The 121896-nt window shown below is 38.1% G+C and overlaps 2 protein-coding genes, 8 long non-coding RNA genes and 1 pseudogene across 22 annotated transcripts; 5 read left to right on the top strand and 6 right to left on the bottom strand.

Annotated features, from left to right (window-relative positions):
* The first annotated feature begins 8709 nt into the window (after positions 1-8709).
* On the top strand, positions 8710-9748 carry LOC136247019 (uncharacterized). The gene is made up of 3 exons (XR_010697026.1): positions 8710-8724; positions 9127-9270; positions 9458-9748. It is a non-coding gene; the product is annotated as an uncharacterized lncRNA (long non-coding RNA).
* A 3545-nt stretch (positions 9749-13293) lies between these two features.
* LOC136247018 (uncharacterized) lies at positions 13294-25850 on the top strand. Its single transcript, XR_010697025.1, has 8 exons — positions 13294-13860; positions 24523-24748; positions 24800-25098; positions 25147-25257; positions 25307-25354; positions 25404-25467; positions 25517-25601; positions 25678-25850. It is a non-coding gene; the product is annotated as an uncharacterized lncRNA (long non-coding RNA).
* On the bottom strand, positions 18255-23935 carry LOC136247017 (uncharacterized). Of its 4 annotated transcripts, XR_010697022.1 has the most exons (10): positions 23727-23935; positions 19567-19610; positions 19342-19516; positions 19252-19287; positions 19014-19198; positions 18823-18963; positions 18692-18772; positions 18553-18640; positions 18431-18499; positions 18255-18379 (listed from the first exon to the last, which is right to left on the bottom strand). It is a non-coding gene; the product is annotated as an uncharacterized lncRNA (long non-coding RNA). The 4 variants fall into 4 exon arrangements; XR_010697023.1 differs by lacking the exon at positions 23727-23935 and having other exon boundaries at positions 19248-19287; positions 19567-19743; XR_010697021.1 differs by lacking the exon at positions 23727-23935 and having other exon boundaries at positions 19567-19743.
* A 5216-nt stretch (positions 25851-31066) lies between the features above and the next one.
* On the top strand, positions 31067-33825 carry LOC136247016 (uncharacterized). Of its 2 annotated transcripts, none has more exons than XR_010697020.1 (3): positions 31067-33122; positions 33251-33335; positions 33535-33825. It is a non-coding gene; the product is annotated as an uncharacterized lncRNA (long non-coding RNA). The 2 variants fall into 2 exon arrangements; XR_010697019.1 differs by having other exon boundaries at positions 31072-33094.
* A 15229-nt stretch (positions 33826-49054) lies between these two features.
* LOC136247014 (uncharacterized) lies at positions 49055-57020 on the bottom strand. 4 transcript variants are annotated; one of them, XM_066038609.1, is made up of 2 exons: positions 56979-57020; positions 49055-49634 (listed from the first exon to the last, which is right to left on the bottom strand). In XM_066038609.1, exon 2 carries the CDS (start codon positions 49627-49629, stop codon positions 49183-49185), a length of 447 nt encoding a protein of 148 aa, XP_065894681.1. In that variant the 5' UTR covers positions 49630-49634; positions 56979-57020; the 3' UTR covers positions 49055-49182. The 4 variants fall into 4 exon arrangements, with proteins under 4 accessions (XP_065894681.1, XP_065894680.1, XP_065894678.1 ...); XM_066038608.1 differs by lacking the exon at positions 56979-57020 and adding an exon at positions 50907-51324; XM_066038606.1 differs by lacking the exon at positions 56979-57020 and adding an exon at positions 50341-50553.
* A 10694-nt stretch (positions 57021-67714) lies between these two features.
* On the bottom strand, positions 67715-68606 carry LOC136247010 (uncharacterized). The gene is made up of 2 exons (XR_010697013.1): positions 68518-68606; positions 67715-67948 (listed from the first exon to the last, which is right to left on the bottom strand). It is a non-coding gene; the product is annotated as an uncharacterized lncRNA (long non-coding RNA).
* Positions 68607-71870: 3264 nt separating this feature from the next.
* On the top strand, positions 71871-77361 carry LOC136247008 (uncharacterized). 6 transcript variants are annotated; one of them, XR_010697012.1, is made up of 11 exons: positions 71878-71952; positions 72013-72097; positions 72143-72249; positions 72299-72388; positions 72431-72567; positions 72622-72886; positions 72950-73086; positions 73134-73196; positions 73248-73314; positions 73369-73437; positions 77249-77361. It is a non-coding gene; the product is annotated as an uncharacterized lncRNA (long non-coding RNA). The 6 variants fall into 6 exon arrangements; XR_010697009.1 differs by having other exon boundaries at positions 71871-71952; positions 72013-72249; XR_010697010.1 differs by having other exon boundaries at positions 71872-72097.
* Positions 73807-76050, bottom strand: LOC136246318 (zinc finger MYM-type protein 1-like; annotated as a pseudogene).
* Positions 77362-80572: 3211 nt separating the features above from the next.
* LOC136244089 (uncharacterized) lies at positions 80573-80994 on the top strand. Its single transcript, XR_010695051.1, has 4 exons — positions 80573-80679; positions 80729-80774; positions 80828-80877; positions 80929-80994. It is a non-coding gene; the product is annotated as an uncharacterized lncRNA (long non-coding RNA).
* Positions 80995-97231: 16237 nt separating this feature from the next.
* On the bottom strand, positions 97232-100522 carry LOC136247975 (uncharacterized). The gene is made up of 7 exons (XM_066039793.1): positions 100505-100522; positions 100399-100455; positions 100250-100351; positions 98261-98377; positions 98113-98193; positions 97433-97507; positions 97232-97306 (listed from the first exon to the last, which is right to left on the bottom strand). Exons 1-7 carry the CDS (start codon positions 100520-100522, stop codon positions 97304-97306), a joined length of 453 nt encoding a protein of 150 aa, XP_065895865.1. The 3' UTR covers positions 97232-97303.
* A 6475-nt stretch (positions 100523-106997) lies between these two features.
* On the bottom strand, positions 106998-107340 carry LOC136247284 (uncharacterized). The gene is made up of 3 exons (XR_010697316.1): positions 107272-107340; positions 107107-107176; positions 106998-107054 (listed from the first exon to the last, which is right to left on the bottom strand). It is a non-coding gene; the product is annotated as an uncharacterized lncRNA (long non-coding RNA).
* Between the last annotated feature and the right edge of the window lie 14556 nt (positions 107341-121896).

Genomic DNA, 121896 nt, shown 5'->3' with positions numbered 1-121896 from the left:
TTCCTCTAGCTGATTTCTCTACAAGGTGACTTGTATCTAGCTGAACTATCTACAGGATGATCTGTTTGTAACTGAAATCTCTACAGGGTGACTTGTTTCTAGCTGATCTCTCTATAGGGTAACTTATTTCTAGCTGAACTCTCTACAGAGTGGGTTCTTTGTATATAGCTGAACTCTCTACAAGATCACTTCTTCTAGCTGATCTCTCTATAAGGTGACCTGATCTCTCTGTAGGGTGACTTTTATCTAGCTGAACACTCTACAGGGTGATTTGTTTGTAGCTGAACTCTCTACAGGGTAATTTATTTGCAGCTGAACTCTATGCAGGATGATTTGTTTGTAGCTGAACTCACTACAGGATGGTTTCTTTGTAACTGAACTCTCTACAAGGTGACTTGCTTCTAGCTGATCTCTCTACAGGGTGACTTGTATAACTGAAATCTTTACAGGGTGATCTGTTCATAGCTGGACTCTCTGGGTGATTTGTTTGTAGCTGAACTCTCTACAGGATGGTTTCTTTGTAGCTGGTCTCTACAAGGTGACTTGTTTCTAGCTGATCTCTCTACAAGGTGACTTCTCCTACTACAGGGTGACTTGTATCTATAGCTGAACTATCTACAGGATGATGATCTGTTTGTAGCTGAAATCTCTACAGGGTGATTTGTTTGTAGCTGAATTCTTTACAGGATGACTTGTTTCTACATATAGCTGATCTCTGTATAGGGTAAGTAGTTTCTAGTTGAACTCTCTACAGAGTGGGTTCTTTGTTGCTGAACTCTCTACAAGGTGACTTCTTCTAGCTGACCTCTCTATAGGGTAACCTGATGTCTCTGCAGGGTGACTGTTATCTTGCTGAACACTCTACAGGGTGATTTGCTTGTATCAAAACTATCTATAGGGTGATTTTTTTTATACCTGAGCTTTCTACAGGGTGATTGGTTTGTAGCTGAACTCTCTACAGGGGGATCTGATCTCTCTACAGGGGGTGATTTGTTTGTAACTGATATCTCTATGGGTAGATTTGTTTGTAAGTGAAAGCTCTACAAGGTGATTTGTTTAATTTGTAGCTGATTTCTCTACAGGGTGATTTGTTTGTAGCTGAACTCTCTACAGGGTGATTTGTTTGTAGCTGATCTCTCTACAGGGTGATTTAGGTTGTAGCTGCTCTCTCTACAGTGGGTGATTTGCTTGTAACTGATATCTCTATGGGTAGATTTGTTTGTAAGTGAACTCTCTACAAGGTGATTTGTTTAACTTGTAACTGATTTCTCTACAGGGTAATTTGTTTGTAGCTGAACTCTCTACAGGGTGATTTGTTTGTAGCTGATCTCTCTACAGGGTGATTTAGGTTGTAGCTGCTCTATCTACAGTGGGTGATTTGTTTGTAACTGAACTCTCTACAGGGTGATTTAGGTTGTAGCTGCTCTCTCTACAGTGGGTGATTTGTTTGTAACTGAAATCTCTAAAGGTTGATTTGTTTGTAGCTGAAGTCTCTACAAGGTGTTTTGTTTGTAGCCGATCTCTCTACAAGGTAATTTGTTTGTAGCTGAACTCACTGCAAGGTGATTTGTTTGTAGCTGAACTCTCTACAGGGTGATGTGTTTGTAGCTGAACTCTCTACAGAGTGATTTGCTTGTAACCGAATTCCCTATATTGTGTCTAGTGTCTATATAGCTGATCTCTCTACAGGTTGATTTTTTTGTAGCTGAACTCTCTAAAGGGTGATTTGTTTGCAGCTGAACTCTCTACAGGGTGATTTGTTTGTAGCTGAACTCTCTACAGGGTGATTTGTTTGTAGCTGATCTCTCTACAGGGTGATTGTTTGTAGCTGATCTCTCTACAGGGTGATTTGGTTGTAGCTGATCTCTCCACAGTGGGTGATTTGTTTATAACTGAAATCTCTACAGGTTGATTTGTGTGTAGCTGAAGTCTCTACATGGTGTTTTGTTTGTAGCTGATCTCTCTACAGGGTAATTTATTTGTAGCTGAACTCACTGCAAGGTGATTTGTTTGTAGCTGATCTCTCTACAGGGTGATGTGTTTGTAACTGAAGTCTCTACAGGGTGATTTGCTTGTAACCGAATTCCCTATATTGTGTCTAGTGTCTATATAGCTGATCTCTCTACAGGTTGATTTTTTTGTAGCTGAACTCTCTACAGGGTGATTTGTTTGCAGCTGAACTCACTACAGGGTGATTTGTTTGTAGCTGAACTCTCTACAGGGTGATTTGTTTGTAGCTGATCTCTCTACAGGGTGATTGTTTGTAGCTGATCTCTCTACAGGGTGATTTGGTTGTAGCTGATCTCTCCACAGTGGGTGATTTGTTTATAACTGAAATCTCTACAGGTTGATTTGTGTGTAGCTGAAGTCTCTACATGGTGTTTTGTTTGTAGCTGATCTCTCTACAGGGTAATTTATTTGTAGCTGAACTCACTGCAAGGTGATTTGTTTGTAGCTGATCTCTCTACAGGGTGATGTGTTTGTAACTGAAGTCTCTACAGGGTGATTTGCTTGTAACCGAATTCCCTATATTGTGTCTAGTGTCTATATAGCTGATCTCTCTACAGGTTGATTTTTTTGTAGCTGAACTCTCTACAGGGTGATTTGTTTGCAGCTGAACTCTCTACAGGGTGATTTGTTTGTAGCTGAACTCTCTACAGGGTGATTTGTTTGTAGCTGATCTCTCTACAGGGTGATTGTTTGTAGCTGATCTCTCTACAGGGTGATTTGGTTGTAGCTGATCTCTCCACAGTGGGTGATTTGTTTATAACTGAAATCTCTACAGGTTGATTTGTGTGTAGCTGAAGTCTCTACATGGTGTTTTGTTTGTAGCTGATCTCTCTACAGGGTAAATTGTTTGTAGCTGAACTCACTGCAAGGTGATTTGTTTGTAGCTGATCTCTCTACAGGGTGATATGTTTGTAACTGAACTCTCTACAGGGTGATTTGTTTGTAGCTGAATTCTCTACAGGATGACTTGTTTCTACATATAGCTGATCTCTGTATAGGGTAAGTAGTGTCTAGTTGAACTCTCTACAGAGTGGGTTCTTTGTTGCTGAACTCTCTACAAGGTGACTTCTTCTAGCTGACCTCTCTATAGGGTAACCTGATGTCTCTGCAGGGTGACTGTTATCTTGCTGAACACTCTACAGGGTGATTTGTTTGTATCAAAACTATCTATAGGGTGATTTTTTTTATACTTGAGCTTTCTACAGGGTGATTGGTTTGTAGCTGAACTCTCTACAGGGGGATCTGATCTCTCTACAGGGGGTGATTTGTTTGTAACTGATATCTCTATGGGTAGATTTGTTTGTAAGTGAACTCTCTACAAGGTGATTTGTTTAATTTGTAGCTGATTTCTCTACAGGGTAATTTGTTTATAGCTTAACTCTCTACAAAGTGATTTGTTTGTAGCTGAACTCTCTACAGGGTGATTTGTTTGTAGCTGATCTCTATACAGGGTGATTTAGGTTGTAGCTGCTCTATCTATAGTGGGTGATTTGTTTGTAACTGATATCTCTATGGGTAGATTTGTTTGTAAGTGAACTCTACAAGGTGATTTGTTTAATTTGTAGCTGATCTCTCTACAGGGTGATTTAGGTTGTAGCTGCTCTCTCTACAGTGGGTGATTTGTTTGTAACTGAAATTTCTAAAGGTTGATTTGTTTGTAGCTGAAGTCTCTACAAGGTGTTTTGTTTGTAGCCGATCTCTCTACAGGGTAATTTGTTTGTAGCTGAACTCACTGCAAGGTGATTTGTTTGTAGCTGAACTCTCTACAGGGTGATGTGTTTGTAGCTGAACTCTCTACAGAGTGATTTGCTTGTAACCGAATTCCCTATATTGTGTCTAGTGACTATATAGCTGATATCTCTACAGGTTGATTTTTTTGTAGCTGAACTCTCTACAGGGTGATTTGTTTGTAGCTGATCTCTCTACAGGGTAATTGTTTGTAGCTGATCTCTCTACAGTGGGTGATTTGTTTGTAACTGAAATCTCTACAGGTTGATTTGTTTGTAGCTGAACTCACTGCAAGGTATTTTGTTTGTAGCTGATCTCTCTACAGGGTAATTTATTTGTAGCTGAACTCACTGCAAGGTGATTTGTTTGTAGCTGATCTCTCTACAGGGTGATGTGTTTGTAACTGAAGTCTCTACAGGGTGATTTGCTTGTAACCGAATTCCCTATATTGTGTCTAGTGTCTATATAGCTGATCTCTCTACAGGTTGATTTTTTTGCAGCTGAACTCTCTACAGGGTGATTTGTTCGCAGCTGAACTCTCTACAGGGTGATTTGTTTGTAGCTGAACTCTCTACAGGGTGATTTGTTTGTAGCTGATCTCTCTACAGGGTAATTGTTTGTAGTTGAACTCACTGCAAGGTGATTTGTTTGTAGCTGATCTCTCTACAGGGTGATTGTTTGTAGCTGATCTCTCTACAGTGTGATTGTTTGTAGCTGATCTCTCTACAGGGTGATTTGGTTGTAGCTGATCTCTCTACAGTGGGTGATTTGTTTGTAACTGAAATCTCTACAGGTTGATTTGTGTGTAGCTGAAGTCTCTACATGGTGTTTTGTTTGTGGCTGATCTCTCTACAGGGTAAATTGTTTGTAGCTGAACTCACTGCAAGGTGATTTGTTTGTAGCTGATCTCTCTACAGGGTGATATGTTTGTAACTGAACTCTCTACAGGGTGATTTGTTTGTAGCTGATCTCTCTACAGGGTGATTGTTTGTAGCTGATCTCTCTACAGGGTGATTTGGTTGTAGCTGATCTCTCTACAGTGGGTGATTTGTTTGTAACTGAAATCTCTACAGGTTGATTTGTGTGTAGCTGAAGTCTCTACATGGTGTTTTGTTTGTGGCTGATCTCTCTACAGGGTAAATTGTTTGTAGCTGAACTCACTGCAAGGTGATTTGTTTGTAGCTGATCTCTCTACAGGGTGATATGTTTGTAACTGAACTCTCTACAGGGTGATTTGTTTGTAGCTGATCTCTCTACAGGGTGATTGTTTGTAGCTGATCTCTCTACAGTGTGATTGTTTGTAGCTGATCTCTCTACAGGGTGATTTGGTTGTAGCTGATCTCTCTACAGGATAATTTGTTTGTAGCTGATCTCTCTACAGGGTAAATTGTTTGTAGCTGAACTCACTGCAAGGTGATTTGTTTGTAGCTGATCTCTCTACAGGGTGATATGTTTGTAACTGAACTCTCTACAGGGTGATTTGTTTGTAGCTGATCTCTCTACAGGGTGATTGTTTGTAGCTGATCTCTCTACAGTGTGATTGTTTGTAGCTGATCTCTCTACAGTGTGATTGTTTGTAGCTGATCTCTCTACAGGGTGATTTGGTTGTAGTTGATCTCTGTACAGTGGGTGATTTGTTTGTAACTGAAATCTCTGCAGGTTGATTTGTGTGTAGCTGAAGTCTCTACATGGTGTTTTGTTTGTGGCTGATCTCTCTACAGGGTAAATTGTTTGTAGCTGAACTCACTGCAAGGTGATTTGTTTGTAGCTGATCTCTCTGCAGGGTGATGTGTTTGTAACTGAACTCTCTACAGGATGATTTGTTTGTAGCTGATCTCTCTACAGGGTGATTTGGTTGTACTGATCTCTCTACAGTGGGTGATTTGTTTGTAACTGAAGTCTCTACACAGTGTTTTGTTTGTAGCTGATCTCTCTACAGGGTAATTTGTTTGTAACTGAACTCACTGCAAGGTGATTTGTTTGTAGCTGATCTCTCTACAAGGTGATGTGTTTGTAGCTTAACTCTCTACAAGGTGGTTTGTTTGTAGCTGAACTCTCTATAGGGTGATTTGGTTGTAGCTGAACTCTCCAGAGGGTGAATTGTTTGCAGCTGAACTCACTGCAAGGTGATTTGTTTGTAGCTGATCTCTCTACAGGGTGATGTGTTTGTAGCTTAACTCTCTACATGGTGATTTGGTTGTAGCTGAACTCTCCAGAGGGTGAATTGTTTATAGTTGAACTCTCTACAGGGTAATTAATTTGTAGCTGAACTCACTGCAAGGTGATTTGTTTGTAGCTGATCTCTCTACAGGGTGATGAGTTTGTAACTGAAGTCTCTACAGGGTGATTTGCTTGTAAACGAATTCCCTATATTTTGTCTAGTGTCTATATAGCTGATCTCTCTACAGGTTGATTTTTTTGTAGCCGAACTCTCTACAGGGTGATTTGTTTGCAGCTGAATTCTCTACTGGGTGATTTGTTTGTAGCTGAACTCTCTACAGGGTGATTTGTTTGTAGCTGATCTCTCTACAGGGTGATTGTTTGTAGCTGATCTCTCTACTGGATGATTTGGTTGTAGCTGATCTCTCTACAGTGGGTGATTTGTTTGTAACTGAAATCTCTACAGGTTTATTTGTGTGTAGCTGAAGTCTCTACATGGTGTTTTGTTTGTAGCTGATCTCTCTACAGGGTATATTGTTTGTAGCTGAACTCACTGCAAGGTGATTTGTTTTTAGCTGATCTCTCTACAGGGTAAATTGTTTGTAGCTGAACTCACTGCAAGGTGATTTGTTTGTAGCTGATCTCTCTACAGGGTGATGTGTTTGTAACTGAACTCTCTACAGGGTGATTTGTTTGTAGCTGATCTCTCTACAGGGTGATTGTTTGTAGCTGATCTCTCTACAGGGTGATTTGGTTGTAGCTAATCTCTCTACAGTGGGTGATTTGTTTGTAACTGAAATCTCTACAGGTTGATTTGTTTGTAACTGAAGTCTCTACACGGTGTTTTGTTTGTAGCTGATCTCTCTACAGGGTAATTTTTTTGTAGCTGAACTCACTGCAAGGTGATTTGTTTGTAGCTGATCTCTCTACAGGGTGATGTGTTTGTAGCTTAACTCTCTAAAAGGTGATTTGTTTGTAGCTGAACTCTCTACAGGGTGATTTGGTTGCAGCTGAACTCTCCAGAGGGTGAATTGTTTGTAGCTGAACTCTCTACAGGTTGATTTGTTTGTAGCTGAAGTCTCTACACAGTGTTTTGTTTGTAGCCGATCTCTCTACAGGGTAATTTGTTTGTAGCTGAACTCACTGCAAGGTGATTTGTTTGTAGCTGGTCTCTTTACAGGGTGATTTGCTTGCAATTGTAACCGAATTCCCTATAATAATTATTGTGTCTAGTTTCTAGCTGATCTCTCTACAGGTTGATTTATTTGTAGCTGAACTCTCTACAGGGTGATTGGTTTGTAGCTGAACTCTCTACAGGATTGTTTCTTTGTCACTGAACTCTCTACAAGGTGACTTGCTTCTAGCTGATCTCTCACCAGGGTGACTTGTATAGCTGAACTCTCTACAGGTTGATTTGTTTGTAGCTGAAATCTCTTGTTTCAAACTGATTTCACTGTAGGGTAACTTGTTTTAGCTGAACTCTCTACAGGATGGTTTCTTTGTAGCTGAACTCTCTACATAGTAATTTTTTTTTGCAGCTGAACTCTATATAGGGTGATTTGTATGTACCTGAACTTTCTACAGGGTGATTTGTTTATAGCTGAACACTCTGCAGGGTGATTTGTTTGTAGTTGATCTCTCTACAGGGTTTCTTTGCAGCTGAGATCTCTACAGGGCAACTTCTTCTATAACTGAGCTCTCTCTTGTTTCTAGCTGTTCTCTCTACAGAGTAACTTGTTTGTATAACTGAACTCTTTACAGGTGGTTTTTTTGGTTGCTGAACTCTCTACACTGTGACTTGTTTGTAGCAAAATTCTCTACAGAGTGACTTGTATGTAGCTGAATTCTCTACAGAGTGACTTACTTGTAGCTGAACATTGTATAAACTATAAAGTGACTTGTCTGTAGCTGAAATCTCTACAGGGTTACTTGTTCGCAGCTGGTCTCTATAGGTTAACTTGTTTGTATAGATGAACTCTCTACAGGGTAGTTTCTTTGTAGCTGAACTCTCTCCATAGTGACTTGTTTGTAGCTGATCATGAACTCTCTAGAGAGTGTAACCAAACTCTCCACAGGGTGCATGACTTGTTTATAGCTGAATTCTCATCAGTGTGACTTGTAATTTTCTGATTCTTCTGAATCACTACAGCGATATATCTGTAGCTGAACTCTCTATAGGGTGACTTGCTTCTTGCTGAACTGTCTATAAGATTAACTGTTTGCAGCTGAACTCCCTACAGAATAACTTGCAGTGTAATAGAATTCTATAATAGAGTAAATAAAATAGCTGAATGCTCTATTAGGGTGACTGTTCTATTAGAGTATCTCGATCTCGCATATGTTACACGTAGTTGGCTTTGGAATCATAACTCAGTGGTTTGTAATCCGACTCTTCTGTACTACTGCAAGGACTTTCTATTATGATTTTTCCAGCTACACGCCGATTTTCAGCTCACTGCTCTAAGCGGTTTGCCTAGTAGGCGTGAAAACTAATAGTTTTTTTATTCATAAAAATCTATCGCGTAATTGTGACACAGGTTGGGTTTTGTGTCATATCTCGATGGCCTTTAAGTGAATTCCTTTCAAACCACAAAAAGGCACTCCTACGATAGTTACTCCATCTACATAGCAATTTTCAGCTCATTCCTTGAAGCGGTTTAACCTGTGGGCGTGACAGACCTTCGACCTTATTTTATGTAAATAATCGGTCGTAACTCGGTGAATGTTCATCGGATTCCTACCAAACTTGGTACTGAGATTCGCCGTAATGAGCCCTTTAAGTGTGCCAAATTTCAGCCCGATTGGAGCACGAAAGATACACATGCAGTAAGTATGTTGTTGTATTCCATGGAAATGGACTAGTGCCTTCAGTATGATTAAAGTATACAAAGTGTGAGCAGACAGGAGGATTTTTCTATGGGAAGAGGGAATTTTATCCCGCCCTGGAAATAATTTTGCCTCCCTGAACTATGCTCAACTGGCTCAATGATGAAAATTAGTAAACTTTAATAATGATAATTCTGTTAACTAAATTTTGGATGACTGAAGTTCTGCCTCTACCCCCCCCATATACTTCAAAAACTAGGAATAGCCCTTCCTAAATTTATTGTCTAGGAAAATCCCTGGTAGATTTAAACAGGAGCCCATAAGCAGGTGTAACGGTGCTTATGGGTTCCTGATTTAGCCACATTAAACAACATTTCGATGTAGTTGTATTGTTTCACTTAGAGTGATATCACCTGTTTACTATCTGATGTTGGGAGTACTGAAACATCATCTCTCTTGAATCCAGGAATGCGGCCTGGTAAAAGGATGGCATGCTTTTCAGCATAGTTTTCAATGAACTTCAAGATGTTTGTGATCCTGGCGAAAGTAAGTGCATTGTGAGGATGATTTTTGGTATTGCCATGTTCCCGTTCCACCAAGCCATTTTCTAAAAAATGTTCTTTGATATTGTGTACCTTTCTTTTGCCAACACTATGTAAGAAATTGTAAGTATTTTGGCACACCTGGTATCCTTTGTGCATGTATTGAATAGTTGTTCTTTGCCTTTTGGCAGGCCTATGCCCACTACGCACCCCAACGTCATCATCTTCGCATACAGTAGCTGCAATTGATCCAATTAATGGCATGTCCAGTAACTCCTTGGAGAGGAAAAGGGCCTGGGCCCTATACTGCTGATAGTATTCTGATGAGAACATACTGCTACAAGGTCCTCCACCAGCAAGTTGACATCCACAAGTTGTAAGAACAAATTCTTCACATGTGACCGGCTCAGCTTCCCTTTCCACTTCACCATGTTTGATTCTAGCAAGGGTGGCAGCTGACAAACGTTTATCAGATGGTTTCTTCCTAGATGGAGTAGCAGCACCTGACTAGCTGTGAAGTGGTAGCCCTTGACTGCAAACTTGTAACCCGTGGCTGTGAACTGGTTACCCGAGATGTTGGAGTGGAAGCCCGTGATGTAGGAGTGGAAGTCCGAGACGTTGGAGTCGTAGCCGGTGATATTGCATTAGTAGCCAGTGATGTTGCACTGGTACCCCGTGAGTTGGGAGTACAAACACTTAACTGTGGAGAACTCGCTAGAAGTGGACTCAGAATTCCAGGCGTTATTGTGGATTCTTCTACAAGAGTTAAAACTAAGTTTATATCCACAAGTCTACATTTACCTTATCCCGAATACTGTCATCAATACCAACAGATGGCTGTGATTCATAGTCTATAAAAAGTCCACCATTTATATGTTTTAATTGTTATTGAATGCATAATTAGTAACCTTCATAACTGTCTCCATAGTTTGTAAGCTGTTGTTCTGCATAAGAAAAAAAGATAGTAGTATGTGTGATGTGTATTTTTATTTAACCATTCATTTATTAGTGTTATTAAATTATTACCTTCATTTCTGTGGTCGCATTCCTCTTCGCTTTCGTCATCACTTCTGTGGTCTTCGTCATCAGTTGGGGCATCGAAGTAGTCGCTAATAAGTGCCTCTACTTGGTTGCTCTCAACTCCATCCCAGTAATAACTGACTCCTTCTCCGGTGAGAAAGTTAAGAGCAGAGAGAACTCTATCTTTACTGGACATTTCGCGCAGATACAGCCCGCTAAAATTTGCAGCTGTGTTGACAAAATGGTGATTTGTAAAGGTCCGTTTGTGCAACGCGAAGAGGAGATACAGGGTCGGAGAAAATGAGTAATAAGTCATCTTCAAGATACGTTGTGAAGCTGAAACTTTGTGGGAGAGTGCAGAAAGGGTATGTCTATGCATACATGCAATAATCTCGTTTTGCCCTAAGTACTTCTTCATGCCTCCTGAAAAATATTTGATTCGGCGATAAGAGCCCTTTTCGTAGACCGGGTCACATTTAGAGAAAGTGATGGGGCAATTTCACTTGACATTAGCTTTAAGAGTCTACCAGGGATTTGGTCTGGTCCACTAGATTTGTGCGGTTCTATGTTAGAAAGAAGTTGCTCAACTCCTTCGACAGAAATGTTCAGGCTTCTTAATTCAGATGAAAATTGGCATCAGCAATAGGTGGGCAATTGTTGTCTTCTCTGGTAAAGACAGAACTAAAATACTTGTTTAACTCTTCAGCCTTTGCCAAATTATTAGTAACAACTTCACCATTTACCACTGTGAAAAAAGGTGGGATATAAGATGGTATTTCCAGTGGCTTATTGAATACAAATAAGCTTTAATATAAACCCTGTATTATACTCATGTTATACTTTAGTATAATGCATACTATACTATTACATATATGGTTTCAGTTTATTTACCACATTACTTAGAATAGTTTATATCAAATATAATGCCCACACTATACCATCACATATATGGTTTCAGTATGTTTAACACATTAACTAAAGCCTTACATGTGATTGTTAGTATACTACAGGTTATATCAAGCTTTTTTGTATTCAATAAGCCACTGGAAATACCATCTTATATCCCTCTTTTTTCACAGTGTACCTCCAAGGTAGGAATTCCATTACAGTCTTTTCGCTGACTTTTGATGTATGAAAATAGTTATTTATTTGGACGATTTGATTGTGGATTTATCAAGTTTGTTAAATAATTATTATGTGCTTTTCGACATTCATGTTGGGCTGCCCTTTTAGCTGTACGGTAAGCATTCCAGTCTTCGGTAGAGCCAGATGTGCGAGCACAGTTATACAATCACTTCTTCTTTCTAATATATTGTTTGGTGTTTGCTGTTATCCAGGGTTTGTTATATCTATTAGTAATTAACCTGGATGGTATCAAGTTAACACATTCCAAACAAATAGCTTTAAACTCTTCCCACATCTGTTCTATTGATGAATCTGGTGAATACTTGCTTAGAAATGTCCTAGTAAAGTTATTAATCAAATCTTTCAAATCATTCATGTGGACTTTTGACCACAGCAATTGTTTCCTTTCAGCTGGAGGCGTATAGACAGCCTTCACAGATGATTCAATATAAACTATGTCATGGTCACTTATTCCTGGCAGAGGTATTCATTTGTTAACTAAATTTGGTCAGTTAGTGGCAAAAATGTCAAGGGTGTTCTTATTCTTGTAGGGAACTAAGTCAAACCAGCATCACAAAACGTGTCAAGGATGATATTACAGTAAGAAGAAGGATAGTTGTTCCCCGAGATTGAACAATTTGACCAGTTAATGTTTGGAAGATTCACATCTCCAGCAAACCATATAATAGCATTGGGATTTTTATCAGCTAAGTCATTTAAGCAGTGACACATTAATTCTAGGTATCTTAAATTTGTGTCAGGTGCTCTACACACTGATACTACTAACTATTAAAGACTCCCTTCGAGATAATTTCAGTTCAGAAGCTATGAGTTCACAAAGGTAGATACTAGTATCAATTTCTTTCCATGAATAAATTTTATTGCAGGCTAGAAAGACACCTCCAAAACCATCACCTCTATCACGTCAAAATGCTTGGTAATTATCACAAAATATTTCACTGTTCTGTATGTCCAACCTTAACCAAGATTCTGTTCCTGCAGGAACAGAATGCAATAATATCAGGTTTGTAGACAGAAACAAAGTTATCAAAGAGTGGTTTTTTTGCATGAATACTTTGGCAGTTTACAACAACAAGTGTCAATGCAATGTTATCATTAACATTTCTTGTATTAAGAGTGGATGAGACATTTCTGAAGTTACATACAATTGGTGTAGTGAGATCACGATTACTGTCAGTTGTTAGATTAGAATCAATGGTAGACAAGGGTAAATCTAACTGAACTTTTACACTTTCTATATTAGGTACAGTGATCAGCAAGATTAATCAGGCTAGGCTGTTTTATTGGTGGGATTGGTTCAGATAAAATTTCTGGCTGTCGTCTAGGCTGTGTTTTCATAATTGTGCCATTTTTGATAATTAGGTTCATTCCACCTTGTTGTTTTCTTTTCTTAAGTCCCTCTACCAACTTCTTGTGTTTCAATCTCTGGAGTTTTGTCATGTCTTGTGCAATAAATATGTTTTATACTCTTCATGAAATCTTAGTTTGGGGCTCTAGACAAAAGTTCTAACTTTTCGACTTCAGACTCTAATGCAACAAGAAGGGGTCTAGCTTTATTATCAGTTTTACGGCAAAGACGGAATAACTTATGGATTTTAATATCTAAATTTATTTATTTATTGTTACTGGGCAGACGGCAATTACCGATGCGCCCAGGGGGCGATCAACACCCCAAAGAAATCACACATACACATAAGATATACAGCAAACAATTAGATAGACAATAAGTAATTAGTAAATGTATCTATGTTTTAAATCAGTAGAATCTTTGCACATTTTTAAGAGCTTATCTCTTTCTGCTGTGTCTTCTGGAAAGTTGCAAATGATTATGTTGTTTTTCTTTCTTTCTCGTTCAGCTAATTCTTCTGCAGTAGTTGTTGCTGTGGATAGTTCTTGTTAGCTGGAATCGTTTCCTGTTGCCTAAGGTTGCTTTTGGCTAGAGAGCAAATCGTTAAATTTCTTTTTGAGAGACAGGTTATTCTGGCTTAGTTCTTCGATTTGGGACCTAAGTTATGACACTGTAGTCTTTAAAACTCCATACTGCTCACCAATCACGTTCAGGTCCTGAGAGATATTAACAGGAGAGTCACGGATGGCAGCAGAGGTGAATTGATTTAGACTCGAGTAGCACTGATTGTACTTACAACATACTAAATTAGGGATTTCTCCTACTACCTAGTTAAATAGCTTGTATTTTTCTTTAGTTATTCCCTCACAACTAGCGTGTACCCATCTAGAACAAATTTCACATTGAATATTATTATTATTATTATTATTATTATTATTTAATGGGCTTGTAGATACCAAGGCAAGCTAACTTGCCAGGCTAGGCCGCAGGCCTTTGAAGGTGCCCATATCTAGATTGCTTCCAAAAATTATCCAAGCGCAGCTTGAAGGTTGCAACTGTTGGTGCAGAAATGATAGTCAGGTAAGGAGTTCCATAAATTGACTATTCTATTTGTAAAAAAGTTCTGCCTAACAAGTAATCTTGATCTTTCTTTAAAAAGCTTAAGAGAGTGGCCCCTGGTGGTAGCAGTATTTAAAGTAAAAAATGTAGATGGGTCCAAGTCAAATGTCGTTTAAGTATCTCATATGTTTCAATCATATCACACCTTTGACGTCTGAATAGCATCACTTGATTCACCTTTCGACGTGCAGCGTTTCATACAGTGACTACAAGTATCACCTGGCAACTTAACTAGCTTTCTCTGGATTTCTGTCGGCGAAGTGTCCTGTGAGGCTGCAGTAACTTAATCCAATAACCGTTTCATAGCCATGTCGTTCTAATTGAGTCGTACTGTAATGAAAAACTGCCACAAATAACCGTTTACACGATAACTTTACGCTTGCCTTTAGCGGTACCGTTAAAGGATGCCACGGTACAACAGCTTCTCGGTGTGTTAGTAACGGAAAAGTTCTTGAAGAGGAGGAGCGCGAAGAAGGACATCTGACTCCCACAATTCATTTTTTTGACATTATCTCTAACAGGCGGAGAAGCGACTCAGGAAAGTGTAGTAGATACCAATGTTTGTTTCATGGTACCGCTAACCTAGCTTTGTAAACAAATCGAAAACAAATTGAACTAATCTTACTTCAGTGAAGCATAATGAAGCGTGAGCTTCAATAGTGTGAAGCACACAGGCCGACATACTACAGGCAATTACAGAACAACTCCGCTATTGTTTTCCAGCAGAACGTCCAAGTAATGTTGGAACACTATGAAGTTGAAAAAGAGAGCTTGGGCATTACCATCTGCACGTTAGATTTCCACCGTTTATCTACCTTTCCCATTGGAAAGTGTATAATAACAGTACTTCCTATTCTTTGTCTTGCGTCAAAGCGTGACGTAATTAGACTTTGTGGCTTAATATCTTTCTACAACAACATAATTGAATAACTAAAAAGGTGATTTTGTGCATTGCATGATACACACGACCTATTTATTCAATAAAATGGTAAGTAAAATTTCCATTTCAGTGGACCTTTAATGTCGTTTGTAACTCGCGCGCCCTCTTTAAAAGTTTCCGGTGTGTGAAAGATTAAATTGCCAACTTATTGCCTCAGTTATTAAATTATAGATCATATTGTCAGTGATACTGTTGTTGTTTTTAGCTGAGAATTGCATACATACTATTGTATTTACAACTCTATTACAATGGCTACTGAATTTGTTGGTGGGGTGGCAGGTTCTTTTGTGTTTCAAATTGGATCAATGAATGCTGGCTATGATTTCATTGCTAGCGAACAAAATGTAGCGTGCAGTTTAAATATCATTGTAAACAACAAAACTAAATTGCAATGGATAGATGGATGTCACAAGTTAATGCGTGGAACGTCTGATTATATTATTCCGCATCGTGTTAGCAGTGGAAATGCTATCTTTTACTCTTTAAGAAAGAAATACTTTGTACCCAAGGGCATTAAAGGATATATTTTGTATGAAATTAAGAAAGATACTATATTGATTATTTATTTTAGTGTTCCGTTTAAGGGAAGAAACAAATGGACAGCTTTTTTCTGGGATAACGAGTGTGAAGAAAATACAAGCAGGATTACATTGAGCGATATTAACAAACTGCGAAAAAAACTAGAAGATGATAGAAAAAAACTTGCAAAAGACAGTACAAAATCTGCAGACGGCAGTAAAAAGTTTAAACACGATGGAGACGCATGTTGGAAAGATTTCGAGATAACAAAAGATGGATTTAAATGTTTAGTTTCAGGATCAATGATCACCCAAGGAAATTGTACAATGGAGATAGAAGTTGCAGAAATTGATCCGAAAGCGGATCAATCAACTTGCGATGTTTGATCTAACATGGCCTGTAGATATTTGCACTGTTATCGTTGGTTAATTAATTTTGCTAAATCATTCCGTATATTTTGTAAGTAAGGTACTAGTAAAACGTAATGGAAATTCTTCCATTTTGGATACTAACTTCATCAGTCTATTCATCTGATACTCACCGTTGATAGTTCTATCGTCAAAACGCACGATTTGTAGAATCATAAAGTACGATAGTACCTGTATAGTAGGGACCAAAAAGAAGTAGGCGTGTCCCACGAAATAATATGTGACTGAATTTGACAAAACAAGGCTTCGACGCACAAAGCTTTGTTAGGAGATATGGCGATTTTAAGGAATCGTTGTGTAATAACTTCCAAGTGCCTACAGCTGTGCAAACAAAATTTGCACCAATTGTTCATCTGTTCACTAGCTAACACTGAGTGGGTGTATACATTTCTGATACCCAAAATTTGCCCTGTTTTGATCAGCTTTTTTCAAGCGGGTAATAATATCACACGTGGTAGTAATAGGGTGGGAGGGTGGGGGTGGACGGTGGTAGTAATAGGGTGGGAGGGTGGGGGTGGACGGTGGTCTTAATATACGAGTATAAAATGAAGTAAGAAGACTATTGGAATCCAGAGGCCAAGTTTGGGCTCTCCATGGCCCTCAAATTACTCCAAATACACTGTGAACACTATTGGCGAGCTCTCTGTGAAGTCCCTGCTCACTACACACCATTATCACAAAGCCATGGCCTTTTAATGGTGCCAATCTCACATTCGTGACGTTGACAGGGTCGGAAGAAAGCTGCTACAGAAACCAGACTTGTCAGTGCTGAAGGAAGTACAGCGTGAAATATGATAGTGTATTAGACCAGCAATCCATTTCTGGTAAAATCGTAAGTTTGATTTTGTGTGTGTGGAAGCCTTGTTATGTGAAATCCGGTCACATATAACCCAAAAATCAGGCTCAATTTTCACTTAAGACGATGAGGCAGTATAGGTAAGATTAAGACTAAGCGAAGACTTTGCACCTAAACAAAGTTTACTTCGAGGAGGATACTATATCCATCTCTCTACAAATATTGATTCTTATAAATTTTCATTTTTTCCTTCTTTAATTAAATTATGGAATAGTTTACCTCCACCTGTAGTTGATTCTCCCACACTTAATGATTTTTGTATTAACTTAGATACTCACATGCAGAACACCTATGCGTTATAATCTGTCATTGATTCCTGCACAGTAATAATAATAATAATAAGACAGGCTTTTAGATTAACTCGAAACGCTTTCAACAAGTTGCTATGGAATTTTAAAATTATTTTATTCTGCAGAATTTTCTACTGCTGATGCACAGTAAAAACAAACTAGTGAAGATCACTATTAATTTCTGCCACAATACTCACTTGTGTAGTGACGTTCACTACTTTTGTAGTGACCTTCACTACTCTTTTGTAGTGACCCTTACCACATAGTAGTGAACGTTACTAAACAAAAATAGTGAGTATTGTGGCAGACATTAGTAGTGACGTTCACTATATTTAGTAGTGACATCCACTACTTTATTTTTACTGTGTTCCTTCAAACAAGCGCAACTCTATGCGCAACTCTTTTACCGTGTCCGTGTGGTGGAGTTTGCATCCTTTACTCCATTGGTGTTTGCCACAACTGGGGGCATGGGGAGGGAAGCCATCACATTTTATCGCCGGCTTGCTGAGCTCCTTTCCAAACGTGGTGCTTTATAGTTCAGTAGTACTTTGGCGTGGATTCGCTGTACCCTGTATTTCTCCCTGTTGAGGTCAGCGACGATGTGCATCCGTGGAAGCCTCTCCTTCTCGTTTAGATCACCAGATGTTTCCCCAGAAATGGGCCTAACAAAGGACCCTAGGGACCTTTAGATGTCCCGCTTTTCAGTTCTTGTCCAGCACGTTTGCCTCTTGTGCTTGGGGTGGTAGGAAAGGGCATTACATCTAGCCCGTGAAAAAATAAAATAAAATAAAAAATAATAATAATAATAATAAACTATATAACGGCTTAGGCTATGGGCTTGATTTTTTCACCGTTCGACGTCACTTCGGTCCGACAGGTGCCTTTTGGCATACCACAGTACGTACAATGCATTCTTCATGGATTTACCAGTGTCCTCATTTGTTTCCCATTCATCTTTGCTGACAGGGAAAGTTGTCGATTTGGCGATAGAACGTGATGGCTTCCTTCGAAACGGAAATCGTTCGTATTTTTCATCGTAGCTACACTGAAAAAAGCTCAGAATAATAAGGTATATAACAGTCTTATTATGTTAGTATTGGAATTAAATAGTACAGCATATATTAGATTAGATTAGGACTTTACTATAACAAGCTTATTGAATACATTTAAGACAGTCATATATTAGAGATTAAATCACTAGTATACTGCGGTGTATTATCAGACTATACTAAGCCTATTTCAACCATATATTGGCTACTATACTACTGTACCTTTTTACTTTCCTATAATCTGTGGCTACCTTAATTAAATAATTTCTATAATTATATTTGTAATGAATTTAATTCTGTAAATATGTTAAAACCACAATAGGTACAGCTAGTAAATCAATGTCTCCTTGGCCATGGCAGTATCAAATCAATTTCGTCATTTATCAGTCTTTATCCAACTGCAGCAGGTAAGACAGTAAATACAATTCACAAGTTCCATTACAAATTACCTGTATTATCATCACTATGTAGAACTCTGTGACAATCTGTTAGTCGTCTGGTAGAACTGTCCCACAGCTCTAATACAAAGATGGTAAATATAATGTGTATTCTGGATAATCGTTGGACTTACAGTTTGTAACAATAAGAATCTCATAAAACCACGACCTTGTCTGGAAACCTAGTATTACCATGTAGAATGGTGGCTAGGTCCCACAACTCTATTAAAGATGGTAAATATAATGTGTATACTGAACAACCATTATACTTACAGTTTGTAACAATCTTTTAAAACTGAGACCGACAATCCATGTACATCTAAGACAAGTCTGATAAGACCAAGTCTCACAACCCTAAATGGAGGCAAACATAATTCATATTCTGGATTATTTTGTGTACTTACCGGTGTTATCAGTGAGTCTAACAAGACATAAAACAGCCACTTAGTATGTGACTTTGTTGGGCTAACGTGTTACGTAAGCTCACAAGAAGCATCTGATACACTCATAACCAAGTCCAAGAATCTTGTAATCACTAAGTACAACTGAAACAAGACTAAATATAATATAATTTGCATACTCTCAGTGAACTTACTTTTGTTAGCAATACGAGCATGGTCAGTGAAATAAGGACAAACAAGACGGAACAGGTTCTTGAAAGCACTCAACTCATTTACAGTGCCAGACAAGGTAGCAGCTGTCAGCTGTTGATAAAAAGTAGTGAAAAACATGAAGAAATGAGACCAGTTCCCAGAAGAAATTAGACCAGTTTCCACAAACCTAAACGAAGGTAAATATAAATTGTATACTGGACACTCAGTGTACTTACTTACAGATGTTAGCAATAAGAATCACCAAGTCTGTAATTCCTACCCCATTGAAAAGAAAATGAATAAAAACACAATCAGGCTTAATGCACTTACAGCTGTAAGTAATTAGATGACGTTGAACAACTCCGTGAAAAAAGAACAAAACTGTCCACATATGGTCACTACCAGATTCTTTAAAGGAAGCAGCTGCCATTGAAGGAAACTAACACTGCAGATATTGTACACTGACAGCCTGTAGAACTAAGAGGTTCGAAAAGAAACTGTACCTCTGAAGAGATAATATACAAAATCGTAAGAGCAGACCATGCATACTCTTACAGTTGATGGCTGATGAACTGTGTCCACTCGTCATCCGCCATAAGCTGAGATATAACAGGATATAAAACATGTAATACGTACACAGCAACACCAAAGTTGAATCATTTGCAGGCCATTGTCATACAATACACAATAAACAATTTAATACGGCTAAACCTATCGTACAAGCTATCATTTTAGTCTATTTATTTATTTATTGATTAGCAAACACCCAACAGGGTTTTTACGCTAATGTACAAGGTACGTACACATAAGTGCCTAGTTTAAGTTACAATAACATAAGTGCCTATAATTTAGGTTACAGTAATGATTAGTACTAAGTTACAATAAGTGCTAAGTTACAATAGGTGCTAGGTTACAACTAGTGCTAAATTACAGTAAGTGGTAAGTTACAATAAGTGCTAGAATTACAATGAATACTAAATTACAGTGAGGGCTAAGTTACAATAAATACAATAAGTGCTAAGTTACAGTTACAAAGTAGGAGTAGTTGATTGTTTAAATGTTTCAAGATCAATGGTAGATAGATTAGGGATACATAGATCGTTCCAATGGGGAATAGTTCTGGGTAGGAATGAATAGAGATACGTGTTTACTGAAGACTGTATATGATTAAATTTCTGATCATGATGGGCTCTGGTAGCAGTTTGATTTAATGATGGCAGACAGCGATTTGGGACCAATAATAAATGATTAACTATCTTGTACAATAGGATGAGGCGTGCTTGCTTTCTGCGTTCTTGTAAAGATGGCCAATTTAGTTCATTTAACATGTCTGTGATACTGTCACGGTGGTGTCTGTTCCAAGGCTTATTTAAGATGAAACGAGCAGCTCGATGTTGAATCATTTCAAGTTTAGAAATGTCATTTTGGTGGTGTGGGTCCCAGATGGCACAACAATATTTGATAGATGGTAGCAGAAATTGTTTGTAGGCATATTCTTTGAAGTGTTTATGACAGGAATGTAAATTTCGCTTTAGGAAACCAAGTAATCGATTTGCTTTGTTGCATATGTAGTCAATGTGATCGTGCCATGAAAGTTTATTGTTCAAGTAAACTCCAAGATATTTAATCTTTTCTACTGATTTCAAGGGCACTCCATTCATTTGATATGTAAATGTTTTGGTGGTATGGTGTGTGGTAACTTGTAAGATGTTGCATTTAGATACATTAAAGTCCATCTGCCATTCATTTGCCCATTTTATAAGAGTAGTTAAGTCATCCTGCAGAATCTTCTGATCACTTGGTGAGTGTATAGGCCTATAAATTAAAATGTCATCTGCAAACAGTCGCAACTCACTATGTATGTTTGTAGTTATGTCGTTGATATATATTAGGAAAAGGGCAGGTCCAAGAACTGAGCCTTGGGGGACACCAGATGTTATGTCACAAGATATGGAATAACGGCCTTCTATTACTACTTGCTGTGTTCTGTTGTGTAGAAATGATTCAAACCATTCCAGCAAACTTCCTCTCACTCCATAATACTCCAGTTTGTTTAGAAGTCGAGCATGTGCAACCTTGTCAAAGGCCTTGGAGAAGTCTAGTACTGCCAAATCTACCTGTAGTTTATTGTTTATTGCTTTGGCTATATCATTGACAGTCACAAGCAGTTGTGATTCACAGGAGTGATGTTCTCTGAAGCCGAATTGATTTTCTGTTAAGATGTTGGTTGACTCTAGATGTTTCATTAATTGGCTGACAATGATGTGCTCCATGGTTTTGCAGATTACTGAAGTTAGTGATATTGGACGGTAGTTTTTGGGATCTGATTTGTCTCCTTTTTTATAAACTGGTGTGACATATGCATGCTTCCATTGAGTTGGTAATCTACTGTAGCTGAGAGACTGTTGGAAGATGTGGGTAAGCATAGGTGATATCTCTGCTGCTGTGGCTCTTAGGGCATAAGGGTGTAACTTGTCAGGACCTGGAGATTTGTTTGAATTACCTTCATTTAGTATATTGTAAACTCCTTGTGTGGTAATCTCAAAATGTGGCATAGATGGATACGGAGAATTGGACTTAGAAGGAAAGTTATCAAATTGTTCTGTGGTAAATGTAGATTTAAAATGTTCATTTAAGATATTTGCTTTATCTATTGACTCTGTTATAGCTTCACCATCAGGACCTTTTAAGGTAGTAATTCCTGTAATATCTTGTTGTTTAGCTTTAATATATCTCCAGAACAATTTGTTATCGTTTGAGGATGAAATAATGTTAGTAATATAAGCCCTGTGCTTATGTCTTAACATTTGACGTACTTTACGTTGTAAATCTTTGTATTCTGACCAATCTGAGTCTCGCTTGTGACGTTTAGCCCTCTTATATACTCGTTTCTTTTTTCTTATTAGGCGTGTGAGTTCGGCTGTCATCCAGGGCAGACGAGTATTTTTACGTAGTGTTTTAAAAGGGACATGATCATCTATAATGCTTTGGAAGTTTTCTTGAAAAAAGGACCAGTTTTCATCAACAGTTCTGACTGAGGTGCTGTTTAAATTAAAATATTCAAGTGACAGATCAGATAGTCTACTTCGTATTATGTCCCAGTTTGCTTTTTTGTAAAGAGGTACTCTGTGTGGCTCTTGCTTTTGTTGATAAAATGAGACAGATAGACTGACCAATATGGCATCGTGGTCGCTAAAGCCAGGTATGGAGTTACAAGTGGAGATGATATTAGGGTGAGATGTAAAACACAGGTCTAGGATGTTTATGCCACGGGTTGGAAAGTTGACAATCTGGTTGAGATGAAAGTCTTGTAAAAATGTTAGAAGTTTTTCTCGGAGTAATCTAGATGTGTATGACTCTGCTGATAAGAAACCATGTTCCCAGTCTATTCCAGGACAATTGAAATCACCTCCAATAATAATCTTGGTGTGAGGATGTTTCTCCTTGATTTCACTAAAATTTTGCACTAAATCATCAAATACTGTTGGTGGAGAGTTTGGTGGACAGTAAAACGATCCAATTATAAGGTCATCGTAGTTTTTAATATGCACTTTGATCCAAACAATTTCCAAAGGCGACTCTAAAGTTATTTCTGAAGTTGAAAAAGTGTCTCTGATCAAGATAAATACACCACCACCATGCCTATTTCTATCCTTTCTGTATATATTGTAAGAATTTGGAAATATTTCACTATTTAATATGGTGTTTTCAAGATGAGATTCTGATCCAAGCAGTATGTCAATATTATGTGTTGATAGGAAGGCTTCCAGTTCTGCCTGCTTATTGTAAACACTACAAAAGTTTGCAATCACTAGAGATATTTCATTACGATTTGAATGTTCTTGATTTGTTGCATTACAGTTGTGGTTAAGGTTAGTAGGTGCAGGATAATGATTTGGATTTGCTAGTCATGAGGTTGTTCCATTTTGATCCATTTCAGTTTCAACAGAAATGGATGATGCTGAGCTATTTTCAGTAGTGTTGACCTGTGGTCCATATCTTACAAAGTTTTGGTCGATGACTTTTCCATGAAGTAGTTTTCCCACAAAGATTTCATTTTTTCGGATAGTAATATATTTGCGATTTGTGCCTTGTTGTATAAGTCTCCAGCGTTCCTGTAAAAGCATGGATTCGATCTTTCTCTCATCCTTAGACATATCAGCTTTGATGATGACAGGTTTTTTAACTAGGTTTCTGTTTGATAAAATAGTACTGACATCAATCCTGCGAAGAAACTTAACTAAAATGGGTCTTGGTCGAGTTTGGCTTGGGTCAAATTTCCCCAGTCGAAATAGATCTTTAATTGATGCATTCTGGATAGAAGAATCCACAGCATTTAGTACAGGAAGTAAGTTGAGTAGGTCATTTTTGGTTCTATCAGGCTTAGCGGTTTTAGGGGGAGATTCATTGATACCATACACAACAATATTCATGCTTCTGTCATCTACAGTTCTCTTTACTGGTATGTTAGTAGTGGCATCTGCTTCCTGAACAGATGTAGGAGTATATTTTGTGACAGAAGACTTTAATGATGTTATGGTTTCTGTCAGTGAGATGATGGCAGAGTTGAGATCCTTTATTATATTTGCGAGTTTGGATATTTCATTGTTCTGACTTACCATCATACAGTACGAACATAAGTATTGTGTGTTTGGCTCACCCAATTTCTCGAAGGCGGGACGAGTCAATCCAGCACATTTCAGTCTAATACTTACTCATCTAGAGCTGTTTTTGATTGCTGCCATCGAAGGAATTGTCCACTTGGCCGCGCCACTTCACCACTACAGCCAGCAGGGATGTACAGTTGTGGTCCATAACTATCATCGTGGCTCATTGGACGATGGTGCCGATCGCGTACACTCTCTCCGCGAGATACACCGTCGTATCACTCACATTTACAACCTCTGATACAACAATAGCGACAAAGATGGCGACTTAATTGCATTAGTAATACGCATGCGCTCCCCTTCAATTTTAAAACAAGCATTACTACGAACTTTTGCAGCTGTGCTAACTGTGCAAGAAACTCTAGATTTGTATGGCTCTTAGATTGAATAATTAATTTTACTGGTATTATACACTTTGCCGTATGAAAATGTGTGCGTATGAAATTATCACAACAAACTGAAGTTATAGCTAGTTAGCTAGCTATACACTGTTAAACAGGGGAGTAACAGTAACTAGGGGAGTGAAATATTTTACTCTGAAAGGGGAGTTTGAATTACTAGGAGAGTAATAGTAACCCGCTAAGGGTAAAGAGAAGTCCAAGTAAGTGAAGGCACCAAACTGAAGAGTTCCCATTACCAGCTAACTAGTAACTAAGGTGAACTCAGTGAGCCAGTATGGCTGAGGCCACATATGAATGAGCCACATGCAGGTTATAGCTGTCTCACTATGTTATTTTCTCCATTAACTAAACAGTTCAATTCTAGCCACTCAATGTAAAAAAGGAAAGTAATTATTTAGGCTTCCTTTTCAATGGCAGCCATTTACTCATGTTTTATTTTACAGGCTAACCAAGACATAGTGAAGGAAACAGAGAGTACGAAAACAGGAGGACGAATTGTTACTCAAGAATATTTTGAAATACGTATGTACAATTATTAAATACCATTTCTATTACAAGCGCATTATTTAGAGTGAAGAGTATTACCATAGAAACGGCTTCTTTAACAACAGAGCCGTGTTGAGTAGTAGAAAGCGGTTTGCTTCTCTGAGGAATTGTAGTGCTTAAAAGGTGATACTAAATTGTTAGATTGTTCGTGAATAATTACTGGACGTTCACTAGAGTCTATCTCGTTCATTGTTTCCATACTGATCTGAGTCGTCTCGTGTGACACACCGGTTTATTAAACTGGCTCCAACAGAAGTCACCACTGCTCGTGAGGGTTTAGGCGCCTTATTGTGATACGGCAGAAATAGTTCAAGACTCAGGGAAAGAGTACTTAAAATTCGGCGGACTCAGTCGTATCCGCACTGACTGATACGTACAGTATTCACTATTCAGCCCATCCAAGCTCACCGCTAGCTACTAGTAGTCAGTGTGTAAGAAGTTGAAGAAGCAGCCGGACACAATGATATTGCCTGGTAAGGTCAGTAGCCTGTATCATTGTCTTTTTACATAATTACATGCAGATTCACTGGAATTAACTAGTAAGATGTATCGTCTGCGGTTAACAAGAATCTTTCATGCAATGTACATTGTGTGTCTTCAACTTCATCAACTTTCCAAGTTATTCTTGACCTGTAAGGAGATAATGTTCATAGTTACGTAAGCACATATTTACTTTTTTAGCATGGATGTCTCAATGTCACTGAGAACATAGAATTTTTACAACATCCAGTAAGTGTGTTAACATACAGTGACTGTGCATCAATTTGTAAACATATAGTTATTACAGGTGCCACAAGAAATCAGTGAACAAATAGACGAACAAAATGATGAACTGGCTCCAGGTAGCAAAAAAGTGCTGTTTTGCATGATAACAACTGTTTGCCTGTTTAGTTTACACTACCAATGCTGCTGGTCTGGAAGAATTGTTTTTACAACTTTGTTGGCAACTGTGTGTGACGTACCTTCAGCCATAAAGGTAACAAGTATATGATTGCTGAATATTTCTTTACTATACTGCTATTTACTATGGCTGATAACATGTCATGTGGCAGGAAGTAACTCCAGTGAAGTGGTAGTGAAGCATCGTTTGCTGATGATGAAGCCTTGCTACTGGTCTCTTTTTTTCAGAGACTTTCCAATATTATAAAGCTGGATATTGTAAATATTTTGTTACAGTTTTGCTGTATGTCTTTAACATCATTTGAAATTTTATACGGAGTTATTTGCAGAATTTCATGTAGTAAAGGAAACGCCTTGCATGCTTATGTGAACTCTCCTAGAGTAACTAGAACTCCCTACAATAGATTTTTCAAACGGTTCCTGTTACTCCTTTGTGGGGTGTTAGTTACTCTCCACAAAAATATAGGGGTATTAAATCCTCCCTACACTGGGAACTCCCCTAGGGGAGTAACAGTTACTCCTTATTTTTAACAGTGTAGTGATTAACAGAAGTGTAGCTACTTATTGTAAAATGTAAAATCATCATGACTTTGTTTGGTACAGTAAAAAAAACCTTAAGTCACATGAGATGGTGATAATGAGATGGTGAAGCTAAAAATGAGACAATAATGAGATCTGATGGTGAAGCTAAAAAGTTATCACATTTAGTGAAGTAAACAAAGCCATACAAAGAATGTGTATTAAACTAAAGTATAATCGGTTTCCTATAATATAAGATGGGGTTTATACTAAAGTATAAGATAGTTAGTATAATGTAAGGCTATACTGAGATTATTTTTATAGTTTAAGCCATTAGATATACCATATTATATTCCTCTTTTTTCACAGTGTATTTTGATTGCAGAGGTGCTTTTCAAACAGTTTTTGATTCGTACTGCTGTGTAACGGGTTGAACATAACCTACAGCGAAGTGTAATGGATACTTCACTTTTCAGACGATAGTTAATATGATTTGGGGCGCGAAACGATTTCTTTCTTTTGGTGGAGGTGAACTATTTCCCAATTTCTTTCTTTTGGCATGTACATTCTCTTCGTACCATCCTTGCTACTGTGGGCTCTAATTGTGAACTATGTTGCTTAAAGGTGGATATGACCAATGCATTTAATGAGTGTAGTCGGGATTCCTTTCTATCACGCTGTCGATCTGATCTCCCGGAATTGTTTAGCTGGGTGCAGTGGTCTTACTGCTGCATTAGGGAACTACGTTTTGGCCCCCACCGGATTGCATCCTCAACTGGCGTACAGCAGGGTGATCCCCTTGGACCATTACTGTTTTCCCTTGTCCTTATTAATTTCTTATCCAGTGTTATTTTCCCAGCTGGACTGGCTTTTCAGTTATGGTACTTATATGACGGAACCCTGGTGGGTACGCGCTCCAGCCTTGCCTCCCTTTTTGCAAATGCTTGTACAGCGGGGTCCGAGTTTTGGTCTCTACCCTAATTTATCTAAATGTGAGGTCTTTTGGCCTTCTGGTAATCAGTTGTTTCCGGAGTTTCCATCATCTGTCACCCGTATTTCGTTGTTGCAAGAGGAAGGAGCTGCCTTTCTTGGTTCCCCTGTGTGGGGATCCTCTGATTATTTCTTGTCATTTGTTGGCAAGGCTGTTGATAAGGTGGCTTCTCTTCAGGACCATCTTGGGGATTTGGGGAACCCTCAAGTTGAACCCCATCTTCTCCGAAGTTGTCTGGGTGTTTGTAAACTTAATCATCTCTTGCGTACTATTTCCCCAAATTGTGTTATTTCTCAACTTGAACGTTTTGATTATAATCTTCGATCTGCTTTAGGTCGTATTTGCAAATCTTCTATATCTGACTTATCTTGGCTGCAGGCCACTTTACCATGTTCTATGGGAGGATTGGGTTTGCTTGAAGCTACCAGTACCTCTTCAGCAGCCTTTTTAGGCTCTTGTTTCAGCTCCCAGAATTGTGTTATCGTCTGCTCCAGTCTTTTAGTGGGGGTCCTGACGTGTTTCCTTCCATCCCGGATCAGGATGTTGCTACCTCAATTCTGCTGCCCTTGATTAACAGTGATTCCCTTCCTGATCTTATCCATCCAGCTTGTGGGCAGCGTGTTTTCCAGCATGAACTTGATATTGCTCGTCAGACCCTTTTGCTTAATTCACTTACCATTCGGGACCAAGCCAGAATTCGTTCAATTTCTGCTGACCCCTGTACCAATTCATGGCTTTCGGGCCATTCCTTGTGATTCTTTAGGCCTATCCATGTCCTCACAGGAGTTTGTATGTTCTCTTCGATACTGGCTTGGTGTCCCTCTCTTTCTGCCACTTCTCCAGTTCGCTGCCCATGTGGTAGTGTTGTTGATCAATTTGGTGATCATCTGCTGGGCTGTGGACATGGACCCATGCGTATACGTAGGCACAATGCTTTATGTGATGTGATATATCATGCTTTACTTCTGGACAACACTGGTTGCCGTAAAGAGCAACGGTGTGCTGGTTCCCGATTGGATCGCCCTGGTGATGTTTTTCACCCTGACTTTGTGCATGGGAAGCCTGCGTACTTCGATGTTACTGTGCGTTGTCCATTACAAGAATCTCCGTTGGGTCGGTCTGCAGTTTCAGCAGGTGTGGCTGCTGCTAAGGGAGAAGAAGATAAGGATGCTCACCATCATGAGCTTGTACAGTCAGCTGGAGGTGTTTTTGTCCCCCTGGTGGTTGAGTCCTTGGGTTTGTGGTCTGCTGCTAGTCGTCCTCTCTTCCAGGATATTGCTTTGAGGACAACCACCAGGAGTGGCATTTCTCGTGGCCTAGCATGCCGCCATCTGCTAAAGCAACTCTCTGTTTGTCTGTGGCGCCACAATGCCCGGAAATTTTTACATCTATTTAGCCTGTTGCCTGGCAGTCTTTTGTGGGAGTTGAACTCTGTTTCATGCTCCCACTCCCTGCAGTTTGGTCACTAGTCTGCAGTGCTTTCTTGTTAAGGCCCCTGTCCGGGGGTTTTGGTGTGTGTATGCTGGCGGTCCATGCGATGTTTTTGTATGCCTGTGTAGGCTCTGTAAGTTCAGCTGCTTTTTCTTTCTGCTTTTTGTCATTTATAAATTAAATTAGGTTTAACTTCTAGCTAGAGATCGGGGAGGATTGGAGTGCCATTAGGGCCGGAATAAAAATTAATTTTAAAAAATTGGTATGCGAGGTGCTTTTATGATTATGATTATGATTATGATTACTGAAAACACAATTACAAACTGATATGTTCAGGTAAGGAAAAACATTACAAATCACATAGATAAGAGTCAGTTACAATTTATCTAAAAATACTTGTAGAGATTGGGATTCTATTGTGTCAGTTGGTAAATTGTTCCAATCGCGGATAGATTTGGGGTAATAGCTAAATTTAAAATGATCTGTTCTAACAAATGGAATCTCAAAATGGAAGGGGTGGTGGTGGCGGGTGGGATATGTGGTGTTAGTTAAGTAATTTGGGACTGTTAAGACTGATGAGGAGTAAACAATGTTGTAGAAAACTATTAATCTAGTCACATATCGTCGGTATTGAAGTGATGGCTATTGTAGATCTGCTAACATAGATGTAACACTACTGTTATATCGGTAGTCTGACTTGACCCAACGAGCAGCACATCGTTGTACCATTTCTATACTTTGTATTTCCTTCTGCAAGTAGGGGTCCCATACTGCCGATCCATACTCCAACAGTGGTCTTGTTCTGTACCATATGCGTATTTTGTACCATACGCGTATGGTACATACCATATGCGTATACGCGTACGGTACAACCATACGCGTATGGTACGGAAAATCGTACCATCTGAGTATAGCTAACCTGGTATGCGTATAATATTAAGCAGAAGGTTTTTACACTGCCGTACCTATTGACTACGCCTGATGGCACTCTGCTTTCATTTCTGTTCGGGGAAGAGTGAGGGGGGAGGAGCTAGTCTTTCTGTTCAGTGAAGATCGAGATACTCAATAGAGCAATCATATATTTTATTACTATTATATAATTGCAAGACCTCGCATAGCGAGTATAAATGCAATATACAAATCAAATATATAGCTACAGCTAACTAAGGCCACTCCAAGTCATACCTTAGTTTCTGGTCACTCCCAAGCCTACAAATGGATGCGGGCGGGCGGATGATCAGGACTTCAGGACTATAGACTCTACTGTGACAATATACTGTGTGGTATTATTATTTGCACAATTTAGCAAATTCATGTTGATTTTGTTTTTAGTCAAACTTAACCAACAACATAAGTAGTTGTGCTTCGGCAAAAATGCACTAGGAAAGTTGTTGATGGATCATGGCTAGCTATACACTGATGTATAGCATTTAAGTATATTTATTTATTTATTTAATTATTTATTTAGAATATACTATAGGAAATGTTTTGCTCATGTAGCTACTTATGCTTTCCAAGTGAAATAAATGTCTCATTAGCTATGTCAGGAAAGTATTACTATGACTTATAGCTAAGTTGTTCAAATGATCATGATCCAAAATGAAATTTAACTTCTATTTTCACATCATAAATTCTTCATTCAACTGTAAAGTCTTAGCCCACTAGCTATGTGTTTCCAGCCTTCTATTCAGTAACTTTGAGAAAAGTAACTGTCAAAGTTTTGAGTCATTGAGTGCTCCAGACTAGTGTTTTTTAGTGATCATCTGGGAATGTTTAAACTATAAGAGTTTCTACTTGCCAATCTAATTTTAGTTATGGAAAAGTTTAAGCTCACCGAATGTTGCTGTCTTTCCATACCCCTGCAGTGTTCAGTGATAAGGAATTTGAAGTTACTAGACTAATCATTAGAGGACTACATTTGAATTATAAAGTTAAAGCTATGGCCCATCTGCATGGGCTAGTAGTTAATGCTACTGAAATTACTTTGGTTACAGAAGCATTAGTAACAGTTATAATCTGAACAGCTATATAATCAAGGACAAAACTAGCTATAGTTAGAAACATTTTATTAGTGTGGCATATATACCTAATATTAGAGTTAAGAGTAGTGTGACTGCTCTATTGGAATCCCTGACTGCTCTATTAGAGTATCTCGATCTTTTACAGTAAAAAATAAGTGTCTTGCTGGGTCACATGCACTTAAGCACCTGTAATATTAATAATAGTCCTCATAAACTAGGGTTCCAGGTTTACCATGCGGGCGGGTGACCAGAAACTAAGGTTTGACTTGGTGTGGCCTAATTACGATTTTATAGTTAATTTATAAGAAGGTTGTTAAACACGGTGATAGATGAAGCTTCAAAAGTCTCTGGTTGCAAGTTGTTCCATATAGCAGTGGAAGGAAAGGAGCTGAATTTATATGTGTCAATTCTAGTGAATGGCAGGGTAAGTTGATCTGATTATAGCTATTCTATTCTCTAGAGCTAAGATCAATTTAGCTTTACTGCATGTGATTAAGATATAATTAACTTTACTGCATGATGCAAACCTATTTAAAATAAAGCACTCCTTAAAATAAAAGAATAACATGATATCTCGCATGACTATATATATATATAAGTGATGAAACTGACATCTTGATTTAGGACAATATATGATAAAAACAATCATGAATTCATCACACTGTTGGCAGATCCAGTCTTGAATTGTGTTAAGTCCTGCTGATCTGGTAGGATCTGATGGAATTCTACATTGTCAAAACTAATAAAGGTCAATCAGCTGGGTTGGAAGCTTTACGAAAAACATGATAACACCTAGCTGCATACAGTATAAGTCTGAAAAGTATAAATCAAAGGAAGGGGATTAAATATAATATGTCTTGATTTATACATAGTCATTGGTGTATGATCTATAACAATGTATCTCGTTGTCTGTTTAACATTTCATTTCATCAAAGTATCTGACAGTTCCACAAAATACATGCAATAGAGCCATCACCCATATAATTATGATGGTTTATGTAAGCACCTGTGGATTATTTTCTTGATGTCTTCTGACTTTTGCACATACTGATTTATTGCCTCGTCCGCCTTATTTGTCATGGATTTCCATCTTGCATTTTTATAATAAATGACTTCATTTATCCACAGTGTAATTGATTTGAAAGTACACAAGCTGGTATACTGTATGCATTCTTTAGAATAGTTGAGTTAAAATGACCAGATTTGTGAAAAGGTACCTTTTCCACACATTTTACATACCAGCAAACAAAATGATGTAACACTTGACTCCTTACACTGATAAACTTGCTCTTAGTATCAAAATGCAGATAGATACTAGTAGCTACTGTACATGCACTCATGGATAGTTGCATGCAGGCAATTATAAGGTATATGTTCAAAAACTTATGAAACCCCGAATTTCAAAATATGCATGGGTCAAATTTTGTCTGTGAAAAAGGTACCTTTTTGCAAATCCAGTCACAAATTATCTAGCTGTTGCATAGCAACTGCACACACTGACAACATATGGTAAATTTTAATTTTTGTTTCTTCTTCCACGCAGTACATTGTAGCTGCAATTGCTATACATATATTGCTTCTTATTGGATTCATGATCCATTGTTGATACAATGAAAATTCAAAAACTAGGCCATTATTACAAATGCTACTCCTCCTTCATATCTATAATAGAGTTAATGATGTAATGTAATGATGTGACATGATGTAATACAATGTAATTTATGCATACCTGTAACATTAATATTGTTGTATACTGTAGTTGTAAGAGTTGTTATTGTGTACTTTCAGTTATTGATTAATAATATTATATACAATAGTCTGTTTTGCCTATAAATGGTCTGCCTACACTTCCCTACAATTAGAACAATACCCACACATAATATTTATGCGTTTACAAATACTCCTGAAGATAGTCAAAGATTAGTACAATAATTAAAAGCTATATAGAGCGATATTACCCAAAACTCTACTAGGGGTTTTTCTATACTTGTATATATGAACTTTGTAAAAATGTGTTTGGGTTTAAAGGTGCCCAATTATCCCTTCAACATAAAACAAGAGCAGTATGCTCCTTGTCTTACTCAGAAACTGAAATTTGAAGTTTGATCTTCTAAAGCATTATTTTGGACAAAAGACATCGATTTCTTTTAGACTGTAGAATTGTGCCAGCATATTGATATTCACGATTTTTCAATGAATATAACTGGAATGCATAGTGATATAAACGCTAAGCCAGTAGAGGTAGCATTGTAGCTAAATATAAACATAAGATTTTGATATAATTATCCATATACTACATTCTGATTGGTTACAACATAGCAACCATATTAAATAATTTGCATCCATTGGCAAATGGAGCCAATTTTTTCAGGCATATATATATTATTTCATTAAATATTTTATTCTATTGTTGCTACATATAATCTATTGTTTACCTTAATTTGTTAGTACACTAGCTTCCACTTAAAAATGGATATTTATGCCTGGTGGCACTAAAGGTGTGTTGAACAGACAATTTTAATCAGATGAGCTTGAGAAGTACAATGTATAATGATTGCTCAAACAGAGGAAGACCTGGAGAATGCTGATACAATAACATTGAGGGAGGTAGCAAAGAGATATAACTGTAGAGAAAGTAATGTTTTTAGTTTGCAAATTAATGTAAATCTGCATGGCTGTAGCTTATAGCAATATTAGACATGCTATACTCTAAGACTGATGTGCATAGTAATTAATTGTGCAATAATTTTTTTTAAACTGTAGTTCGCTGAATCTTTGCTATTGAATGAGGCATGTGCATTGCCTGCTGAGATGAAGTAGGAAAATATAACATGGCAGAGATTTTATGGTGAGTTTATATATGAGTTCTAATGTATAGTTCAGTACTGAATGTATATTAAGTAGCATTGTTTTATTATTGTTAAGTGCGTTGTATAGCTACTCGCTACTTACTGTCATGCTTGTGGATGGGAAGACAATGTGTTTAGCTACTCTTATCTGAATGTACTTTTTAAAGTTAACAACATCCACATTAATTTGTGCTGTAGGTCCAGTGTGATGAATATACTATTTACACAGTATATATGTATAAACAAGAAAAGTACGTAAACAAGAAATTGGATCTTCAAAAGAAGAGTGTACATAGTATATAAAAATGCAAATACAGTGAGGAGCCATGTTGCACAACTGATGACACTTACGAAGTTCATTTTTCCAGTTATTAGCTTTGCACAAGCAGTATATGCATATATGTATAATTTAGTTAGAACTTACTAGCTACCATGCATGTTGTAATTGCTCTCCTTGCTTATTTACCCAATTCTGTTGTAAATTATCAATTATCCACACTTATAATTGAGTATAAATATACCATCTGCATGCTTCTGATAGCTACTGTATAAAGTAGCATACATGCACAGTGCCATTTATGTAAAGTTCTGCAGACAAAGTGAGATCATGTACATAAGATTTAGGTACATTAGTATAGGACTATAGTGGGAAATGCATGTGTGCATGTGTGCTGATGAATAAATTTATAGTTACAGCTCAGTAGTAAGCAGATTATTGTGTTGTGTTCTAAGTTTGCTCAGCTAGAAATGCTTGTAAAGACAGCCCATCGTAGCTAGGTGATGGCAAGGCTGAGAAAAGGCATAATACGCATATGGTACGTACCATACGCGTATGTCTATACCATACGCGTATGGTACGGAAAATCGTACCGTACGCGTATGGTATGTACCATACGCGTATGGTACATACCATACGCGTACGGTACAAAATACGCATATGGTATAGAACAGTCTCACTATACTGGTGTAGGCTAAACATTTAGTTTCTGCAGAACATCTATAAAGGTTACGTTTAACAAAGTTTAGCATCCTTGCTGCTTTAGAGATAACTTGATTGATATGAGGTGAAAATGACATTTTTGAGTCTAAGAGAATTCCTAAATAAGGGTGTTGGGTAACTCGCTGCAAAAAGTAATTTCTGATAGTATAGTTGAAAGTAGAGGAGGATGTTAGTCTACTACAGGTAAGTACCACACACTTGGAAGTGTTTAATTCCATTAACCAAGTTTCAGTCCACTTTAATATAATGTTGAGGTCATGTTGTAATAATAATTGATCTTGCTGACTATTGATATTATAATATGCAATCATCTGCAAAAAGTTTCAAATGGGATGAGATGCAACACTTGATGTCATTAATGTAGAGCAAAAGCATCAATGGACCAAGAACAGTTCCTTGGGGAACACCTGACTGACCTTGCACAAAATTTGAATCATGTCCATTCATAACAACACGCTGTGTTCGTTTTGAACAGTTCTTGATTCGAAATGCTGTGTAACGGTTTGAACATAGCTGACAACGAAGCGTAATGGATACTTCACTTTTCAGACTATAGTTCATACAGCTTGAGCGCGCGGTGCCTTATCAGATGCAGTACGCGTGGGTTCACCAGTCATAATAAAATTATTTACAAAAAAGTTAACAAACAAGAACACCAAAAAATTTGGATTTTCCAACTAGAGTAGGGACCTTAGCACATTGATAAAAAGTACTGAAACAAGTTGGAGTAATCTATGACATTAAATCACAGTTAAACAATAAGAAGTGTTATATCCCTACTCTGCTCAAGATACCATAACGAAAATGTACAGTATGGATATAACACTTCTTATTGTTTTACAGTGATTTAATCCAAATTGTTCGTGTACTTGTATTAATGTGCGGGGCGAGGAAAATTACTAAATCAACACAGGGATGGCTAATACTTTCAATGACTGTTGCGGTAGCAATACAACTTTTTGTACTTGTACGCTCTTTCTGTAGCTGTTATTGGGCATGTAGTCTACGACGAAGCGCTATTTCACAAAACTAGCTGCCAAAATAATTATTGACTAACAAATCACTGAATTCCTAAACTTTGAGTACAAGAACAACCATACCATTTAAATATCTTGAGTAAACTATCAATTATCGGACACTATGGTTTTCGAACAGCTGCCACTCACTTCATGGAAATCCAACAGCTTAGGCTATTATACCACAAAGTAGCCTACATTAAGCAGCAATTATCACCCAATAATCAAGTATGTAGGATTAATCCCTTCCAAAAACAGCTTATAGCTGTAAAAAAACTGCGCATCCAAGTAAAGCAGAGTTGGTGGGGACTATTCTACGGAACGGAACGGAACGGAACGGAATGATGGACTAAACCACGGAACGGAAAGCTTTCTCAAATTGAAGCTTGCAACTTACCATTGCTGAAACTTCCCTTATAAGTTAGCAGTGGCATCTCCAGTGGGTGATTAAACATAAGATAAAAAGAATTAACGGATCGATTGTGGGTTTTTGTTGGTTGTCATTAGTAATGAAGTATTATTGTGGGATGAGCTGTATCAGTGATGTTCATCCATACGGAAGGGAACTTTATGTGAGCTGTTTTTCTTATTTAGACTTTAGAAAACAGTCTGGGCCAGTCTTTCAAGTCATAAGTCAATGTATAAATAAAGCAAGCAGGAAGATACTGGTAACAGGAAAGAGCCAGCTGAATTAAAACTTGAAGAACTTTGTGCAGTGTGTGAGGAGCAAATATTTTGGCAGACCGCAAGGAGGGTATATTCTGCAAACATCACTGAAGTGTATGCATGGAGTTATTTATATATTAACACCTGGTGCAGTGGACTAATGCCGTATTCAATAGTGAGCTGATTTTATCTGTTGCACAATTCAAGGATGTGTCTGACTGCTAGCCTTGAATCAGGCTAAATGCCAAAACTCCAAGATCAGCCAAATCTGTATTATAAGCCGCATGTGAAATCATGCCCGTAGCCACCAGGCAAACGTGATTTGGACCAGGATGTGTGTGTAATTTCAATGTATCTAGTCAGACCTGAAATGGAACACTCACATTAATTACATACCACCTAAGAATCCTAGGATTTCTTAAGTGTAACATTTCACATGCTTCACTTCAAACAAAACAGGTTAAATTTGTTCGTCTATTTTCAAGTGATTCCCAGTCCAGCTGGTCCATGAAATTACAATGGGATCACATGTATTTGTTACAGTGCGGGCTGTCCTGTGTTGGATCTACTCTAGAGTTGAAATTTCAAGGTAGACTCACTGCCAATGTACTGACACTAGTACTGTTGTAGCATGTTTAAGTGGAGGACAAATGAATAGTAATGCTAGATTATTTATGTACACAAATTTTTCATAATGAAATTGATATCCCATTTTGATTTGTACTTCCATTTTGCAACATATTCAAGAACAAGAAACTACCACACTTAATTTCCAACCACTGTCATTAATTAACCAAGATCTCACTAGTCTGTAATTCACCTTACTGTAGTGATTTTATTGATTCATCTGTATGTTTTCTTCATTTTCCTTTGAAGTTGTACCAAGAGTTCATAATAAGGTGGAGTGTCTAACTTGAATGCATTCACCAAACACCCTGCTTAAAGTAACACCTCGGCCTTATTTCAGAACAAAGGCTTTACCTTCTTCAGCAACACTAATCAACAGTTTTCTATCCCCCAGTAAAGGTGTTGATTTGATGAAAGGTGAACTTTACGCAGGGTGTTTGTACAGGCCATACTGAGAGTTAGACACTCTCCCCCATACAAATCAGTATTACAAACTCTTGGTTGTACAGTATAGGTAAACAAAGATAAGTTTCTCTCCCATCTTATTCTAGGATTTCTATTGACAAGGAAAATTCAATTATTTGTATAAAGGCTCAAAATTGAGAAAATATAAAGAAAGTGAATTAATATTATACAGTCAGTTTGCTTTTGGATATTTAATGTCTCCAACCACAACAAAAGTTCGATGAATCCATGCATCTCATCACTGGTCGTCTGAACATTCTGAAAGTGATACCTCACTCAATCAACCATATATTCTGTTTATTAGACTGAATAAAGTCATGATTACCTAAACAATCACTTAATTAATGTTTTATAATTATCCTATTCCATTTTCCTGGAGGTTCCACTGATAAAATGCAATTTCAGCAATGATAGCAGTTAGCCAAGCTGCAAGTTGATTCAGAAAGCATTCCATTCTGTAAAATAGACCCCATCCAGAATTCAACTCAGTACTCAGGCTGAGATATCTGACAATAGTACACTACTCTGTTAATGAATCATTGATGTTCACACAATATAGCCTCCTTGAGGTATCTGAATGTTTGCTCCTCACACACTGCACAAAATTCCTTTAGATTCTGCTTAGACTGAGTTGATTCAGCTTGTCACCATACTTGTTTCCTTTGTAGTGTAGCTATACACATACTGATTTATGCCGATTAGAAAGGCTGGGCCTCAGACTGTACATTCTAAAGTCAAGTAAGTAAAAATAACTCACATACTAGTAAAAACATATCATGCATTAAGTTCCCTACTTGATATATCCGAAGATGAACACACTGAGTCCGCTATTCCCACAATTAGTACTTCGTTACTAATGACAACCAACAAGAACCCACAATCGATCCTTATATTAGCGATTCTGGAAGAATTTTAAAATTAATGGAAATAGTTTTTATTTAGCATAGCCTTGTGCAGTACTCCCTAAGGATCTCATAAACACTTAGTTTTTAAAAAACCATCATAGGATGGTGGAGTTATAAGCAGTTTTATCCTGGAAAATAGGCAAAATTTTCTCTGTATCTTTCCATTGAAAATAGTCCCAAAAATGGCACAATTGAATAAATGCTTATAACTGAGCTTTGCAATAACATTTTGAACTTCTGTTTTCTGTTATCAATACCTTAATACATGGACCACAGTGTAACCTTACTTGTAAGACCCTCTGAATAAAGGTCACCTCCATAGAAAGCCACTAAATAGTTGTATGCATTTAGGATCTTGCGGAAGGCAAAGCAGCATACACATGGTGAAGTGCAACCACTCTGTAGCAGTCACCTCCACTCAAAAATACAATGTGCATGCAAAGCAAAGAGTTGTACTGTTGATTTATAGTTGCTTATATGATTATTTTTTCTCTTGATGTACAGCTCCTTGACAGCTACCAAAATGGTGCATCAAAGAGATGAGCTATTTGTAGTGCAAATTTGCTAACTTTTAGCATAGTAATATTGAAAACTACATGTACAAAAATGCTCACCTTGGTGTAACTAACATGTGCTAGGTCGTTTCTTGCGAAGAGAACATTACATTGTGGTGGCTATATTGCAAAATAATCTTATAATTGGTATAAAACTACACACAGACATATTTGTAGCAGAAAACTAACTGCACCATCGTATTCCTTGCCCCCAGAAACCCTAAAAATGATCCAATTGTTTGATCAATCACTCGTACGGCAGCGAATTGATTGTGCCAACTCTCCAATGGAAGATTCACGGAGAAAATTTTATGCAAAATTTACGGAATTCCGGAATCGCTACTTATATTCGTTTTATCTTTCTTGGGGTGCGTTTGATTACCTGCTGGAAGTGCCACTGATAACTTGTACAGTAATGGTAAGCTGCAATCTGAGAAAGCAATCCGTTCCGCAGTTTAGTCCATCATTCCGTTCCGTTCCGTTCCGTTCCGTAGAATAGTCCCCACCAGCAGAGTTAACTGCAACAAAAAGTAATGATATCATAATGCGCCATGTGCGAGGTGTGCAATTTGTAAAATTAATATTAGCTAATCAGATAATACAATGTTATTGTTAAAGTGTTAATGAGAACTATGTGATGCTGCTAGTTTTTAAGTGTGTGAGCATCTTCATAAATGCCACATAAATTTAATTCTCAATAAAGCAATGTGTATAGATTCTCTGATAGTAATAAATAGTTTGAGTTTGGCCAACTTTCCTTTGTTCGTAGTATTGCTGTATACAGGAAAGGCGGCCAAACTAAAACTATTTATTACTATCAGAGAATAGGGACCCGCCGATTATGCTCATAATTTTACCTATTATGCTATGCTGCACTGCTCAAAAAATTTACCTATTATGCTTAAATTTATGCTCAATACTTACCCATTATGCTCAAATTATGCCCAATTATTTATGCCTCAGTTCTCATGCTCTGCTAATAATTTCTAATTTATGGATAAATAATAAGTGGCTGCAGCACAAACTTAGTTGTCAAAGTGCATATCACAGAAAAGATCGATATACTCTAATAGAACAGTCAGTTATATAATTTTACTGACTGTTCTATTAGAGTATATCGATCTTTCTGTGATAGCTATTTTAATTTGATAAGCAAGAATTCATACTATTACACAAATATTCTACCTATTATGCTAGCATTATGTTCAATGCTTTCAGACACCTATTATGCTCATAATTATGCCAGCATAATCGGCGGGTCCCTATCAGAGAATCTATACACATTGCTTTATTGAGAATTAAATTTATGTGGCATTTATGAAGATGCTCACACACTTAGAAACTAGCAGCATCACATAGTTCTCATTAATACTTTAACAATAACATTGTATTATCTGATTAGCTAATATTAATTTTACAACTTGCACACCTCGCACATGGCCGCATTATGATATCATTACTTTTTGTCGCAGTTAACTCTGCTTTACTTGGACGCGCACTTTTTTTACAGCTATACGCTGTTTTTGGATGGGATTTCAATACTTTTTGTTAGAATAAGCAATGCACTGTTGATAACAGTAGGTGAGTTTTCCATGGTTTTGACAGAAACCCCAGATTACAGTGACACAATATTAAAATATAACTGTAATTTTAGTGGCCAGGGCAACCCACATTGGGGGTAACTGGGGTATTTTGCTCCCTACCACAGCCCTAAAGGGGCCACTTGAATACCTGTTTAAAGAAAGATCGATATACTGTAATAGAGCAGTCAGGATCTAGACCCTTCCTTGCCCCTGGGCCCCTCTTTAACTCTTTTCCCTGGGCCCTCTGATTTCTCTGGACGGCCCTGTTAGTGGTATGCAACTGCAGTCAACTAACACCCATTTTAACTAGTAAACCCTTAACAACACTTTGCCTTTCATCTTGTACTGCATTGAAACGATCAAGATACTCTATTTGAGCAGTCACAAAACAGCTGTAACACAACAATCAATATTTAGCATAGTTACAACTTCTGCTTAGCATCGGATTGTATAGTTTAAATTACTAGCTACTTACAGACTTTACAATATAAAAATATGGCACTTGTAGAAATGTGACTGTTCTATTAAAGTATCTCGATCTACTTCAAGCATTGACTAATTCAAGTGAAGAAGCTGCGCCCCTGCCAAGAGATTTTGTGAAATGAAATGAGAATAGTAAAGAAAAGGCAAGTATGCACAGAGACAATAGAGGGGTGTGTAATTATGTCCTGTTGTAAATAAACGCCTTTAAAATTTATATTACTACTAAATAAACGCACCAGAATAGGCTTGTGTGGCTGTTGTCTTCAAGGTTGTCTCATTACTTGTCTTTTCGTGTTGAAGGGATTTAGTCGCAATTGGTGAGTTTAACTATACATGTATTTGTGTTGTAAAACTTAATTGTAAAAAGGCAATTAGCACATATCATGATAACATGTATTTGTCACAGTAGAGTCTCTCACTAAGTCACGATTATTACGAGACATTGCACCAGGGTAAAAATTTACTGCTATATTTAGAGGTTGTAGCGTTTGTATATCTTAGTGTCTTAATAAATAATCCCCCATGATGACTAATCACTAATAGTACAGTGAAAACTGGTCATTATTCAGGCCGTAGGGACAAAATTTTCTGACCTTGCCTTTTAAAGAGGTGGCTGCATTATGCGGCCTTAAAAAAGGTAAGAAGCATGCTGTTCTAACTGGCTATAGAGATGGATTTAGTGTATGACAGCATTTTGAGACAGTGAGTGCTGGCAGCAAGGGGGCAGCCAATCTGTTAGAGCACCAAAAGCACTGCTTCAGACATAGGCAGTTGACTGTCAACCCCAAATGTAAAAAGTTTCATTATTGGTCCTTATAAGCTCCTGACGAAGAAAGTGATGAAGTCATTATCCATAGGATATATTTTTCAGAGTATCCATTTCAGTTCTACAATATAGTAGCCAAGCATAAGGTGAACATAACACAACATTCCAGTAGTTTAGTGGTGACCACAACATTGCCTGAGTTAAACTGTGGTGAGATTTGAGACTATCAGAAGCCCTGGAATGTCTTCAACACATGAAATACCAAATATCTAATGCCTGGCTTTCATCCACAGTGGACCTGTCTTGTTGGCCACTTGTACAGAAGGAAAACAATTGCCACACAGTCTTGCGAGCAAAACAGCTAGTTGCCACACCCCTTAATTATCAATTTGTAAAATCTTTAGCAAAATTGTGTGTGCGAGCAAGTGCAATGTGGCAGTGCCGTGTATATGGTTGCTGCCTAGCAGTGACACATCACGAGTATTGAAGTTACAATGCGTTACTGTATCATCCATCTAAATACAATCTCTGAATGTGTCATTTTGTGTAGAGAGCAATCTTCCACAAGAAGTGACCTGCAGGTTTCAGTGTATATTGTTAACCATTAATATTGTTCACAATATTGTGAACTATATGTACAGTGAAACCTCACTTAGTGGCCACCTCTTTAATAAGACCACCTCATTATATTGGCCACCTCTAGTAGGTCCCAAATATAGCTAAGCATTACTTATGACCTCATTAATAAGGCCACATTGTTATTCAGGCCAAATTTTTTAGTCCCACAGCTTGCCATATTAATGAGGTTCCATTGTACTTTTGTGAATTTTTATTTTTCGTAACTTTTCTTCAGGTTTACTGATGGGCACTATAAAGCATTGTTGACTTGTACGTGTATAATGTGGTGACTTAAAATGCTAGAACAGTCCATAGCATGTCTTGTATGTACATGTAATGTGTTGTAATGTGTCCACACATCCACACATCTTAGAAATAAATATAATTGTATTCTCTATAAATAGTCAGTTCCATTGTGCCACTGGGTCATAAGTTGGTTGAGTATGGATCATCCAGGGAACTTGAGTCACATTTTGTCCTGGCCAAGTGGATCTCATCCACTGACAGAATATACAGGATCAGATCACGTGTATTAATTACGGTGGAACTTGTTTATTGCCACCTTCACTCATTCAGCAGGTAACAGTGTATAAATTCTCAATTGGAATTGGCTTTTCAAGAGTGGTTGTCTTTGTATACTAGTAGCCATTAAGAAAGGTTGTACTGATAGAGTGTACATACTAGAGATGCAACAATATCCTCCACTTAGTGTCGTTTGATAGTGATGCAATGGAAACTATGTATTATTGCATTTAAATACTATACTATTATATTGCAACTGTAGCATGTATTTATAACAGGAATGTTTGTTAACTGTTTAGACATACTGGAGCCACACCCACTCATCTGGATTCTACAAATGGAGTCATACCAACTTTTTGCCATCATACTTACTCGTTAGTCCCATTGTGTTTGGATGAATATACATGCCGTCATGTGAGACTTGCTACCATGGCGGGCCACTGGAAAACATTTGCATAGCAGTTATATTACAGTCATTATTGTACAATTCTTACATTATTGTTGTGGAAAGTGTTTGGTATTCATGTGTCTCCTCTGTATGTTGTAATTACAAGTGTAATTTTGTGTGGGGGTGCTATAAAATGCAATAAGGCCACTCCAAGTCATACCTTAGTTTCTGGTCACTCCCAAGCCTACAAATGGATGCGGGCGGGCGGATGATCAGGACTTCAGGACTATAGACTCTACTGTGACAATATACTGTATGGTATTATTATTTGCTCAATTTAGCAAATTCATGTTGATTTTATACTTAACCAACAACATAAGTAGTTGTGCTTCGGCAAAAAATGCACTAGGAAAGTTGTTGATGGATCATGGCTAGCTAGCTAGCTATACACTGATGTATAGCATTTAAGTATATATTTATTTATTTATTTAGAATATAGCTACTATAGGAAGTGTTTTGCTCATGTAGCTACTTATGCTTTCCAAGTGAAATAAATGTCTCATTAGCTATGTCAGGAAAGTATTACTATGACTTATAGCTAAGTTGTTCAAATGATCATGATACACAATGAAATTTAACTTCTATTTTCACATCAGAAATTCTTCATTCAAATGTAAAGTCTTAGCCCACTAGCTATGTGTTTCCAGCCTTCTATTCAGTAACCTTGAGAAAAGTAACTGTCAAAGTTTTGAGTCATTGAGTGCTCCAGACTACTGTTTTTTAGTGATCATCTGGGAATGTTTAAACTATAAGGGTTTCTACTTGCCAATCTAATTTTAGTTATGGAAAAGTTTAAGTTTAAGCTCACCGAATGTTGCCGGCTTTCCATACCCCTGTAGTGTTCAGTGATAAGGAATTTGAAGTTACTAGACTAGTCATTAGAGGACTACATTTGAATTATAAAGTTAAAGCTATGGCCCATCTGCATGGACTAGTAGTTAATGCTACTGAAATTACTTTGGTTACAGAAGCATTAGTAACAGTTATAATCTGAACAGCTATATAATCAAGGACAAAACTAGCTATAGTTAGAAACATTTCATTAGTGTGGCATATATACCTAATATATACCTAATATTAGAGTTAAGAGTAGTGTGACTGCTCTATTGGAATCCCTGAATGCTCTATTAGAGTATATCGATCTTTTGCAGTAAAAAATAAGTGTCTTGCTGGGTCACGTGCACTTAAGCACCTGTAATATTAATAATAGTCCTCATAAACTAGGGTTTCAGGTTTACCATGCGGGCGGGTGACCAGAAACTAAGGTTTGACTTGGTGTGGCCTAATGCATGGTAACAATTGTATTAGGCGATTTTGCACACTTCCTTTTAAGCTAGCTACATGTGCTAATTACTCACAGCTTGTGTCAACAACTGGTAACCGCAGTTGTACTCTTGTGTCATTCTTTAAGCCGCGTCCTTAGAAGACAAATTATGTGGGGGCGACTAATTTCAAAACGAAGGATGGTATGCAGCACCATAGATTATATCTATGGACTATAATCTATGGCAGCACACTTCTTGGTGGCTATATGTACTGATTAACTACATAGAGCACCAGTTCATCAATACCCAGTGACTGCAGTTGTGCTCTGCGTCATTCTTTAAATTCCGAGTAAAATTCTTAGAGAGCAAATGACGTGGGGGCCACTAAATTCAAATTTCAAACTAGCCATTCTCGAAAACAAATGTTTCAATCTGAACGAAACTTTCAGAACAGTTTAAAGACACATTTCCCTACATGCCAAGCGAGTATTGCGGAAAACAACAATCTGGGGTTTGTATTTGGCCTCTAGGTGGACTGAGGACAACTGATACTTCGTTTGGTGCTGAAATCACGACTGTAGGGTAATCATGTATGGTGAAATCGATGATGTGAATCTTGAGGTGATTGAGTGAATACTGAAGTGATAACAGGACGATCAATGTTCGGAATGCACAAAGGAACGCAAGGCATACACCTGCGGTTGAGTCTAACCGCATGCGATAAAAATATTTTTTTTAAAATGAAACTTCCCCTTTGATGTCGGCAACGTCGATCACAAAACAGTCGGCATGGATTTGCTACACTGCTTGTGTGGTAGTTACTAGTGACACGATGAGTTCAACTCCAGAGTTTCAGAGGGATAGCGTAAGTGACGGGTGGATTACAGGTAGGCCGAATTTGACAACGTTCGTTCTTGTAAAATCCTTACTGACCGCGACTCACTAACGTGAGTCTTGATAGCCTGAGTGCTGCAGCTAATAGTATGCAATGTCCGATAAAATCCAGGTTCGAACAGAGCTATCTATTTACGAACATTGCCTTTTACTACCAGATAACAATGCCCAATTTTTACCTGTGTTCATTAGCTACCAAGAACCAGATAATATTTTCGATATCTTTCGCATAGAGGGAGTACGAGCCTTACGATATTTGTCGCTATTTCCAACACCTTTTATTTTTAGTTAGCCATGCTCACCAGTAAATTTATGCTTCTGCAAGAAATTCACCAGTGCTTAAGTACATAAACCAATAAATAAATACCTCGCATGTATAAAACTGTACTTTAAAGCCGACATCAAGGATGTTTTCGTTGCTGCACTGCATTTTTAGCTCATAGACCTACTTGAAGGAGATACAAATAAGTGAAAAATGAAGTAAGAAGAAACAACATCCTCACCATCCCTATAATGTTAGCCTAGGTGGCCCACAATAAATACAGCATTACAATTTAATGGGTGTTGCTTTACCTACCTTATATGGGTGCATAAATAGCAAAATTTCGACCATAACATACATCTTTTTGCACCCATATAAGGCATAAAAGGAAAGCCCCTCATTTTTATGATTGTATTTGTGGTGGGCCACCTAGGCTAACATAACTGTGACTGGATTTGCGAAAAGGTACCTTTTCCACACATTTTACATGTCAGCAAATGAAACAGTATAACTTTTGACTCCTTGCACCAATTAAGCTGATTTTTATATCAAACTATAATCCGATGCTGTGGCTTTTCTTACGGAAAAGTTCTGACAGCTATATACCAAGATAAAGAAGTTATGAAGTTTCAAATTTCAAAAAATGGATATAAATTGTGGTACCATTTTGCAAATCCGGTCACATATAGGGATGGTCAGGAGGTTGCTTCTTCTTACTTCATTTTTCACTTTTTTTGCATCTCCTTTATGTAGGAGCATAGATAGTATATTCTTCGTACCCGGGATTGGAATCTCTCACATTTGACACCTAATCTTAGTCCCGACCACTAAAGCCATACAAAAACTGAAACCCATAATCGCTTTGTATACTATACTTTAGAGATGGCAGAATCCTCTAGGGAAACAGGCAGCCTTCAAAACTCCGACGATTTACTCAGTTATGAAAAGTAATTATTTGGCTGTTGATATTTAGCCGGTCATTTCAATTTAAAAACAATCTTAGAAAAATCGTGACACAAAAAGGTTTGAAAACGAACAAAAAAGTTTGACGTCACCTAGACTCGAACCCACACATCCAGCCTTAAAGTACCAACACTCAACCACTGTACCACCGGTGCTTGCTGGCTACTCCTCTTGTTTTTGCACTATTTAATGTTACAAATATGAAATATTATATAGTCTAATCATACCAGTAAAGAAGAAACCAAACCTGAACCCGACCCTAACCCTAAAGCTAACCTGACGTTTTCCTGTTAAACGTAATGATGACTTTCACTGCCTTTTCACTCGGGCCAACCCTAGCTCACCTTGAACTCACTAAAAAACTTACCTTCATACAACTAGTGTGTTTGATACTAGAGTTATAGGTGACACTTCCAAACAAACGACCGGCTAAATAAATATTTGCTCCGTGACCTGTGCTGGTTAAATATCCACTTCGTAATTATTTTGTTTATGTGTGTGCCCGCTTTGAAATTGTTATGGTACCGGTATCTTTTTTCCAGTAATTCACACTTTGAAAAACTTCGTGAAGCTATCGCTGGAGTACTTTCTGATCCTTTTTTTCTCTACATACTGAAGAAGCAGAACTGTGCCTGAAATGTGCCAGGGACATGATGCAGGCCCTAAAGCAGCCTAATGAAACATATATACAGTTTTCAAGATGGGTGGTGACGAGCTTATCTGCAGTTGTACAGTCTGTTAAGCGCCACAGCCAACTAGACAAAGAGAATTTGTGGATAAAATTTCATGAATTGACTGTCTCAACAGCATTTGCTAAGAAATGGGAAGATTTTGGTGTCACTTTAGGTGTTAGAGTGATGCCACCCTTATTGTACCAGCACATAACAGATGTTTTGTTTGAAACTATAATCAAGGAGTGTGTCAACTCTGCAACCTGTCAGTCAGGCAGTCGAGCCATTGATGCAATAGCACTTACATATGAAGAGGATAATGCAATTTATTACATTGGAGGATATGTTATGCAATAAGCAAATGATCTCTTTATTACAAATACTGACAGAAACTGAAAAGAGAACAGACAATGATGAATGCAGACATTGGATAGCATCAGTTGCCAGGGGAGGGCTGACCAAGATCACAGATGAAGCATTTTGTTGTTTTTGTGACATTGAGCTCCATATCCGTAAGTATTTAAGGGTGGAGAACACAAGGGATATGAATGAAGATTTTGCAAAGAAAGTCCAAGATCCTGTACTTGGCGATGATGATTTACTCTTTGATTGGTGCATGGCTATAGGATATACAGTAGTAGTGTTGTTTTAGTACAGCAAATTCATTTTAGTTTAGTTCTAGTTCTTGTACCCTTAGTCCACTACAGTTTTAGTTAGTTTTAGTTCTAGTACCCAAATTCCACCATAGTTTTAGTTAGTTTTAGTTCTAGTACCCCAATTCCACCACAGTTTTAGTTAGTATTAGTTCTGGTACCCCATATTTCTGTAATTTTAGTTAGTATTTAGTTTCATTTTAGTTAGTGTTAGTTTTAGTGTTAGATATCTTCACCTATACTAACCTTGGTAGCACCCCCTAGACTTCCAGAAACTTTAGATTTGGTGTTTTGATAGATTTTTCAATTTTATTTCCCATTTTATATCAATGAGGAAAACTGTACCGAGAATCCAATTCTTCAATTAATACACGGAATTTGCTGTCATCTACTAAATTCAGTGGTACATTGTTAGCACCTATAAAGATTGCAAGATGAAATATATAATAGCCTTATGTTTACAATTTAGATCCTAAACTACGTATTGGCAAGGAGGACTGTTTCAAATTACTAGAAGAACCTCTCCCTTTGTCTTTTCAATTTCAGCTGCTTCAAAATGTTTATAAGCATCAGTATGGCATGTCTTCAAATGCTTCTTCAAGTTTATAGAATATTGTCCTTTAAATTCTTAATATACCGCGAATCAAACCATCAGTACTTTTCACAGTACACACACTTTTGTCCTTGATCTTATCATGCCTGAAGTGGTTCCACACTCCACTTGACTTAGGTCTTCCACCTGGTTCAGCACAACTTCCACTTGCCATTGTGCACAAATGAACAAAAGCTCTATATAGAATGCTTAAATAACCTAAATCAGTTGAATTAATGCTGAATAACAATGTTTTATGGTAGCATTTGCAGGTATCACCATCTTCAAAGAAAAGTGTTAAGTGGTTTATATAGTGCACAATACCTTTTTATGTAGGATTGCTTGAGAAACCTTTCAGTTAGTTCTAGTTCTTGAGCTAAAAGTTTTAATGGTTTTGATTTAGTTCTAGTTTTTGAATCAAAAATTGAAAGAATTTTAGTTTAGTTTTAGTTTTAGTACTAAAATAGACCACAATTTTAGTTTAGTTCTAGTGTACTAGAACTAGAATTAAATTGCTGTACTAAAACTAGATTTAGTTCTAGTTCCTTAGAACTAAAACAACACTATACAGTAGATCAAGAAGTAACGGATAAATGTCTGGAAAAGATTGTTAAAAAGTGGCTTTCCATCAGAGGAAACTCATTCGCTGCTAACATGATGGAAAGGTACAAGCAAACATCAAAAAAGGGCACAGAAAAGTCCAAGCCTTTACGTAGCAAGTTGTTTACTGATGAATTACAGTAATTTTAGTATTTGTTAACTTGTAAATTGGAATGATTTATAACTACAATATTATAATAACAAATCATTAACAGCATTACTTTGAAACATGGCGCTGTCTCTTCTTAAGTGGTCTATTCAAGTCCACAGATTCCAAATCATAGCATTTTCTTTTAGTTCCTCTGCAGTTTCCTGTTATTTCTGCATAAGTTGTTTCTATTCCCATCTGCTGCCATCGTCTGTCTACCACTAGCTTCTGTCATCATCTGTCCACCACTATGTCCACTAGCTTCTGTCATCATCTGCAGCTGTCCACCACTAGCTTTTGTCATCATCTGTCCACCACTAGCTTCTGTCATCATCTGCCCACCACTAGCGTCTGTCATCATCTGTCCACCACTATGTCCACTAGCTTCTGTCATCATCTGCTGCTGTCCACCACTAGCTTTTGTCATCCTCTGTCCACCACTAGATTCTGTCATCATCTGTCCATCACCAACTTCTATCCCAAGTTGGACTACATTACCATTGTCTGCATTTTCCTTAGAAATAGACGGAGCTTTACCAGCTTTGCTTTTTGAGTACCCTTTCCTCAGTACTCTATGAAATTTTCGTCCCATAAGTTCTGCAGAATTAAAAACCAAAATTTGCACCTTGAAGTACATACAAACATAACAAATGTTTCACTAGATGTCTGTTAATAATTTTAAATACGTCATAATTTGGGTCCATGCAGGGGTACTGGTACAATACAGCTAAGATCACAATTCCTGTATATATTACAGCATGGAATAGAAATTTATTGATAGAAGTATGTACAATTCGCTCAACTTAATTAGAACGAGCAATATGAAGTTAATTCAGTTATCCATGTACGAGTTATGGGTACCGAATTATTCGGCAGTCACCATCACCCCAGATAGCGCCCCGAGAAAAACCAGTTTACAGCCAAATTCGCACCATAATTATTGAAGCACAAACTCCAAGTGTTAACTTACAAAACATCACTCCTCTCGTACTTCTAGATTTTCATAACGAAGAAACGTGGCAGCACCCGCAACTCGTATTTACCGTCAATCGTAATTCGACGGATACAAGACGTATTCTTTGTTTTCAAATACCAAAAGGCGTTAGCCGAAGGCGGCACGCTGATGGTTACACTAAAGTATTGAGAGCTTCCAATCACGGGTACGGAGAATATACTATCTATGGTAGGAGCTAAAAATTCAGTACAACAACGAAAATATCCTTGATGTCGACTTCACAGTACAGATATACACAAGCTAAAATCAAAACTAAAAACTTTTCTCTGAGATCATTTTATAACTAACTTGAAGATAACAACAATTGCTCATTGCACTATCTCTGTCCTAGCTCAAGATGCCACCAGTCACGTCCACCCACCTCAAACCTGAACTACTTGTAGAATCTGTATGTATGTGTGTATATAAGTAAGTAAGTAAGTAGGTAAATAAGTAATGTAATGTAATGTACTTTCGCGGCTGTTGGTACATGTTACCAACAGACCTTTGGTGTGTTTACACCATAAAGCAATAAATAATGAATAATAATAATAATAAGCAAGGTATTTATTTACTGGTTACTGTGCTTCAGCACTGGTGCATTTCTTGCAGAAGCATAAAATTTACTGGTGGGCATGGGTAAATAAAAATAAAAGGCTTTCGAAAATACCAACAAATATCGTAATGCTCGTACTCTCTCTACGCTAAAGATATTGAAACCATTTTCTGGTCATTGATAGCTAATGAACACAGGTAAATTATACAAAAAATTCCAAAAAAGTTGGGCATTGTTTTCTGGTGGTAAAACGAAACCTGGAATTTATCGGACCTTGCATACTTTTAGCTGCTGCTCTCATGCTATTAATCCTACATACCTGAATATTGAAGGATAATTGCAGTTTAATGTAGGCTACTTTGTGGTAAGCTGTTGGATTTACATGAAGTGAGTGTCAGCTGTTCGAAAACCATAGTGTCCGATAATTGATAGTTGACTCTAGGTCCTATGAAAGCGATTTGCAAGTTATTATTTGTGACCATATCAGCGAAAATCCGTCTCATTTGTAAACTTCCGAATTTCTGTTAGCATTATCTGCATTATTTAAGGAATGGTGCACCAAAGTTTCAGTCGATTATGGTGAGTAGTTTTGGAATTACAACGTTAGACAGTAGGAGGAGCAAACAAATTGATTTGTATAGTGGCAATAGAATAATAAGGTATCGGTAAAACCGGGAGGAGAGCGAGAGATTGCTTGGTAAAACTGGAAACTGGGAACTAGAGATCACGTGCAAGAGACCACCCGCAACTTTTAATGTTTCACTTTATTGATGTAGAAGTGGACTCATGCAAGTAGTCTCCCACATGAAATGGCGTAAGTCGCAGATCATCGGCATCATTTTGTCACGCAATTGTAATTTCTTAATTTAATGGCGTATGAACTTCTGGATAAAACTATTTAACAGAGTATTCCTTCGTCGACTCAGCGCTCCAAATTTTTCGCTTGACTATGTTTGCAAAAGCTGCTCTACGCATTCCAGCTAGTAATAGTCAACGTCGCCGCTTTGTCATGTCTTCTGTTTTACTCCACCGTTTACATATTTGGAATCAGTCTGGGGGCATTCATAGCCTTTGGAATTCTTTGCTAGATGATCTCAAAGTTTCTAAGCCTCGTGGAGGGGTTTCTCATGGTTTGTATTGTAAGGCTCGTGCTTTGTTTTGGGCTAGGGAGTGAAGATATAGTAATGCTCTTCAGGCCCTTTCATCTCAGGGTGTTGCTGGTCATGATGATGATTCTGCATATGAAGATTTGCTCCATCGTCACTCTTCTTCGCCATGTACAGATGTAAGTGTGTTGCCTTCTAAGCCTGCATTGACAGTTGATGGCTCAATGGTTTGTCTTGCTTGCGAGCATTTCCAAAGGGCACAAGCCCTAGAGCTTCCAAACTCCGTGCTCAACATTTGTTGGATGTGATTGCTGGGTCCACTGCTCCTGCCGCTCGTGATTGTCTTCTTTCTCTAACCTGTCTGATTAACCAATTGCTTTCTGGAAAAGCTCCTTCTTGTCTTTCTCCTTGGTTGTGTGGAGCTCCTTTGACTGCTTTGCTAAAGAATGGTGGAGGGGTCCGCCCAGTTGCTGTGGGTGAAGTAATTAGGCGTCTAGCAAGTCGATTATGTTGTCTTGCTGTTCGTCCTTCTCTCCCTAGTGTTTTTATCCCCTACGGTCAAGTGGGGGTTGGAATTCCTGGGGATTGGAGACTGCTACCCACGTTACTCGTCATTACATTTACCAACATGGTTCTAACTCTTCCTTAGCTCTGCTAAAAATAGACATGAAGAATCCTTTCAATGAATGTAGTCTTACTACTTTTTTCGAACGAGTTGCTGAAGATTTCCCAGAGATTTCTGCTTGGTTTAAGTGGTACTACTCAGAACCTGCTGAGCTTCGTTTTGGTTCTAGACGTATCATGGCCTCATCTGGTGTACAACAAGGTGATCCTTTGGGCCCTTTGCTTTTTTATTTAGTTCTGTTGCAGTTTATTGATTTTTTTAAGCTTCATGATTTAGTCAAATTACATCTGTGGTATTTAGATGATGGGACGTTTATTGGTTCGAAATCTTCCTTACTGAAGCTTTTAGATCCTTTCTCAATTCATGGTCCCCGATTTCGTCTCCATTTAAATCTGTCCAAGTGCGAACTATTCTGGCCTTCTGGAGACTCTTTCCCTGAATTTCCCACCAGTATCAACCGAGCTAGTGAAGGTTTGGAGCTTTTGGGATCTCCTATTTGGGGAACTGACAACTTTTTCGATTAGTTCTTGTTCTCTCGTTTAGCCAAGGTTACAGCTGCTCAAGACAGCATTGCATTTTAGAAGACCCTCAAGTCGAGCTTCATTTACTACGCAGCTGCCTTGGAAGCTGCAAGATAATTCATCTTTTGCGCACAGTGCTATTCTGTATTATTTTATTTTTATTTATTTAGCTTTACAGCATGCGTGCGAGTAAAATCAAAATTGCATGCTGAAGGTATGCCAGCAACAGGTGCTGACATCCAAGGTGAAAAAAAATTATAAGTAAACAATTTTAGTTACCATTAATTACAGAATTATAGTTACAGTTCATTGAAGTTTACAGATATAGGTACACTGGAGCAACGATGACATGGACAAAGAAGGTGAAAAGTGCAGGCTCGATCAGAATTGAAATTATTGTAAAAATGAGTCCATAAGTGTTGGATTAATTGGCATTTGATAATGTTAGTTGGTAATGAAATGTTAATAACTGGGAGGTAGTTGTAAAGTCGTGAGATTCTATTGAAGTAAAAGTGACGCTGTACCGCTGATGATGTTCTAGGATGGGTTAGCTTGTGATGTGTCCCTGATCTAGTAGAGTTACTGGTAAAGGTAATATGATCTCTAATTTCAAAGTTGTCTGATGGCGATTTCAATGATTTTATTAAGAACATAAGGTCATTTACTTCATAGATGTACATTAGTGGTAGGAGGTTTAGTTGTTCCAGTCTGGATTTATAGGTAGAGGTGTAGTCATTTAAAATATACTTAGTTGCTCTTCGTTGTATGCGTTCTAGTGATGTTATGTCTTTTATTAATTGCGGTCTCCACATTTGTGAGCAGTAGATTAGTTGGGGTCTTACTAATGAGATGTACAAGTTTTTCTTGGCTTCCATACAATTGGTTTTAAAAGTTCTCCTGATAAGACCTAAAATTTTATAAGCTTTTGCAGAAATAGATGAATAGTGGGCTGTCCAGTTGAAGTCACATGTGAATATTACCCCAAGATCTTTGTGGTGTGATAAACGAGGGATTGGCTGTCTATTAATACTATAAATTGAATGGTCTAATGAGTCTTTGGCCCAGAAGCGAAGATGAACAAATTTGGAATAATTAAAAAATTGTTCTGATGTAATACTCCAGATAAAGGCATTGTTGATATCTGTTTGTAATTTCTCAGTGTCATCAGAAGATCTAATCTTACACAGACACTTGGTGTCATCGGCAAAGATAAAGGGAATTGCGAATTGAATATGTTCGGGTAAATCATTGATGAAAATGACAAACAGTAAGGGTCCAAGGACACTTCCCTGAGGAACTCCTGATAAAACATTACATAGATCTGAAAATGAGTCCCCAACCTTGACGCATTGGTATCGTTGCTTCAGATACGCTTGGAACCACTTCCAAACTGTTCCAGTTATTCCAACAGCCCATAGTTTTTGTAAAAGACGATCGTGAGAAACAGTATCGAATGCTTTTCGAAAATCCATATACACGACATCAACTTCACATTTAGGCTCTAAAACGTTTTTGGCAAATACCAACAATTGTTGTAATGTAGATCTTTTGGGAAGAAAACCAAATTGACATTTAGTGGAGAGTTTCTGTACATGATCAATAATATTGTTGTACACTAATCTTTCCATTACCTTGGAGAGAATACATAACAGTGAAATGGGTCTGTAGTTGGAAACAGAAGTCTTATCTCCAGATTTATATATGGGGATCACACAGTAGGTGCGCCAGTCCTGGGGTATGGTGCTGCATGATAAACTTGTACGAAAAAGATGGCAAATCACTTGAAGTAATGGTAGGGCATAATATTTAAAAATTTTTGGACTGAAGCTGTCAATACCACATGCTTTACTGACATCCAGGGTTGTGAGCAGTTCAAGAACATCAGAATTAGAGAAATTAATGTCCTGTACAATGGGAGATCTGGGCTGATAATCTGTTTCATTTGTTGGTATGTCATCAGATGTGGAGAATATAGAATAAAAGTAGTTGTTGAACAATTGAGCTTTATCTGAGTCTGAGGATACACAGTCATCATTGTAAGTCATGTTGGCTGGAAAGTTTTCTCGACCCTTGATGCTAGAAATATACTGAAAGATTTTGTTACTGTTTGTGTGAGCATAACTAAGTGCAAGATTGGTCTCATAATTGGCCTTGGCTTCTATTATCATCTGTTGTAGCTCGTTTTGTAAATTAGTTACTTTGAGTCTTTTCCTGGTAGTAGGGTGTCTTGTAAGTTGTCTTTTGGAGGTACGGAGACACTTAATTTTATGACGAATAGCTGAGTTAAACCATCTGGGTTGATTAGATTCTTTAACAGGTAATTTTGGTACAAAGAGATTTAACGCACTGTTAATTGCTGTCTTAAGGAATAGCCAAATAAATTCGGTGTTGCTGGAGTTTAGTGCTAAGACAAAGTCGTATTGGGTGAAGAACTCATTCATGTCATCCCAGGAAGCATTGTTATAATCAAATTTTTGTTTGTAAACCCTTGTAGGCCTGTTGGAGGAATGATCAATAAGGAAAGTTATTATGTAGTGATCTGATGAAAGACCGGATGGTAAAACTGAGTATGTATAAGCATGATAGAGACTGTTAATATTGGATAAGACTATGTCTAAAGTATTCCCAGCAGAATGTGTGGAGCCATTGATGTGTTGTACTAAATTATGATTGAATGCAAATTCTGCTAGTATATTGCACTCCTTTTTAGAACAGTTTGATTCTAATCTTAAATCTTGCCTAAGTCCCATAATACAATGTAGTCTTCCTAATGATTCTTCGTGCCAAGCCACTTTACCATTTCGCTTGGGGGTCTGGGCTTGTGTTCATCCTTTTCTTCTGCTGCTGCGGCCTTTTTGGGTTTATGTAATAGTGTTCGTCTCCTGGCTTCTCATCTTCTATCCCAGGACTTTCATGATCTAGTGTTTCCAAATGAAGAACATGCTGTTGCTACCTTTGAAAGGTTTACATCTGATATCTTTATTCCCTCTGCTACTCAGCAGGACTTACAGGCTCTGTTAGATCAAAATCAGTATGACCAACTATTTGCTTCTTTCAACATCCGAAACCGTACTCTACTTACTGCTCTCTCTCACTCATCTGGTACTAGCAGTGGATGGCTCAAAGCCATTCTTCAAGTCTCCCTTGCTCTGGCTATTCCTGGTCCTGAGTTTGTTGTTGGCCTTCGTTTGTGGCTCGGAATCCCTCTATTTCCACTTTCCCCATTATGTGTGTGTCTTACTTCCATTGACCAATTTGGTGACCATCTTCTAGAATGTTCTCATGGTCCTATGAGAATTCGTCGCCATGATGCTCTAGTTGACATTGTTGTCCCAGAGTCACTCAGGAGTTTTGAAGAAACAACGTGTTTCTTATGAAGAAAATTCTCGCCCAGGTGATGTGTACCACCCTGATTTTCAGCATGGTCGTCCAGCTTATTTTGATGTGTCTGTTCGTAGCACTACCCAGCCTTCTCACATTTCTATTTCTTCTTCTTGTGCTGGGGTAGCTGCTGCAGCTGGTGAGTTAGTCGAGGACCAGAGACATCAAGATGCTGTAGAGGAGTCGGGGTGTGACTTTGTCTTACTTGTTGTAGAAACTTTTGGATTTTGGTCACCATTTGTGCTTCAAACCCTTCGTACCATCGCTGAACGCACCACAGCCAGAAGTGGTGCATCAACCAAACAGGCTCGTAAACATTTGTTACAACAACTTTCAGTTTCTTTATGGACGAACAATTCCTGTATGATTTTACGGTACTGGCGTTTGCAATGTGAGGACTCTGATTTTCCTTTCCCCAAACTCCTGTTGTAATTAATTGTGTTTGTAGTTTAGGTGTAGAGTAATTTGTATTGTAACTGTATTATTTTAAAAAAAGGTTGGTTGATAACTGAAAAAAATTAAATATCTTACGTGAGTTAACGGCTTGTTATGAGGAAAATCGCAATTGCTAATTATTATTATTATTATTATATTATATGAGTCTTATCCGAAATTACGTCACAACACAAAAATGGCGAAAAGTGTAGGGGCCTTTTGTACAGAGAGCCATTGGGAAGAAACCAAAAGCAGACCATAGGACTACTCGAGAAGTACGAAAATGCGTGCCCCTACATAGTAAGATAGTTAATAAACCTCACCAGAGTTTTCTTATGCTTTCTTCACGTGGAACATCTCGAAACGTTATCCCTTCCATACAAAGAATCCCACTTGGCCCCCACACTTTTCGCCATTTTTGCGTTATTTTCGCGTTGTGACGTAATTGCGGATACGGCTCATTCGTTACTGTGTAGAAATCAAAAAGGTTGTTGTGCACAGGTGTAATCATAATGAATGTTCAGGTTAGTACAAAACTTATCTAAGGTAGGGGAGTGAATTACAAAGGGGGGAGTGTGTTCCAGGGTCTGATAGTAGAAGGGAAAAAGGAAAATTTATAAGAATCAATCATAGTGTCAAGCTGTTTATAATATCCTTCTCTTGATGGATGATGATTAGGTATAAAATCATTTGTGGGTATACTTAGATAGCCATTAATTATCTTATACATTGTAGTTATCTTAGACTTGTCTCTTCTTTCTTCGAGGGCAGGTAAATTTGTGACCGGATCTTGGAAAACCTACCTTTTTGGCACAAGCAAACTTTTTGGGAAAACTCAAATGAAAATTTCAGCAATTTTTAAATTAATTTTTTCAACATTTGGGTAAAACAACTATTAAATTTTCTTACTGTCAAGTTTCACACCCATAGCTTCTTTTTCCTAGGAGATATGGATGATTATATCAGACCATGTAGTAATTTCACATACAAATTGGGTGATTTGTTCAGCTGCTGGAATGGCTAAAACTTACTTTTAGACAATGATAAATGGCATTAAATTGCAGAAAAGTACCAAGAATGCTTCATTAATATATCAGAAATGTCTTTTAAAGTATTTTAGATGGTAAGAATGGAATTATTGGTAAACAAAGTGATTTGTCACCATTTCTCATCCTTAATCACTCACAGAGCTCAATACATTACCATAAAAGTTAGTTTGTAATGTACAGAACAGAAAATTGGCCATATCTCAGGAATGCTTAAAGATATTAAGCTGAAATTTTAAAACAAGATAGATGAGCAGTGATTGAGCACCCAGTACCTCATTAAAGCTATAAAACAGAAAATTGACCAGTGTGCCCAAAAGGTAAGTTTTCCAAGATCAGGTCACATTTAATGATGACATCATTTTTGTTACACTATATACTAAATCTAGAAAAATTATTGTAGCAAAATCTGGCTGCTCTCCTTTGGATGGACTCAAGTTGGTTTATGTCGGTGTGGGTGTGAGGGGCCCAGACAGAGGATGCATATTCAACAATGGGGCGAACCATCATCTTAAAACAATTGTTCTTAACAGAAACAGGGAATTTGTGAAGGTTAGTAGGTTACGACACAAGAATCCATTAACCTGGTTTGCTTTGCTAATGACTCTTTGAATGTGTTCATTCCATGATAGTTTCTGGTCAATGGTGACCCCAAGATATTTTGTGTGAGGAACCTCGGAGATGATAGAATTCTCCAGTTGATAGCTATGAATGATGGGATTTCTTATATTGGTAATTCTCAAGTATTCACATTTCTTACTGTTAAATTCCATCAGCCAAGTAAGAGCCCATTCAAAAAGTCTGTCAAGATCCTGTTGAACGGGTTATACAATCGGATTCGGAATGTATGTAGGAGTACAGTAGGACATCATCTGCATACAGTTGAACCTTACTATTGACACAAGGAAGGAGATCATTTGTGACTGAATTTGACAAAACCACACTGTTAAAACTGATGTGCTATGGTAGCACTCCAGGTGCTACCATAGCATCTAGAAAATTTGCCATGATAGCATTTTACAGGTGCTGTTTTCAGTGTTGCGAGTGCTACCATAGCACAACACTTAGCTGCAATGAACCTAGACAATAAACAATCTTTTTTACGTCTGCTTCAGTCATCTTCGCCATCCCATTATGAGCGGCGCTTGAATATTAAAACATTGATGCGCTTATTGTGGGTGGGCAGACGATGTGGTGGAAAGTCTCCCGTACGTGCATGGCATGGCGAAATGAGGTACACAAAACTTATCTCATTTGTATACTTACTTGTTAACGTATTGTAAAAACGTGTGTTGCATTGCTAATGGCTGCCTATACTGGCAGCTGCCCCTCTGGCAGGGGTTGTACCATATTCGGTGGGGACGGGGGACCACGGCCCCCTCACACTTTTATGGGACACTGTTTGCAAGAAAAGATCGAGATACTCTAATAGAACAGTCAGGATCTGGATACTCTAATAGAGCAGTCACAGTATTCAGAGAAGCAGTGTAGCAAGCTACTTAGCTACGTATGTGTTGTTATAAATAAGGGAGATATAATTGGTGGAGAGTAGCTGAACTCTCTACATGATGGTTTCTTTGTAGCTGAACTCTCTACAAGGTGACTTCTTCTAGCTGATACAGGGTGACTTATTTCTAAATGAACTCTCTACAGAGTGACTTACATGTAGCTGAATTGTCTATCACATTAACTGTTTGTAGCTGAATTCCGTACAGAATATCTTGTAATGTAATATAATTCTATAATAGAGTAAGTTATAAATGTAGCTGAATGCTCTATTAGGGTGACTGTTCTATTAGAATATCTAGATCTCGCATTTACTACACGTAGTTGACTTTCGAATCACAACTCAGTGGTTTGTAATCCGATTCTTCTGTACTACTGCAAGGACTTTCTATGATGATTATTCCAGCTACATACTGATTTTCAGCTCATTGCACCAAGCGGTTTGCCTGGTAGATGTGAAAACTAATAGTTTTTTTATTCATAATAATCGATCGCCTAATTTTGACACAGGTTGGGTTTTGTGTCATATCTCCATGGTCTTTATCTCAATTACTTTCAAACCACAAAAAGGCACTCCTACGATGGTTACTTCATGTACATATCAATTTTTAACTCATTCCTCCAAGGTATTTACCATGTAGGCGTGACAGACCTTCGACCTTATTATACGCACATAATCGGTAATAAGGCCCCTATTTGGTGATTATTAGTTTCTCATCCACCGCCCGCATCCTTCTTAAGCTACCGCATGGTAAGCCATTATTTACTCTGCGCATGCTCAGAAGAACACGTGATACCAAACTGTTATAATTTTTGTTGATGAACGCTACAATGCACTATATTTCAGGAGAACTGCTGTTTTCCTTAGCAAATTGCTGCAGTGCCAGTTTCAATCGTGCTCTATCGACGTCATCAAAGTAGGCTTTCAGTTGACTGTCGAAAAACAGTTGGCGATCACGAAAAGTAGAATCAGCTGGTAAAGGAAATGTTTGTAGTAAGAAAGAAAGACAAGTTGGACAAGGTCTGTACATCAGTGCATGTGTTAATGTTATAATATAATGGCATAATGGCATAATGGTAATACTCTCCCGCCCGCATCATAATAATTAGAAAGGCTGGATGAGAAACTAATAATCACCGAATAGGGGCTAACTCCGTGAATGTTCATCGGATTCCTAACAAAGTTGGTACTGAGATCCGCCTTACTGAGTCCTTCAAGTATTCCAAATTTCAGCCCTATCCGAGTACGCATTCGTGTTTTATGGCAGACTTTGCGAAGTGTGCGAAATGAAGAAGATGAAGAAGAAAAAACGAAGACATTAAAACGAAATTTTGTTCTCTCGTATCTCAGAAATTGTTGGACCAATTGTATTCAAATTTGGTATGTAGACTCCCATAACTAGCCGGCACGTCTGCAGCAAATTTGGTTCCAATCGCATAAAGAATCACAGAGCTACATAGGTGTGAAAATTGCGTTTTCTTTCTTCCTGTTAATATACTCACAATATGGCGCGCCGGCTTCTTGGGCCGCACGACACACTATCGTGTGTCTTGATTCTCAACTTTTCTTCAAAATTATACACTTTCGTAACCTGTAAAGCCTGTAACAAGCTGTAAGCTCCATTCTTATTTTTGTGTATACAGTAAGTGTGCGGCTTCTTGTAAATTTCTAGAGCAACTACTTCTATAGGTTCAGTAAAGGATGACATGTCATATGTAAGCCCTATTGTTGGCTTGCAAGCCAATGTTTAGAAATATTCTGGCCCTTCTAAGGCTTCACCTCATGCCAAATTAAAGACTAGATGTAGGGTGTATTACTGGTTTCTGAAATCGGTTTATAAACAATTGTGCATGTGGTGTGGGGTGCATATATGTTTACAATGTGTGGCTATGGTAATTAATTTAAATGTAATACATGACCTGGGTAATATCTAGGTAAAGTAGAGGAGTGCCATAAAGCCTATGTGTTAAACACATGCAAGCTTTATTCATAAGTACTTCCATATGCAAAACTGGCTGGGTATGTCTCTAACTGGGCTAGTAACATTTCTCATGTCAAAATTTCCCACATTGAGAAAAGTAGTAAGAATTTTTATCATACAGTACAATAGTAACTGTATAGTAGGGACCACAAAGGAGTAGGCGTGGCCTACAAAATGATGTCACCAAAAACAGCCTCAATTTCCCCTGACGACGATGAGGAGGCAGTATTGGTTAAGTAAAACTAAACCCAAACAAGAATTCAGATTGACCAGAAACGCTTTCAACAAGTTAATTTTAAAGATAAGTTACGTATTTAATGGAATTTTCTAGTGACTGACTGATGCCTTCAGACAAGTGTAACTCGTTAACGGCTAAGGCTACAGGCTTGATTTTTTCACTGTTTGACGTCGCTTCGGTCCAACAGGTGCCTTTTGGCATACCGTAGTACGTACAATGCATTCTTCATGGACTTACCAGTGTCCTCCTTTGTGTCCCATTCATCTTTTCTGAAAGCGAAAAGTGTCGATTTGGCGATAGCATGTGATGGCTTCCCTTTGTAACGGAAATCGTTTGTATTTTTCATAGTGATTTGAACAAGGTTAAGGTCAAATACAACGTCACAGAAATTTGATGAAAAGGGGGATTGACCACATAGGGAATCCCAGTTGATATCTCCTAGATTGAAATCTCCCAGTAGAAGTAAATGGCCAGTAAGATCCCTGAGGGTGTTAATGTAGCTCAGAAATTCTTGGCAATAATTGATTCATCGGTCGATTATTGCCAAGAATTTCTGAGCTACATTAACACCCTCAGGGATCTTACTGGCCATTTAATTCTACTGAGAGACTTCAATCTAGGAGATATCAACTGGGATTCCCTATGTGGTCAATCCCCCTTTTCATCAAATTTCTGTGACGTTGTATTTGACCTTAACCTTGTGCAAATGATAGATGAACCTACTCATATAGCTGGTATCATACTTGACCTAGTCCTAACCAATGCTCCTGAAAATTGTTTGAACCTAAGAATACACTGTGATCCTCCTTTACCTATCCCATCAGACCATTTTGTCATAACGTTTGACTCTCATTCATCATTGAACAATGACAGTGATCAAAGGGCTACACCATTTCTAAATTACTCTAAAGGTAACTACAATGACCTGTGTTACTTTTTATATAACTCTGATTTCACATTTTGTCTCATGTCTGAAGATATTGAATTTGTGTGGTTATGCCTTAGCAATACCATTAAAGATGCTATACCGCATTTTATTCCCATAACTACAATTAAACCTAATAGTCAGCCCGTGTGGTTCAATTCCGACATTAGACACCACATCAACTGTCTACGCTCACTTAGACGTAAATTTAACAACAACTCTACTGAACACAATAAAAATAAGCTGGAAACCTCCCAAAACCTGCTTCAAGCAAAGATCAGCAATGCTAAAATGACATATGAATCCAATTTAGTCACTACATCTGACAATTCCAAAATTTACAAATATAGCAGAGGGTTTACAAAATCCAAATCTATCCCCTCCACTATGTATCACAATTCTACGACATTCTACTGTGATAATGATAAAGCCAATGCTTTCAACAATTACTTTTACTCAATTTTTAATAACACTTCCACTGATTTACCACCTTCTTTTATTTATTTATTTATTTATTTATTTCATTGCTTTACAGATACACAGCAAAATTACAAGGATGGTAGGTACAATAATAAGACAGTATGATTGGAAAGGTGATCTGAAGGACAAATGACAATCAATGCCAGATGCCTATAAAACTAACTACTTATACTTAACTTAATTACCAAAAGCCTATAAAACTAGTTATTACAATAAATGATAGTTACAAGGGTTGGGGAGCTTAGCACAATTACAACAAGGACATGCGAAATGGAAAGTACATTTATTATTTGAATTAAAATTGCTTTAAAAATGTTCCCATAAATAGCTCTTTAACTGTTGCTTAATTGTGTTGAAGGAGAGGGTAAGGTCAATTACTGGCAGAGAATTCCATAATCTGGGAAGTCTATAAAAATGAGAATTGGCACATATTGAATTACTTAAAATCTTGTGATGTAGTTTGATATTTGATGATCTGGTATTAGAATTATTGAAGGTTACATAATTGGAGATGTTAAAACTAGGAGTAGGATACTTTAATGATCTGATGAAAAATAGAATGTCTAGTAATTCAAATGTGTACATTAAGGGTAATAGTTGGAGATCCATAAGTCTTTCCTTGTAATCCAAAGTAAAATCGTTTAAAATAAATTTGGTGGCACGTCGCTGAATTCTTTCCAATGTCGAAATATCCTTAATGAGATTGGGCCGCCACAAAGGAGAGCAATACAATAAGGTTGATCTAACTAAGGTTAAATAAAGAGTTCTTTTGGGTTGGATTAATATAGTGTTTTTGAATGTTCGCCGTATCAGACCAATTGATTTATAAGCCTTTTAACTCCCATTGTCCTGTATCACTCTGTCATATTACAATCACTGAAGCTGATGTCTATGAAGCATTGGTAAGTTTAAACACATCCAAGGCCATGGGCCCAGATGGCATCCCACCCATTCTACTTTCTAAATGTGCTTCGGTCCTCTATATACCTCTTCACTATCTTTTCAATCTGACATTAAAATTTGGTTATCTTCCTTGTGAATGGAAAGTTCACAAAATAATTCCTGTGTTTAAATCTGGTGACCCTAACCATATCAACAACTACCGACTGATATCCTTACTCAGTAACACTTCTAAAGTATTGGAACGAATACTGCACGATAAAATTATTGGACATGTTACTAGCAGAATAAATCCTGCCCAGTTTGTATTTATTCAGAATCATTCATCAGTACAACAACTCCTTTTAGTTTTATCTGACACATTTTTACCTCTCGTCATCAGCTGGATATCATTTACCTGGATATCACCAAGGCTTTTGATACTATTTCTCATTCACATCTACTTCACAAACTTCGTATGTTCGATATTGGCAGTGAACTCTGGTCATGGTTTCTGGCATATGTTGCTAATAGGTCTCAATTTGTATCAATTAATGCCTGTAATTCCAATCTTCTCCCTGTTAAATCAGGAGTACCTCAAGGTAGTATACTTGGTCCTTTATTATTCATTATTTACATGAATGATATCTCCTGTGCCATCACTTACAGTAAAATCTTTCTTTTTGCAGATGATACAAAATGCTTTAAACATATCAAAGTACCAAGCGACATGCAGCTCTTACAACATGATTTAAACTGCTTATCAAATTGGAGCACAACATCTCTTTTGTCATTTCATTCCTCTAAAAGTACCCATCTGTCGTTTAAATGTAAATTTACATCCACTTATAACATCAATGGCAATCCTATAAACACTTCCCATTTGCATAAAGACCTAGGTGTCCTGATTAGTGATAATCTTAATTGGAACGAGCATCATGACTACATTCTAAAAAAAGCCTATAAGACTCTGGGACTTGTACGTAGAACCTTTTGTAAAACCATTGTGCCTTCGGTTACGCTCAAACTATATATCCTTAGTAAGATCGCAGCTCCTATACTGTGCACCAGTGTGGCGACCTCATCTCTTAAAACACATCTCCAAAATTGAACTACTTCAACGTAGGGCAACTAAATATATTTTTACAAGACTTCTCCTCAGACTACAAAACATGGCTGACAAAACTCAATTTGCTTCCATTAATGTACATCTTTGAAATATCAGACATAATTTTTTTGTCAACTCTCTGAAACATCCCACTCCAAGCTTCAATATCAACCTCTACATTTCATTCTCCCGTAGTACTACAAGATCCAATTCAATCAAGCTACACCACAACATATCCTTTACTAATAAAGAGCGTCATTTTTATTTCAACTGAATCTGTCGCCTTTGGAATTCCCTACCAATCATTGATATAAGTTTGCCTATAGAAACCATCAAAAGACGCATCAAATCTCTTCTCTGGAATCATTTTATCACAAACTTCAATTCTACTGACCCACACAAATATCACTATCTCTGTCCGTGTGGTAACTCTGTCAGCAATCATCTTGTCATGAACTTTGATCTCTTGTAGTTACATACTAATTGATGTATAATTAAATAAATAAGTAACTTACTGTAGTTAAGTAATTAATTTTTGTAACATACTCAGGCCACTAGCACAGGTTGCTAGTGGACCCTCAGCATGGACTAATATTGTTTTCATGAATGTATAACCACTGTATCTGTATGTAGTTGTACCCATGCTGAAAAGCCTTATAAATAAATAACAATAAATAAATAGTGGCTATTTTGATAGCAGAGGTGCTTTTCAAATAGTTCTTGATTTGTACTGCTGTGTAACAGGTTGAACATAGCTAATGATGAAGCGTAATGGATACTTCACTTTTCAGATGATAATTGATATAACTGGGGTGCACGGCACCATTTTGTTTGGTATGCGTGGATTGCAGAGGTGCTTTTCGAAGAGCTCTTGACTCGAAATGCTGTGTAACGGGTTGAACAAAGCTGATAACGAAGCATAATAGATACTTCACTTGCCAGACAATAATTGGGGCGTGTGCTACCATTTCAGATGCATATGCGTGGATTCACCAGTTATAATAATTATTTACAAAAAGTTAACAAACAAGTACACAGAAAAATTGGAATTTTCAACTAGAGTAGGGACCATAGCACATCGATAAAAAGGACTGAAACAAGTTGGAGTGGTGCATGATATTAAATCACAGTAAAACAATAAGAAGTGTTATATCCCCACTTGGCATTTCCATTATGGTATCATGAGCACAGTAGGGATATAACACTTCTTATTGTTTTACTGTGATTTAATATTGTGCACTACTCCAACTTGTTTCAGTACTTTTTATCAATGTGCTATGGTCCCTACTCTAGTTGAAAATTCCAAATTTTTCTGTGTACTTGTATGCATTATAGATGGTACAGAAATGGATAATTATCTGCTCTTTAGTGTTCTCCAGAGTTCAAAATAATGTTTGGCGATTGGCCATTTTCCGTAAAAAAATGTGATTGACCAATCAAAAATAAAAATTGACGGATCCACAGACAAGGGAAACATTGATAACTAGCACAGCTTAAATCACGATAATTACGGGTAAAATGGTAGCCCGTCTTTATGCATGGAAATGGGATAGTTACGAACAGTTGTGAACTCATACCTATATATGGACAATTACGGAGTTCGTTAAAGTGCTACTATTAACCCAACCTCGTATATGGACAATTACGAGCTTCGTTAAAGTGTCATCATTCTACTAGTAATGTATTAAAGAATGTCCATGGAGCAGAGTGACAGAAAATGGCAAAGGAGAGCTTGGGTATATTGCGAACATTGCAATAGAACAGTTTCAGTACCTCGACTTGGCACTGCCACAAGAGATTCCGCTTATGCCAGACCATAGGGTGTAAAGGATCTATGGCCAGATGAAGAGACATCATTAATCAGTAGCAGCAGTAGCTCGATCGATGAAGAAGTTTGTTGTTGAAGCTCACCATATAGACTTGGAGGAATGTGATCGTAAAGAGGAAGACACATATTGTATGATACAGCAATTTAAGAGGGACTTATAAATGTCTACTAGCACCTGCCCAATTAAAGGGATGGGTAAAAGGACTGGATAAAGGGACTGAGGACACGAGTTAATGGCAGAGTAACTCCAAGTGACGTTGGTACATTTTAGAAGTGCAATTTAAAGCTAGATTGGGAAAATCTATTAGAGAGTCTAAATTAATTAGCCCGGGTTTTCTTAAGCACCTATCAACATTAAGCCCTACTACCCTCTTGGATTACTAGGGGATTAGTGGAGGATTTAGGCCCAATTTGATCAGAAACTTTGCTCCGCTAGTATTTGATAGCTATTTGACCATTGGTTGTTCCCCAGTTGGTGAAGAATTAAATTTTTCGAAAAGTCAAATCCCCACCATTTATACTACTACGTCTGGTGGTGGATAACATTGATAATATAATATTATAATATAATAGCATAATATATAGTGGCATGTAGTTTTACCACTGTATGTACTTTTCAGACAGAAGTAACCCATCTGACAGAGGCAGAGTATGACAGTACAACACACTAAAATCATGATAAATACAGGGATTTCGGTAGCCCATCTTTGTAACTGAAATTGGGTAAGGACGTACTGATCATGATACAGGCTTAAGTCCGTTCATGGATATTGATGGAGAACATACTGTTCTTGGAAATGATCATGATAATAACATTGACAGAACCTAGGGCCATGGACTAAACCACGAGGAAAAACTAGCATGCATGATGGTGAACACTAAATAACTAGTTCAACACTGACAGCACAAGTACTATAGCCAAAGAGTGTAGAAGTCCCGTGATTTTCACTACAATGGCAGATTCGTGGTTGCATAGAAACCAGAAATCATTAAATGTTACGTAGTCCCTAATAGAGTAATCACCCTTGCTAATAAAGCAGTCACTCTAATAGAGCAGTCACCCACCAACTAACATTATAATCGGGTGCAAATAAAACACTACATAGATTGTCAATAAACTACAGTTGCATTATATTGCACAATATATCACAACATCTGGAAATTCAGCAAGTCTTCAAAGGCCTCATCCTCATAATGTCCAATCTTTAAATTCAGCATGAGGTTTGAGGTTGCCTAAGTTCTGATCTCCAATATTTGGGTCGTATTTTCTTCTACTGTCTTTCTTACTAGCAAATGAAGGTCTATGAAATACAGGTATTTGCACTATTTGATAGTCAGTGTGAAAATACAAAACAACCAACATACCTAGACTATGACACAGGTATCCCTTAGAAATAAAATACTCATAGCAGCAGGTTGCCAGTGCATGGATACACAGCAGAAAATTTTTCACAAACCTGCAACACTCAGATACAGGTCGCCAGTGCTTGGATATACAACACACCTACAATACCCGGATACAGGTCCCCAGTACATAACACGATAGACACATCTACAACACCCGGATACAGGTCCCCACTCCACAGTACATTGATACACAACACAATTGACACACCTACAAGACCTGAATACAGGTCGCCAGTGCGTGGATACACAACACAATTGACACACACCAGCCAATAAATAACAACAAAACACCAAGAAAGAGGTTAACACTATGTGGAATTACAACAAGGGTGACTCACATACAAGGTCCTGGAACAGCTCACCAGTTTGTGCAACTACAACATGGATAACACCAATACTTTGGAGCTCGTCTAGTTCGCCATTAACAAAATCGACACACTAAAATGTATATTAGAACACGAACCTGACTACAGAGTGTAATCTTCACGAAATTGTAGAACACGGGTCAGCATTGTACTACATCACACTGTAACGCTCGCACTGGATTGCTTACCGTATTTTTCAGGTTGCTTACGAAAATCAAACACAGACACGTGATCATGGGCCAATATACACACGTGATTCACCAGTTACCACGCGGTGAAAATGGACCCCAGCTTTGAGAATGTGTTAAAGGCTATACCCGGCGGGGAAAAAGTAATTGAAAAGTTTTGTGCTGTGTTTCCTTCACTAACATCTGGGGCTAACTCTGTCACTCAGATTTATAATGTTACCCAGGCTGACAGTCACAATGGCGGGAATTTAAGCGGGAATATCGAAGCAGCGCGCTCAACTGATGTCACCGCGGCAATTTGTGGTAAAGAAGCTCGAAGTACTGCCAACATTAGTAGTGGGGTATCAAGTATCGGTACCGCTACCATTTGTAACAATCATCCTGTGAAGAGATTGGATTCAATTCCAATAAAAGTCCTGAATGCTGCTCGAAAAAGAGATTCAAAGAATTACATGCTAAACCTAGACCTTACCTCGTTGAGCAAACTGAAGTATCTTCGAGAGGAAATACTTGAACAGTTGGGAAAGGATGTAGTTTCATATAACATGAAATTTTCAGTTGGTTATTATGTCTCCTCTCGGAAGATCTGTTGTTCAGAAACAGATAACATCAAGGAAGAGTTAGTGAGGATACGGAATCATGGTAGACAGTTATGGTGTGATGGAAGGGAAGTAGAAGAGTCTGTAATTTGCCTTGATAGTTTGCCACCGCCAAAGAAGATAAAAGCAGATAAACCACCAAATGCTGCAGAACAGAAGGCTGCAAGAGTTGACGCTTTGGCTGTTGAGTTGCAAGAAAGGCATGTTGATAGATTTAATAAAATACAGTACAAGCTTTGGGCTGAAATCATTGATTGTGGCAAACATAAAAACAAAGATGTACCACCAGCTGGCTCTATATGGAATCAACGAAAGGCAAAACCTTGAGTGAGTAGTGAAGGTATGGATGCAATGGCATCAGTGGTTGCCGATAAAGTTGTCTCAGTTCTGAAAGTGGATCATAGTCCCACCAGAAAGGATAAGGAAGCTACAGATGAAAGCGGTATGTCTCCTGGTAAGAAGATAGCATATCAAAAGAAATTATTGAATCAAATTGACCAATTACACAAAATGTATGAACGTGGGGCCATTACTGAGCAGCAGTTTGAAAAACGAATAGATTCACTTTTTAATCAGCTAGATATGTTATCTACCTGATCACTATAGTACATGAGGTTTAAAACAGTTTGCTTATACATGATTGTTATTCATGATGTGTGATTATCTGTGTATTGTGTGCATATACAGAAGTGTTGTGTTTAATTATATGTGACCGGGCCTGCGAAAACAGGGCATGTGGGCACAAACTACACCCCATCACTCTACAGGTCATATCTCAGTACTGGAATAGTATTTTTGCATTCTGTAACTTGCATCATGATGCCAATTAAATGCTTACTAAGAGCTGAAAATTGCAATACTATAGTATAACGGTACAAAAAGTTATGAGTGATGCAAATGTGAAAAAGTAGGCAAAAATCATGTGCCCACATGCCCTATTATCGCAGGCCCAGTCACATATACAGTTAAATTATGTATGAAAACTATAGCCTGCATGTCTGATGTATCCTTTACAATCTTCTGTAGTGACGGTGTTGAAAGCAGTCATCAACAATAGATGCTCTGAGCCCATGTTGTCAAATACTACTTCATTTGACTTAAGAAATGCCTTAACTTTGGCAAATGATTCTTCTAAGGGATTGTAGTCTGGACTGTAAGGTGGAAGATAACGGAGGATTGCACCAGTTTGTTGAATAGATTGTGCAACTCTTTCCACGTGATGTATGGAGGCATTGTCCATCACCACAACTGATCTTGAGTTGGTACCATCAAAGGGTTGCAAAATGGGGACCAGACTTTGGTCAACAAAACTGACAAAAGTATCACCATTTATGTTGCCATCATAGATATCTACATCTTCAATACCACGTTCTGACATGATAGCAATTGCTGACATGCGTTTTCCTTTTACAATCAATCTGAAATTGCATGGTGTCATTCCACGCAAGTGGTATCCAAATTTTCTGCGGTCACTGCGTCTATCACTCCCAGTCTCATCCAACCATACAATCATGGGCAGGCAAGTAACTGAACTCTTCCATGAATTTTGTCCTCAATTCATCATTTCTTTGTAGAGCTACATGTTGAAGTTTCTTCCTAATTGACAACAAGTAAAGATGAGGCTATTTCTACTATAGATCAGTCCATCCAATGCTTCTGAAATGGGCCAGTACTTGATTCTTGAGCTTATTACATTTGCATGCTAAAAAAATTCCATCATCACAAATTAAGCCAGCAATAAATTTACTTATTAGCAATCGCTGTTGAAAATGGTCGGTGAGAATCATGATAATTATACAACTGATTTGTGCACTAAAGTATTTTATAATTCTGCATGGCATGTTATTTATTTATTATTGTGTGTTTGAGTTGTCCTTGTTGCAGAGCTAAAAAGCATAATAGCTACATTAACTAGGTATAGCTAAAGTTAATATTAAGTTTACAGACTTTAACCTGTGGCCTGGAATCAGTTATAGTCATCACAATTATTTTTACATAAAAGCTATTACTACTAGAACAAATCTGGTGTAGCCCAACCTTCGAATTGCTCGATACATGGTGCTCACACTCACCCAGGTTCCAGTGCTGCGATACAATTCGCTCTGTAACTCTTCTAAGTAAAGTTCTGGCTTCTCCATTAACGATTCAATAATTGAATACTCTTCTAAACTATTTACCTATACTGTACAACTTCAGAAATGAAGAAAAATGTACAGACAAATCACAAAAAAAATAAAAATAAAAAAATTCAATACAATAAGTAAATTATAATTTAATTATAGATTTAAATACTTCAAGTGAATTAGAGTCTTTAGCTAGGTTAGGTAAATCATTCCAAAGTGAAATTCTAAACTACCTAAAACTGGCATGGGGCCTGTCCTGTGTGGTATTGGCGAAACACTTCCAGACGTACTGTAGCGATCGATAACTCGGTAAACTGTTGACACATGAATACATAGTAAGTCAGCTATTTCCCTACCTCCGAATTGTCTGCAGTAGTATAACCATATGATTCTTAATCTTAAGTCATCAGACAATGCAAGCGGCATAGCTTAGCCAAGGCAGAAATAGCTAATTCAAATAATCGCGCGCACGTGAAAATCCGCACGTGGACCATGTTTAAATTCTGATTTTCGCAAGGAACCTGAAAAAAACCGTATCCTACGGCACTAATTAGAGTTGTCTGACAGTGTGCTTCTCACGTGATGATGTAACTGTTGAACATGGCAATGGAACTCAGCATGAAGTAACTACTCTTGTTGTTGTTGTTGTTGTGAAGTTCGCGTCGTATGCAAGCGCTTTGTAGATGGTAAAGTGCTCGTACCAAAGGATGAGTGACGGATCGACTAGTAGTCCACCATTATTTGAAGACTTCACGTGTTCAGAATACGGTACGTGTAAAAGAAGTAATTTTACTTGAATGATGCCTCTGAAAGACGTAGTAACAGTGGATGGAATGTGCTAGTCGCGTAAAAAGTTTCTTCCTATTGGCGCTCATTAATAAGAAATTTGGACAGGGAAGCCGTTTCTAAGAGACTACCAAGTATGTTTAGTATTTACACTGTTCAATTACAACATTATTTTATATCTAGAGCAAGCAGATCGTAGATGAATTGACATTTCAGGTGATCAACTACAACAGTTCTTAAGATCCTCCCAGTGGATACATCAGCAATGAGATGGTGAGTACAGAATTCTTGAATGTTCAATAATGCTTTGCTTAGATCAACAAAAGAATTGTTGGAAGCAGAAGAGCTGATTAGAGAACAAATGGAAAAGAAGAACTGGCAAAGCAAAAGGGCACTTTTGATTCAGAGGGATACGGCTATAAATACTGATGATAGTGCAAGACCTGAAAACAGTGAGATGGTGCATACAGCATTTGATTTACTAGTAGGGTGATTGTTTTGGTTAGGGTGAAACAATTCTTGGAAAGGCTGACGACAGTAATAGAAAGACTGGGACTGTATCTATATTATAACATCTTTGGGATTGGTTGTTTGAAGAAATGTTGACTGTAGTGGCAGAGTAACAGAACGAACAGTAGCACTATATGGATAAGAAAAGACTTTGAATGATTAAATGATATGTACAACATTCTTATTGGAATAGTTTAAAATACAAGGCTTTGTGTGTGTAGTTGTGGAAGTTGACGTATTAAAGAGACAGACCTCAAAACAGTGAGATGATGTGTACAACATTTGTGAATGATTTCTTCATAGCACCATAAACATTGTGTTTAGAGCAAATTCTGCTAGAAAGAAAGCCAGGGAAGATGAAAAGCACTAGTAGAAGATATAGATTCACCACTGGTGTTTACAGTGAAATGGCTCCTCGACGTGTTGGAAGTGGCAGGAAAGGAAATGCCAGTATCCAAATGGTAATTATAATATTGTTGAGGAATTGTGAGTGAAGTTGTATCTTTAGAGTGAAGCGTGTACCCAACATCGTGACAGAAGTGACAGGAAAGGAAGTGCTAGTAGCAAAATGGTAAGTATAACTCTCTTGAGGAATTGGTCAATCAATGAACTTATGTGCTAGGAGTGAAACAGCTAGCCAACATAGTGGTAGAAAAAATGCCAGGACCATAAGTGCCAACAGCAAAATGGTAAGGCTAATATTATTAAGGGATAAGTTGGTAAATGAAATTAATTGTGTTTAGACTGAAACAGCTGAGCTACATAGCACCAACTAAACAATAGTCAAGAACCCTTTGAATGCAAAGACAGTGGTACGTACATAATTGCTGTATATACAACAGTTTATCAATATCTGTACACGTTATCAGGGCCGTAGCAAGGTATGTTGAAGTGGTCCGGCCAATTTTCTGTGAGATAGCTAGCAGCTGATCACATGCAGTTGTGTGCAAAGCACACAACCGACATGTGAAGCATGGAGCTGCTAGGGGGGTCTGGGGGCATGCCTCCCAGGAAAAATTTTAAAATTAGCACTTTAAGATGGAATCTGGTGCATTTTCTGACTAGTGTTTGACACTTAGACTATACTGTACCATGATATTTTTATTATTTCATATTTTATGTATGCCACATTATTTGGCATATAATTGTAGCACATGCACATTGAAAATGATTTGGTGAAGGTCATGATCATGATGTACTTATAATGTAATAATAGTGTTACAACTGAAATGATGAGAAATGCTAGTTATATAATAATGCAGGGTGAAAATCAATTACAAAACTGATCCATATAATTATACACACTACATGTCACAACAAAATAAGCATGAAAGTCACAACTGCAGCTATATAGCTATTACGCATCATATAAGTCTATTTACAACAGGCACTGCAACTCAAGACTTTTCCACAATTAGGGCAAACACTTACACCTACAGTATCTCTCTCAGTAAATTTCCCGAAGATACTTAATCTGTGTTCAGTAGATTTGTTGCTAACAAACTCGTTAGCTACTTCAATGAGATGCAACTGGTCAGTTAGTTCTTTGTGTACATGTAGTACCATTAGGAAATTGAGTCTTACTTGAGACATTGTTGACCTAAGGTAACTCTTAATTCTGCGCAATGCAGAAAAAGAATGCTCACTTCCAGCATTGGTAGCTGGCATCACAAGTATTAAGGTTACTAACACCAACACTTGCGAAAAAAACTACGCTGACAGTTTGACAATGATTTCAAATACTCACAGACATCCTTAAATGTGACTGGATCTACGAAAACCGTTCTTATCGCCCAAGACAGGAAGTTTGATTTTTTCACACAAACACAAAGTTTAATGAATGCACTATCAAGTTTCACTGCCACAGTCCACCAGAGTAAAGTGGTCTGCTTTTGCTGGCTGCTTTTCTAGAGCACAGTGGCGAGCCGTACGAGTGGTCTGGGGTCTTGATGGAGCCCTGGCCGACCAGGAGATGGCTGTGTGTGGCTGTACAGCTCTGTGGTGTTGGACAATGACCTGTGCTGTAAATTTCCTTTCATTTTAGCCAGTTCTGAGCCCTGAATGGCCTATAACTTGGCCTAATTCATCCTAGCACGTCTCTTTTCAATTTTTGAACACCATCTTGCCGCCTTCCAGGGCCCCCGCCTCCCACCCCTTCTGGAGCTCGCCTGATACAGACAACCTCGGTTTAAAAGCTATCTAAAATGGCGGGAAACTTAGCTGTTGACTACTTCTTCAGTGGATGATTAGGAAGGTAAGAAATTGTTGTGAAACGTGTGAAAATTTGGTATGCGTAGCTACCACCATTGGCCAGCTACAACACACAGAATATTTAAAACCGACGTTTCTCGATACTTTTAAATGGGCGATAAGACCGGTTTTCCCAGAGACAGTCACAAATGACACACTTTTTTGGCTATCACCCAGATCCTTAAAATGTGTGGTCAAATGCTGCAGTTGGGTTCCTAGTTGTGATTGGTCAAAATCATCACCATAAAAATCTTATACAGCTTTCAATTCTGGATCATACGGTAAGTCACGTGCTGCCTTTAATAACACGTCTTGGAGATTTTTATAGGTTTTATAACCAACCTGATCAAACCTATCCCTAATAGCTTCCAATGCTAAATCTAAAGCCTCAAAGTAATGCCTACGATACAAATCCTTAGGGCTTTGAGAAAATGAAGGCTCACCACAACCGACCTCTAACCTTCTTGGTGCTTTCCGTTTTCGTGGTAGCTTTGGAGAACTGACATTAATTCCTCCACTTGACATATATTGGATCACTTTATCCCAGAATTGATCAAACATTTCACTTGTTCGAATGGACTGCAGTGTTAAAGCTGTTAATTTAACAACATCTTGAGCCTCAGCAGCTGACATTTCTGGGTTTTGGAGTGTTTTGCTCAAATTATCAATGCTCCTAAGAATGCACTCACCAAGCAATGTGCCAAACAAGTATTCAAATGATGTCATCTGAGCACTGACACCTATAATGTGGCTTTTTATTTCTGTGTCAGTAACTTCATCCTTGCTCTGTTCATATGTATCCTGCAGAATGGCATAGTTGCTTACAACACTACCAAGGCTGTCACCACGAACTGTCCAACGTGTTGGACATAATAGTCGAATACCAGGTGTATCTGGAGCCACTTCCTGCTTTTTTCTTTGAATAAAACTTCTCGTTTTGGAGAAAACTTAACAAGTTTGGTTATCTCTTGAGTTGTTTCTAGAGCAGATTTAAGAACCTTGCATCCCTTTATAGCATCACCACATGCCAAATTCAGAGCATGGCCATAGCAATGTATGAATATTGCCCGTTTTTCAACATCCTGAATTTGTTTAGCAACCCCCTTCTTTGCACCAGTCATACTTGATGCACCATCATAACACTGGCTACGCATCTTTGAAATAGGAAGATTGAGGCATTGTAGTCAATCCTTGATGACAATTGTGAGAGTATCTGCGCTAATGGAAGATACACTGTAAAGACCAATAAAATCCTCATGTGTTTCTAAAGCATCGTCCACCCAGCGAAGTACTAGCACTACCTGCTCCTGGTTTGAACAGTCAGTTGTTTCATCTACCATAATTGTATAAAATAATGCATTTTGAATATTAGTGATGATCTTCCGTAAAACCATCTTACTCATGATCTCCAACATCTCATTCTGGACATCAGGAGAGGTATATTTATCACTTTTTCTTTTTACCCAGTCCAACACACGAATGTCATCTAACCCTCTAAGTCTAAGTAGCTGGGTGTAGTTGGAGTCATCTTCTTCGCCATCACCTCGCAGTGGTATACCTTGACGTGCCATGAAACGAATATTTGAAAGCAACTTAAGCATCATTTGCCTATTATTAGCTTTCTCTTTTGCATGCTGCGAGGAAAGCAACTCAGCACAATCTTCATAATCTCTGGGCAGGGCTACTACAGTGTGTACAGCTTCTTTATGGCATTTAGTTTGTTCGTGATTTCTAAAGACTACTTTGGCATCTTTCCAATTAGAAAATCCTGTAGATATAAAGGCCTTGTCTGCACACCTACTAAGATTTAACGTGTTCTTCCTTACTGCCTTCATGCAAAGGTAACAAAACGCTAAATCCTTACTTTCATCATAGTGCAGCCACGTATGGCTGTCGAACCAACTTGCATTAAATCCCCGCTTAACCACTTTTTTACTTCCAAATGAACGACGTGGAAAATGGAATGAACGAGGCTGGTGAGGAGCATCAAGTATTTGTGGATAGTTGAGACTGTCAGTGTGACGCTGTGATACAAGGGACGTGGCGAGCTGTGACGGGGAAGAATCGTCTTGTGATGCGAGGTGGGAACCGGATGTGGCAAGCTGTGATGGGGAAGAATTGTCTTGCTTGGATGATGGCACCAATGATGACAATGGTGAAGATACTGTAGATGATGATGAAGAGGATGAGGTAGACGCAGAACTTGACTTTGAAAACCAGGAGAATAACGTTGCCATTTTCAGCTGTCGTATTCATCGAAATGCATCAAAATAATTGAAATTACGAATTCAAACAATACAATTATTGTAGGGTTGCAAAGTGGTCCGGCCATGGCCGGACAAACCTGACCGATTCCTACTGCCCTGGTTATAGTATCAAGAGGAAGGAGGACTAGAAGTTTTTGACACACTAAGCGGAGATAATGGGAGTGACAGTGATTATGGGGGAATTGTGTTGTAAATATTATATTGCAAGTATTAAAATTTACGCGAATTTTATAAACCAAACCAGGAGTCGCAAATATAGATTAGCGATCACGTGCATGGCACAATTACGCCCATCGTGACGACGCGTCTCGAGATTGAGACGAGTATAAAGACGGATCCACGTCTTGAAAGGTGGTTCCACCACGGGTAAGCTCGAACCTCGTCTTGGGGTTTTGTACGAACCCCGTAGTTGTCGCGTATTTGCTCAGCTACGGGTATCTTTACGGTATAATTTCGTCCCGTAACAGTCTCTTATTTAGCTGTGGATGCTGTATTAGCAGTATGGTGTGATCCCAATTGCTACCTTCACTGACGATGGTATAAAACCTGTCAGAGCCAGCGGTACATGGTGGATAGGGACCCGCCGATTATGCTGGCATAATTATGAGTATAATAGGTGTCTGAAAGCATTGAGCATAATGCTAGCATAATAGGTAGAATATTTGTGTAATAGTATGAATTCTTACTTATCAAAATAGCTATCACAAAAAGATCGATATACTCTAATAGAACAGTCAGTAACTCTAATAGAACAATCATATAACTGACTGTTCTATTAGAGTATATCGATCTTTTCTGTGATATACATTTTGATAAGTAAGTTTGTGCTTCAGCCACTATAATTTATCCATAAATTGGAAATTATTACTAGAGCATGGGAACTGAAGCATAAATAATTGGGCATAATTTGAGCATAATGGGTAAGTATTGAGCATATATTTAAGCATGATAAGTAAATTTTTAGCAGTGCAGCATAGCATAATAGGTAAAATTATGAGCATAATCGGCGGGTCCCTAATGGTGGATAACTCATAAGCTCAGTGCTATGAAAAGAATTCTCTCTAAATTTGGGGCCTACACACAACATCTGTCAACCTTATCAGAAAACTCGTCAGTGAAAAGTACTGACCGTTTCAAAACTAAGAGGATACTACCTTCAATGGACACATGCAAAATATATCTTGGGGTGTGCTTTGTTTATTGATTTGTAGTATCTTTTCTAAAGTCATGCATAGTGACGAGATTGACATTGTCGCAGCACTTACAAGTCTTCTGGAGACATTGCGTGAAATGGAAAAGTTGGCATCTAAGCCTTTAAGTCAATGGGCAACCTACTCTACTACTTGTGTTAAGTTTGTCAAAGAGGGTTCGGGTTCAACGACTGAATATTATTACCAAGCTCAGAAAGTGAAGTGTTATGTCACTGCAGATGAATACTTTGTAGCACGCTACAAGGACTGTTGTAAAGGTGTAAGTCAGTGCATAAAGTCTCGTCTAGAGTGGTCTGACCTTGAGTTAATGAGAGATATCATTGTTGTTTTGAACACTCAAGGTTGGGAGAAACTTCTGGAGGAAAGTAATCTCTTAAATGAAGTTTTGAGGTTGGTAACTAGATTCAAAGTGCCACTGCAGGGAGCAGAAGCAGAAGCAGAAACTAGTGAGATTCATCGAGAGTTTACCAAAATGATGGATTATGCTGCAAGTTTTATTTCTCTGTCAACTCTTGAGTACAGAAGTGTTTGGTGGAGGTTATTCAATGTTCCAACTAAATGTGATTGGCGAAGTGCATTACTTCTTGTTCAACTATTGTTTTCCTTACCTGCATTGAATGGGACAGTTGAGAGGGTCTTTTCATTGAGCAATATAATCAAAACAGACAGACGGTCACTACTGTTTGCTGAGTCTTTTGATGATCTCCTGTTATTGAATAGTAACAAAATTCCATTGACTAGTTTTGTGGCAGATCAAGCTATTGATCTGTGGTGGACTGACAAAACAAGGAGGCCAAATCAAAAACCTAGAAAAAAGTACAAAAAGCATAGTAAAGATGACAAGAGTAGTAAAGTTATTATTTTGGATGATTCAGAGGACAGTACTTCTGTACCTTCTAGTGAAAGTGAAGATGACAATGACCTTGACTGGCTTAATGAATAGGATACTTTGATTGGTTGATTTGTTTGTTTTTACTTTGTATTATCTATGTATTGTTTCTACCTGCATTATATTATATGACTACAGTATGCTGTTTAAGTGTTACTAAGAAATTGTTCAAGGGTGCAGTACATTTGATCAAATAGCCATACAAAATAGATTTTGTGTGGCACCTGTGGCCACACAAGTAAAACATGTTATTTTGAACTCTGGATCTCTAACTCTATATTCCATTATGGGTTGGAAAATGTTAAAATATGTTGATTACTGCTCGGCGGTATTGAAATTCGGTAGTTGTAACAGGAAAATATTGTGGTATATCGGTATATAGTTAGCTTGTTATTGTAACTATTGCATCATTTGTTGAGCCTAGTATGGAGCGATATGCATCCTAAAAACCCAAAAAATAAGTACAAGAAGGCATGTGTTGTAATTTGACAAGATCAAGTTTTTTAGGGCATGTCTGCTAAACCATCAACAGCAAAGGCTGGATTAAAATCAATCCTATACTGGTATTCATTAATATACTGGTATTTTGATATATTGGTTATCAAAGGCTGCCACGGTATACAATCGGTTATGATAATTTATCACGATAAACAGTATTACTGGTATATCGCAGAGCACTAATGCTGATGCTTTGACATTAGATGTTTGAGAAAGTTCATGCTTTGTTGGCGGTGTTGGCAATGTGGTCTGACCATGACAGAGAATTATTGAGCTCTATACTTATGCTGGCTAGTTGTCCCCAAAATCAATCTATAGAGGCAGCAAAAATTCTGCAGCTCCTGCAAAAATTGCAAAAATTCTGCAGCTCCTGGGGGTTGCACCCCCAGGCCCCCCTTGAACTTCTAATTGCTAGCTATAACTAAATGAACCATACAGTAAGTTTCATGCTGTGTTCCCTCACCCCTTTATGTCAGGTCTACATATAGTATAGAAAGTCTGAAGAACAACAGATAGGCTTGGGAATATTTATATAGCTAGCTAGCAGTGAAATGTCACTAAAATTGCATATATGAGTGTCTAATTTTAAAAAATTTCCTGTGGGGGTATGCCCCCAGACCCCCTAGAATGCTCATGCTTTGCACTTCGCAGAGCTGAGTGTGCTTCGCACACTGTGCAACAGCTCCTCTCTCATTGGCATGTATATAGTAGCAATTTCAACATTATAGTTAATGGCCTGACCAACTCAATTTTCCCTCCTCCGGCCCTGTATAATGTTTGTTTTCCATTAAAATATAAATTGTTTGTAGCTACTCATGTGTTTTTTAGGAGGTGGAAATGTTCCATGCATTCCTGAAGACTAGTTTACCACCATACGCCCCATCACTGATATTGAACTGATGTAACCAAATTACATTGATGATGGGTTTGTCTCCATTGGTGAGTCACCAACCTACTGCTTTTGTAATCATGTAGTTCATTGATGCAGGAAGAAAAGAATGACCAAATTCAACTGTACAGTTACACAGAAACAGGTATGCCAGTGCTATTTCCTATACAAAGTATTACCACATTGATATTAATGCAGGTTTGAATAATTTGAGATGGACCACTATAGACTGGGAGTCCTTGACTGAGGTGGCAAGATTCTTATTTTTTTGTCCATTGTGACTTTATTACATTTAACAGAGCAAGACCTTGTGTGTGTGTGTGTGATGTCATGCCCAAAGATGAACTGATATTTGCGTGTTTGAGGTATGAACATTGTGTACACAAGATATGTTCATTATTGCTACATTTTTTATACAGTGTAAAATAAAGTTAAGGTTGGTGTTGACAGAAGGAGCTTCTCTAGATGGCGGTTGGGACCACATACTTCCTCACTCAAGATGGTAGAGGGTGTCTGTAACTAGCTGCCCGTGTTACTCCTTCCCACCTGATTCTGGTGCCTACAAAACAGATCAAATACATACATCACAAGTTGTACCTTTTATTGTATGTTTTTTTATTGCTTTAAGGTATTATATTATGGTAAATAACATGAAGCTAGTGTGGGGGAAACACCTAAATCATGTATGCATCACATGGCTGTCATGTGCTAGACACACAAAAGTCATGTATGAGGTACACAAAAATCTGTGGTCACACCACACAAAATTTTGTGTGGTAAGCACACAAGGAAATGTGTGAAATAAGTTGCAAGTGTTTCACACAAGATTTTGTGTGGTGGGCACAGGTTCTTTTTAATAGTGTAGCAGAGTCCATAAGGACGTCCTCAGATTTCTTACAAAGAGAAGACTCTAATTTAAAATTGTTCTTCAGTTTATTAAAAGATTTTATGAATTGATGTTTAAAGAAGCTAAGCTACTGTATACCAGACTTAACTAACAATTGCACCTTAATCATGTTTGCTGCCCTGTTCCTTATTCCCATTGTTTGAACTAGTCTTTCCACATATTCTGAGGCAGTACCATGATGATTGCCTTTACGCTTGAAAATACAGTTATACTTTTTGTACACACCCAACGCACTTAAAGAGGCACATCGTTTCTCAGCTGCCTTGTGCAATAGTTCACTGCGTAGCCTTTCATATCGTTGTGCTGCTCTTTTCTTAGCTGGAAGTGGATTTTCAGCATACTTCTCATGCCTGATGCATCAACTACGATCGATATTTTCATAATATGATGATAAAGCACAATGTTTAACAGTCAATGGATTTAGATGGTATTTGGCCAAAATCCTTTTGATCCATGGCTTTGGATAGCATTTATATGCACTGAGCACTTGATGTCATTTAGGAGAGGGATTATGTCTATAGACATTACACATCCTTTGCCTCACTGGTGAGGGATCTACGGCATAATTTGTATGCATTCTTTGTCTCACTGGTGAAGTATCTAAAGCGTAGCATTTGCACATTCTTTGCTTTACTGGTGAAGGATCTGCAGTGTAGCTTTCACGCATCCTTTGCTTTACTGGTGAAGGATTAAAGGAATAGCTTTTATGGATCCTTTGCCTCACTGGTGAAGGATTAGAGGAATAGCTGATACGAATTCTTTGCCTCACTGGTGAAGGATTAGAGCAATAGCTTTTACGGATTCTTTGCCTCGCTGGTGAAGGATTAGAGGAATAGCTTTTACAAATTCTTTGCCTCACGGGTGAAGGATTAGAGGAATAGCTTTTACGGATTCTTTACCTCACTGGTGAAGGATTAGAGGAGTAACTGCTGTGCATTTTTTTGCCTTTTTGGTGAAGGGTCAGAATGATAACTTTCATGCATCCTTTTCCGTTTAGGAGAAGGGTTTTGAGAATATTCTTCTCTGCGTTGTTTATTGATTGTTGACTTATTGGTATGATATGCTAGCCGTTTATGCTCCTTTATAGGAGACTTTTTACTACAATAGTAGCTAGATTTAGCACTTCTCTGACTGGGAGAACTCCAATACTTGAATCGTCTCTGCTTATTCACTTCATGTTTTCGTTGGTCCCAAGTTGTGGTGCTCTCCACAGTATCATCTTCTTGTTTCTCAAATTGATCTACCTTGTTACATGTTTCCTTCTGTTTCTCTACATACTTTCATTGTCTCTGCTGATGACGTTTCCTGCTCTTGCTTACCATCTCAACTATAATTATATTAAAAGCACAGAATAGCCATATAGCATGCAATTTTATAGGGGTTTTTATATATACACACACAGAAGTGCAGGCCTTTATCTTATTGAATTTCACTTCTATTCCACATAGTATATTACTCTTTCTACCCATTATATACTCTGGATATATACTACAACTATAATTAGAAAAATATATTATAAATGAGTATAAGTATGAAGAAGTTGCACAAGCTATAGTAGTGATGAGAATATCAGAAATACCCACTGGAGAGTTTATGATTACAATGTTCCTCTTTGCTGTTATATGCTTAATCTGTCAATGCAGCATGGAGTGGTGGTGGTCAAGTTGTTAAATATTCTAGCTAAAAATTGCATTGTAGAGTAAAGAACTAGATGGAAAACAATAGCAATTCAACCTCATACAACCAACCAACCAACCAATCTCATATTCCATTATACAACCTCATAATTATAGCTAGATGGATTTCAAATTTTCAGCTACTGTAAAAACAGTGGATGGCCATTGTTACATTTTAACAGTGATCTTCACTACTTAGAAATTCTTGGAAATGGCATCAACTGGAGGATTTTATTAATTACAATAAAAGTTCTCAGGTATCAATACCACTGCCACCTGACTTGAAAGTAAATGTCGAACTTGTTGGAAAACCTATTGAATAATCCGCCATGAAACTCATAGAGTTAACTATGAAGAAACATTTTAATGACAGACAACAAACTCCTTTAGTAATCAACTTAACTGAAGGAAAGAACACTAGTCGATATTAGCATATACAGTTGCTACTATAACTTTAAAAATACTATGTATATATATATTCACAACAGATAAATGAAATAATTAAAACCCTTTGTTCTGCTGAACTAACCCACAATTATTTTAATACAGCATATCAAAACATTCATCAAACTTATCGCAAAATTTAAGTTACACATATTTCATTTTGTTCAGTGCCTTTTGTCAAGCACAACTTTTCCAAACACTTTACACATTGAAGTTTTCTGCTTAAAATCGGCAGAATCAGCAATACCTTTCTTTTCCTTAATACTCTCCTATCACAATTCAACTGGGAAATGACTGCTCTTGTAGTAAAGCCAATGATTTAAATAATTCATATACATTTCATATTGATGATTGCATACAACTAGAGTGTCATGATAATTCCTAGTCACACATGGGGAAATTCCCAGTTAAACAGGTAGAGCATTATAGCGGCTGCAAGTTGGTGTAAAATTTAAGTGAATTGTGTCAAATTTGCCACTGCTTTGGTTGATCAAGCATTTTATATAAACTCCATACATTTGAAAGAATACATGGAATACCTTCTTTCTGGAGAGATAATTTTTCAGTGCTACTTGATGCCACAGGGGTTCTAATGAGCTGAGGTGTAAAAATGCATTTTATATCACATACAAATGCTTGATACAGATGCAGGTTGGCTACACCAGACTACCGGAGGATATCATTAACCCTTAAATGTACACAAAACTTTTGGGGAATGCATGTTTACACATTTCACGCCTTCATGGTGACATTAGGTGGGGCAGGTCAAATCCTTTAACCTAAAAGTACACTTTGATCGAAATATTATTTACTGGGCTACTTGGGGAAAGTTAAATAAGCACTGTAATAGTGGAGACTTACTTATTATGAAGCAAAGAATAACAGCAATCAGTGTTATCCATCAACCAAGTTTCTCGTCATTTCGATTGTCGTTTTAATCACATCTGCTTTGTATGGCCTAATGCAAAATTTAATACTGAAGCAAATAAACTTTATTGGAAGTTGATTGTAACAACTGGTAGAGAGTTATGGATCATTTTATAAAGGTATGTAAAGGTTTTGCGTGTTCAAGTAATGAAAAGTTGATTACATGGCGAGTTCTGGCATCATGCTTTAGCACAAAGAGGAAAACCCTAGGTATCATTGTAACGCTTATTACATTACGAATAGAATAAAGTAAATTGCATAGCCATAAGAGGTATCAGGGTTCTGCCCACACTGATTGGCAGTGGTTCAAAGTGACTAGTACCTCTAAAATCCAACCAGTACCCTCTTAAATCCGACCAGTACAATTCTTACATATATCACTGATGCATGTGCAATATACCATAATATAACATACAAACATTCTAATACAACACACAATATATCGGTTCATGTTAACTGTAGGCCATCACTCAGGAATTCCTGAGCAGAACCCTGAGGTATGTTTCAAAAGTTATAGCACTTTAATAGCAGTCATGTGTATTTGCCTATATTATAGGCATATGCATGTTTAAGGGTTAAAACAGAAAAACCAAGTAGAACACTGCTGCATACAGCTAAGTGAAGGAATCATAACACTACACATATCACAAGTAACCACTTCTGTGCTGACTAAGCACTGCACATCCATAATCTATTAAATTTGTTTATCTTTTTAGTAGATGGTGATAACAAAACTGATTGTGGGTTTGAATTTTGTGTGAGACAAATGATGATATCATCCTTAAAGTATTAAGCATTGTTCATATATGACAGTGTCTATAAAAACCTGAGTAATTAATAGTTCACACAAGGATGTAAACCAAATTATTCATGCTCTATATTACGGTACAGATTTAATGCAACGTCGCGAGCGCTCACGAGGGTGATTGATCCTGCTCGAAGACTCGAGGAGTTCCACTCGAAGTTTTTCTCGAGGACTCGAGCTACGGTAAATCGAGCACTCGATCAAATTTGTTCGAATGCTCGATAAAGTCCTTATCAACAAAATTTGGTCTGTGTTCGATGGGCTCCTTAAATTAATTGCGGCGCGCTGAAACTGAATGCTCGAGAAATTACCTGGCACACAATATACGTAGGTACGTACGTAGATATCGCTACATTACATACTAGTTTAAAATATTCATTTAATTTTTTTCAAGGTTTCTGGCTAGCTATCAGTTTAACCGATGCATGCGTTTTTTTTTACAGATAGCTACATGATCACCTAGAAAGCCGTTACTTTCGAAATCAAGAAAAAGACCTTAGTAGCAGCTGCTACGTATACATAGACCTGATACATGCCGTGGAATATTAATACAATGCACATTTCAATAATTTTGCTGCTGTATTGAAACATGTAGCTAGAGCTGTAGGTTGTCCTTTAATTAAACGTATACGTTAATATAATATGCTGTAAAGCTGTTGTGATGTTATAAATCGTGCGCGTAGCTACTCACCATTGTATATAACTCCGTAAGAATACTTACAAATAATAACAATACCAATTAACAACAATACGAGCGAACAAAATTTCGTTTTAATTTCTTGAAAACTACAGCATACTACTACTTATTACCTAACTATATACTTATTACTACCTATACGTACTTAATTTAACCAATGTCAAAGTCAGGAAATTCGTCCTCAGCAGTAAGCGAATGCTGGCGGAGTATCATTTTTGCATTGTACCTCCATAAAGTCAGACAGTTGCTGGAGAAGTTGGCGCCTAGCAAACTATTATTATTGCTGTACGTCAACATCCGTAAAATTTCATGTATGGGGTATCTAAATCACGTGCATATTAAACTATCATGCACCGGATGTCGATCTCGTATTATTCCCTAACAGTTAGGCACTGAAGGGTGACACAGAAGTGCTAGTGAATCACGGAAATCCTCGAAGACTGCATGAACTATAGCTACCTGGTACCCAAGCAGCGTCACCGGCAAAGGAACTTGATTCGCCTGTGCCGGGCCGTGCTAGTAGGCTACCGTACCACTTTATCCCGGCAGAGCAGTAGACTCGGAGCGACTACTACATACAACAGTTACCAGCCTTTAATGGTACGTACGTAGAAATGTACGTCAGTGCTGAGAGTAGTCACGTAGTGGTACAAAGCGTCGCTAGTACCCTGACTGCAATATTTGATAATATAATTTTGCCACATGTATACGTATAATGTGCGAAAACAGGGCCTGTGGGCCCAAACTATAGCCCGTCATGTTACAATCCAATGGAACAGATTCTGTAACGTTTCTTGAGCTCTGTTTTGGGCACGTGAAGGACGATATAGTAATGTTGTTCAGTCACTCACTTCTTTATTTATTTATCCTTTATTATTAATTACTAGGCAGGCAGCACAGCTGGTTTGCCTAGGATGTAAATCACAGAACACGTTACAATCAATAAGTTAAAGTATGTATGCTACAATGTGTATGTTACAATTACTAATAATAAACAGTGCATGTGTTGATTACAATTACTATTCATAAATAATAAGTTACAGCATACAGTACATACATATAATTGCTAGTTATAATCAATCAGTGAGTTATAGTGCATATATTACAATAAAAAGAAGAAAAAAGAAAAGTTACGATAATATAGTTATACAATTAATAACTTACGTAGTTGATTAGTAAAATTATCTAGAGTAGCAGCTTCGATAGCAGAAATGGGTAGTAAGTTCCAATCACGAAAGGATTTTAGAAAGTAATTATTATGATAATGATTAGTTCTAGCAGTAGGTATATTGAAGTGAATAATGTTGAAATCTTCTACTGGTGTAGCTGATAAGAATGATGATTGCGCTTTTCAAGAGCTGCTCGAACGCCACCCAACTTCTGATCCTCCTTCCTGTTCTGCTCCTGAGTCAGCTTCTTTGGTTGTTGATGAATCAGCTGTGCTCATGTGCTTGAAAGGGTTCCCTAGGGGTACCAGTCCTGGTGCTTCTGGTTTGCGCGCTCAGCATATTCTTGACGCAGTCAGTGGACATACTACTTCATCTGCTGAGGACTGTCTTCATGCTCTCACTAGGTTTATGAACTTCTTGTTATCTGGTAAAGCATCTCCTCTGCTAGCTCCCTGGCTGTGTGGTGCCCCTTTATCAACTCTTCTGAAAAAGACAAGGGGTGTTGCTGTTGGTGAAGTCCTTCGTCGCCTTGCCAGTCGGTTGTGCTGCCACTTTGTTCGTCCGTCTCTTCCAGATGTCTTCCTTCCTCATGGCCAAGTTGGAGTTGGCATTCCAGGTGGCTTGGAAGGGGCTATTCATGCTGTCCGTCATGCTCTATCTCAGTTGGGTGGTGATGAATCACTAGCTCTTCTGAAGATAGATATGAAAAATACTTTTAATGAATGCAGCCACACTGCTTTTCTCAGCCGTGTTTATAAGAATTTTCCTGAAATATCTCATTGGGTGTACTGGTGTTATAACCAGCCTGCAGAATTACGTTTTGGCCACCGTCGTATTCTTGCTTCCACTGGTGTACAGCAGGGTGATCCACTTGGTCCTCTGTTATTCTCATCAGTTTTGCTTCAGTTTCTTGGTTCCAATCCTCTTAGTGAAAATTGTCTCCTAAGTTTGTGGTATTTAGATGATGGCACTTTTATTGGGTCTAGGTCTTCTCTCCTTGCTTTACTATCATGCTTTACTCAGTCTAGGCCAAGTTTTGGCTTGCATATCAATATATCCAAATGTGAATTGTATTGGCCATTGGCCTTCTGGAGATAGCTCTTTCCCTAAATTTCCTCATGCAATAAAACGAATTAATCCTGAAAGCAGCGGTTTGGAGCTTTTAGGGTCTCCTGTGTGGGGACCACCTACTTTTTTTTGATTCTTTTTTGTCTAGTAAATTTGAAAAAACTGCATTTATTCAGGATAAGCTTGCAGAACTTGGGATCCTCAAATTGAATTAAATTTGCTTAGGAGCTGTCTCAGTGTTTGTAAGATCACTCACATATTGTGCTATGTCCCTTCTTCATCATTAGGCTGCTTTCTATCTGTGTTTGACTCTAACCTACGCAACTGTCTTAGTAGAATTTTGTGCTGTAGCATCTCTGATAATGCTTGGTCTCAAGCTACTTTGCCATTCCGTTTAGGAAGCTTGGGTTTGCGTGAGTCCCAATGCTCTTCACATCCAGCCTTTTTCGGTTCCTTTAACTCAGCCCGGTTTTTGGTGTCCCGTTTAGCACCAAATTTTGATGTGACTTCCTTTTTAGCAGGTGAAAATTGTGCTATCTCCTATTTCCAAAGTCTATCCATCTTGCCTTCTAACTTATCTTCCCAAAATGACTTACAGGCTTCCCTTGATGATCAATTATTTGCAAGTATTTTCAACACCTCCACAATCCGTGAACAGGCTCGTTTACGTGCTGTTGCTCACTCCTCTGGTGTCAGCAATGGCTGGCTGAAGGCCATCCCTCAACCAACATTGGGTTTGGCCTTTTCTCCACATGAGTTTGTTATCGCTGTCCGTTTATGGTTGGGTGTTCCTCTTTTCCCATTGTTACTACTTTGTACATGTTTGTCTGTCATAGATCAGTTTGGTGACCATCTTCTTGGTTGCTCTCATGGCCCACTAAGTATCCAACGCCATGATGCTCTTGTTTCTATAGTACATCATGCTGTACTGCAAGATCACCCTGGTGTTCTCCGTGAGCAAAGCATTGCCTCTGATCAATCTCGTCCTGGGGACATTTACCATCCTGATTTTACTCAGGCGTCCTGCTTACTTTGACCTCTCTGTCAGGTGCACAACTCAGCCTTCCTTTATTTCCGCTGCTGCATCTAAGGCTGGTGTAGCCGCTGCTGCCGGTGAGGAGGCTAAGGATGACCGTTATTTAGAAACTGTTAATAACCATGGTGGTGAATTTTTTCCCCTGGTTTGCGAGTCGTTTGGTGTTTGGACACCCTTTGTTTTATCAACCTTATCCACGATTGCTGACCGTACCACTGTAAAAAGTGGTATTCCCAGACAGTTTGCAAGGAAACAATTGCTTCAGCGCTTGTCAGTTACTCTCTGGCGATATAATGCCAAAATGATCCTGAGGCATTATGGCTTATGCCCAGAAGATGGCATAGACTTGGTTGAACTAGGTTATTAATTAAGGTTGTTTTGTAGTTAAGGTAGCTAGTTTTGTAGTTAAAGTACTTAGTTTGGTAGTTAAGCTAGTTAGAATTTTGTATTTAATATATCTAACAATATCATTTAAATGCAAAAAAAAAGCTTCTGTAACTTGCATATTAAATAGGTATAAAGGTATTGCCGTAGCATAACGCTACAAAAAGTTATGAGTGCACTTTGACAAGGTAGGCAAAAATCGTGTGCCCACATTCCCTGTTTTTGCAGACCTGGTCACATATTATAGCTGCTTTGTCCGCGCAGACATGCACTAGCTAATCATACATGATAATATTTTACCGGTAAAATGTTTTTTTTGTGCTGATAATATTCCCTGCATGTATATAGCAGGGGCGTAGGAAGCACGGGTGCTGGAGCACCCCCACAAATTTGTTTGCGAGCGCCACAAAGTAATTAATTGATCACGTGATCAGACAAAAAGGATTCTAACGGTCACGATTACGATTATCTCAACGATTCCGGTGTTGCAGCTCGCCACAGCTCGCCATATCGCTAGCTGTTTAACACTAGTCAGTGCGATTATTTGTGATTCAGAAGAAGCATAGAAAACAATGGATTCACAATCCAATACGATGTCACGTGTTTCCCACGTGCAGTGATCAATAGGGTTCCAGTTATAAAAATTATGGAAGTGACGAAGGCGAAGGTGATGACACAGCAAACACCGCTAGTATCAGTAATAATGTGGATAATATTGATAAGAAGGTGAGTACTTGTGTGTCAGCACTCAAGTACGTGTGTTGGGTGCACCCCATCCTACCCATAGGCGGCGGAAAGGGGGGGGGGCTTAGCCCCCCTCAGAATGATATCACACCGAAATTATCTTTCTTGGAGTGGGGTTGAAAACCGTGATAAAGATCGAGATACTCTAATAGAGCAGTCACTCTAATAAAGTAGTCAGTGTGTAGCGAGCTATGAAAGGATTTTTATGTAGTTTATCAGCTAGGAATGGTAGCTGGTGAGGTGGAAAGCTCTTGTCAGTTGGTTGCGACCTTTTTTTTTTTTTTTTTTTTTTTTGGTCTCACCTTACCAAACTATAGAAATAAGTCTGGGTCAGCCCAGCCCCCCCTCATACCAACTACTTCCGCCGCCGCTGATCCTACCTATTTATTGATGTAACTGTTACAGTTAGTCAGTTACTACAACAGAGAGATCGATCCTTCTCTAGTCTACAAAGTATTAATTAAGTAGTCTGGGAGTGCATACTAACTGAACAACTTGTTGCTTCAGAACAGAATTGATGATTTAATTGTTAAAGCATTTACATATCAATAAATACTGATATGTTACTATAATAAATGACGATTTTTATGTATTTCAGCCAAGGCCGTTCTTCCATTCTAGAGTATACACACAATGTATTACATACTGAGACATTTATATCAGTACAATTGCATGCAAATTGTAATACAATGTTATAGGGTTTTAATCCATATTTGTAATTTAGGTAGCTACTGTACTATGTACAGGTATGTGATCATTGTTTTGTCCATAAATATGCAATTTCCAATGATTTGAGCCATACAATTCTGAATATGTCGTCAGCGTCCAGCCCCCCAGACCCCCTGCGGGTGAGTCCGCCTTCCACCTCAGCACCCCTGCCTGAAATACCTTCCTACGCCTCTGTATAGTACATTTGTGCATTCGGTATGCTACAATTCCTCTTTGGCATTTTACTCATAGCTAATACCCTGATTGCCCCTCCATGTTCCTTTTCTAATATGAAATAACAATCAAAGCAAGGTTAGATGAATCTTTCTTAATGGGTGGTGGCTGAATCAGTTGTTTATTGCTTGTTTTTCTATGTCTCCATTAGACAAATATTACCAGTGGTTATGTTTGGGCATGTCCAAGTGCATGGCTCCATGGCAACAGGTAGGCCATGAGACCAGTTCAAACATACACCACCCATAGGTGTACCATGTCAAGCTGTTTCTGAAGCATTAATTGGTATATTAGTTGCCTTTCCTGCACAAAATTGTAAAGGGACAACAGTATTCTGCATTTGAATGTTTGACTCACTTTGTATCCCTGAGATTGCCAGTTTGAGATGGCTATAATTGTAATTTCACTGCGGTTCTCGCTCACAAATTCTGTTACTGATCTCATACATGCTACTTCTACTCTATGTTTATCACCATGGAGGTCTGTGTATAGCTAGGTTTGGCACGCTGTTTCTTATTACAAACTATTAATAACAGAGTGGGTGAGTATAGTTAGCAAGTTGAAGCCTGACCAATGAAATAGTGCAAACTATGTGGACGAAAATGATTTTATCAGGAGAGATCCAGCTCACTAAACCCTTTTATCATCACATACATCAAACCAACCTTGGAAGTTCATTGAGTGATAATTTCATAAATAATGGTGATTCTTTCCCTACCCAAGCTCTGTCCTCAATATAGATGACAGTGTATGCAAACTTTTCTCCCAATGAGGATTGTTAATAGAAATCTGCTAAGGATTAGCTATAGGCTGCCATGTATGTGTGGAGCAGACGGACATGTCAACGTGATTGTTTCTTCTCCCCTACCAAATAGTGCTCTACTTGTAATCTCTGTCAGTCTCTTTGTTTTGGTTTGTGTTTTACACAGTAGCAGACCATGCAAGGGTATATAGATCCGCCGACAGACAATGAAGGTAAGGTCATAGAAACCACTCCAGCCTAGTGTAGAACTTGGGTCTCTTCACTGCCTTCAAGGTGTCAGTAGCCATGGTGTATAAACTATAGCTTTATGTTAAACGGCTTCTGACCATTTCAACTTCACTCTTGTTTTGAACTCTCGGGCTCTCCAGTGGAATTAATGCTCTCCCAGCAGAGTGTTGATGGTACGTATCCGTTATAATGAAATGTCATTCATTTAGTGTAGTCTTCACAAGCTTTTAACACTTTCATCATGCTTAATAGTCATAGAGCATAATATGTATTATTACGTAACGTGGTAACATTAATAAGTATAATATATAGCAGTCTCCTTGAAACGTATTATGATTTGGTGCATGTTGTTTTCTTTATCAATAATATTATAGTATTGTATTCTATAATTTTAATTTTTCCCTGCGTTGTCAGTATGAAGTTTTCCTGAGGACAGCATTGTATTCCGTTTAATGTTTCCGCAGCAGTTTTGATGATATTGGAGACAAGCCCTCTTGCAAGTCCTAACCAGGCAAAATGTTTGTCTTTCCACTCTTTACAACTGTAACTCTCATTTTGAACACTCAGGTGACTATAGTGACTATATTCACATAATGTGTCTGTGCAAACTCGCTCTATGTAATATGTCTTTGGCTTGTTGCATCATGTATTTGCATTGTATAAACAAGTAATCTAGTTCAATTTTCACCTTCTTTAGAACTCTCACTCTCATTTTGAACCCTATATATTCACATAATGTGCCTATGCAAACTTGCTCCATGGTGTAGGTGTTTCACTTGCTGCATCATGTATTTGAATTCTATAAGTTATTGTTCTCAACTTCTTTGCACCACTTTACAACTCTCCATTTTAACTTCACTCTTGTTATGAACTCTCAGGTTCTCCAGTGAAATTAATGCTCTCCCAACAAGGTGTTGACGGTACGTATCCATTATCATGAAATGTCATTCGTTTAGTGTAGTCTCCGCAAGCTTTTAACACTTTCATCGTCATGCTTAATAGCCATAGAGCATATTATATAATGTGGTAACATTAATAAGTACTTGCAAGTCCTAAACCAGGCAAAATATTTGTCTTTCCACACCCAAATGCTTTATGTATTCCTGTTGTTCAATGAACTTATCCAGATGTACAAAATGAATTTTCCATGTGTTGCATTTGCTCTTTTAATGGTTAATTTAGCATATGAATCTCATAATGTAGTCTCTGCAAGCATGTCCATAAACTATTGTGATGATAAAGTTTCCTTATACTTGTTCTATGTGTTTGCATGCTATCTATATTTAAATCTCATTCACTTTGTCAATATGATCATCACTACAATTCTCACTTTGCAGAGGACTTGTACGGTCAGGGGTACTGCTGGGACAAGTCAGAATGAGCACTGGGATCATATTTTTTTTTAAATTTTAGATTATTCAGTATAATACTTGCATGTAATTTTTTTAATAATACATGGGAATTGCTAGGGGCATGGTGTAGAAACATTTTTCTGTCTGTTTTGAATCACGAGATCACTAGTAATACGACACTGCATGGGTCCTTGCTGCCATCAATAGTCAGTTTTGGTGGTAAAACATGACCAGTCTTCTGTGGCATTAAGAATTCTTTGCATTCTCATGTCCATCTTCTATCTTGTCCACCTTATGAGGATTATAAGAATGCTATACATTTATTTTTCCTACTGTATTCTTTTATACAAGCCTTGAGGTCAACTTTGGTAAGGGTACAAATGAGTAATCTTCAGAGTTGATCTTGGGCTTGAATTTTTCTTTCATTTATTTTTTGTTGGCTCTTAAAGTTTGAAAATCTAGGCACAGCCCTGGGCTTTATCAACTTGTAAAGGTTAAAGATTCCTTTATGGGATGATACCCAGCTTGCTGCAATTTGTCCCTTTTTATGGGGTTCATGTAGCAGCCTCCCCATGGCGAGCCCCGGAAACATCTGTACACTGAATACTATACGTCCAAGCATAACAAAACTCATCGAGTCATTTTATCCACAGATCATTGATATGCTGCTGAGTACAGGCAGTGTTTAGTTTTGTGAAAAAGGAGTTAAGCTACATACTATGCTTATTCAGTGTACTAGGATGGCTAATGCTACTTCTGTATTCACAACAATTCTAGGCTAACATGCTTAAGATAAAATGAAAAGTAAAATTATTGTTCCTTGGAATGTACCAGTCATTTCATGACCATCAGCATACCATGGCATTTTGATGGCATTGCCAAAATTCCATGATGCCGTACACAACATGGGAAACCATTAGTTCTTTAATTTCATGTGCCACAACTGGTAGCATAGCCCCAGGTCAAGTTTTTTTCAGTACTTTTCCTGCAAGTTTTGACTAATCTCCACAATGAATACATGAGCCTTAGAAGCATTTCCAATTTCCATCTGTCCTCTGCAGCAAGGCGACATCTGAGGGAGTCATCATTTTCTAAAGCCTTGTTAGGTCATCACGTGGTTGGTTCATGCTTTTGATGTGTGTTACCACAGTTATGTCTTATAAACATTATTGTTGCATGTAAAACTGCTGTTTTGTGTGTGTGCTTGCATTACTAGCTACATGACCCGCTACAATAATTTAACCCTTAATACCCCACTCCATAGAAAAACTGCTAAAAGCACTAAAACTTTAGCAATTTAAAAAAAAATACACTATAAGCGCTATTTTGTGACATTTTTTAGATTTTCTGGAAGCAGCCATATATGGCAACAACTGTAAATAGTAGTCATGGTGGTTCTAAATATCTCTCGGGCTAGAGAAGAGCTGACACACTATTTGGTTGTTGTTTTTTTGTAGATTACGTGTGCTTCAAGCACAATGCGGGTGTGAAGATAGTGACAAAGAAGGGTATGAAGTATTTGGAGGCCAATTTCCACTAAATTTTCTCTCTCTTGACTGAAACTATCGTATGGAGTGGTTGTGGAAAGATTTTGCCGTTTGTACAGCCTACAGGAAGATGGATAAAAGGATTAAAAAACTGTATTAATTGTTAAAAGCATTCACATGCTTTCGTACTGTTGTAAAATCATTGTGGAAATGTTTATAAGCTATTTTAATATTTCTACCTGTTAATCATACCTTACTGTTGCTGTGTATCAAGTTTTGACAGAATCGGTTCAGGAGAAGCATAAAAAAACGATTTTAGATTTTGTTTACAACTTCCATGTTGAACTTTTTTATGCCATCAATTGGAGAAGTACATTTTAAAAATTGATTCTGAAGGTGCTAGCAAGGACCTTTGAGAGAGCGAATTCCATTGGTGAGTAGCGGTTTTTTATGCAAGCATGCGAAACTTGGGGTATTAAGGGTTAAGAGGTCAGTGAAAACAGGTGGTAACCCATAATACTTTGTGGCATAGTTTATCTAAGAACTGGAAAAGCTTTAATAGTGGGATGTGTGACAATTCAGCAAGCATACAGCCTCTATTTTTAATTCCCATTCACTATTCAAATGCAAGTTACCTTTTCATGCATTGCAACCAGTACTGCCAAAATTCATAGACACTATTATTGATTAATGCTCACTCTTTGTTATGTACTTTGTAAAAAAAAACACTATCATGAACTAAATCAAAGTTACACCTGTAGGTCAAGAGTCAAAGTGATAGTAAACTCACACTTTTTTAGGCTTGTTGTTGAGCCGCCGGTTTGACTATCAATAGAAATGATACAAGTCTTCCAATTGCTTTCTTCATTTTCAGACGGATAAAATTGGAAACTAATCTTCTTCACGTATGTCATCTTGTCGTGGTTTAATTTTGCCTTATTGTGGCTTCCACTGACGTTTGATACTTTTCTTTCATTTTCTGTAAACAGTAACCTTACAAGCTGAATGGAAAAGTTTCACTGAGAGCAACTTTTCTGGAAGATCTGACTAAGGTCAGATGACAAAATAAGCTTTACCTCTGGATCATCATTAGAGGTACTAGAGGTACCCTTGTCAGCTACAAAATTATCGGCATTTTCAATGTCCCACACTTTATCTGATGTACTTGTAGTAGTATAGGCAGGGCCGCCCAGAGAAATTAAGGGGCCCAGGGCAAAGAGTTAAAGTGGGGCCCTTGACCCAAGTTGTAAGGTGAAGACCAAAAAAAAAAAAAAAAAAAAAAAAAAGGTCACAACCTGCTGGCAATGACAATAACTACCCATCACCAACCATATCTCCTTATCTATAAGCTTGCTACACTGCTCCTCTGAAGAATACTGTGACTGCTCTATTAGAGTATTTAGATCTGACTGCTCTATTAGAGTATATTGATCTTTTAAACAGGTATTCAGGGGGGCCTTCATGGGGCCTCCTGGGGCCCCTTTCAGGCTGGGGCCCGGGGCAAAATGCCCCAGTTGCCCCCCCCTGTGGGCGGCCCTGAGTATAGGAATACGATTTTTTCACTTTTGGTCTTTGTGTTGTAACAAGTAGATTTCGAATAGCTATCATGTGGTCTTTTACTTCAAAGAATTGTACCTCCTATAACAGAGAAAATTAATTACAAATATGTATGTGTATGTACTGTACTTATGTATGATTAGAGGTTGTCAATAATGCCATGCTAGTTTCTTTACACACAATGGAAGATAGACAACCAAATATCGTGAACTGTGAAAGTTTGGTGTAACTTAATTGAGGAAAGGTTGCCAAACTTTTTTGCCAACTATAAGTTTATATTGTTCACTACTAGTTGTGGTAAATTTTCCACCAAACGTTTGGCTGCCAATCTGCTCCACACACAGATTTGCCAGTAGCCACTATATTGCAAGCTCATGAAATAGATTGCACATATTAAATCCATTGTTATTATACAGCACACAAAAAGATAATTCATGGAATCATAACCACTTCTAAGCAACTATCAGCTGATGGCAGTGGTTGTGTATTTACTAAAGAGGGGCACAAAATTACATTTCCAATCTATCAAAATGGTGCAAGAAAGTCACCCATTACAATAACATGTGCAATGATGTACTACACATGCCAAAGAAATGATACAAAGTATGTGTGCATACCTGCTCATCTCTCATGATGCAGAGCTGATTTCGCATCAGCTTCAATCGATGCAGCATGTCATCATTATCAGAGCTCTGTAAACCACACAAAGAAGTTAGTTGATGCAACAACATATTTGTGACTAAATGAACAAAACTGGCCATCTTCATGCATTCCTTGAATTCCATTCTATTGCTTCTTTGTTGCCTATAGTAACAAAGGAGTAACAGCCAAAGTTTCAGCCTTTTATGACAAATGGTCTTGGAGTTACAGTACCAGACAGTTGGAACAGCAAGAAGTTTGATTGGCAAATTTATTACAGGCATTTTAATTAATCGATAATAACTCACTATTGAAACAAACTACGATGATGGGACTGGTCACCATGAATGGGCAAGTCCATTACTTTCCCTGTACTGCTATGTGTGAACAAAGAAGAAGGCCATTCCAACAAAGAAAGGACAATGGTAAACTTTATTTTTACAGCATCATAAATAAGCATCCACAACTCATGTGCCTATACATACACAAACCAAGGATTGTCTTACACTCCATTAATAGGCAAATCAGATGATTTTCACCAAAGCAATCAAAGCATGTATTATTCTTTTATGTGGTAGACGTAATTTTTACCCACACACGTTTTTATAGAATTTTGCAAAAATGACCAGTTTTCACTCAGCAGGTCACATTTACTCACCAGCAACAAAGTACTGCTACTGCTTGTATTCATGCTCAGGCTTGTATTCATGCTTAGGTCATCACTAGGTAGTTCGATGTCCTAAGTAAAAAAAAAAAAAGCATGGTAAAATAGTGGTCCAGTATGTATGGTTATAAACATGTTCTACCTGTCCAACATCAGAGGCTGAGCAATACTCAAAATCATCAGGGCGGGGTGGCTGAGGAGATGGTATGGGAAACTGTGCTGATGGTGTGGGTTCTACTCCCGATTCCTTATCACACAACTATGGGACAATATACAATGCAGTACAATTTGTGACAGTGGTATTAGCTGAACCAGGGCTAGAACTACATTATTAACCCTTGGTTATGCTATTATTCTGTGCTATATCACATGTAGCAAAGTTGAATTAGGGATCAAAAAAAAGGAATGAAACAAGTGAATAGCTACAAGTTTCCTATACCTGCAGATAATATACTAGTGGAAATTTAATCCCTTAAATTATTCCTTCTACTTGTTTAACATACATAACTTTGAACCTGCTCATGCCATATCAAAAGCAACTATGACACCAGTCAAGGAATTATGGGTTTGAACTCAGACTCAAATTATCATTTTTTTTATAAATTGTATAGTGCATCCAATGCCACCCATGTTCAGCTCGTTATACAGCATCACAGACATAGAACAGTATGAGAAATGCCTCCACAATCACAAGGGATAATACGGAAGATATCCATTATAACCATATAATGGGGATGATTTTCATTTTAAACTCAATCAGCAGAGATATCCATGTGCTACTGCTATTTGACACCTTCAACTGTCGGTGAAAAGAAATAGGACACTAAGGAGACCAAAGGCAAGTACATGAAGCATGCATTTTGTGTACTGCAGTATGATAAATGTCACCAGTTGGACTAAAAAGCAACATCTAATAGTGAAAAAGAATCAGGCTTGTAGCTATAATGGTTGTCGAGTTAGTTTAAGGCATCAGGCAGTTAGATAATCAGTAGAAACTCTGCTAAAAGTTTATTCATAGCAGAAGTATTAATGGCTGCTCTGTAGACACTTTTGGGTTCACCACTACTGCTAAGATACCATGAAGGTATTGTGAGGCTGGTTTTGGGGTAATATTTTTGGCTAGAAAGGCCAAACCATTGATCATAAATTATCGTAGCACACAGTACTATCACACTGCATGATATCAAGAGTTCAAATATATAACTTGGTTTCACTTTTGCTATGTTGCCCCACTACATTTTATATCAAAGGAAAGCACCTGAACAATAAGAATGATAAACGTATATTGAAAGTATATTGAAGGTACGGGGGTTAGCCAGCTACTGAACTTATCAATACAAGGACTAGATATGTCCACCAACATGACAAAATTGAAGGTAACAACATCATGTAAATATGCAATGGCAGACAGAGTGATATCATGTTTTGGGAATATCAAAGCATCTACTTGCTTGGTTGTTGACAGATGTTGTCAGTGGGGGTAGCCATGTAATTGTGGTCATTCCAGAGTCCATGGGCTGGCCAGCTGGCCAGAAGGTTGTGCCACATGTACACACAATACCACACAACAACAATGAAGCACACTTGAAATAAAGCACACTTGGAAATAAAAACAAAATTTGGCAGATAAAGCACACTTTGATATAACATAGCAAATAAAGCACACAACAAAGCTCTTATGAGCCTCAGCACTGTTGAAATCCTAATGTAGACGCATGTTCTGCCCACAAACACTTGTGTGGGAGGGCTATACGCCTGAAGCAAAAACAGAAAATGCACTAACACTTTTAGTACCCATCCATTTGTTTTAGTCAGCAACCTCAATGAACCACAACTTTTCCTTGTAACTTAAGATATGCATTTATTAAACAGGTAACACAGAACTAATACAAAAACACTGTACCAAAATTGAAAGGCACGTGTGTTTGAATGTAAAAATATAATACTCTAAAGCAAGGCTATTATCAGGTGTGTATTGTATGCACAGCTGGAACATGACATCACACCTGCTGTGTAAAGTTGGTTACAGTTATATTTTACAGCTTGATGCCCATAGTCTGTACATAAATACTCCTTTATAGCTTACATCATCCACCCACATTATTCAAAAAACTATATTAAACCCTCGGACCTCAGTTAAAATTGTGTGCCATAAGAAACTCGCCAGACCATTGTCACAAGCACCCATTTCATCTGTAGGACTTACAGGATTTTCCTTGTCATCTGAAGAAATCTACAGTACATCAGAAATAATGAAACAATAACAATAACCTATCTTACTAGAGTGATTTGTTTCGGTTTATCCCCAGCATGAATAATAAACAGGTCTTCTTCATCCTAAGTGAATTTGTAACACCCATTTTACAGTGTAGTCTGGACTACATACCTCTTGAATATTTGTCATTTCCTTTAAAGGCTTATCTGCATCAGGTTTCTAAAGAATACAAGTGATTGCATGTAATATATGTGACCGTCTCAGCAAAAACCCGACTTGTTCGCACAAGCATGTATATGTGACTGAATTTGACAAAACAAGGCTTCGACGCACAAAACTTTGTTAGGAGATATGGCGATTTTAAGGAATCATTGTGTAATAACTTCCCAGTGCCTACAGCTGTGCAAACAAAATTTGCACCAATTGTTCATCTGTTCACTAGCTATCACTGAGTGGGTGTATACATTTCTGATACCCAAAATTTGCCCTGTTTTGAGCAGCTTTTTTCGAGCGGGTAATAATATCACAGGTGATAGTAATAGGGTGGGAGGGTGGGGTGGATAAAATGAAGTAAGAAGACGATTGGAATCCAGAGGCCAAGTTTGGGGTCTCCATGGCCCTCCATGGCCCTCAAATTACTCCAAATTGACTGAGAACACTATTGGCGAGCTCTCTGTGAAGTCCCAGCTCACTACACACCATTATCACAAAGCCATGGCCATTTAATGGTGCCAATCTCACACTCGTGGCTTTGACAGGGTCGGAAGAAAGCTGCTACAGAAACCAGACTTGTCAGTGCTGAAGGAAGTACAGTGTGAAATATGATAGTGTGTTAGACCAGCAATCCATTTCTGGTAAAATCGTAAGTTTGATTTTGTGTGTGTGGAAGCCTTGTTATGTGAAATCCGGTCACATATTGAGAAAAACGAAATTAAAAAAAAAATTCGTAAATTACGCATGCTACAAAGAAAAATACGCAAGTTTTTATCGGGCCGGTATTCGAAGAAAGAAGACTCAAATCGATTAAAACTATATACCATCTTATTCGCCTGTTCAGGCCACTTCAACTAAATCTTATGTTTCTCGGGCGAAATTCAGCCAAATAAAGGTCGGTAGGTCGGTAAAATAAAAATAAAAATAGGCTATTTTGCCAGCTGAAGAGTGAGTCAAACGGTGGCTAAGCTACATTACGGTTGCTGTATTACTTGTGAGTAGGCAGCTATGTTGAGATATTTAGTGTTACTTACTTTTTGAGAGCTTAAAGATAAATTTGCAACTCCTTCGTGGCGTTATCACTCTTTGCAAGGTGATCACGTGATTGACATAATTATTTTATGCTGAAAAATATAGGGTCAGTCGGGCCCGAGAAACAAAAGATTTAGTTGAAGTGGCCTCATGGAGAGTTAGAAAATCTTTGTTTCGTTTCTGTAGCTCCAATAGTATGCGTGTCACGTGCGTTTGTTTATGATTCAGTAAACGTAAACAAGATCGTCATTGATTCTTCTACCAAACCGCTTTCATATCCATATGTGCAAGCGTCTATAGGGCTAACACTATACCCTGGCTAATGTGCTGATCTATGGTGAACATTTTAAGCCAAATTGTAAGGTTGTAGACTAATCCAAACGGAAGTTATAACTGCGAATGTAAGCGACTGTAGTTTATTTTCAGTATAGTCGCTGTACAGTCGCTTACATTCGCAGACATAACTTCCGTTTGGATTAGTCTACAACCACTTACCATTAGGGAGAGGAAGTTTCCATAACACTGAGTTAGGATATTACTATATACTACTGTACTCTAAATGATGCACAATTTCAGTAGCATTACACAATTAAGTGGTTAGTGATCTGAGTGATTCGAGTGATTTAAGGGATCAGAGTGATCTGAGTGATTGGAGTAATCTGAGTGATTGGAGTGATCTGAGTGATTGAAGTGATCTGAGTGATTGGAGTGATCTGAGTGATCTGAGTGATCGGAGTGATTGGAGTGATCTGGGTGATTCGAGTTATCTGAGTAATATAAGCAATTTGAGTGATCTGAGTGATTCGAGTGATCTGAGTGATTCAAGTGATTGAAGTGATCTGAGTGACTTGAGTGATCTGAGTGATTCTAGTGATCTTAGTAACTGGAGTGATCTGAGTGATTCGAGTGATCTGAGTGATTCGAGTGATCTGAGTGATTGAAGTGATCTGAGTGATTCTAGTGATCTGAGTGATTCGAGTGATTGTAGTGATGTGAGCGATTTGAGTGATTGCAGTGATGTGAGTGATTGGAGTGATGTGAGCGATAGAAGTGATCTGAGTGATAGGAGTGATCTGAGTGATTGCAGTGATTGGAGTGATTTGAGTGATTCGAGTGGTCTGAGTGATTGGGTGATTTGAGTGATTCGAGTGGTCTGAGTGATTCCAGTAATCTGAGTGACTGAAGTGATCTGAGTGATTCGAGTGATCTGAGTGATTTGAGTGATTCGAGTGGTCTGAGTGATTCCAGTGACCTGAGTGATTCGAGTGATCTGAGTGATTCGAGTAATCTGAGTGATTGAAATGATCTGAGTGGTTCGAGTGATTCAAGTGGTATGAGTGATTGCAGTGATTGCAGTGATGTGAGTGATTGGAGTGATTGCAGTGATGTGAGTGATTGCAGTGATAGAAATGATCTGAGTGATTGGAGTAATCTGAGTGATTGCAGTGATCTGAGTAATTGGAGTGATCTGAGTGATTGAAGTGATCTGAGTGGTTCGAGTGATTCAAGTGGTCTGAGTGATTGCAGTGATTGCAGTGATGTGAGTGATTGGAGTGATTGCAGTGATTGCAGTGATGTGAGTGATTGGAGTGATTGCAGTGATGTGAGTGATTGGAGTGATAGAAGTGATCTGAGTGATTGGACTGATCTGCATGATTGGAGTGATCTGAGTGATTGAAGTGATCTGAGTGATCTGAGTGATTGCAATGATTGGAGTGATCTGAGTGATTCAAGTGATCTGAGTGATTGGAGTGATTGCAGGGATGTGAGTGATAGAAGTGATCTGAGTGATTGGAGTGATCTGAGTGATTGGAGTGATCTGAGTGATTGGAGTGATCTGAGTGATTGAAGTGATCTGAGTGATCTGAGTGATTGCAATAATTGGAGTGATCTGAGTGATTCGAGTGATCTGAGTGATTTGAGTGGTCTGAGTGATTCCAGTGATCTGAGTGATTGGAGTTATCTGAGTGATTCGAGTGATCTATGTGATTCGAGTATTCTGAGTGATTTGAGTGATCTGAGTGATTCGAGTGATCTGGGTGATTGAAGTGATCTGAGTGTTTCGAGTGATTCTAGTGATCTGAGTGATTGATTGCAGTGATGTGAGTGATTGGAGTGATGTGAGTGATAGAAGTGATCTGAGTGATTACAGTGATCTGAGTAATTGGAGTGATTCGAGTGATCTGAGTGATTCAATTGATCAGAGTGATTCGAGTGATTGAAGTGATCTGAGTGTTTCGAGTGATTCAAGTGATCTGAGTAATTGCAGTGATTGCAGTGATGTGAGTGATTGGAGTGATGTGAGTGATATAAGTGATCTGAGTGATTTGATTGATCTGAGTGATTGGAGTGATCTGAGTGATTGCAGTGATTGCAGTGATCTGAGTGATTGGAGTGATCTGAGTGATTCGATTGATTTGAGTGATTGGAGTGATCTGAGTGATTGGAGTGAGGAGTGATCAGAGTGATTGCAGTGATCTGAGTGATTGCTGCGATTGGAGTGATCTGAGCGATTGGAGTGATCTGAGTAATTTGATTGATCTGAGTGATTGGAGTGATCTGAGTGATTGCTGCGATTGGAGTGATCTGAGCGATTGGAGTGATCTGAGTGATTAGAGTGATCGGAGTGATCTGAGTGATTGCAGTGATTGCAGTGATCTGAGTGATTCCAGTAATCTGAGTGATTCGATTGATCTGAGTGATTAGAGTGATTCGAGTGATCTGAGTGATTCGATTGATCTAAGTGATTGGAGTGATCTGAGTGATTGCTGTGATTGGAGTGATCTGAGTGATTCGAGTGATCTGAGTAATTAGAGTGATATGAGTGATTGCAGTAATTTCAGTGATTCAAGTGATCTGAGTGATTCGAGTGATCTGAGTGATTCCAGTGATCAGATCAGTTCAATCACTCAGATCACTCCAATCACTCCGATCACTGCAATCATTCAGATCACTGGAATCACTCAGATCACTCGAAACACTCGAATCACTCAGATCACTCGAATCACTCGAATCACTTGAATCACCCAGATCACTCGAATTACACAGATCGCTAGAATCACTCAGATCACTGGAATCACTCAGATCACTGAGATCACTGGAATCACTCAGATCACTGAGATCACTGGAATCACTCAGATCACTCAGATCACTCCAATCACTCGGATCACTCAAATCACTCCAATCACTCGGATCACTCAAATCACTCCAATCACTCAGATCACTCCAATCACTCAGATCACTCCAATCACTTAGATCACTGGAATCACTCAGATCACTAGAATCACTCAGATCACTCGAATCACTCAGATCACTGGAATCACCAGATCACTCCAATCACTTGGATCACTGGAATCACTCCAATCACTCTGATCACTCGAATCACTCAGACCACTCGAATCACTCAGATCACTCCAATCACTCAGATCACTCCAATCACTAGAATCACTCAGATCACTCCAATCACTCTGATCACTACTATCACTTGGATGACTCCAATCACTTGGATCATTTCAATCACTCGATCACTCCAATCACTCAGATCACTTGAATCACTGAGATTACTGGAATCACTCAGATCACTAGAATCACTCATATCAATCCAATCACTCGGATCACTTCAATCACTCAGATCACTGCACTCACTCAGATCACTCGAATCACTCAGATCACTCGAATCACTGAGATCACTAGAATCACTGAGATCACTCCAATCACTCCGATCACTACAATCACTCATATCACTGTAATCACTCAGATCACTGTAATCACTCAGATCACTCCAATCACTCAGATCACTCCAATCACTCAGATCACTCAAATCACTCAGATCACTCCAATCATTCAGATCACTGCAATCACTGCAATCACTCGAATCACTCAGATCACTTGAATCACTCAGATCACTGAATCACTCCAATCACTCAGATCACTGCAATCACTGCAGTCACTCAAATCACTCAGATCACTTGAATCACTCAGATCACTGAATCACTCCGATCACTCGAATCACTCAGATCACTCGAATCATTCAGATGACTTGAATCACTCAGATCACTGCAATCACTCGAATCACTCAGATCACTCGAATCACTCAGATCACTCGAATCACTCAGATTACTCCAATCACTCAGATCACTCCAATCACCCAGATCACTGCAATCACTGAGATCACTGGAAACACTCAGATCGCTTGAATCATTCAGATCGCTCGCATCACTCGGATCACTCCAATCACTTAGATCACTCCAATCACTCGAATCACTTGGATCACTCAAGTCATTCAGATCACTCCAATCACTCAGATCACTCCAATCACTCAGATCACTGAAATCACTCTGATCCCTTCAATTACTCGAATCACTCAGATCACTAACCACCTAATTGTGTAATGCTACTGAAAATGTGCATCATTTAGAGTACAGTAGTATACAGTAATATCCTAACTCCTTGTTATGGAAACTTCCTCTTCCTAATGGTAAGTTCTTACTCCTCCTACTGTTTAGTGCTATAATTTCAAAACTACACACCACAGAAGGCTGAAACGTTGGTAATCCATTCCTTGGACACTGTTAATAATGCTGAGTGTATAAAAAAAATTTATTGTGCGAACAAGTCAGGTTTTTGCTGAGACGGTCACATAGTAACCTAACACACCTTTACAAGTCTACGTGTTCATTCCCCTTTCGTCTTAGCCTGCCAATCACTTTCTGCAAAATAATAATACAGATCCAATATGTGACCAGATTTTACAGAACCGAACCAAATCGCACATTAGGCAAAATCAAACTAACACCACCAGTGGATAGCTACACTATTGTACTACAAGTTTTGACCCTCAGCACTACTCAAACTACACGAGGCTGGTTTTAATAGACGTCTTTTCTGGGTGGTGTAGAGTGCCCAAATGGCGGTTTCAGGCCTTGTGAAGGACCTGGCTTGGCAAGAATCAGTGGTTTACTGGTGGACAGCCTTATAATGTTGGCCAGACGTGTTCTCTGTAGATTTTGCTACATATCAGCCACTAAGGAGCCAGCACAGCCCTGTAATCTCGTGTCTGGACTCCAATCGTGGTCTGCCTCCATTTTGAGGCCTATCTTTTGCCCTCCCCGCCACCCCCCAGCCTCCACCCCTTTGTGAGCACTCGTGATACTACTTCGCTCGTCTAACTGCTCAGATTTTCTATCTTATTTGGCGGGAAACTGTACAAGCAGCTACAAGTACTGGAAGTGGCTTGAAAGGTAACAGATTGATGCATCTTTTGTGTAAATTTCATACGCGTGCTTGCTATCCTTGGAGAGTTATGCTGGCTTCAATTCTTTAAAACCGTTTATCTCGAAACTTCTAATGTGCGATTTGGATCGTTTTTCCAAAATCCAGTCACATATTACATGGTAGGCTCACTAGAAATCTTTTTTTGCTGGTCTCGTGTTCTTCGGTCTTTTCCAAGTATTTTCAATGTCATCTGTGTCATTTTCTACAAAAATATCAATCATAAGTAAATACTCCTTATTGCTGGTGACTCCTACCTTCCATTCCTTCTTCTAATTTCTCTTGCATCATCTCGCAATGCTTTTCATCACCTATAATGCCATCAATCTAACACCATCATAAAAATTTAATAAGTCACAAATAGTAATAATAAAATAGGTAACTATGTATAGCGCATGTCGTACAGCTAAAAATGAACTTACCTATAGCCAAAACAATAGCCTTGTATTTAATTCCATCGTCCCATAAAACATGTACAGTATCTTCAATTTTGAGTGGTTTTTCTGAGGAGTTGCTCTTGAAAGGAAATATTTTCTTCATTGGAATTACAGATGTGAAATCTTCTTTGCAGTAGACTGTCAATACGTGTGTGCCGCCTCCATCAACATAAAAGGATGTAAAAGGTAATGACTAGCTAGCTGACAAACAACAAATGTGACCAGATTTTACAGAACCGAACCAAATCGCACATTAGGCAAAATCAAACTAACACTACCAGTGGATAGCTACACTATCTTACTACAAGTTTTGACCCTCAGCACTACTCAAACTACACGAGGCTGGTTTTAATAGACGTCTTTTCTGGGTGGTCTGAAGTGCCCAAATGGCGGTTTCATGCCTTGTGAAGGACCTGGCTTGGCAAGAATCAGTGGTTTACTGGTGGACAGCCTTATAATGTTGGCCAGACGGGTTCTCTGTAGATTTTGCTACATTTCAGCCACTAAGGAGCCAGCACAGCCCTGTAATCTCGTGTCTGGACTCCAATCGTGGTCTGCCTCCATTTTGAGGCCTATCTTTTGCCCTCCCCGCCACCCCCCAGCCTCCACCCCTTTGTGAGCACTCGTGATACTACTTCGCTCGTCCAACTGCTCAGATTTTCTATCATATTTGGCGAGAAACTGTACAAGCAGCTACAAGTAATGGAAGTGGCTTGAAAGGTAACAGATTGAAACATCTTTTGTGTAAATTTCATACTCGTGCTTGCTATCCTTGGAGAGTTATGCTGGCTTCAATTCTTTAAAATCGTTTATCTCGAAACTTCTAATGTGCGATTTGGATCGTTTTTCCAAAATCCAGTCACAAATACAATTTACAATCATAAACATTTAATCATCGCGCCTCTATTTAGCTAGCACACACTTTAAAACACTAAGCTTACTAACTGAATAAAAAGGAATGACATAAGACATAAAAATGGTTGAACGGTTTACCTGTACACGAACGCTTTCCGGCCAATCGCAAGGATGAACCTGACAGTTGATATCGACGTTCCACTATGCTTCCACGTCAGTCAAGATCACGTGATCATATACATCTAATTATTGCCTACTCATTGCTGTAAGATTCATTACTAAAAGTGATTGAAAACCAGTAGTTTGGTTTAGGTAAGTTTTCTTATCTGTGAACTGACAGTTATAAACTGTACTTTATTTCGTAGAATCAAATCCAGCACCAATCATAGCTACGGCAAGCTGTCAGTGCCAGATGGTACGCCTGGATGACAGTCTGCCACTACAAATTTCATCTACTTCCTTCAAACTGAGCCATCATAAAAAGATTTCTGTTTCTCCGGCAGCCCACATACCGAAAGACACAAGTTGGTTCTTTGACAAGTTTATACATTAATTATCAAAGTACAGTGACAATATTAGTTCAGTGACAATGGGGTAGTGTGTGCAGTGCTTAGGCAACTCCAAATAAATTCTCTGATTCCTGTCCTGGACTCAGGTATATTTGCATGCGGGCGGGCGGTCCATTTTCATTATTTCATTATAAGATTGGCAGCTTTTCAAGCCATTATTTACCTGGCACAACCATAAAAAGCTGCATAAAAGCATACTTAAGCTTGTTCCTTCCTTTTTAAGTTGCAAAAATAACACAAATGTGAAGTGTGTGCCAATGATAGCACTGAACTGACATCATTTCGAGATGGCTTTTACTGAGCCTGTCAGTATGCAAGAATAACCGGAAAATAATGGAAGAATACGGAATAATGGAGGTTTTAGAGCTGACAGTAACCAGATGCGGGTGGTGGACAGGAAACAGAGAATTTATTTGGAATGGCCTTAACTATATAAAACACATTTAATGTCCACTTGGCTCTCCATTAACTCAAACAACCAGAGGGATAACTTTATGTAAGTGATCTATGTACCTTTGACTTATCTCGGGAGTCAGGGTCAACCAGAATTCCTCAATGCCTTTCTTTAACTCCTCCAATGTTTTAGGCTTGCAGTTATTGCGAAGGTACCACTTCAGAGTCCCCCATACGTGCTCTATTGGATTAAGATCTGGGGATTCTGGTGGGGTTCTCCACCAATTAACTTGTTTGTCTTCCAAAAACTTCCCACTAGCTTAGAACAATGTTTGGGATCATTATCCTGCTGGAAGCGGTGATCCTGGCCATGACAATCATCAATAAACGGCAATAATGCGGTCTCCAATATTTTCTGGTATCGAGCAGCATTCATGATACCAGTGAACATTACAATTTGTGTGGCTCCACGATGAGATATCCCTTCCCAGATGTGTATTTTGGCTGGATGCTTAGGACGTGGCTTGGGTTTTCTTGGTTGTAAATGCTTTCGGAAGCACAATCGTCCAAGTGAATCCAATTGCACAGTACATTTGTCACTAAAGATAATGTTGTTGAAGATATCCATAGATTTCAGTGCTTCTTTGTACCACACTACCCTCTTTCTTTTATTTAGGTCCCTCACTAGCTGGCAATAATGGGGCTGTGTACACACCCATCCTAGTGCTCTCCTGGTGTGCTTAATAGTATCTATGGATACCACCAGCATTGGCCATTTCTCGTTAAGCATCTTCTTCATTTTTCTAGCTGTAATCTCGTCATCTTCCTCATAGGCAGCATTCATAAAATCTTGCATCTGACTTATTAGCTTCTTGCATCTTTTCCTGCAAGGCAGATCTTGATAGGTGGTAAATTGCTTGTACTTAAGTAGAAGGCGCTGCAGGCTTCTATTTGTAATCACTACATCCTCTTTCTCTAATCTTTCCCTTATCTGACTAGTTGTGTATCCAACTGTGTACAGACACCATTCTTCGACTTGATTCTAAACTAAGTCGTGGCATGATGATTTGGCATGCACTCTATTTCGAGTAATTCAAACAGCAGTACCCGCCATGGCGTTCAAGTTTAAAAACTGTGACGTCTGCCGAGTGGTTACAGTTGCATAAGGATCAAGTATGTAATAACTGGGCAAAGTGTAAAGACTATAGGGCCTGCATCAACTACGTATGAGGACCTAGCTATATTTAGCTGAGGACATGAGTAAAGTATTTTGGCTACAGTAATAAGCTTATAAACCCTGCAAGGACATCAGTGCAAAGTAATCGATGCCGTTGCTATGCGTGTCTTCGTATGTATTAGCAGTTTTCTTCGCAACTTTAGGGACTTTCCCAAGTGTATTTACTGATGATGAAGTCACGTGCTTATAAATTTCAACGCCCAGGCTCTCATAACTTGAAGACACTGTTCACGTAGCTACGTGTATGTGAAGGAATCTGAGCACACAGAGTCCAGATGTTGGAAACAGTCCTCAGCCAACTAAGTCATTGAGCAGTTGACGATCTACGATCATATAATAGCTAATCGCTTATGCGAATCTCTTATAGACTACTGTACAATCCACTAGTTATTAATGCTACGTATATACCATCATTCTTGATTTTACATATTATACACTGAAGGTTTTACAATATAAAGTTAATAGCAGTTGCTGAGTGGAGACTAATGGGTGTGGTTCGCAGGTAGCTGGATGCTCCGTCTTTCTGTTTTGCCTTTGGGTGTGCAGTGACGTTAAATACTGTATGAGCGCCGGCCTGGAGAACAAAAAACACATACAGCGTAAGTCCAATTCATACTGTACAAAATAGTAAGGATACTACGTATATGCGTACGCGGATTTCAGCAACAATTAGCTACCTCGCGAGTCAAGAGTCTTTGCAACTCTAGAGTCGAGCAATTAATTTTTCGAGCAATAATCACTGTACTCGAGATACACGAAGACTCGACTCGACAAAACTCTAGAGCATCTAGAGGTATAGTACAAAATCACTCGAAAGTGAGCGGTGCCACTCTCGCGAGCGGGCACCACTCTCCCGTGATGTTGCATTAAATCTGTACCGTATATAAATAAAAAATACCCAAGGTTTTATCAAACCATCACTCATGGAGCAAGTCTCAAAATCAGTGAAGCTTATATACCATATTATTTGTCTACACATGGAGAGTTCAAACCTTCTGTAATCCCATGCGAGGGTACAGATGTCACACAGATGTTAACAAAATCATTACATTCACTTCTCAGTACCTTCATAGTTATACTTGCAAGCAAATACAGGGCTAAACCTGATTAGCCATTTAACCCTTTAAGGACCAGTGTCATACATGTACGTCCAAATATAACCTGACACGAAAGCCCACCGTTATACAGGTACGTCCAAGATAATAAGCAGTAAGCAAAGAGCTATATCTTCACAGTATTAGAAGCTATGGGCTATAAATAAAGACCATATTGTTTGCCATTAGTAAACAATTCTGTTGATATACAATGATAAAATGTTTCGTGAAACTAAGCTAGTTAGAAACAGCCTTGTAATAAAGAAAATATTGTATTTACACAGCAAAAAAACTAACATTGTACAAATTACCTTGTATCTTCCTCTCTGATGAACCGATTTTAATAATTTAACTTTCATAGCGTTCCTTAATTAGAGCTGGATATTTTGGTATACAAGATCACATGATGGGGTACTTCACATACAAATGGATGAGCAATTTTAAAGTAACTGTGTTACGAAGAAGGAAGATTGTCACCGCTCATGAAAGATCACCCTTTTACTCAAAAATGGTATGTTCTACACACTTTTAAGTTAGATAGTGCTGTTTGCTATTGCTAGGAGATTTTCCACTATAATTTTTCATAGATTTTACTACTTCCTGGAGTTTTGCTAACTTTACAAACTTGTCAAATAATAAAATGCGTGATTTTCATAAAACATGCTGGTTTTCAGGGTAGGCACCGTATAACTTTTTGTGGTCCTTAAAGGGTAAATTAATGGTGAATATTTTCAGCTAAACTCTAACTGAAGCAAATGAAAGCCATGGCTGCAAATTTGAGCACTGGTAGTGTATTCACTGTACAAAAACCAGGTTCTTACTGCCTAGCACTGTAATTCCCAAAATATTTAACTGAGATGATCACATATTTAAGTTTTCAGAAGCATTTATTTTGCATGTAATAATGATTATATATATATGTACTATACATATGCAGTGTCATTGTTAACTTATCACTTGTTGAACGATACAGATATGCACACATGCACACACCTAGCATACAACCATGCATCATCCTAAAATTTATCCTTTCAAGTTTATATACCTATACATGTATATGTGACTCACCGAGCGAAAACTGGACATTTTTGCAAAAATTCAGTTTATGAATTTAAATAAATATGCATGCTACATAAAAATTCATGCACATATTAATCGTTTTGATACACACTAAAACTAAGTTCAAATCAAATAAACTTATACACCACTGGATGTGACTGTTCATAAAGAGTAAGAAAATCTTTGTTTCATATTTGTACATCAAAGCATTTGTGAGATATGGGTACATACTCATGATGTGGTAATATAAAACTTTACCATCATCATTTCTTTGTTGGAATAGCCTTCTTCTTTGCCAACATGGAGGTGTACAGGTAAAAAACTATACCTCGACGGATTTGACAGTTCATGGTGCACAGATTGAGCCAAGTATCATCTTCATAGTTTGTTTCAGTAGTGAGTGATGATTGATTAAGCACCTGTGATTTATTTGCCATATTGTGGCTATACAAATTGAGTTTACTATTTTTCCAACTGTCTAAATCCAAGACCATTCATCACAAAAGGCTATAACTTGGATGTCTACTCCTCTGTTAGTATAGAAAACAGAGAAATAATAAATAGAATTTGAGGAATATGCAAAAATTGCCAGTTTTGTTCAGTGTATCACATATAGCCTAATGATTACCTCAATTTGTTTTGTACTACGCTAATGCGTAAAACTGAAACTAAACACCATTGCAACTCACCAGAATCAACTGGCATTCTGGAGATAGATCAACAAAGAACCAATCATCTGGCATAGAACCACCAATTAACCTGAAATTCTGCAATCTACACTCTACATGATAAAACAAATAAAAACATGGTGGAACAAATAACCACTATTTTATCTCAGAGGAGGTTGGACGCGCTCTAAACGCCGCATAAATATATTGCCCTTAATTGCATTCTTTCCCTTGGTATTTCATGTGACCCTCAATAGTCATAGTACAAATTTGAAAAACGATGGGGTTGACTGGGGCTGATTAGATATTCGGATGGTGCTTCACGTAAGCTTCAAGGTGATGTACTTTGTTTTGTAAAAGCGCTTGGTAATTGGGGTGAAATTAATAAGTTGCGGTTTGGTGTGTAGAACTTCTCCAGAATTGTCACATACATATTCTATAATCAGAACAAAGATACTTTACCGAATTAAACTGAGATCGATGTATAAACCTCTTCAATAAAACGAGTTTCGCATAATTTGTTTTAGGGGCGCTTAAATCGTGTCCAACCTCCTCTGATTTTATCTTTCTCTACCTGAAATGTCGCTGAGGTCTTGCTTGAGACTACTTCTCACAGTGACAAGTCACGGATTCTTAACTTGGCACTGACACTATTGGAACAATTAACTTCATTCACAAAAAAAGTTCTGACACTGAATGATAATCAGCAGCACACACTATACTGATGATGGACCTAAGAACTGGCAAACTTAACTGTTGAAAATGTGACTACTAGTCAGGTGGAATGTAACCTTTAAAACTTTTTGTAAAATTCTCTAAAAGTACTTCTAATACAGCTTATACACGTAAGCTCCTGTTAATACTTAAGGTCAAAGTCTACACAGATTTATAGAAAATTACCAAACATTGCAATTATTTGTAAGTGTCAAAAAGTCACCATAACATTATTCTATTTGGTGCTTCACAGCAATGAATACTACTTTTTCGAATCAGAACATTTTCATATGTATGACAGTTAACCCTTTGTTATCGAATGGCTAATATATTGCCATAACAAGTGCCCTTTATAAAAGGAAGCCATAACTCCTTTTTCCTAGGGCTACAAAGCTGAAATTGCTACTAAACTGCTAAGAAGGACCGGGCACTTCTAATGAAGTTTACCGTTCGGTGATAGGAAGAAGCATGGGCACGTTATGGCACTTGGCAATATAAAATAGCGTATAAAAAACAATAATACCTGTTTAAAATTCCATGTTCGCCTTCTCCCTGCTACTAGGAGGCTTTAGTTAGAATTACTCCATTCCCCACATGATAAGGATTCTAAAAATAAATAATGTGATGTCATCGCGTTGATTAGTAAGATGGCGGTGCTCATCTTTCAATGCCATGGCGATATGGAGAAGATATGCTTTCTTCGCTTTATAGCGCATGAGTTCTGTGTGTGATCTGTAAGTATTCTAGCTGTGCTGGTAGAAGAGAGAGATGGCTATCAAACGGTATATAGCTTGATGGGTTAAATAATGGGTGGGGTCCACTCGTATCGCACACAGTTCACACAAGCCATAAAAGTTTTCACACTTGCGGTCTTTTAAAAAAAACTTCGGTGATAAAGGGTTAATCAATAATATTATAAGAAAGCTTTATTGCAACTTGCCAGGATCAACTGGCGTTCTGCGACAAGAACCAATCGTTCGGTGAAGAACCGTCAATGAACCTGAAATCTGCACTCTGTATGACAAAACAAATAAAACAAGTGAAACTAAAAGCCACCATTGTATCTTTCTCTACCGGCAATATCGCTGTGCTTTCCTTGAGACTACTTCTCACAGTGACAAGCCGCAGATTCTCAACTTGGCACTGATACTATTGAACAGTAACTTCATTCAGAAAAACATCCTGACATTGAATGATAATCGGCATTATAAATTTAATGTAGGACACTATACTGATGATGGACCTAAGAACTAACAAACTTAATTGATGAAAAATGTGACCCGATTTTACAGAACCGAACCAAATCGCACATTAGGCAAAATCAAACTAACACTACCAGTGGATAGCTACACTATTGTACTACAAGTTTTGACCCTCAGCACTACTCAAACTACACTAGGCTGGTTTTAATAGACATCTTTTCTGGGTGGTGTGGAGTGCCCAAATGGTGGTTTCATGCCTTGTGAAGGACCTGGCTTGGCAAGAATCAGTGGTTTACTGGTGGACAGCCTTATAATGTTGGCCAGACGTGTTCTCTGTAGATTTTGCTACATATCAGCCACTAAGGAGCCAGCACAGCCCTGTAATCTCGTGTCTGGACTCCAATCATGGTCTGCCTCCATTTTGAGGCCTATCTTTTGCCCTCCCCGCCACCCGCCAACCTCCACCCCTTTGTGAGCACTCATGATACTACTTCGCTTGTCCAACTGCTCAGATTTTCTATATTATTTGGCGGGAAACTGTACAAGCAGCTACAAGTACTGGAAGTGGCTTGAAAGGTAACAGATTGATGCATCTTTCGTGTAAATTTCATACGCGTGCTTGCTATCCTTGGAGAGTTATGCTGGCTTCAATTCTTTAAAACCATTTATCTCGAAACTTCTAATGTACGATTTGGATTGTTTTTCCAAAATCCAATCACAAATGATTACCACTAGTGAGGTGGAGTGTAACCTTTAAAACTTTTTGTAAAACTTCCTGAAAATACTGCACATTCAGCTTACAAGCTCCTGTTTATACTAACAGGTCAAAACTTACACAGTTTTATTATTAACCATCAAAATTTAATTATGATGAACAAGGTGTATATAAAATAAAAGCAAGTGGATCCTCGGACAACATGTGACCGCACAACTGACCAGTAATTGGGTCAGCACACGGGCATGGAAAGGAAAAGAAAGACTATTTACACACACATAAAGAAAAATTAATTACACACATAAAAATTAATTACAAAACAGATTTAGTAAATTTTAAAGCAGTCCGAGTTGACAGTCCATTCTTTTGAGCTTCGACCAAAGAATATTTGCTGAGAAGCAGATAATGAGGCTCTGGCCATCTCATTCAAAAGTCCTCTAATACTAGCTTTAGACAAAGAGAATACTTGCAGGGTGAAACAAGTTACGTCCTTGATTGCATGGATAGACTTAGGTTGAAAATAACCCAAAACACTGACCTCTACAGTTCTATAGCAGGTAGAAATATTCAAACGATCCAGCTCAGCCAAAAGTTGCTGATATTCTGGTTTAAACTGTTTGCGGTCATGGGCTGATTCGATGTACTGAACTGAGTAGAGTGGACATGTGAGTTCTACAATACCCATCAATGAGGAATGAGCATTGTAGGTAACAACATCAGGTCTATAGGGGGTGACTAAGACAGATGAAGAATCGTTTCAGGTGGAGAATCATTAGAGTGAAATCCCTGTAGGTCAGCGTGGACCTTGACATCATGACAGTCAGCGAAGAGGGTTGTTAGCTTGGATGCCAGAATATATAAAACTTTATTATGTCTATAGGTGTACCGTTACTGCGATAGAACAACTGTACAGCCACCCAAAATGTGTGCTGTTGTTGGACAGTTGGTATCACACAATGTAAACTTGGCACCACATTGGATATGCCAACGACGCAAGTTGACTGCTGTGGGCAATGTGTCAGAAGCTCTTAACAGGAAGGAAAGTTACCCAGGGTGAAAATTAGTCAATAGCTTATTCCATGTTCTACAGCTAGTCTCTAATCTGGCAGAATCCAGAAATTTACATTGTACAGTAAGTTGTTTGAGATGGGCTTCGTTTTCTGACACAAGGACACTAATTTATGGAAATTTGCCAAACCTTGAAATTATTCATAAGCCTAAAAAAGGCGCCATAACATTATAATTATTCTATTTAGTGCTTCTCTATTTAGTGCTTCACAGCAATGAAAACTACCTCTCCGAATAAACAATAACACTTTTCACAATAACACTTTTCACAATAATACTATAAGAAAACACCATTGCAACTCACCAGGATCAACTGGCGTTCCACGATAGATCCACCAAGAATCAATCGTCGGACGAAGAATTATTAACTACTTTATCACCTCTTCCTACCTGCAATGTCGCTGCGCTCTTTCTTTTAGACCTACTTGCTTGAGACTACCTCTCACAGTTGGTCAGAGTGACAAGTCGCGGATTCTCAACTTGGCACTAATACTATTCAAGGGGTGTCACTCAGGCTCTTGCTTTAGGTAGATCTGCGACCACGGTCAAACTCTAAGTCAACGATCAAGGCCACTAAATAGCTCTTACAGTGGGTCAAGGGTCAAGACGATACGGAAGGTTCGAAACCCACAATCGAAAATTATACGTAGTTATTATCAAGTTTAAGGGATTATACGTAACTCACAAGAAGTAAGAATCTCTAAGAAGATGTTTTAAAGCTCCAACAGGTATTTCGCCGTAATTATAATGATTTTTCTCTCCCAGTTGCTGGTGTCACCCTCTAAGAAAGTATTATACTAGGTTACAAGCGCAAGTTCGTATAGGAAAATAGAGAAATAAGTGTAGGTCAAAAGTTCGACAAGAAACGCTCAAGTCACAGGTCAAAGACGATAAACGCTGCAAGTCAAGGGTCAAGGTGAAATTTTCCCCGGTAAAGACTTTGACCGCGGTCGCAGATCTACCTACAGCGTGAGTCGACATGACACCCCCTTGCTATTGCCGGAAAAATAGATTCGCTAACTCAAAAACTCTTAATTATAATCGGCAGTGTAAATGTACGCGAGAATGTACGCACACTATACTGTCGATGAACCTAAGAACTGGCAAACTACTCAACTCTCCCTCAGGTTTTATAGGGTGCCTATATTAAGCACCTGAAATCCTTCTTTACGCGTCTATAAGAACAAGAAGCTGGCTTGGAAGCTCCTCCCGGCGACCATCGTGACTCTCACAGATTTTAAGTCAGTGTAGCTACGTCGTTCTAATTGCAGCCGGAATTTGTGTGTAGCTAGCTACGTACGCGTTTGTTTGATGTACAACTGAAACTCAGAATTGAGTATGACGACATGCCAACTAATTGAATTTTTTGTTAAAAGTGTTTTGAAATGGATAAAGTCTCTGAATTTACAATTTCTTCACGGAGGGAGTTCCAAAGTCTGATGGTAGGCGGAAAGAAGGAGTGTAGATATGTGTTTGTTCTAGCTTCAAGCTGAATACGTAGCTATATTGATTTCTTATTGTGGCCCGAGTAGTTGTTGATGACTGGGCAAGGTTGTGGTACTGAGGTAAGATTATTGATAATCTTGTAAAGCATATTTAGCTTGGCTTGGTTTCTTCTAATCTCTGAAGTTGGCCAGTTTGTTGACTTAACATTGTTGTGATACTACAGCTGTTCTTTTGAAGTTGTTATGCCAGCACAAATCTTGCAGAGTGACATTGGAAAATTTCAATTCTGTTTATATCTCCAACTTGATGGGGACCAGATAGTTACTCAAGCATGAGTCACAGATTGAGTACCTTTATGGAAAGGATTTGTCTTGTGAGTGATAGTTAGCTGGTTGCATACATTTAGAAGGATTAAAACTCATTAGCCATTACTTTCCCATTCAGATAGGGTGTCCAAGTATCTTTGTAATATTGCTATACTTTCAGGTGTGTGGGTGATTCTGTATATTAAAGTGTCACCTGCATAATTATAGCTTAACATGGGAGGTAGGCCTACGTCAAATATACCAGAGTAATTAAAGGCATAATAAGCTGGAGTGTTATGCCAGCATAATAGGTGGATGTTTCAAGCTATAAAGCTTAATTCCATGAAAGTAGATAGATAATACATCAATCAGTGGAAACTGCAATAGAACACTCAAATCCATTGTACACAGCTCCTTAGGTAGATACTATCTAATAATACAGCCATTTTTTAGTGGAATACTTAATAGACCATTCACTAATCAAAATGTTTCAAGTTAATTAAGTGGTACTGTTTATCTATTTAATAATAATAATAGTATTATGCAAAGTTATTTATACATACTGTTAATTGTTGCATGTGGTGTTATAACATTGTGATGGTTATCATGTTACATCTTATGATTGTGAAGGTAGAAAAATTTCATAATAGCTAAGCTTTAGTGCATCCTATACTGTATTGTGGTTGAATAAGAAGGTATAATATATCTAATCCAAAACAGCCAAGCTGTAAAAAAAGTGTGCGGCCCTCAGAAGGCTATGGTGAAAAAAGATGTGAAATCCAAGGTGGCGGCCAAGAAATGGCTGTGATGGTAGGTTAATGGTAAAAAATTTAATAATGATAATTCAGGTAAATTTTGTGAAGCGGCACAAAAATTCACCTGAATTGTCGTTATTAAAATTTTTACCATTAACCTACCATCACAGCCATTTCTTGGCCGCCACCTTGGATTTCACATCTTTTCTCACCATAGTCTTTCTGAGGGCCGCACACTTTTTTTACAGCTTGGCTGTTTTGGATTAGATTTCATTTCTTTTTGTATTTGTATACCCCAAAGCCGGCCTATGGCCAGCTTTGGGACTTTTTTAACCTATGTTTTTTTTTTCTTTACTACAGGAAGAAGAAAAGATGAAGTAGATGTACTTTAAATGTGACCAGGTCTGCGATAATAGGGCATGTGGGCACATGATTTTTGCCTACTTTTTCACACTTTCATTACTCATACCTTTTTGTACCATTATGCTATGACATTGCAATTTTTAGCTCTTAATAAGCATTTAATTGGCATCACGATGCAGGTTACAGAATGGAAATATACTTTTCCAGTACTGAGATATGACCTGTAGAGTGATGGGGTGTAGTTTGTGCCCACATGCCCTGTTTTTGCAGGCCCGGTCACAAATATTTTATTAGTAAATGTACAAATTATATATATATAATACATATGTGACCAGATTTGCGAAAAGGGGCCTTCCACACACATCCAATTTGCCAACTTTGACAATTGATAACTTCAGATTGGAAAGAGCTATTGCCTTGAAATTTGGGCAGTGGTGATTTCTTTGCAGCTGAACTCTCCACATGATGATTTCTTTGTAGCTGAACTCTCTACAAGGTAATTTCTTCTAGCTGATCTCTCTACAGGGAGATTTGTTTGTAGCTGAACTATCTACAAGGTAACTTCTTCTAGCTGATCTCTCTACAGGGTGATTTGTTCGTAGCTGAATTCTGTACAGGTGATTTGTTTGCAGCTGAGCTCTTTACAAAATGGTTTCTTTGTAGCTGAACTCTCTACAAAGTAACTTCTTCTAACTGATCTTTCTACAGGGTGATTTGTTTGTAACTGAACTATCTACAATGTAATTTCTTCTAGCTGATCTCTGTACAGGGTGATTTGTTTGTAGCTGAATTCTGTACAGGTGATTTGTTTGCAGCTGAGCTATTTACAGAATAGTTTCTTTGTAGCTGAACTCTCTACAAGGTAACTTCTTCTAACTGATCTTTCTACAAGGTGATTTGTTTGTAGCTGAACTATCTACAAGGTAAATTTTTCTAGCTGATCTCTCTACAGGGTGATTTGTTTGTAGCTGAATTCTGTACTGGTGATTTGTTTGCAGCTGAGCTCTCTACAGAATAGTTTCTTTGTAGCTGAACTCTCTACAAAGTAATTTCTTCTAGCTGATCTCTCTACAGGGTGATTTGTTTGTAGCTGAATTCTGTACAGGTGATTTGTTTGCAGCTGAGCTCTTTACAGAATAGTTTCTTTGTAGCTGAACTCTCTACAAGGTAACTTTTCTAGCTGATGTCTCTACAAGGTGGCTAGTTTGTAGCTGAACTCTCTACATGGTGGTTTCTTTGTAACTGAACTTTCTACAAGGTGACTTCTTCTAGCTGATTTTTCAATAGGGTGATTTGTTTGTAGCTTCACTCTCTACAAGGTAACTTCTTCTAGCTGATCTCTCTACAGGGAGATATGTTTGTAGCTGAACTCTCTACAAGTGATTTGTTTGAAGCTGAACTCTCTTCATGATGGTTTCTTTGTAGCTGAACACTCTACAGGTGATTTGTATGCAGCTGAACTCTCCACATGATGGTTTCTTTAAATTTGTAACTGATCTCTCTACAAGGTAACTTGTTCTAGCTGATCTCTCTACAGGGTGATTTGTTTGTAGCTGAACTATCTACAAGATAACTTCTTTTAGCTGATTTTTCAATAGGGTGATTTGTTTGTAGCTTCACTCTCTACAAGGTAACTTCTTCTAGCTGATCTCTCTACAGGGAGATTTGTTTGTAGCTGAACTCTCTACAGGTGATTTGTTTGAAGCTGAACTTTCTAAATGATGGTTTCTTTGTAGCTGAACTCTCTACAAGTTAACTTCTTCTAGCTGATCTCTCTACAGGGTGATTTGTTTGCAGCTGAGCTCTTTACAGAATGGTTTCTTTGTAACTGAACTTTCTACAAGGTGACTTCTTTTAGCTGATTTTTCAATAGGGTGATTTGTTTGTAGCTTCACTCTCTACAAGGTAATTTCTTCTAGTTGATCTCTCTACAGGGTGATTTGTTTGTAGCTGAATTCTGTACAGGTGATTTGTTTGCAGCTGAGCTCTTTACAGAATGGTTTCTTTGTAGCTGAACTCTCTAAAAGGTAACTTCTTCTAACTGATCTTTCTACAGGGCAATTTGTTTGTGGCAGAATTTTCTACAGGGTGATTTCTTTGCAGCTGAACTCTCTACATGGTGGTTTCTTTGTAGCTGAACTCTCTACAAGGTAACTTCTTCTAGCTG

Source organism: Dysidea avara, chromosome 2 (assembly GCF_963678975.1).
Source record: "Dysidea avara chromosome 2, odDysAvar1.4, whole genome shotgun sequence".
In the NCBI taxonomy this organism is placed as follows: Eukaryota; Metazoa; Porifera; class Demospongiae; order Dictyoceratida; family Dysideidae; genus Dysidea; species Dysidea avara.
This window is presented reverse-complemented; position numbering and strand designations above follow the sequence as displayed.

Coding starts and splice junctions, on each gene's coding strand:
- LOC136247975 (XM_066039793.1), bottom strand. Junction 98,378..100,249: donor GGCACACAATTTTAACTGAG/GTCCGAGGGTTT, acceptor ATTGTCCCATAG/TTGTGTGATAAGGAATCGGG. Junction 97,508..98,112: donor GTAGCAGTACTTTGTTGCTG/GTGAGTAAATGT, acceptor TGTGGTTTACAG/AGCTCTGATAATGATGACAT.
- LOC136247014 (XM_066038609.1), bottom strand. CDS start 49,629: ATGGGACGAAAATTTCATAGAGTACTGAGGAAAGGGTACTCAAAAAGC.